The sequence below is a fragment of the Schistocerca nitens genome, chromosome 3 (assembly GCF_023898315.1).
Source record: "Schistocerca nitens isolate TAMUIC-IGC-003100 chromosome 3, iqSchNite1.1, whole genome shotgun sequence".
Lineage (NCBI taxonomy): Eukaryota > Metazoa > Arthropoda > Insecta > Orthoptera > Acrididae > Schistocerca > Schistocerca nitens.
In genome coordinates this window covers 180,429,723-180,573,901 of record NC_064616.1, presented here as the reverse complement: position 1 = coordinate 180,573,901, position 144,179 = coordinate 180,429,723, and the positions used below count along the sequence as shown (strand labels likewise).

At 43.2% G+C, this 144,179-nt stretch overlaps 1 protein-coding gene across 2 annotated transcripts; it reads right to left on the bottom strand.

Annotated features, from left to right (window-relative positions):
* Window positions 1-39,527: 39,527 nt before the first annotated feature.
* LOC126249540 (U-scoloptoxin(01)-Cw1a-like) lies at window positions 39,528-108,775 on the bottom strand. 2 transcript variants are annotated; one of them, XM_049951205.1, is made up of 4 exons: window positions 108,624-108,775; window positions 76,524-76,589; window positions 41,331-41,441; window positions 39,528-40,326 (listed from the first exon to the last, which is right to left on the bottom strand). In XM_049951205.1, the coding sequence occupies exons 2-4, from the start codon at window positions 76,587-76,589 to the stop codon at window positions 40,147-40,149; spliced, it is 357 nt and encodes a 118-aa protein (XP_049807162.1). In that variant the 5' UTR covers window positions 108,624-108,775; the 3' UTR covers window positions 39,528-40,146. The 2 variants fall into 2 exon arrangements, with proteins under 2 accessions (XP_049807162.1, XP_049807160.1); XM_049951203.1 differs by lacking the exon at window positions 108,624-108,775 and adding an exon at window positions 78,737-78,845.
* Window positions 108,776-144,179: the final 35,404 nt, after the last annotated feature.

Genomic DNA, 144,179 nt, shown 5'->3' with positions numbered 1-144,179 from the left:
TAAATATGAATGTGAATACAATGACTAAACAGTTTAGTAAAACTGTTCTAGTTAGGTACTCTTAAACACCTGATGGCTCTGACTGCTTCTAGAGACTGAATGTCAGTCTCATACTGAAACAGTATGCAACATATTTTACATATTTACATGTTTACTGCACCCGTGGTCTAGGGGTAGCGTCTTTGATTCATAATCAAAACGTCTTCGGTCCCGGGTTCGATCCCCGCCACTGCCTAAATTTGATAAATGATCAGCATTGGCGGCCTAAGACTTCCGGCATAAGAAGTCAGCCTCATTCTGGAAACGGCCTTGTCAAAGAAGGCGGAGGAGCGGATAGAGGTTCAGGGCACTCTCTTGTCCTAGGGGTGGGAAATTGCCCCTAAAGGCGAAAGAATCAGCAATGATCAACGACATGAGGATGCAGAAGGCAATGGAAACCACTGCATTAAAGACACGTAACGTGTATCGACAGGACATGTGGCCTGTAATTAAAGAAGTGTCATGAAGATCTCTCCATTGGCAAAAGATTCCGGAATAGTCCCCCATTCGGATCTCCGGGAGGGGACTGCCAAGGGGGAGGTTACCATGTGAAAAAGATTGCATAATCAACGAAAGGATAACGTTCTACGAGTCGGGGCGTGGAATGTCAGAAGCTTGAACGTGGTAGGGAAACTAGAATATCTGAAAAGGGAACTGCAAAGGCTCAATCTAGATATAGTAGGGGTAAGTGAAGTGAAGTGGAAGGAAGACAAGGATTTCTGGTCAGATGAGTATCGGGTAATATCAACAGCAGCAGAAAATGGTATAACAGGTGTAGGATTCGTTATGAATAGGAAGGTAGGGCAGAGGGTGTGTTACTGTAAACAGTTCAGTGACCGGGTTGGATCAAATGGTTCAAATGGCTCTGAGCACTATGGGACTCAACTGCCGAGGTTATTAGTCCCCTAGAACTGAGAACTAGTTAAACCTAACTAACCTAAGGACATCATAAACAGCCATGCCCGAGGCAGGATTCGAACCTGCGACCGTAGCGGTCTTGCGGTTCCAGACTGCAGCGCCTTTAACCGCACGGCCACTTCGGCCGGCCCGGGTTGTTCTAATCAGAATCGACAGCAGACCAACACCGACAACGATGGTTCAGGTATACATGCCGACGTCGCAAGCTGAAGATGAACAGAGAGAGAAAGTGTATGAGGATATTGAAATGGTAATGCAGTATGTAAAGGGGGACGAAAATCTAATAGTCATGGGCGACTGGAATGCAGTTGTAGGGGAAGGAGTAGAAGAAAAGGTTACAGGAGAATATGGGCTTGGGACGAGGAATGAAAGAGGAGAAAGACTAAATGAGTTCTGTAACAAGTTTCAGCTAGTAATAGCGAATACCCTGTTCAAGAATCACAAGAGGAGGAGGTATACTTGGAAAAGGCCGGGAGATACGGGAAGATTTCAGTTAGATTACATCATGCTCAGAGAGAGCTTCCGAAATCAGATACTGGATTGTAAGGCGTACCCAGGAGCAGATATAGACTCAGATCACAATATAGTAGTGATGAAGAGTACGCTGAAGTTCAAGACATTAGTCAGGAAGAATCAATACGCAAAGAAGCGGGATACGGACGTACTAAGGAATGACGAGATACGTTTGAAGTTCTCTAACGCTATAGATACAGCAATAAGGAATAGCGCAGTAGGCAGTACAGTTGAAGAGGAATGGACATCTCTAAAAAGGGCCATCACAGAAGTTGGGAAGGAAAACATAGGTACAAAGAAGGTAGCTGCGAAGAAACCATGGGTAACAGAAGCAATACTTCAGTTGATTGATGAAAGGAGGAAGTACAAACATGTTCCGGGAAAATCAGGAATACAGAAATACAAGTCGCTGAGGAATGAAATAAATAGGAAGTGCAGGGGAGCTAAGACGAAATGGCTGCAGGAAAAATGTGAAGACATCGAAAAAGATATGATTGTCGGAAGGACAGACTCAGCATACAGGAAAGTCAAAACAACCTTTGGTGACATTAAAAGCAACGGTGGTAACATTAAGAGTGCAACGGGAATTCTACTGTTATATGCAGAGGAGAGAGCAGATAGGTGGAAAGAATACATTGAAAGCCTCTATGAGGGTGAAGATTTGTCTGATGCGATAGAAGAAGAAACAGGAGTCGATTTAGAAGAGATAGGGGATCCAGTATTAGAATCGGAATTTAAAAGAGCTTTGGAGGACTTACGGTCAAATAAGGCAGAAGGGATAGATAACATTCCATCAGAATTTCTAAAATCATTGGGGGAAGTGGCAACAAAACGACTATTCACGTTGGTGTGTAGAATATATGAGTCTGGCGACATACCATCTGACTTTCGGAAAAGCATCATCCACACAATTCCGAAGACGGCAAGAGCTGACAAGTGCGAGAATTATCGCACAATCAGCTTAACAGCTCATGCATCGAAGCTGCTTACAAGAATAATATACAGAAGAATGGAAAAGAAAATTGAGAATGCGCTAGGTGACGATCAGTTTGGCTTTAGGAAAAGTAAAGGGACGAGAGAGGCAATTCTGAAGCTACGGCTAATAATGGAAGCAAGGCTAAAGAAAAATCAAGACACTTTCATAGGATTTGTCGACCTGGAAAAAGCGTTCGACAATATAAAATGGTGCAAGCTGTTCGAGATTCTGAAAAAAGTAGGGGTAAGCAATAGGGAGAGACGGGTCATATACAATATGTACAACAACCAAGAGGGAATAATAAGAGTGGACGATCAAGAACGAAGTGCTCGTAATAAGAAGGGTGTAAGACAAGGATGTAGTCTTTCGCCCCTACTCTTCAATCTGTACATCGAGGAAGCAATGATGGAAATAAAAGAAAGGTTCAGGAGTGGAATTAAAATACAAGGTGAAAGGATATCAATGATACGATCCGCTGATGACATTGCAATCCTGAGTGAAAGTGAAGAAGAATTAAATGATCTGCTGAACGGAATGAACAGTCTAATGAGTACACAGTATGGTTTGAGAGTAAATCGGAGAAAGACGAAGGTAATGAGAAGTAGTAGAAATGAGAACAGCGAGAAAATTAACATCAGGATTGATGGGCACGAAGTCAATGAAGTTAAGGAATTCTGCTACCTAGGCAGTAAAATAACCATTGACGGACGGAGCAAGAAGGACATCAAAAGCAGACTCGATATGGCAAAAAAGGCATTTCTGGCCAAGAGAAATCTACTAATATCAAATACCGGCCTTAATTTGAGGAAGGAATTTCTGAGGATGTACGTCTGGAGTACAGCATTGTATGGTAGTGAAACATGGACTGTGGGAAAACCGGAACAGAAGAGAATCGAAGCATTTGAGATGTGGTGCTATAGACGAATGTTGAAAATTAGGTGGACTGATAAGGTAAGGAATGAGGAGGTTCTACGCAGAATCGGAGAGGAAAGGAATATGTGGAAAACACTGATAAGGAGAAGGGACAGGATGATAGGACATCTGCTAAGACATGAGGGAATGACTTCCATGGTACTAGAGGGAGCTGTAGAGGGCAAAAACTGTAGAGGAAGACAGAGGTTGGATTACGTCAAGCAAATAATTGAGGACGTAGGTTGCAAGTGCTACTCTGAGATGAAGAGGTTAGCACAGGAGTGGAATTCGTGGCGGGCCGCATCAAATCAGTCAGTAGACTGACGACAAAAAAAAAAAAAAGTATAGGCCTACTTCATTCACGTTGAGACTCAACTGATAATCTTGGCATCAATCACTTACCATCTATAGGCCTAATAAATTCGTAACAATGTAACTTCTGTGTGTACACGTATGTTATCTGCAAACAGCCTCATGTTTAACTATTAGGTCAAGAAACATGGCACCAGCCTCATCTCTATTATCCAATACCTTCTGGAATTCAAGAATGAAGAGAACGAGCTGAGTATGAGGAAATAAAATCCCACCAGATGACTGAAAAACTTGAATCTGAAGATGAATCTGCAATTAACAACCTGTTTGAAACTCTGTTATACAGGGTGTTACGAAAAGGTACTGCCAAACTTTCAGGAAACATTTCTCACGCACAAATAAAGAAAAGATGTTATGTAGACATGTGTCCGGAAACGCTTAATTTCAATGTTAGAGCTCATTTTAGTTTCGTCAGTATGTACTGTACTTCCTCGATTCACCGCCAGTTGGCCCAATTGGAGGAAGGTAATGTTGACTTCGGTGCTTGTGTTGACATGCGACTCATTGCTCTACAGTACTAGCATCAAGCACATCAGTACGTAGCATCAACAGGTTAGTGTTCTCACGAACGTGGTTTTGCAGTCAGTCCAATGTTTACAAATACGGAGTTGGCAGATGCTCATTTGATGTATGGATTAGCACGGGGCAATAGCCGTGGCGCGGTACGTTTGTATCGAGACTGATTTCCAGAACGAAGGTATCCCGACACGAAGACGTTCGAAGCAATTGATCGGCGTCTTAGGGAGCACGGAACATTCCAGCCTATGGCTCGCGGCTGGGGAAGACCTAGAACGACGAGGACCCCTGCAATGGACGAGGCAATTCTTCGTGCAGTTGACGATAACCCTAATGTCAGCGTCAGAGAAGTTGCTGCTGTACAAGGTAACGTTGACCACGTCACTGTATGGAGAGTGCTACGGGAGAACCAGTTGTTTCCGTACCATGTACAGCGTGTGCAGGCACTATTAGCACCTGATTGGCCTCCACGGGTACACTTCTGCGAATGGTTCATCCAACAATGTGTCAATCGTCATTTCAGTGCAAATGTTCTCTTTAGGATGAGGCTTCATTCCAACGTGATCAGATTGTAAATTTTCACAATCAACATGTGTGGGCTGACGAGAATCCGCACGCAATTGTGCAATCAAGGCATCAACACTGATTTTCTATGAACGTTTTGGCAGGCATTGTTGGTGATGTCTCGATTGGGCCCCATGTTCTTCCACCTACGCTGAATGGAGCACGTTATGATGATTTCATACGGGATACTCTACCTGTGCTGCTACAACATGTGCCTTTACAACTACGACACAACATGTGGTTCATGCACGTTGGAGCTCCTGCACATTTCAGTCGAAGTGTTCGTACGCTTCTCAACAACAGATTCGGTGGCCGATGGATTGGTAGAGGCGGACCAATTCCATGGCCTCCACGCTCTCCTGACCTCAACCCTCTTGACTTTCATTTATGGGGGCATTTGAAAGCTCTTGTCTAAGCAACCCCGGTACCAAATGTAGAGACTCTTCGTGCTCGTATTGTGGACGGCTGTGATACAATACGCCATTCTCCAGGGCTGCATCAGCGCATCAGGGATTCCATGCGACGGAGGGTGGATGCACGTATCCTTTGAACATTTCCTGTAACAAAGTGTTTGACGTCACGCTGGTACGTTCTGTTGCTATGTGTTTCCATTCCATGATTAATGTGATTTGAAGAGAAGTAATAAAATGAGCTCTAACATGGAAAGTAAGCGTTTCCGTACACATGTCCACATAACATATTTTCTTTCTTTGTGTGTGAAGAATATTTCCTGAAAGTTTTTCCGTACCTTTTTGTAACACCCTGTATAAATTAATAAATAAAAGGTATTCCAGCTGATATATTTCTTCTTAGAGTTAGCATGAATTGGAAAATTTTCCTATGTTTTATTTGAACAGCACAGTATTTTGCTGGGTAAATATGGTACTATTGGAACTGCTGCCTTTCTCTGACCTTTAAACTGACTTAGTATGTTATAGGGGGACCTACAGTGTAATATTGACTTCAAAACCCATTGCAAATTGACAATTTTTGTATGCTCATTTCAATGCCAGAGATGAAAGATGAGGCAAGCAACAGAAAAAACCTGAGTACTATCAGAAGTTCGAACCTTGGCATTTCACTTCGAACACCTACCCAGCTCCTCCGCAAGCCACACCTTTTACATTTATTTTGTTATTTATCCATCCAAAAGTCTTTTCCCATTGTTACATACTTCTTCAGTAATCCCACAAGATGTGTGAAAAAAATGGTTCAAATAGCTCTGAGCACTATGGGACTTAACATCTGAGGTCATCAGTCCCCTAGAACTTAGAACTACTTAAACCTAACTAACCTAATGACACCATACACATCCATGCCCGAGGCAGGATTTGTACCTGCGACCGTAGCGGATGCGTGGTTCCAGACTGAAGCTCCTCGAACCGCTTGGCCACTGCGGCCGAGCAAGATGTGTGAATGGAGCAGACAGACATACTGATATGTGTAACATTGCCCATGTCCAGCAGTGGTGCCTGTGATGTAAACACTGCTAATATCACAGGCTAGTTACATGGATTTCCTTAGAAGACACATGTAAGGCCTCCTGGCCAAGATTTTCTCTCAGTTTCTGTTACCAGACTTTGCTCACACAGGTGAACTATGACCACTACTGCTGTTTACTTGGACCGATTAAAAATTTTGTTACATTGTACTTTCCTTACGAACATATGGTTTGTAGCGGCACCAACGTTTAATGTGGGAAAAGGTCAGCTTTGGTGCAATATTTCTGAGCAAACAAGTTACAGCCAGGCGCTGGCCTGTTGACAGTAAGTTATGCTACCAGCGGTTACGAAGTACAACGGAGGCCACGGGGCCTAAAAAGAGTAAACACAGCATGGCGTGTCGGCAAAACAGAGGCCCACAGCCACGTATAAGCAGGCGCTGGCTCACTAACAAGGCATTCAAGTCTGACAGTTCTCCTGGACAGTGGGACATGTCACACCACCGGCTACACGCACCAGCAGATGGGGAGCCAGCATTCCAGTGCACGGCAGGTCGCTGGTTCGACCCTCTGAGGCCAATGCCGGTTCCACAGCCAGCCAGTGGTGGGCCACGCCATGGCTCGCTACTGAGGGCAGTCTTGTTGGCTCTCAACACACACTGGAGACATCCCGAGGCGATGGCCGCAGATTCGGATGCTGGATCACGGGCGCTTGTTGTCACTGCGATCTTAGATACACCGGCGAGGAAGCACACCACGGGTGCCTTGCAGCTCCAAGCAGACGGCGCTGAGGTGGCAGGGACGGAGACCGCTGAGTTGACTGCTGGCGGAGTCTGACATCGTCACAACTTTGTGGCCATACAAGGCCGACACACAGCAGGGCTTTGCACAAGTCGCTGAGTCAGCCATTCCTCGCCAAGCTGTTTCGCAGACAGCAGAGTGGTGTCCTCAGCACTGCGGGACCCGGTGACCCAGATCGAGAGGAATGGGGGCACTGTAGCTGGAAATAATGAACTACTTGGGAAACTCGGACGAGTTTTAATACAGCGCATCCTGACAGCCCATCCTCGTCCAACATACTCTCTACATTTGGTGTCAGAATAGTGGGCGTCCTCTGTACAGTACAACGTTCGAGCCCACTGCCTGCATTACAATCACAAAATGTGCTGACTGTTGACCAATTTTTCTTTTTGACTGTTGGACGTTTTCTTTCTTTTCTTTGTGTTTTGTGTATGGCTCCTGGCAGGCAATTTCAGATGTTTTGCGTAGGTATATTATTTTTTTCTGTCAGAATAATTGTTAGTGTGTTTGGGGCAGTAAGATGTTGTTTTTCGTGGCAGTTGATTACTTTTGTATTGGTATATGATGATACTGAGTATGATGATACGGAGCTGTAGGAAGTCAGGTTATTCTAGTACTTAAATTTTTTCTTTTGGGACTAACTGGGAATGAAAGCATCACAATGGCAGAGTCAGGGACCCAAGGTGCGTCGGAACCAGAAGCAGCACGGATTTTGTGGGAAAAGGTAGTGTAATATCTCTTTATATTCTACTAATTATCGCTGCACAATTCTATGAGTGAATTACGTTTCCTACTTGACCATCTATATACTCGCAGAATCGATGCGAAAAGTAGCATAGTACTATTACTATTCCATGAGCGCATAATTACTCTTTGTAATATTCTCTCTGGTGTGTGTTGAGAGGACTTCTAGGATTTTCTCTGTGCTGAATAGCCGCATTGAATAATTGTAATTTTGCTATCGAGATTACTGGAAGAAAGAGATTGGAAATATATTGTATGCTAATCAAGAGAATATATACTGAGCATTTACATCAAAGGTGTGTATTATATATATATTCTCTAATTGGAAATTTGCACGGAGTTGTCGTTTCGTTGGTAATCAGAAGGGAACTTCCGATGAATTGGAAACGAATGTGCAATTATTAGATCCAAGAGCTCCATTATTTCATCGGACGAATAAACTCTATCAAAGCAAACTTTACGCTTGATCTGAGGTCTCCCGACTGACTACGCAACGCAAGAAAACCAAGACATTTTATTTAAACACAGGATTGCAGGTCGCTTCGAATCATCGAGACTGCGGACAAGGAGAGTAATCGTCCGATTCTGATTAAACAAGTAAAGCTTAATTATATAACTTTCTTGAGCGACTGTGATGACTGTGATATGGCTGCTTATGAATGAGATCGTTAATAAAATACTAATAATTAAATTTCATCCTCACCAGCAACCAAAATATTAATTAAAGTTATAGTAGCACAATTGACAGCAGACAATACGCAATTGAGAAGTGAATTAACATTTAGCAGTGAGCGGGAAACCACATCGGATCAGTCGTTTTTGCCTAGGGTGGGTGGGGGGGGGGGGGGGGACGATAGACAAATTTGCGGACAGAATAAGAGAAATTAACGAGTATACTTATGAGTTGGGTCAGAGCGATGAAGCAAATGGTGTTCTACTGCAGGAGGCCGAACAAAGGGCACTAGATGTAGTTTTGAGGGGGTTACTGGCGCAATATCGCGGAAAGTGCGTGAAGGGACTCCGAAAGATTTGTATTCGGCCATTCAGCTGGCAATTCAATGTGAGGAAATAGACGTGGCAACGGGGTATGTTATAGACAAGCAGTGTTTACAGTGGGTATAAAATGCTATAGGTGTGGTTGTACGGGACACATGCAGAGGCAATGTACCCAGTCACAGAGGAATAGAGGAAGGGGTGGAAATCAGCAGTGTGGAGGGTGGAGAAGTGCAGTTAGTAAAGGTGGACAATCGTTAAACGGCAGAGGGGGCCCAAGACCCACCTAAGGGAGCTCCCGTTTAATTTCAATGCTACGAATATGTATGCAGATGTGTGATGTTCAGCCCGCATCTCGTGGTCGTGCGGTAGCGTTCTCGCTTCCCACGCCCGGGTTCCCGGGTTCGATTCCCGGCGGGGTCAGGGATTTTCTCTGCCTCGTGATGGCTGGGTGTTGTGTGCTGTCCTTAGGTTAGTTAGGTTTAAGTAGTTCTAAGTTCTAGGGGACTTATGACCACAGCAGTTGAGTCCCATAGTGCTCAGAGCCATTTGAACCATTTTTGTGATGTTCAGTGGTAGGATCCATAGGAACTGAAAAATTTAAAATTTTGCTGGACACAGGGGTGCAAGTGTCTGTTGCTACTAAGAGTTTAATGGCACAAAGGAAGCTAGACCCACCTCGTCATAAGTTGCGTTGAATGGGGGATAAGGAGGTCACACCTTTGGGGTCAGTGACAGTGGACTTTCGCATAGGGAAAGTCAGATTTGATGCATGTGTGGAGGTAGTACCATGGGTAAGCAAGGCCTATGACATGATCCTAGGAGTAGATTTCTTGCATCAACATCATGCCAAAATTGACCTTGGACAATGAACTGTGGAACTCGGTGGAATGTTATTTCAGCTAGGGGAAACTGTTGTCGATATAGAGCTGTCGTGAGGGGCGTTAAACATAATGGACAAACTAATTGAACCGCATACATTAGCATAAAGGCTTAATTCGCATGAGTGTGTGTCTAGTGGCACCGGGAAGTCACTTTGGGTGAGTGTAGAGTCAAATCTACCTGTGGGTATGGTATGTGTTATTGATCTATTGGAGGATAGTGCATTTTTGGATCCATTAGGTTGTTTTGTGAAACGTACAAGAGGGAAAAGATGGGCGAGTAGTCCCCGTGAACGTGGATAATATTAACGCTTTAGACGCGAATTTGAGAAAAGGAGGTTTAGTAGCGAATTTGGGTGTACCAGATTATGAAGACTGGTGTTCGAGAGGTAGGCGTAGCGATCAACCACTAACTGCCGATAGAACTGCATTGCGTAATAAAGTTAAGCATTAGAAAGAAGAAGAAAAAGAGCACATGGAAGAATTGTTGTGGGAATTTAAGGATTTGGTTTTGTCCGCGAGGGTAAACGTTCCCATTATACTCTTAGTAGCAACTAACACTTGGGCCCCTATGTCCAACAAAACTTTAAAATTTTTAGTTCCTGTGGATCCTACCACTGAACATTACACCTCTGCATACACATTTGTAGCACTGAAATTAAACGAGAGCTCCCTTAGGTGGGTTTTGTGCCCCCTCTGCTGTTTACCAGCAACTACATTAGTTCAACATAGGATACCAACAGGGAATGAAGCACCTGTTACCGTAAACCATACAGAATACCGACGTATATTCAGCCGATTGTGGAGGATTTCATTGATGAGCAGCTTGCGGACAGTATTATAGAGCATAGTAATAGTTGGGGGGGGGGGGGGGGCGGGCATTGTTGTTGTGCCTAGAAAATCTATGGATGGAACTAAGAAATACAGGTTCTGTTGTGACTACCGACACCTCAATAAGAAGACAGTAACGGACTCATGCCCCATTCCAAACATATCGGAAACTTTGGATCACTTAGGACAGTGCCAGTACTTTTCTACGATGGATTTGACAAGTGGTTACCATAAGTTAGAGGTGGCTACAGAGGATCGTCCAAAAACTGCTTTCTCTACTCCTGGAGGCCATTACCAGTACTTCAGAATGCCATTCGGTTTGAAAAACGCTCTGGCAACGTTTCAGAAGTTGCTAGACAGTGTGTTGAGGGGTTTGAAACCACGGCAGTGTCTCGTCTTTTTGGATGACATTATAGTGTTTTCAAGTAGCACGGAGCAGCATAGACAGCGGTTAAAGGAAGTCTTTATGAGGTTAAGTGCAGCTCGTTTGACGTTGAGCCTGGAGAAGTGTCATTTTGCATTGGAACAAGTGAAATATTTAGGTCATATCATTAGTAAGGACAGCCACTGACGCGATTGTTACCGAAGGGTGTGAAATTTGAGTGGACAGAAGAGTGTCAGAAAGCGTTTGACAAAGTGAAAGAAGTGTTAACATCAAGTCCGGTTCTTGTGTTCCCAGATTTTGAAAATGAATTTATTGTAGCATGCGATGCATTGAATCAAGCATTAGTGTGTGTTCTTGGTCAGGAAATTAATGGGAAAGAACATCCTGTAGCGTATGCCTCTAGGCAGTTGAATGCAGCAGAGAGGAATTACTCATCAATAGACAGGCAGATGCTTAGCTTAGCTTCCCGAGCCCGGGATCCCAGGTTCGATTCCCGGCGGGGTCAGGGATTTTCTTTGCCTCGTGATGACTGGGTGTTGTGTGATGTCCTTAGGTTAGTTAGGTTTAAGTAGTTCTAAGTTCTAGGGGACTGATGACCATAGATGTTAAGTCCCATAGTGCTCAGAGCCATTTGAACCATTTTTTGCTTAGCGTAATCTATGGAATCACATATTTCAAATGTTATTTATCTGGGAGAATATTTCGGGTAGTGACAGATCATGCTGCGTTGAAGTGGTTATTGGGGTTGAAGGATCCGTCCACTAGACTCGCTAGGTGGGCTGTGAGGCTTAGTGAATTCGACTACGAGGTGGTGCACAAGCCTGGGAAGAAGAACAGTAATGCAGATGCACTGAATAGAAAGGTGGCACAAGTAGAAGTCATAGATTATGACCTAGCAGTATGGCGAGAATTACAGGAAGCTGACGATGATTGTAACTTGTATCGGACACTGCCACAATTTAATATGTACGACAGTCTTCTGTGCAGCGAAACGAAATTAGAGCCAAGAGTAGTAGTGCCAGCGAAGCTGAGAGATGAGGTTTTAAAATAAGCATATGAATACGTGTTATGTGGTCATGGCGGGTGTAGAGCAACCAATAGGAGAGTGGCGGAGAGATATTGATGGAGAGATAGGAAAGTAGATGTGGATCAGTATGTCAAGAATTGTATACCATGTGCGTAGAGAGCAGATTTGAGTTGGAAACAGATACAGCTACAACGATTGCCAGAAGCGACATGTCCATTTTCTATGTTGTGAATTGATTTCTTAGGACCATTCAGGCGAACACCATCAGGGAACAAATTCCTACTGACAATAATAGACTGGTGTACCAGAGACAATAATTACTGACCAAAGGACCAACTTCATGTCAGATTTAATGAAGGAGCTGTGTAAATTGTCGAACATAAAGAGCACATTGCATCCACAGGCGAACGGAAGGATGGAAGGGGTACACAGAACAATCGGGGAGATGCTGAGTTTTTATGTGGATTCTCATCACCATCAATGGTACGAGTATTTGCAGCATATTGTATGCACATACAATGCAAAAGTCCATACCAATGCCGGTTTGTCTTCGTATGAGGTAGTGTACGGGCGAAAAATGCCGTCACTGTTTGATTTAGTGAAGCTACAGATAGGAAGGACTGGTGAATCCGTATGTCAATTCGCGAGGACAATTCAGTATCTTTGGAAACGAATACAAAAGGCGAATACGAAGGCTTTGGAAAGGCAGGAAGATGAAGTGAAGCGGAAAGGAAGTTTACAGCAGCATAGATTACACAATGGGTAATGCTATCCAGCACCTACACGCCAAAAAGGAAATCGAAGAAGTTCATCATAAGGTATCAAGGGCCATACCAAGTACACTACTGGCCATTAAAATTGCTGCACCAAGAAGAAATGCAGATGATAAACGGGTATTCATTGGACAAATATATTATACTAGAACTGACATGTGATTACATTTTCACGCAATTTGGGTGCATGAATCATGAGAAATCAGTACCCAGAACAACCACCTCTGGCAGTAATAACGGTCTTGATACGCCTGGGCATTGAGTCAAACAGAGCTTGGATGGCGTTTACAGGTACAGCTGCCCATGCTGCTTCAACACGATGCCACAGTTCATCAAGATTAGTGACTGTTTTACTGTGACGAGCCAGTTGCTCGGCCACCATTGACCAGACGTTTGCAGTTGGTGAAAGATCTGGAAAATGTGCTGGCCAGGGCAGCAGTCGAACATTTTCTGTATCCAGAAAGGCCCGTATATGACCTGCAACATGCGGTCGTGCATTATCCTGCTGAAATGTAGGGTTTCGCAGGGGTTGAATCAAGGGTAGAGCCATGGGTCGAAACACATCTGAAATGTAACGTCCACTGTTCAAAGTGCCGTCCATGCGAACAAGAGGTGACCGAGACGTGTAACCAATGGCACCCCATACCATCACGCCGGGTGATACGCCAGTATGGCGATGAAGAATACACGCTTCCAATGTGCATTCACCGCGATGTCGCCAAACACGGATGTGAACATCATGATGCTGTAAACAGAACCTGGATTCATCCGAAAAAATGACGTTTTGTCATTCGTGCACCCAGGTTCGTCGTCGAGTACCCCATCGAGTTCCTGTCTGTGATGGAGCGTCAAGACTAACCACAGCCATGGTCTCCGAGCTGATAGTCCATGCTGCTGCAAACGACGTCGAACTGTTCGTGCAGATGGTTGTTGTCTTGCAAAAGTCCCCATCTGTTGACTCAGGGATCGAGACGTGGCTGCACGATCCGTTACAGCTATGCGGATAAGATACCTGTCACCTCGACTGCTAGTGATACGAGGCCGTTGGGATCCAGCACGGCGTTCCGTATTATCCTCCTGAACCCACCGATTCCATATTCTGCTAACAGTCATTGATCTCGACCAACGCGAGCAGCAATGATGCGATTCGATAAACCGCAATCGCCATAGGCTTCAATCCGACCTTTATCAATGTCAGAAGCGTGATGGTACGCATTTCTCCTCCTTACACGAGGCATCACAACAACGTTTCACCAGGCAACGCCGGTCAACTGCTGTTCGTGTATAAGGAATCGGTTGGAAACTTCCCTCGTGTCAGCACGTTGTAGGTGTCGCCACCGGCGCCAACCTTGTGTGAATGCTCTGAAAATTTTATCATTTGCTTATCACAGCATCTTCTTCCTGTCGGTTAAATTTCGCGGCTGTAGCACGTCACCTTCGTGGTGTAGCAATTTTAATGGCCAGTAGTGTAGTTGAAACGACATCCCCCGTTAATGTTAAGCTTCAACTGCCAACTAGAACAACGATAGTATACACTGGGTGGCTGCGGCCATCTAAGGGTTGTCCGGATGTGACTGCAGGCATGTCACAGGAAGGGCAGAGGAAGAAAGAGAGAGTGAAGAGAGGTGTTCAGTGCAGAGAAAACCAGAAAGATAGAGTACAGCACGATGTACCGTATGCTTTTCAATCCAGAAAGTAGTGGAGTATTTGTAGGTTTTTTTTTTGTTTTCTTGTTTTGTATCATTGTGTTTGCGTAGATTAATTAGGCATTGTATTTTCATATGTTGTATGTGTTTTTGAGTATTTGTGAGCCTGCTATGGACATCAGTCTTTTGACGATGGAGGAAGGGTGATGGTGATCCCTGTCCTCAGGTCACTGAAAAGAGGAGTGTTGAGAAAGTTGGTACAAATAAAAAATCGAAGAGGTATTACTGATCTCGGCAGTTAACAGCCAGTACGCCGAGACGACAAGCGAGTAATTACGGAGCTGCCGCAGAGGGAAGGTAACGTGATGTCCTGACAGGGTGATAAGCACCAATCCGTACACGTGCATGGTGCAGTTATTTTTAGCCAGGAGGAAAGAAATAGACTGCCCAAGGGACATTGTGGAGCCAAAATTGAGTTTGCAACGTGTCAGGGTGCACTGGATCTTCTCCACCTACGAAAAATTAATGGTAAAAGCAAGTTGTTTTGAGCAGGGAGTATTTGCAGAAGCGAAACGTATAGAGCTTGAGGGGAGCGAAATTTTAATCAGTGGAACTGCGTGTAACATAACAGGACCAACCTTACATCTGCCAGCGTCAATTTCAGGAGTCACGCAATTCAATGTTACACAGCCACAGCTGTACTGGCCAGAAGCAACTTTAGAGTTTTTGCCTTTGTTAAATTAAACTCTGGAGTCAGGTCTGTTGAGATCTATAAACCAGTTCATTTCAGAGCAAGAGGGGTGCATATCAGCCAAACAGCTTGTGCAGCATGTCGCTCAATATAGAGAAAAGCAACGACAAGTAACGATCGTTTTGAGCACCCCTGTGCCTAGTGCCATCGCAACCTTAACTTTGTTGTGTAGTCCAAATCCCAGTGGATTGGATACCGAGGGTGTAAGACGGGTAGGTAAGGGGTTGATGGAGCATTAACTGGAGTGGTCATCCAGTAAGGAATTTTTACGTGTTGTCTCATGTCAGGTGTTCCCTAATAGTAGTTCCCTAATAGTAGTAGTAAATATGTCATAAGTACTTGCCAACCCAAACAAGTTTAAGTGTAGTTAGAGGTCGACCCGAGGACCAGGTCTTTCCGAAGGGGGGAATAATGTAGTGGCACCACCGTTTAAGATGGGAAAAGGTTAGCTTTGGTGCAATAATTCTGAGTGCACAAATTACAGCCAGGTGCAGGCCTGTTGACAGTAAGTTACGCTACCAGCAGTTGCGAAGTAGAATGGAGGCCACAGGGCCGTAGACAAGCTGATAACTGTGCAGCTGGTCCTGGCAGAGGTTCGAGTCCTCCCTCGGGCATGGGTGTGTGTGTTTGTCCCTAGGATAATTTAGGTTAAGTAGTGTGTAAGCTTAGGGACTGATGACCTTAGCAGTTAAGTCCCATAAGATTTCACATACACACACAAGCTGAAAAGAGTAAACACAGTGATTTGCATGGCGCAAGTTACAGAGAGAAGGGGCTCACTTGCCCAACCCAAGTGTTATGAGTGCATGTCTCGGGATGGTGCATAAGCAAAACAGAGGTGCACAGCTGCGTATAAATAGGCGCTGGTTCACTAACAGGGCATTCAAGTGTGACAGCTCTCCTGGAAGGCTGGTCGTGTCACACCACCGGCTACACACAGCAGCAGATGGGGCGCCAGTGTTCCAGTCCACGGCAGGTCGCTGGTTCGACCCTCTGAGGCTAACACGGGGTCTGCAGCCAGTCAGCGTTGGGCCATGCCACAGTTCACTACTGCAAGCAGTCTTGTTGGTTCCCAACACATGCCCGAGGCATCCCGAGGTGAGGGTCGCAGATTCGGACTCTGGATCACGGGAGCTTGTTGTTGCCGTGATCTTAGCCACGCTGGCAAGGAAGCATGCTGCGGGTGCCTTGCAGCTCCCAATGGATGGCGTTCAGATGGCAGGGATGGAGACCGCCGAGTCAACTGCCGTCACAGCCAGCTGTCATCACAACTCCGCGGCTGTACAAGGGCGACAAACAGCAGGGCACTGCACAGGTTGCTGAGACAGCCATTCCGTGCAAAGCCGTTTCACAGGCAGCAAAGTGGTGTCTTCAGCATTGCAGGACCTGGTGACGCAGAACAACAGGAAAGGGGGCACTGTAGCTGAAAATAACAAATCACTTGGGAGACTCAGATGGGTTTTAATATGGCGCATCCTGACAGCCCAACCTCATCCAACATTCCAGAATGAGATTTTCACTCTGCAGCGGAGTGTGCGCTGATATGAAACTTCCTGGCAGATTAAAACTGTGTGCCCGACGGAGACTCGAACTCGGGACCTTTGTCTTTCGCGGGCAAGTGCTCTACCAACTGAGCTACCGAAGCACGACTCACGCCCGGTACTCACAGCTTTACTTCTGCCAGTATCTCGTCTCCCACCTTCCAAACTTTACAGAAACTCTTCTGCGAACCTTGCAGAACTAGCACTTGCCCGCAAAAGGCAAAGGTCCCGAGTTCGAGTCTTGGTTGGGCACACAGTTTTAATCTGCCAGGAAATTTCTCATCCAACATTCCTCTACAGGTTATACACCACCAACAGGCTTAATGGAATTTTATTGAATATCATAGTTGCAGAATGTATATGCAGTAAATTAGTAGTATTTGGACTTATTTTAATTTCAGTCACAATCAGTCACATATTAATTTCTATCTGGAACTGTGGCTTATACTAATTTCTGTTGTAACACAAGGCGTTTGTGTTCAATAAATGTTGCTGGCTTAAAAGAAAGGATTACAATAGCTTGCACTGGCAGACCTTGCACAGTCTTGTTTCAAGTCTCCTGTATTTCAAGTATGCTAACAATTCTGCTGCTGAGTAGGAGTGATCTAATAACAGTGTTCTTGCAGTTTTGCAAAGAATTATTTTCTTCTGTAGAAAACTATTGTAAGCTTGTATCACACAAATTTGTAATGGAAGTTTTAAAAGTTGGTCTCCTTACTGACTCAACACAAAGCCTTTTTTACTGCCTTGTATTATGCTCATGGGTATTAAAATATTTACTTACTTGTTTCCAATTCCTTCTGATATATTTACAAGTTTCTAGTACATACATAGATTGGAGTGGGAGGACTGACAACATTTGAAACAGAGGCTTGCAAGAATCTGTTTGGCAAGAATGTTACCTTGCTCTTAAAGTTCTTTTCCGAATTAAGAAAATGACTGTACTAGAGGGCATATTACCCTACCCCTGTTCCCCTTACCCATATGTAATTCCGTGCAGTAGGATTTTGTGGAAATGGTAAAGCAGGCAGTTCAGACAGTGTGAAAACTTATTTCAACAGAAAGTAAATGACGGCAATAACATATTTTATTTGGGGTTCCATGTAAGGAAAATAGCTTATAAGTGTATGCCATTTGAAATCATACTGAAGTTAAATCGCTAAAAATTTCATTTCCAGAAATGATGTAATATTATTGGAGTTTATGTCTTACTGGTGTTGCATGCATAATATTTTAAGCAGAAATTTAGGAACATTTTCTATGTTTATCAGTCAAACCATGTGTTTAGTTAGGTTTAGTTTTATTTATAGCTGCTTGTATTTGTTGTAGGATGTTTGCTGTAATAAGGATGCTTGTGTCATTTGCAAAACAAGGTTCTGATGTGACTCATTTTCCCCAACAATATTTTGTGGTAGAGAATGTCAAAGGCTGAAAAAGACGAGAATGACATTTTGTTTTCTATCCACTATTTCTACAGCATTTTGTAGCAAATCATAGATCGAACTATTTGCTGATTTATTTTGTGTCAAGCTATGCTAACAGTGAGAATTTGGTTCTTGCCAAAAGGTTTCATTAAGCTGTTACTCACTAGGGGCTTAATTTTCCTGTGATTTTGCTGAAGCCATAATAAGGCAACTGGTCTATAGCATTCTACATTTTATTTGTCACCTTTCTGATCACCAGGGGCCACTTTGGCAGCTTTTATACAGAGCAGAAAAGTGCCTGCCACTAAAGATGAGTTGTTTATGTCTGCAAGAGATGCTGAAATATTTGTAATGCATTGTTTTGTGATATAACCTGTAATACCATCAGTCCCCGAAAACATTTCTTAAAAGTTGTTGCAATACAAATGACTTCATCTCAAGTTGTTTTGCAAATACATGTTGAAGGTGGAAAAGAGTGTATTTTTTTCCTAGAACACAGACTTTCACAGTCAATATTTGCATTATTGCTGATATTTGTTTTCTGGGCATATGGCCATGGTCCAAAGCATAATTATTTGCCTAATTTTTCTACCAAAGGATTGTCTCTCCCCCCCCCCCCTCCCTACACACACACACACACACACACACACTTGCATCCATGTGTGCAGATGAACCACAAAAAGAAGCATTAACACATGCCTTAAGGAACACAAGAGCAATTGTTACTTGGCCAAGATGGACAGATTAGCAGTAGTAGATTGTGCACTGGGGACAGGAAACCACTGAATTCATTTTTTGGACACTGTAGTTTTAGCAAGATCTAATCGCAACTATGCTAAAATGCACAGTGAGGCCATATAAGTTCAAAAGCGTAAAAGAACTATAATAATAGAAGAAGGTTTGAACTTAGGCAAGTTGTGAGTCTTAGTGCTAAATAAAACACACAGCATGAACTTTTCCCACTGTAAGCTCCGTAGCATACATTGAGGTGACTCTACGATCTTAGGCAGTGGTTTGATGACATCATGATCTGACCATTGGATGGATACATATAAACAGTTCAGCTTTCAGAGCTTGATTGAGACTGTAACAGCTTTCTGAGTCATTAAAGCCCCTGATGATGTCTCCAGCATTGGATGACCAAATGTTTAGCAGAGAAGTATGCCTTGGACTGTGATCTTATGCCCATAAGACAAATATTAACATTAACTGGCAGCATGCAACCATATTTTTATCCTACGTACAGCTCAGCAACATGTTTTGAGAGACAATGCTCTCATCATCAGGTTGTAAAACAGTGTGGGATGGAACAGTCACTGAGAAGTCATCAATTTTAATGTAAGATGAGGATTGATAGTCCAATGTGCTTTTGTTCAGTTTCATTTTACAAATGCCACAGTTGCGTTGGCAGGCATTTTAGCATCAGTCTCATGAACGAAGTTCTACAACCTGAAGATGGGAACATTGTCTCTTAAAACACATTGTTGAGCGGTGTGTAGGACAACATATGGTTGAATGCTACCAATTATTACTATAAAAATGTAACAACCATTATCTCACACCACAATGCATAATATCAAAAATATTAGCAAAAGTGTACTTTCTTCTTTTCATTTGTACTACCACTGACTATTAAATTATTTGCAGTACACGCAAAGTAATGTCTGAAAGGATTTTCAGTATGTTGGGGATCAGTAACTCTCCCGGTGTAATGATTCAGGCTGATATTTTCCAGTTTAAGGGTCACTTTACTTGCTTCCTATTATATTACTTATCAGATTCGTTGGATTTTATTTGATGACTCTGTTATGAATTTGTCAGTGACCATTTTTTGATACTGTATATGTATCATCTGTAGATATGACTGTATTTCTGATTGTAATTGTTGAGGGGAGGGAAGTATTTTATTATTTTTTCTGTATCTGAGCAATTCAGTTTTCATCACAGTTGAGATTCTGATGCCAGTTGTTAACCACGTATTCAAATTTGTGTTTTGAGAGGAAGACAATGTCACAATAATTGTTGAAAATGCTACAGAATTTCTTAATCTTTTTGTTGGTGTCATCTATTTGCAAAACTACTTCCCACCTTAGTTCTAATAATAGGAAATTGAATATTTCTATGTTATGTGTGTTGGACATTTTTGGTGTTACAGTCCTTTTATAGTTCAGGGTGGGTGGTATTTAGCTTGGGAGGGTAACAACTTGGGCTTTATTATCACTGAGACTCATATTTACACATTTTGGAGTACTACCTCTATTTGCTAAAATCTGATCTAGCCGGTAGCACTAGTTTCTTTGCAATTCTTCTTCAGGTTGTATTTGTCTATTTTAAGTTGAAAGTATCTCTGAGGTGCAGCAATAGCCCTTTCCCTTAGCTGATTACAAGAAAATCACTGTTGAAGTCTCCACAGAGCACTATTGATTTCTTGCCTAGATGAAGCCTCTTTAGTACATTTTAAGGCTAATTTAGATATGAGTCAAAATACCATTTAGGAAGTGATACATCCAGTTCTCCAAGGATGTGACCAGCCAGCAGGCAGAGGGTGGAAGGGGGAAAGGGGAGGGGGCAGGATGAGAAAGAGAATAAGGGAACCAAGAAATGTTGGTGCAATGATTGAAGTAGAAAAATTGTTTAGTGACAAGAAGAATTATAAGCATTTAAAATGAATTTTGAAAATTAATAAAATTTAAAGAAATTTAAAAGAAATTTAGTTAAAACATAATATCCTTAGATTTTCTGTAAATTCTTCCAAAACTTTACGAATAAAAGCCTCTATGTTGTCAAAAATAAGTGTTCTGCCAACACTCATGATTGAGGTTGCTTTCTGACACTGTGCTTCTCAACTGGGTTTCAATTCTTCTTGAGCTGCTGAAAGATCGTTCCACAGTACATCTTGTGCAAAGGACTGAAACCAAAATATTTTTATGCTTTTTGTCCTTTAACATAGAAGTTGCTCATTTCTCTAAGGATATTGAGAACAGTTAGTGCCCCTGGGTTCCATGTATTCTCCACAATTTTCTCTGAAGTTCAGTTTCACTTTTTACGTTCAATAAGCCATAAATTTTGGTGGACGTTTGACAAGCTTCGATTAAATGATCTTTTGACATGGTCATCATTTCTATGAGTGTAATTGAGATAAAGCAAATACTGGGGTGTTTTGTCAGCAAAACACACTTCATGAGAGATAATAATAGAGTCTATATATGGTCGTATTAAAGACATCCTCCAGAATTATGATGGAGCTTCTGCTGAGGGGTTGCCTTGATGTCGCTGTCTCTCAATATTGTGCAGAATGTTTTTTATATCCTCCAAAGCAAATTTTTCAGAAATAACGGTAACATTCTTCATAATTTTGTCTGCAACTTTTTCAAGATTATCATTAGGAGTTTTCAACAGTTGCAAAATTTGTTTAATGTGACATGAGATTGTGACTGCATCCAAATCAATGGACTGCAAAATATTTCAATTTTAAAATTAAAATAAGAATAACTGGAAAGGTAAAAGCAGACACTTGGAGTTGGAAATCATTTTTTTTAGTGCAAGTATTTCCTTCATATGGTAAGATATCTAAGGCTTCCATTATAACAAGAAAATTCTCCTTAAAAACTCTGAATTTTTTTTTTTGTTTCTCACTCCACCTCATTTCACGTAGTTTGGAAATGTTAGATATCAACTTTCTTCTCAAAACTGATTCATGGATAAATCTGATATCTTTGATGGTCCCTACAGTGTTCTGAATACCAGGAAGAGTGTTGAGATCATTAATAACGAGATTCGATTTATGCAAACAGCAGTGAAAAAATAAAGTCCTGGTGTACTTCAGCATCTAGAGCTTTCAGCTAAAAAAATCCAATAAACGTTTCTTTGACTTCATCGGATTCCTCATAGAAATATTGAAGCCCAGTTAATAATTAGTCAGTTCCAGAAGTATCAGCTGTTTCATCTGTTAATATGTTATATAATTTTGCCTTTCCACTTGCTTTGTAAAATCTGCCTTAAACACATCCCCAAAAATCCTGATAACACCACTTTGGATGTGGAGGGATTTATAGCTTGCATTCTTTTTCCTGTGCTCAGTATGCTTCTTCAGAGCCACATCTCTTGCTTCAATTAATTTCTTCAATAAGCCATCCATAATTCCTTCTCCATAATGTTTATCTTGCAGAGCTAAGGCATAAATCCGAGAAAGTATAATAAAATAAATAGTGGATTTAATATTTTTCCTGTTTTCTTCTAAATTTTTCTGGGAGTATCTATTGATTTGTGCATCAACTGGAACACTTCGCAAGAAATGCTCTAGAAGCTTCTAGTACCACTTTGTGGTAGTGGGTTTCTATGCACTTTCGTTTACTCGTCATGAATGTCTTTGAACTTGTAGAATGTCCTTGTGATAAAAGATTCCTATATATGCCTAACAGAATACAGATTTGATGGAAACTATGTACAGTATTGACAAAAAGCTCTTTTTTTGTTCTGGCAGTATGGCAACCATGGTGAGTGAGTATCTGAAGAGGAATAATTGAATTTTTGCTTTAAATGCAAAGTTATAAGACACTCGAGGGGTCCAACAACTTTCCAGGATCTCTTTCTTCTGTTCAGTTAATAATACTGACACTTCATCAACAATCAACCAGTACTATTTTTGTAGCAGTCACATAGTGTAAAATCCATATGTTGGTCAAAATCTAAGTCTGTCAAAAAAAAATCTACATTATGGATTATCATGGGGTAGAACAGGAAAGGTACTGAAAGCTAATTCTACCAGGAAGATTCCACCATAATAGCTGAGTGGTCAGCATGGCAGAATCCCATTGAGGGGTCCAGATTTGATTCTTTTCTGTATCAGAGACTTTCACTCACTCAGGGACTGGATGTTGTGTTGTCTTCATTATCATTTCATCCTCATTGACATGCAAGTCACTGAAGTGACATCAACTAAAAATACTTGCACCGGGTGACTGATCTACCTGTAAAGTGGCCCTAGCAGTTTGTACATTTCATGTTTTTAATGAACTTCAGAAATGCTATTGAACAGTAACTCACTATCACATTATGAAAAAATTGTAAGCCAGTGACTGCCAATGTTTTCTCCTGAGCTGTACCACAAACATACATTTTGAAGTACTAGCTTTTGACAGGTCACCCACATAATCATTAGAAGCTAGAGAGCCAGCACCAGAGTTTTCAAGAATGAGAATACCCTGTCACAAAATTCACGTTTTCCACATTCTCTACATCTTCATCCTTCTTTTTGATGTCAATGCCTCTGTCTTCTGTTGTTTTGTTTTTCTCTTTAAATTTATGGGAAAATATAAAATATGTAATGAAGAGCTGATATTTTATTATATTGATTTCCAGTTAAGTGCTCAATCCACTACACCAGCAGGCACACTTGCTACTATTCAAACACAAGATGTGTTCGAAATTATTTATTCCTTCTTTGTAGCACTTGGTACAATAATGTTATATTTGTTAAGTTAAGACTAAAACAATTAATTTTGAAATTTAAACTGTACTATTCTTACAATAATGAAACAACCATATGATTAGATTTTCCAAAAATTTCCTAGCAGTAAGTTGAAAACATGGCAGCAGTTCAGTATGAATGGGGTATGGATGGTGAGTTATGTGTCTATGACTTTTATGTAGATTGAGAAGTTTTCAGGCTTAAATTAAAAAGTGTCATAAGGGTTCAGAAACAATTCCATCTTACCCTTAAAGTCTCTCTGTTACTCTTACACTGCTACATATCAATCAGCTGCTATGGTGGAAAGGAAGAAACAATACATGGACATAAAGACATTTTGTGAAAGTGCATTGTAGGAACATTCATCTTCAAATGTATTGGTCTGTTTATTAGTAGTAATGAATATGAAATTAAGTTTGGCATGATACAACTCAATGAGTTAAACTGACTGATAACTTTTTTAGGAGTTGGAGAGGGAGGGCAGCTCACATACTGCAGTAGTGTATCTACTCTATGTCAAAGATTCTTTTATTCCAGGTGTTGGCAGCAATAAGAAAAGGCAAGAGAAGAACTATGGAGGGTTGAGCTCTTACTGTACATACTTAACACGCAGCTACAGTCCTGGAATTACTAGCTCACTGCTGTTGTCAGCAGTGGAAAACAAATTTCATATTCACAAAGCCTACTGAATTGCACAGAATACAAATATGTCTTGAGCAGAAAGAATGTGTGTGTGTTTTTTTATTTTTTCTTGTAATTCTTGCTTAAAATTCCTTAACTGAAATTACTCATGAATTATTTTATTGCCATATTTAATGGAGCAGATACAGTTATATAAGATCACTGATATTTGTTTCTTTAAAAAAAATTGTCCAAAATTATTACATTATATCCCAAAATCACCAGAATCCCAGTCATTTTGTACAAAATCACGTTGTATGGGATACAGAAAATTGTTGCACCTACATTAATATTCAGTTGGCAGAACTATAGCTTTATGATAGTTTGACTTAATAATCAAAAAATTTATCTATATAGAAACTGAGTGCTGTGACTTATCAAAAAGTTTCTAATATCCACCATGTTTTATAGTTGCAGATTTCTTCGTATGGGTGAAACCTTAAACATAAGCTGTTTTAACCCACTACACATGCACACAACAGTCACCTCACTGATCTGAATTCATTGTTAGCCACATTAATAACTATTTCACTGCACTATTGTTGAATCAGCTTCATGATACCTTTTTCATAAACTCATGTATGATTTTTTACCTTTAACTACAGGACACTAAGCCCTTAGCCCCTGGTGAAGGAAAGATTGTCGTGTGTAACACAGCCATTGTGTAAAGACAGTGAATGCATCACAGCTTTCAATGGCTGTTGACTACTGAATTAAATAGTATTTTTAATTTCTAATTACTTGCTGGACACTGGAAATTGATGATTGTCTATAAATGAGCAAAATTTTAAGCAGTGATACTCAATTTATACTTTTGAAGCTATGGAGGAATGTACCATATGCTGTAAAATGTGAAACCTAGTCTTTCATGTGTGTCTTTGCTAGTGAGGTAGCTCACTGGTCACAATCAACTCTCAATTGAAGAAATTAATGAGAAACTTACTTTGGAACTTTAAATACATTTCAACCATGTACCCCTAGTAAACTGAGCTAAATTACTTACAATTACTTTCAAATTCACGTGTGTTGCAGTTTCAGTCATTGAGACACATGGATTACAATTTCATCAATCATTCATTTGATTTCATTACAGATATTGACATCTGTAGGTTTAGATAGCGAAATTAATTCTATTAAAAAAAGGTAGTTCACTCTTTTGGCATCAGATGAGCAATGAAGAAGGGAGAAGCTGCCCCACTGTGCTGGCAACACATATGATTGACACTTCATACTGCTGGTTGCTGCACTTCTACCCAGCTTTCAGTCACATACATTGGCAACAGTAGCAAATGGAACGAACATTTTTAAATTCTGTAGGTAAGTTCCGAACTATTGGCAAAAGAATCAAGTAAAAGGGAACCATTTACACTGCACTGTGTGCTATGCTTGTAGTACCATTTTCAAATGATGCCGCTGCTATGACTTGTGTCCCAATATTCAAATCTGAGATACAGAAAGTATTTTATTCTCTCATCAACATTTCTTCAACTTTCTAGGTGTAGGAGGGGGGTGGGGGAGGGGGTGTTAGTGGTGCAGTTGCTCCCACATCTACCCCCCTCTGGTAACACCCATGCATTTTACAATTGTTTTTGCACCACTGACTTTGATGAGCTGATAGTTCATAGTCCCTTTCTGCACTGAGATGCTGAATGTTTGAGACCCTGTTTGGTTAAAATTACAATACCTCTACATTTATAACTGTTCCTACTAAAATAATTTGTTGTAAATAATCCACTGCAGTTCAAAAAGAACAATGATGTACATATTTGCAATACCAGAAGGAAAAATGACATTGATTAATCCAAAAAAAAATGGGGGGGGGGGTGCACAGTGCTGAAACTAAAATTTTTCAGAGCTTACCAACTGATATAAAATGTCTGATGGTCAGAAAAGTAAAATTTGAAAACTAACAGTAAAAGTTTCTCCTTGACAACTCCTTCTATTCTGTTGAAGAATTTCTAGTATTATAATGTGTAAAAGGAGATGGGTAGGAACTACTAACTCACATCTGCATTTTTACTAATAACAACTGAAAAAACAAAAAAACTTATAAATGTTCTGCATGCATTGTGAATGGAAAATGACTCATTCCACATCATTATGACTTATTGTGTGACAGATCCATGGAACATGAAACTAACAATCTATCTGTAACATAGCTAGGTAGAGAAAATAAGACAATTTGGTCAATCTCTAGCCAGTTTTCTGTGAGAAACAGAACAATAATAAGATGTAGTTATTTATTTTGAAAAACCTCAATATCTAAAACTTAATTTGTGACTGATTGAATGTTTGGATTATAAATAGAAATACTTTTTCTGTAATTTACTTTACTACCAGTACTGATTTTTATATTAACATTTAAGCTTCCTAACGGGATTTTTACTACAGCAGTCTTCTGAGTCCACCGCATCCAAAACTCAGAAGATGTCCTGCAATGCCTCAAGCAACTATGTATCACAGACTCAGACATCATGGTTAGTTTTAATGTGGTATCACTGTTCACTAGTGTCCCACTGAAAGACTCACTAGAACTGATTGCGGAAAAATTAGACAGTGCTCTGTTGGACCTGTTCAGGCATACACTGACATCCATGTTTTTCCTGTACAGGGACCAATATAGAGAGATTTCATGAGAGTGCATAGGAGACAGCCAGATATAAACCCACAAGCTTCTCCAGGTATGTGAACGACACCTTTGTGATCTGGCCTCATGGGAAGGACTGGCTCAGTGAGTTCCTTGAACATTTTAACTCCTGCCACCCAAATATCAAGTTCACCATAGAACTGGAGAATAATTAGTAGCTGCCGTTTCTGGATTTACTAGTTTAAATGAAAGCAGATGGATCAATTGGCCACAGTGTGCATCAAAAGCCCACACACACTGACATATCTGCAGGCCAGCAGCTGTCACTACCCTATGAGAAGAACGGGGTTCTTAAGACATTGGTCCAGAGAGCATGTATGCTGTCACACCAAGAGAGTCTACCAATGGAAGTAGAGCATCTTAAAATAGTGTTCTGCAAAAACAGATATACTACCAAACAAATTGAGATGGCACTCCAACAAGGCACTACAACACAGGTTCCAGAAGTAGAGCAAGATGAAGCCAAGATGGTGCTATATCTGCCATATGCTGGTTCTATTTCTGCCAGAATCAGTAGGATCCTCTGTAAACACAACATCAAGTGTGTTTTCTGTCCATCCAGCAAGATTGGGAGACTGGTGAGAAATATTAAATATGACCAGGGGTTACGGAAACAAGGCATTTACAATATACCTTGTCAATGTGGTATGTCCTACATTGTCCTGACAACAAGAACAATGGATATTAGGTGCAAGGAACATCAAAGGCACACCCCATTAAGACAGGTCATGAAATCAGCCTTGCCTAAACACTGTCTAGGACTAGATCATGCTATGAATAATGATGAAACCAAGATTCTAGCACACACACCCAGATTTTGGGACTGTGTTAGAAGAGAATTAATAGAGATAAAAGTAAGTGGCTACCTCATGAAGCATGACATGGGGTACCAGCTAAGCAGAGCCTAGGATCCTGCTCTGGAATTGTTAAAGGAGCAATGGAGACAGCTGCAGCACTCCATGAATAGAAGAACTGAAGTGGTGGATAAAGAAAACATTCCCAGCAGAGTGCCAGGTTCTCTGGATCAGAGATGGAATGTCTGGGTGCAGGTCCAACGGGTGCAGACCACAGAGGGAACACCCAGAACCGCAGTGGACCAAAAACAGAATGGCAATGCTCCAGAAGATTGCAGTGAGCAGGGGAGGACCACAGGGCAAATGCCTGGCAACCCAGACGGAACTCCAAACACACCAGGCTAAAGATGGAACACCCAGGAGTGGGTCTTGTGGGTATGGACAGCAGAGGTAATGCTCAGAACTGCAGCAGCTGGAAAATGGAATGGCATAGGTTGCAGCGAGTGGGCGTGGACTGCAGAAGGAATGCCTGCAACTGCCGGTGGAGGGGGAAAGCCACAGACATAAATACGGGACCAGGTCCGCTCGAGAAACAGTCTCAGGCTGCACCTGATGAAGGTTATGAGCTACGTTACCAAAATTTCATGCAAAAATGACGCTAATATCTGCCAGAACACTAAACAACCCAGGATGTCAATATTGAAATTAATATTCTTGCTTACATATTGGTCCACAGCATCCAAACATCTCATAAAAGAAAACGTTATCCAATCTAAGCTGTATATACTTATATCATTTATTTGTTGTGCAACTGGCCAATTTTTACTACTCAGTCATTATCAAGGACATATAAACTAACAGTATCCATTACCTTGCACTCATTCCATGTGACGAGCGGTTGTGCTTCACATGTGGTATAATGTTATCTTCTAATGAAATGGCAGCTTTTTATGCTTATTTTATAATGTATATGGACAGTTTCGTGTGTGTCTTCACATGTGGACTGATAATTTAATTTTTGTGCCACATCACATGTGACATAGTACATACTGTGGATGTATATGTGCTTGATAATAATATAGTAATCAAAATTGGCCAATCTCACAACAAATAAATGATACAAAGGTACAGTCTATAATGGAAAATGTTTTCTTTCATGAATCAGTGATTTTCGAAGTCTCAATTTTGAACATGTTTTCTGCTCCTCCAAACTGAACAACAAAGCCATTGTGAGATAAATTACTGGTTTCAGGCAAGTAGACAAGTTTTACAGGCAAGGGAACATGATAAGTACTGTTGTTTTTCCAGCTTTTGTTTCATTAAACCAAGTAGTAATCACACTACCATGGCTGTTAGTGATATTGTGCATTGGTATGATTTTGAGAAGCAGTGACAATTACCTTTGAATTTCAATTAAGAACTGGAGCATAATAATATTGTATGTGCTCCTTTTTGCTTAAATTCTGAAACTCTGTACGTTTTATAGCGTCACCGATGATATCCTGTTTCCTTTTTTTCCTCCTTGACAAGACCATACAGCTTCCTTTAAATTTTTGACTGTATACAAAAACATGGAGTATTCAGTTCATTCATGATATAATTCATTCATTCATTTACACATCATGTTCAATAAGTATCATCATTTCAGGTTACAGCTATAAAGTGTACTAACAATTATGACTGTTGCTAATCTACTCAAATGGATAATTATGGAAATTACTATATATTTATATAATAGGATAAAACATCCTGTTTTCAATAAGCCACTACTGGTACTCATCTTAAGGTATCCAGTTGGTTGTTTCATTTATTGCTTCACACAGAACACTTATGTAACTTTACGCAAACATTACCAGCTATCTGTATGTGAATTTTTTTACACATGAAAGTTCTGATAATTTCCACATATTTCACTTTTGTTGCTTGCATCACTTAGTAGTCCAGAGATGAATTTAGCTCACATGAAGAAAAATAGTTCAAGTTACTAATAATTGCTTACAACTGCTCTCCGAAGCAGTTAATGAAAAGCTATCATCATTTTGGAGAATGGTTTGAACGCCACAATTTTTTACTGAGAATGATTTTATTAGAGGTGGTATATATGTGATTGTCTGACCTTTGAACTGACTTACACATCTAGTTATTGGGGGACCTATGACATAATGTGGACTCTGACACAGTGTAAGTCAGTTTTTATCATATTAACAAACATTGCCAATGGTGAAAGAAGTGAAAAATGACAAATGATAATCAAAGGACTCTCCAGGTATTAAACCCATAGTACTTGGGACAATAGTCTTGCACTCAATGCAGGTGTTATGCCTTAACTATGGGCTTGATGTGATTAACTGACATGTAATAATATGATAAAATGAAACTGTAGTGTTCTGTCTTAGAAATGAATCTGTGATTAATTTGAACTTAAAGACCTGAAAATAGTGTAGTGAATATAATGCACATAGTAGTAACTAGACTAATTTAAGTAAATGATGTATGATCCATGGCACATATTCACTATTCTTAAATATAATAACAAAACTAGGTATCATTCTGAGTGCTATGTACACAATGTAGTAAAAGCAGTACCATTCACAGGCATGACACATTAACTTACAGCATCTAGTATCCCACCAGTCTATTCAGTACAACCTTTTACATTCTGTTTGTTAAGTATGATTCAAATCATCTGTGTAAATTAGTTCCACTTAAGTGTGAGACTACTCTCAAGTACATTACATTTTCGAAAGTTTTGGAAAAAGATGTCACTAAGGAAATTAGACAATACTTTTTTTAAGCCAGTCGTGTCACCTTTCTTACGATATGGTTTAATAATTGCATATTTTATGCTGTCGGGAAAAATACCTTGTGCCAGTATTGCATTGCATGTATCACTAATGACGTTGGAACAAATTTCCAGAATGCTGTAGGAAATTACATCAACCCCACAAGATCTTTTTTTCAATTTTTTATAAATGTATTAATATCAGAGAAGGATGTTGGTGCTGCTTCTAGTTGCTTAAAATTTTGTGAAATGACATTTTTAATATATTCTCGTGCTTCTTCAACTGAACAATTAATCCTATATTTGCTGCAATTGTTAGAAAGTGATCGTTAAAAGTACTTGCAACTTGTGAATTATCAGTCACAACATAGTCATTTAGTTTAATTGTTATGGAATCTTTTACACTTTCTGCCTGTCCTGTCTCTCATTTGACAATGTTCTACCTGTCTTGCATTTGACAATGCCCTATATAGTTTTAATCTTATTATCTGCTTTATTTATTACTATCAGACCATGCATACTTCTAGACATTTTAATGACTTTCCTTAAATTACTGAAGTAGTTTTTGTAGTATGCAAGTAATATTGGATCTTGACTTTCTCTGGCATTATTCCTTTAATTCTCCAATGGTTACTTGTTTTTTAATGATATTTTGGATAATACTTTTTAAGAAAGCACCTTTCAAATATTGACACAAATTTACAATGGAATAAATTGAATGTGACAGTAGCATCTCTTTCTACATACACCTCATCGCATACCACACCTCTTACCTTTATCTGCTAACATTGTATCCAGTTTCATATCAGCGCACACTCCACTGCAGAGTGAAAATCTTATTCTGGAAACATCCCCCAAGGCTGTGGCTAAGCCATGTCTCCGCAATATCCTTTCTTTCAGGAGTGCTAGTTCTGCCAGGTTCGCAGGAGAGCTTCTGTAAAGTTTGGAAGGTAGGAGACGAGGTACTGGCAGAAGTAAAGCTGTGAGTACCGGGCGTGAGTCGTGCTTCGGTAGCTCAGTTGGTAGAGCACTTGCCCGCGAAAGGCAAAGGTCCCGAGTTCGAGTCTCGGTCGGGCACACAGTTTTAATCTGCCAGGAAGTTTCAGGTAGCATATTGTTTATTTCCATCGTGAGCAGATAGTCCATTAGCAATTGGGTACACATTAATTGTTTCAGCCTGAGCACTGTGCATAAGAATGATATTAATCAGTTTCCTGCCATTTTGCGGCACACAAGTTGGAAAGTTGAGTACTAAAATTAGATTGTGATACCCAAATATTAATTCTAGTTCATTTTTCCTATCCATATCTTTTAAGAAATCTACACTGAAATCTTCACAAACTACTAAATGTTTCTGCTTGTCTGGCAGATATCTCAATCATGTATCTAGATTTCTCATAAACAGCTGAAAGTTACCTAGAGGGGATATGTAGTCTGTTACAATTATCAGAGAAGTACTAGTAGTAGTAGTAGTAGTAGCTTTATTCATCCATAGATCTCTTTTTACAAGGATATAGGACATTTCAAAGTATTTACAAGTTTAGACCAATTTAAAATAAGCTAATTCGTATACACATATATTTACAGATGTCTAGTTAGACATAATCATTACATTTACTCATGATATACAATACTTTTCTTACAAATCACTTATTAAATAATGTAATGCTACACCTTTCACCCATATCTCACTATATGTCACTGCACACACTATACACACATTGTTTCATAACACTTCACTCACTACACACACACACACACACACACACACACACACACACACTGGTGATCTCTCGACCATTTGCTGTACCGCAACTTCCCATTTGCTATCCTAAAAAACTGAGTCAGCATCCCTCCATAATGAGTGAGATGTTGAGCTCAGAAAGAGGAAGAGGTGTTAGTATTGTGCTATGTATAGCTTGGGTGTAAGTATTTCTAGAAAGGAAAAAAGAAGGAAAAAAACATAACGTGAAGGTGTTATGTGGAATGTTGGTTGTTTTATAATCATTATTATTATTATTATTATTATTATTATTATTATTATTATTTATTTGTACAACATTTTTTATCAAACCCCTACTCTGTTTTATCTAAGTAATCCTTCAATGTATAGAATGTATTGCATAACAGGTAGTTTTTAGCTGCCTTTTTAAATCAGTGTATTTTTTAATTTCTTTAACCTTCTTTGGTAATTTATTTTACAGCTTTATTCCTTGGTAGAAAATGCTGTTTTGAGTTTTATGTTTATTTTTTCTTGGTAAATGTAATTTGAGTCTGTCTCTTGTTACATGCTCATGGACAGAGCTATTTGTGCAGTAATTACCAATGATGTTTTTGATGTGTATAGCTGCTGACTGGTAAATGTATTCACAAGGAACAGTTAAAATCTCCAGTCTTCTGAACAGATCTTTACAATGAGCTTGGCTAGTATTTTTCCTGTCCTCAGTCTCTGCTGATCCACTGTACCCCACACCCTCTACCCTACCAGTTTCTCCTTCCTCTTTTCTGTCTCCCACTCCCTGCCTGTGCATCATCTTCAGCATGCACAACACTTCACCAGCTCCAGTATGTGTGTGCCACTTCACATTACTAGCCTCTTTTTGTGTGTGTGTGTGGGGGGGGGGGGGGGTTAAGGGTGGGGGGAGGGGGAGGGGATATACTGTTTAATAATCAAGTACATAATGCATTACAGGCTTATGAAATGAATTTCACAAATATTGTAACTAAATATATAAATGAATGAAATATTTAACTGATATATTTTCATTACTAGTAGAACTCATTCCTTTCTGTGACTTGATTATAACGTTTAAATTTGTCTGAATCCGATTTGCATTCATGTTATATACAGCAGCCTAAGTTATTCTACTGGACTCCTCAGAGAAAGCGTAATAAAATGATCATTATATAAAAATTATTTTTGTTTCCATTTTCTCCAAAAATTTCCTCTCTTTGGTAACTTTGTGTGCATTTGTAAAGTTACTGCTGTTTCTTTGCACTTAATTTGTTTGTACTTAAATATTATGTTTTCTTCCATATGTATACTGAAAAAACTCTATATAATGCATAACATAATTACAGTTTTGCTCAGTGGTTCAGCGGGAAAGTACCAGGAAATAGATCCAGAGGTCCTATATTTGATTCATAGCCAATTGTAGTATTTTTACCCCCCCTTTTCACTTTTTTCACCTCTATCAGTATTTGCTAATTTGAAAATCATAGAATTGCACTGTGGTTGAGAATCCACATTAAACTGCTGATCCCTCTACAAAAATGCCTAGGTAAGTTAGTTCAAAGGTCGGAGGAAGGCAAGGACATATCACCTCCACTATTTTCCACATACCATTGCCACAAAAATGCTGCTTTATGACAGGGTGCATGGCGATGCTGATACAAACAATCATCATCTCCAAATTCTCCCTTAGTGTATGCAGTACACAATGCTGTAAAATGTGTTTGAATCCATCGGCATTTAGTATATACTGCAGTACAATAAGGTGACCACACCCTGACCATAAAAAACACACCCTATCGAAATACCATCTGCTCCATACTTCACTGTTGGCACAACATGATGGTAGGTAACTTTTTCTAGGCGTTTTCCAAACCCAAACCCCCCCATGGTATTGCCACATGATATAGTGTGACTCATCACTCCAGATTACTCATTTCATGTCATCCACTGTCCAGTGGCATCACTCTTTAAACCACCTCACATTTCATTTAGCGCTGACTGCAAATGTGTGGCATATTAGGAGCTGTATAACCACTGTACACCAACCTTTTTATTTTGCTACACACAGTCATTGTCAGGACCAGTTTGCTTGTACAAGTGACTTAATATTTAGTACCCCCTCTCCACCTTTCCCTTCCTATACTCTCCCCTGTGTCAGTTTTTGCTACTAATTGTGACATTCGCTTGTCCTTGGTGGACATGTCCCTGACATCACAATATCCAATGCATGACCTGAAACATTAAACACCTCACTAATTGTTACCATCTTTATCATGGATAATAGCTGTGCACTGTTGCTTGCCCCAAATAGACATATATTTTCAGTGCCTCGAGTATGGAAGAGATCATGTTTCATGGGTAAACATGTAAAATTAGCTGCTAGAACAATGTACATCGCTGAAAATTACAAATAATCAATTTTGAAGAAATGTCATCTGAATCTTAAGACTCGGTGCTCAAAAAATTCCCAAACTGATCCTAGATATATGCACAAGATTGAAACATATTACATTTGTGGACATAAGCTGCATAGGAAAAAGATTCCAAACATTCCATGGCTTATATCTAAACAGACTAGGGAAGGACTTAGTTATAACACAGCTCCAAGATGTAGCAAACAGCAAATTGAATGTGTGGTGTGGTGCTACAGAGGCAATCCCTCTCAAGGACAAAAATAATTAATACTTGGGAGAATAAACTTTGAAATGTCAGGTCAGTGAAACAATACATTGGTTGGACAAGAGCGATGTTTTTTAGAACAATAAAACTTTCCACCAGTGCAACACCAGATGAAATTGTATGTTTCATATGTGCCTCAAACAGACTTCAGTCCACATAAGAATAATTTATCACTTTTGCATTATAATGTACAGGGTTTAGAAAACAAAATAGATGCTTCTGAAGCATCTATTACAGGACTATCTCCACATGCAGTAATAGTTACAGAACACCAGAAAACAGTGGACAACAGTCAATATTGCAAATGAGAAGGCTGCAACCTAGCTATGTTCTACTGTAGAATACATAATGAAGGTGGTACTGTTGCCATCTACTCAAAAATGTAAATTCATAACCACCACAGAAAAAGTACTACAAGGTAATTCAAACTCACATTGTGCACTGTTCCTTTCTATGTGATAGGTGTATATAGATTCCGCTGTGGAAATTTTGATGCTTTTCTGAAATCGCTTGATGAAGTTTTAAGTAAATTAATGTCAGGTTGTAGAAGTGTAAATTTTGTCATACTGGGAAATCTCAAAATCAATGCTTTACATGATGGGCAGGAAAGCAAACGTTTAACAGATTGTATCCGATCTTATGGCCAACGGCCTTGCCGCTGTGGTAACACCAGTTCCTGTCAGATCACCGAAGTTAAGCGCTGTTGGGCTAGGCTAACACTTGGATTGGTGACCATCCAGTCTGCTGACCGCTGTTGGCAAGCGGGGTGCACTCAGCCCTTGTGAGGCAAACTGAGGAGCTACTTGATTGAAAAGTAGCAGCTCCAGTCTCGGAAAGTGACATACAGTCGGGAGAGCGGTGTGCTGACTGCATGCCACTCCGTATCTGCGTCTAGTGACGCCTATGAGCAGCCGGTCAGTACTGTTGGGCCTTCATGGCTTGTTTGGGAGGAGTTTTTTTTTAGTTTTTTATCCTGTCTCATGAGGCTAAAGATCTTCTTGGACTGGTATCCACCAGAATAGCTAGCACAAATAGTATTTCAATCGATCATGCTATCACAAATTATGACTACATCATCTCAACAGATGTCATAAATGGTCACCTCTCAGATTAATTAGGCCAAACACTAGTGCTAAAATGTAATACCAAATTCAAACCAAGAAAAATGTATGAGCACAGGTGAATACTATCCACAAACGACATTGCTACACTAAGACATAGTTTAAGCAAAGAATCACGAGAATCAGTTATTACTACCATTGGGGTTAACAATAAATGTAACATGTTCACAGAAATTCTGACTGAACACATAAACAGAGCCATTCCATTAAAAAAAAGTGAGTATCCAGAAAAATCAACCTTGAAAATTAAAACCTGTGCCATTAGATTTTAAAACAAAGGATCTGAAAGAAAAATGGAAAACGTGTAAAGCTTACACAGACTGACTAACTCAGAGTTACATAAAGAACTCTGCGGGTAGTACAAAAGTAATACTGCAAAGAATTCAGGATATTAAAAGCAGAAAGAATCAGCCAACAGATATGAAGTTCAGATAACATTTCAAAGACTTGCTTGTCAATTGTAAATAAATTCAAAAACAATGAAACAGAAACCAAAATTAATAATGTACAATTAACTGTGAATAATGATGACATATCTGATCTCCTTCTAGTCAGCAATATTTTTAATAATTACTTCATAGATACTGTCAAAAATGATGTTTCTATGAAACAGGACATACAGCACACATTTGAGTCCAGTAACAAACAGAACTGCTATACATTACCTGCAATAAACACATATGACATTCTGCAGCCTATTGATAGCCTCAGAAAACAAAAATCAGCAGGATTAGATGAAAATTCTCCATATCTATTGAAGAAATGGAAACATGAACTAATGAAACCACTAGATTACCTAATACACTGTGTTCTCGAAGACAGAGTGTTCCCTGACAAGTTGAAACTGGCTGTAGTTAATCCAATACACAAAAATTACAGACCCATTGCCCTAATCTCAACTTTCAGCAAACTGATAGAGAAACATCCTGGGACATTACAACAATGCTAACATATTAGGTGATTTCCAGCATGGTTTCAGAAGGGGTCAAAGTACCATATCAGTAGCAGTACAATTTGTCCATCATGCACTTGAAAAAAAAAATGAAAAATCCCAATTAGCAGGAGTATTCAAGGACCTTTCAAGGGTGTTTGACAGGGTACATCATGACATGCTATTATAAAAAATTGCGAAGAGTGGTCTCACTGTAAAACTCATGCAGTTGCTAGAAACATATTTAAAGGGTAGGCAGCAGTGCACAGAGATTATATAATCTACTGGAGAAATACTGGGGAGGAGAAGTTTATATATATATATATAACACACACACAAATTTCAAGCTTTCACAACCCACGGTTGCTTCATCAGGAAAGAGGGAAGGAGAGGGAAAGACGAAAGGATGTGGGTTTTACGGGAGAGGGTAAGGAGTCATTCCAATCCCGGGAGCGGAAAGACTTACCTAATTATTCCAATCCCGGGAGCGGAAAGACTTACCTTAGGGGACAAAAGGGACAGGTATACACTTGCACACACACACATATCCATCCACACATATACAGACACAGGTGTCTCTATATGTGTGGATGGATATGTGTGTGTGTGTGCGAGTGTATACCTGTCCCTTTTTTCCCCTAAGGTAAGTCTTTCCGCTTCCGGGATTGGAATGACTTCTTACCCTCTCCCTTAAAACCTACATCCTTTCATCTTTCCCTCTCCTTCTCTCTTTCCTGATGAAGCAACCGTGGGTTGTGAAAGCTTGAAATTTGTATGTGTGTTTGTGTGTTTTTTATTGTGTCTTTCTACCAGGTTTCTCGTTTGGTAAGTCACAGCATCTTTGTTTTAATAGAGAGAGAGAGAGAGAGAGAGAGAGAGAGACTAGTTGAAGATATTCATAACTTTATTGAAAAGGCAAGAGCTCACTTTGAAAGAGACAACCTAAAAGTAAACATAGAAAAAACTAATATCATTCATTTTAAACCAAGTGGTCCAAACAGACAAAATACTATGATTGATGGAATTCTACCAAAAACTTGTACAGATTATAAATTCTTGGGTTTATGCATAGATGATCGACTTTCATGAGAGCAACAAGCTGATTATGTCTGTAAAAAAATAACACCCAGTCTATATGCATTAAGAAGATTATCACCATATCTTAATTTTGAAACACTAATGGCAGTATATTATGGATTAGTGTACCCTTTCTTGTCTTATGGAATAGTACTGTGGGGTGGGACATGCCAAACTAATATGAAAAGGGTTTTCATATTGCAGAAGCGAGCCTCGAAGGTTCATAACAAAAGTAAAACCAGGAACTTATTGTAAACCCCTATTCATTAGACACAATATTCTCACAGTTTATGTATGTATATACTAGAAACTATAATGCTAGTGAAAGAAGACACTAAGATCACCAAAAGAAACATGGATATTCAAAACTATGAAACAAGATGTAGAAAATGACTCATAAGGTTAACAGAAGATTAACTTTAACAGCGAAAAGCCCCTACGTCAAAGGAGCTGTTTTTAATAACTTGTTACCAAACAAAGTTAAGATACTGACCAGGAATACTTTTAAAAAGTGAGTCAAGCAGTGGCTTATCCAAAAATGCCCTTATAAATTGAATTTATCATGAATTAAAATGTAATAAGAAATAAGGTAAACTGAAAAAATTGTAATTGAAAAAATTTTATACTTAGTTGAAAATGCACATGCATATAAAATTATATGCTACAAGCAATAAATTGAAAACTGAAACACAAAGCTAGCACTTGAGCACCCCTCTTATAGTTGTGGTGCCTCTGGCATCCCCCTAAGCTTGGTACCTCTAACAGCAGCTTGTGATGCTTGGGCCTCAAACTCGTCTTGGTCATTGTGCTAGCTGGGATGCCAGCAGCACTTTTGAACTCATGAGTATTTCTTTGGATGATTTCATGTGATTTTCTACTACCATCATCCACAATGCTCAATGGTCCCTGTCAGTCACAATATGAGATCTTCATTTAATGCAGCAGTTTCTTCATAGACACATCAGCAGCAGTCACCTCAGAAAGCCTTAAGGGAAGAAACATCCCTGTTGCATCTGTTACTCAGGTGGCATCCAATGACTAGCCCATATTTAAGTCACTGAGCTCTCTTGACTGACAAAATCTACTGGTACTGCTTCTCTACGGTCAACACAAATCTCCCCACCTCCTTTTATAGTGGCAGGTCTGCCTTTTAAAGTCTCTAGTGGTCATTTCTGTATTACATAGGGATGTCCAGATACTTTTGATCAGATAGTGTAGATTAGAGACATTGGTTCCAGTCTTATATAAATAGACAACACATCCACAGCTTGAGTACATGTGCTCTGTCTAATACAGCATTACTGCCGAACAGCAATAAAATAATAAAAAATGAATGAGTAGTTCTGTTTTGTCATATTCTTTGAAAATATTTTTTGTTTGTTTTGTGGCTTTTCAAAATGTACTTGTACTGATTGGGTTATTAATATATGGACCATAATTTAATAGGAGATTTGAAGAAATAACAATTTGAGTATAAAAATGATGCAAGAATGATTTAATTTCTTTCATAGATTGTACACAAGTTATATAAATATTGATGTAACAGCTGTTATGACTGATAACTCTTTTTTGTTCTTTTTTTAACAGCACTGAAAAATTCTGTATATTTCTTTGTACTACAACAAATAAACAAACACAGAATGCAGGAAACTACGAAACTCTGGCTGAAACTGGCCTTGAATAACATGAAAAATCTTGTGACTTAAATACTGCTGGATGAAACAGCTTCACCCTCCAGTTGAAACTGGAAATTATGGTATACCAAAAAGTCATAAATCAAAATAACTAATCATTTGTGAGTAATTGTAATCAAACTTTACTTATTTTAATGCTGTTGAGAAGAAATGGAAGAAGGAGGAGTTGTGAGACCATATAAGTATAAGTGAAGGTTAATCAGTCACTTTATTTCACAGCTTTCTTCTTTAATTTTGCAGATCTAACTATTTATACATTCCTCACAATTCTCTTTCTCCCTTTTTCTCTCTTTAGGTACAAGAGAAAGCCTCAGCTCATCACATGTCGTAGTCATATTCTGCTTTAATCTATGTTTGTTGGACATTCAATTATTTTGACCTTAGATGGTTATTTGCTTTTTTTTATTAGCTCCCCCTATGAAATGATTTATGTGCACCTGTGACATTCAGATGTGTATTTGATTATGAAATTTAAATTCAAGATTTTCTATATGTAATTTCCGTCTTTGTCCTTGTATAAGTCATCATTTATTCCATACAAATCTGTTGAAGAAGGACAGTCAACATTATAAAACCAGTCACAAACGCGAAAATTCTGGTTGAAAACTGTTCCATTTGGGCAAAGAAAGCTGAACTGCTGGCCTGAAGGAAGACACCAGTGCCATACCTGTAACAATGCAATGCATCTTTTCACATATGCAGCATTTGTATTTAATATAATACTAAACTCAAAACAAGATATACAAAGTATTGTCAATGGTGGTAAGTATTACACTTTCAAAATGTCTTAATAATAAATTTTCGTTTAGTTCAAATTAATGAGAATTTTTTAATTCATGAAATATGAACATTATAAAAGCCATCCTTTTTTAATCATTATGTGAGAAAACATGAATCTTAAAGGAGAAACAAAGTTAATATCAGAAAAAGGAAGATAAGATATCTAGTCTTTAAATATTACATATTAAACTTTAATTAAATAATTTAGTGAAATAAAAACTATGGCTTATGCCAATACTGGACAATCGTTCACAACAAAATGGAGGGACTCATATTCTACAGTTTCTTCCTTTCTTATTGGCCAACATTGTGTTTTCATGTGTCAAACATGCTAAGTGATAATTATTGCATTATTTGTAGGTTAAAATTTGTCTTTATTAACTGACTCTGAAATAAGCTCAGTGATTGGATAATTTGTTTGCATGTTGCTTGAGGATTTCCATTTACAGTGAGACTTTTCATGAATTCATGAAGAAACAATATCTCTACAACAATATTTACATCTCAAACTCAGCTGGAGGCAGTGCCAGACTAAATTAAGTTCACTCATTTATACACTATCAATACATTGCTGCACAATCTTCATGTATCTCATTTCATTGATATTGTGCTAATTCAAAAAATTATTTTGAAGTAACAAACATAATTATGATTTCAAGCAAACCAACATTTAAATATTCATTACGCTGTATCTGTTCATGGAATCAAATGGGAACTTGTTCAGTTTTTAAGTGTTTCTCATTCTAAATAAAAATTCAATTTCACCATTGAAATAATAAGCAGGAGATAAAAAGGTTATAGACATGATTTTCAATGCAAAGAGTTGTTGTATTTCATGCAAATATGTGCCTTCTTGTTAGTGAATGCTTATCTTGTACTCCGTTCACTTACTTGACACTGTGTTTCAACATCTGCATAGTAACCAGGACCTCTCTGATTGCAGGTGAAGCTGAGACCTTGTGGAACTTCATTGTATGTGGGGTATTCAAGCCCTTGCTCTTGCTGAAAAATTCCACACATTATGGTAATGATATTAGCTGAGTGGATTATACAATCTTCATCCATTTTAAGTTAAATTAGTGTAATATAATTCATCAGAGTCTACAGGACTGTGAGCACCAAAGCTACTTGAACTTAAAGCAGGTCATTACATAATGCACTGAAAGATGGTAGGCAAATTTACAAACAGAAAAGTAAGACGAAAAAATTAACAAAAGAGCATAAAACAATTTAGAGTAATACATAGGCTACAATAAATAATATGTTAGGATGCAAGATTCTAAACTGCTGCATGGAACTCCTCTACAGAATGAAAAAAATGTACCACAAGTAAGCATTTCAATTTTGATTTGTAAATATTGGTTTTATTATTCAGATTTTTCATTTCTGGGCGAAATCTATGGAAATGAATTCTGTAGAATAGTGGACACCTTCATTCTGACTTGTTAAAGAAATGTTATCCAAGTGCTAATTATTTTTCTGTCTGGTGTTCACTGTGCGACTGTGGCAGTTCCCTTTGGATGACTGTATGTCATTAACCACAAATCTCAGGAGGAAAAGCATGTACAGGGATGGCTGAGATAGCAGTCTAAGATACTGAAAAATTTTCTGTACCAAATCCAAGACATGACACCACAAAACATTAAGAATATCCTTCTATAATTTAAAAATAGTCACTTAAGTGCACTAAGCTGCCCATAAGTACCATAACATAGGGTATAACTGAATGACAGAATGCAAAACAAATAAGCTATCCACTTCAGAATCAGAGAAGATTATTCTTACAGTATTTTAGGTTTAGTTCACCATTATGCATGTGAGACTGCCAAGAGAGCATTTCATCTGATTTCATTATGACAATCAACAACATTTGAATGATTTTTGATAACCTCGTGAAAGTGAAATTTTACCTCGACAAGAGTTCCATGTCAGAAACTGTGTGCACTGTGTTTTGTTGATGCTAAGAATCAATTAGTTTTCAGTAAGCCATAAACCAATGTAATCCACTAAGTGGCTTGTTCATGCCTTTCAAACAGAAAACAGGAAATTGTACTGGATAGTCCAGAAGGTGTCTCAGCATCATCAGGATGGGATGCCGTCACATGTGGACTGTGTCAGGGCTCTGTTCTAGGCCTCCTACGTTTTATAATTTAATTACTGATCTACCTCTCTGTACAGATTATTATAAATTCACCATCTTTCCTGATGACACTTTGCTACGTATTGAAAATTCAATAGAAGAAATTGAGGTGTCAGCTAATAAGGTTTTTAGGGATATTGTGAACTGGTTTAACATAATTACAGTATAACAAACTACATGGGGTTTCACACAACCTCAAGAGATGAAGAAATAGGAGAAAAACTAGATGACATGGAGATAGCTAGGGTGCATAGTTAAAAATACCTGGGCTTGCAAACTGATAGCAAACTAAGCTGGTCAAAGCACATCCTGGATCTGAGTAAAAGACAATTCTGTAGCTTATGCTTCATGCCTTGTCTGTGTTCCTAAGAATATGGAAACCATTAAATCAGCTTATTATGGTTATTTTCGTGCCATTGTGGCATACAGAATCATGTTTTGGGGAAATAAGCCACTTGCTAGGAAAGTGCTATGTGCACAGGACAGAGCCATAAGAATCATGAGTGGAGTTCACCCTAGAACCCCATCACATACAGAAAAACCTTTTTAAGGAACTCGAAATTTTCACATCCAATGCAGAATATATATTCTCCCTGACGTGTTTTGTAATGAAAAAAGCCCTTTATCTAAATCTAATAGTGTGTATCACAGTCATGGTACTAGAAGAAAAGATGATATCCACTATAAGCATAACAAACCTGAGTATGGTAGAGAAGGGGGTACTAAAAAGTGTTACTACTCTCTTATACATTCTCTTCTCAGAAACCATAAAAAATACTGCTGTAAAGAATAGTGATCTGCAAGTATCTACATTGTCTCTCTCTTTCTCTTTTCCTTTTCAGAAAGTAGTTTCACATATGAGTACTTCACCTACCTCAAAACTGTTTGCACCTGAAAGACACATTACATTAGTGGCTGAGTACAGAATTCATGTATGGAGCACTGGTTTTTGTAAATCTATTTGATATTTCATCACTTCCATGTGAGTGTTTACAATTCAATGATGTAACAAATGATTCACTTACCTTTGCCCATGTAATGCACTTGCAAATGAAATAATTTATTCTGAACACCTGCTTCTAAAAGATATATGTACATGCCTGTACAATAAAATTACTTTCAGTTATTAGCAAGAACTGGTACTTAATATTTTGTAAAAATGTGATGGATCATTAATAGCATCAGTCTCCCACAGAAGAGGTGTGATATGATGAGCACCAACACTCTGCACTGATACTTTTTTAATCTGTTGTAAATTACTACAAATCTCCTGTTTGCCTTAATTTCATAACTGACACTTTCAAAAGTTTAATGAAGAATATTACGGTACATTTTGATATATAAGCGTCAGATATGAAAATATGTTTCAAATGCATGGTTGTACACACATTCGTGTGATTTGTGCAGAAACTAATGTTATCAAACATGAGAGTTGTGATAGAAAGAGAACAATCTAAATAAACTAACAAAAATAAACTTAAAAATGAATTTATGGGTTACATTTTTCTCTGTGCATTATGATAAACTCAAAACAGATCAAAATAATGCAACAGTGTACTGGTACTTAATTGCATATTATTAAATGTACAATGTTTTTATATGTAAACTTAATGTAAGTAAAGTTACTTGTAACCTTGTGCTAAAACTCAGGTTTAGTGGTTTAAAGTAGACATAAATTTGATTTGTATTAGTTTTACCTCAATGAGAGGTATGTGAACGCAATCATGTACTAACATCTGGCAGTCTTGACACTAAGATAATCTTGCTAATAACGTACCGTGCTAATCTGAAAGAACCGATGAGATTATACTATGATGTATCACAGAAAATACAATTTATAACACTCACAGGACACAAATCTAGGGACAGACTGTGTTAGTCAATAATTTTAGTACCTGTACATTCTATAGCCTTCTCTAGCTACAACACAATCCTACAACCGAACACAGGAATTATCATAAAATAGTGGCTGTATTCATGGTAAACAGTGTTACACACCACCCCCATTTTTATTCCAAGTGCCCAAGTATGCTGTCAGTCATGCACACTGGTTTAGATGCTATCCAGCAAATTCAGTGAAGACGATGTTAGGTGATCATGTTGCCCATGGAAGTTGATGACTGTCTTGGAGAACACATGATATGTTCTGAGAGGTACATTGTCCTACTGGGACAGTACATTTGTCTTATGTATGAATGGTACTTTGATGATGATATTCTTGGTGTATCCTGTACTGTTTGCCATTCTCTCAACAAACACTAACGTCAACAGTCTTTGTAAGCTATGACTCCTCTCACCACATTGTCCACTGCTCGTTCAACAACAAATTTATAAAAGGGCATAATTTACACCAAAGTACACTGAGTGATTACTTAACTGACTAATTTTGTGAGTTCATTACTGGATAGCATCTATAATTCGTCATGTATTAGTAGCTGCGTTCACTTTGTGGACAGGGTGATGTTTGAGAATTTCGTATTTGTATTTTAGCGTCCTTTACTGGGTACTTAAGGTATTAAGCAACAACTTCGAAGGAGTGGAAGCTCAGGCTGCTCAGGCGAGTCAGTCTTTCTGCACTTGGATCTAGACAGAATGTAGGAAAAATGGGCACACAGATATGAAGCTCAGGTGCGGACTGAACGAATGGTGCAGGTCAGTCAGGACCTCCACTTCCCCTAACAATACTGTATTAAAAGCGTTTATATTTTTACATAGTGCCTATATTAATTTCCGAATCTTCAACTAACTTTTGGAGACTATAGTAGCATGAAAACTAGGAGTGTCCCAGTTGGTAATAAAATCTAAATACTTAGGTAACGGCGTTTCAAATATGTGAACAAATTCTTTTGTAATAATAATTTCTCTGAATTGCAATTTCTTGGTCGTTATGATAAAGGAATCTACTAAAAGCCATTGGCGGTCTAACGGGGGAAAAGAGAGGGTGGCCCAAAGAAGGCCAAAATACGTTCAAGTAAGTTAGAGGCAATTTGGAGTTCGAGGCTCCATATGCATGCAAAATATAAACGTACACAATGTGATCAAAAGTATCCGGACACCCCCAAAAACATACGTTTTCCATATTAGGTGCATTGCGCTGCCACCTACTTCCAGGTACTCCATATCAGCGACTTGAGAAGTCATTAGAGCCGGCCGCTGTGGCCGAGCGGTTCTAGGCGCTTCAGTCCGGAATCGCGCTCCTGCTACGGTCGCAGGTTCGAATCCTGCCTCGTGCATGGATGTATGCGATGTCCTTAGGTTAGTTAGATTTAAGTAGTTCTAAGTCCAGGGGACTGATGACCTCAGATGTTAAGTCCCATAGTGCTTAGAACCATTTGATCCATTTTAAAGTAGTCATTAGACATCGTGAGAGAGCAGAATGGGACGCTCCGCGGAACTCAACGGACTTCGGACGTCGTCAGGTGATTGGGTGTCACTGTGCGGCTGGGCCCGGCGGAGGTTCGAGTCCTCCCTCGGCCATGGGTGTGTGTGTTTGTCCTTAGGATAATGTAGGTTAAGTAATGTGTAAGCTTAGGGATTGATGACCTTAGCAGTTAAGTCCCATAAGATTTCACACACATTTGAACATTCTTTTCTGATTCGGTGTCACCTGTGTCATACATCTGTACGCGAGATTTCCACACTCCTAAACATTCCTAGGTCCACTGTTTCCGATGTGGTAGTGAAGTTCCTATGCAAGATTTCGAAGCCCGCCCCTCCCGCCCCCGGGGGCGGTGCAGGGGGTCGAGCGTCATGTTAATGGATATCCCTTTTCGGGGTGAACAAAGTTTATTACCACTTTTTTAATCCGATGTGTATTTCGCCAAATATTCCGACAAACAGTTTTAAATGCCTCACCCTGTGTACTGATATAACGACTGATCCGTTATCAGTGAATATTGTTCTGTTTATACATACATTTACATAGATAAATCTTTGACGGAGAGTGTTAGCACATAAACGCAAGTCACCATGATCAAATGAATACAGAAGTAGTGCACTTTTTTGTCGCAGTGACGTTGCTCTTTGCTCAGTTTCCGTTTGACGCTGCACATATATTTTCTCATGGTGGAGGTGAAATAAACAAGAATACAACCATTGTTTGCAGTTGACGAAATTTGTATGGTTTTCGTCTGAAGCGTGGACTGTAGCATGAAACTTATTTCAAATATCTCTCCTCCTCTAATGATACAATTTGCAGTTGTGCACTTTGCATCAGTTAGTTTTCATCTTACACCCTCCATTGTCTCACAGAACACAGTCTCAGACTCGTCAAACTTGCGGAACTATAGCGGGAATGAAGCCCATTAGCGCTGATATGACAACGGCAACTATTTATTTTTTTTATTTATTTACATTGTACTCGTACTCGCTTCTTTTGGGATCTCTGATTTCGTGTATACCGATTAAGTTCCTCTCAGAGTATCTGCCACAATAGCTCCATACTAACAAAGATTTACGACTACTCGCTTGACGAAAGATCCATACACAAAGACTGTAAAGTTGCACAGGTCACATTAATATTCTAGTAAGGTAGTAGATCAAATCCACTAAATTAAAGACCCATATCATTAACGTCAATATGCGTTCAACCATTATGAATTACCTCAGAGAGAATGGTCTATTGACATACAAAAAATGGTTCAAATGGCTCTAAGCACTATGGGACTTAACATCTGAGGTCATCAGTCCCCTAGACTTAGAACTACTTAAACCTAACTAACCTAAGGACAATACACATATCCATGCCCGAGGCAGGATTCGAACCTGCGACCGTAGCAGTCACACAACTAGCTCTTTACTCACACGAAGAGTTGAGTGCTATTAACAAGAGACTTCAAATTGATTTCTTATTTCTAGATTTCCAGAAGTCTTTTAACATTGTACCACGGAAGCGGCTTGTAGTGAAATTGTGTGCTTATGGAACATCGTCTCAGTTATGTGACTGTACGAGTATTCGTGACTTCCTGTCAGAGAGGTCACAGTACGTGGTAATTGACGACAAGTCATCGAGTAAAGTAGAATCGATTTCTGGCATTGCACAAGGTAGTGTTATAGGCCCTTTGCTGTTTCTTATTTATAAAAACGATTTAGGAGACAATCTGAGCAGCCGTCTTAGGTTGTCTGCAGATGATGATGTCGTTTATCGTCTAGTAAAGTCATCAGAAGAGCAAAACAAATTGCAAAACGATTTAGAAAAGATATATATTTGGTGCAAGAATTGGCAATTGACCCTAAATAATGAGAAGTGTGAGATCATTCACATGGGTGCTAAAAGGAATCCGTTAAACTTCGGTTACACGATAAATCAGTCAAATCTGAAGGCCGTATATTCAACTAAATACCTAGGAATTACAATTACGAACAACTTAAATGCGAAAGAACACATTGGAAATGTTGTGTGGAAGACTAACCAAAGGCTGCGTTTTATTGGCAAGACACTTAGGAGATCTACTAAAGAGACTGCCTACACTACGATCGTCCATCCTCATTTGGAGTACTGCTGCGCCGTGTGGTATACTTACCATATACGATTAATGGAGTACCTCGAGAAAGTTCAGAGAAGAGCAGCTCATTTTGTATTATCGAGATATAGGGGAGAGAGTGTCACTGACATGATTCAGGATTTGGGGTGGATATCGTTAAAACGAAGGCGGTTTTCGCTGTGGAGGAATATTTTCAGGAAATTTCAATCACCTACTTTATCCTCCGATTGCGATAATATTTTGTTGACACCGACCTACATTGGGAGAAACGCTCATCATAATAAAATAAGGGAAATTAGAGCTCGTACGGAAAGAAATAAGTGTTTGTGTTTTCCGCATGCTGTTCGAGACTGGAATAATAGAGAATTCTTGTGTAGGTGGGTCGATGAACCCTCTGCCATGCACTTAAGTGTGATTTGCAGAGTATCCATGTAGATGTAGATGTTGGTAAATCACGGTGTGCCTTGTAACAATCCGATGGTAGGGTATTGGTTCGGCGATCGCATGGATAACGTTACCGAACATCACGTGTAGTGACAGAAGTGCAGTGTGGAGGAGGTGGTGTGACGGTATGGATGTGTTTCTCGTGGTTAGTGTATTGTACACTTATTGCACTTAATAAAACGCTAAATGCAGAAAGATATGAACACATTTTACAGAGGAACAGTTTGGAGACGATGATTATTTGTATAAGCGTGACAGTGCACCCTATCATGAACTAGTACCTATGAAGAAGTGGCTTACGGATAGTAACATTCCCGAAATGGACTGGTCTGCCAGAGACCCGACCTGAACTCACCTTTGGGAAGAGTTAGAATGTCGACTACGCTCCAGACTCCAGCGTCCCAAATCGCCACCTTCTCTGATTTCGGCTCTTGAGTAAGAATAGGCTGCCATTCCTCCACAGACATTCAGACACCTCACTGAAAGTGTCCCGAACAGAGTTCAAGCCGTTATAAAGTCGAAGAGAGGACACACCCCAAATCAGTGTTAACTAATAGGTGGATGACGGTGCTGCTCGTGGCTACTAGGAGGTTATATTGAAGGCGTAGTGAGGCTGGTAAGGGATCTGGGGTGACGGGGAGCGGTGTGAAGTGGGTGCGCAGAAGGTGGAAGGTGCAACAGCGACGCGCAAGTGTTGGGCTGTAGGAGTAGATCTGGGATGTCTGAAGATGTGGTGGCTAGTCCTGTAATTCGTGGAACGGGTAGTTGGCAAGAAGGAGGTCGGGAAGTGTAAGCTCGTTTGAGACTTCGATGATGCTACTTGACTGCATGTGATATCCACCTGGAAATTTTTGTAAATACTTCTTTCGATATTTTACTTGTTATTGTTTTCGTAGGGGTGGTAAGTCTAGACATTATCGACAGATCATAGCTGAAGATTGTACAATAACTGTGGAAGAAACTTTTCTTTTGCACTTCAAAGGGTATTGAAGCAGGAATTTGGACAACATGCACTTCTAGTGACTTCATTCCGAAAGTAGATGGAGCAATTTCGCAGTAAATGTGGCATCTACCACCGAGAAACATGTCACGCTGTGATTCCTAGTGAAAATGGAGGTGCAGTAGATGAAATGCGTGAAAGCTATGGAGACTGTAGTGTCAGTTTCGAGTAACAGTTGCAATTAGAAACATCAACACTGAGGAAGCTTGCAGGAAAGCGATGTCAGCGGTTATCGTATAAACTGCAAATAGTACACAAACTGCAGCCTAATGTTCACGCGTAAGTGCTGATCATCAGAGAGAACTTTACAATTTATGAACAGCTTGGGAGTTTGCAGGATTAATCATTATATGTTACGAAGTGACATTTGATTTACCTGAGGAAGACAACATGCATTTTGTTCTTTTGAAGGGATCCGAGAAACTCTGCACTGTCATTAAAGTAGCGAAAGAAGATAAGGGTTTAAAATCCTGTTGACGACGATGTCATTAGGGATATAACAGTAGTTCAGATTGGGAAATCACGTGGAAGAAATTCGGGTATGTCTGTTTCAGAAAAACTATCTCAGCACTTGTAGTAAGCGATATAGGAAATTTGGATGGCAGGACCTGTATTGGAATGGCTGTCATACCGAATGTGACTTTGCACCAGTTATAACAACTCGTTTTAGGCCAATTCTCTTCACAGAAGGAATTGTCAAAGAGCATATTCCCATTTGGCGGGTTGAAACATTGGTTAATGTTACAGTTTACTGCGAAAGAGGAACGGAGGTTCATTTTATAATCTTCTGGATCATTATACAGGGTGTTACAAAAAGGTACGGCCAAACTTTCAGGAACCATTCCTCACACACAAATAAAGAAAAGATGTTATGTGGACATGTGTCCGGAAACGCGTAATTTCCATGTTAGAGCTAATTTTAGTTTCGTGAGTATATACTGTACTTCCTCGATTCACCGCCAGATGGCCCAATTGAAGGAAGGTAATATTGACTTCGGTGCTTGTGTTGACATGCGACTCATTGCTCTACAGTACTAGCATCAAGCACATCAGTACGTAGCATCAACAGGTTAGTGTTCTCACGAACGTGGTTTTGCAGTCAGTCCAATGTTTACAAATGCGGAGTTGGCAGATGCCCATTTGATGTATGGATTAGCACGGGGCAATAGCCGTGGCGCGGTACGTTTGTATCGAGACTGATTTCCAGAACGTAGGTGTCCCGACAGGAAGACGTTCGAAGCAATTGATCGGCGTCTTAGGGAGCACGGAACATTCCAGCCTATGACTCGCGGCTGGGGAAGATCTAGAACGAGGACCCCTGCAATGGACGAGGCAATTCTTCGTGCAGTTGACGATAACCCTAATGTCAGCGTCAGAGAAGTTGCTGCTGTACAAGGTAACGTTGACCACGTCACTGTATGGAGAGTGCTACGGGAGAACCAGTTGTTTCCGTACCATGTACAGCGTGTGCAGGCACTATCAGCAGCTGATTGGCCTCCACGGGTACACTTCTGCGAATGGTTCATCCAACAATGTGTCAATCGTCATTTCAGTGCAAATGTTCTCTTTAGGACGAGGCTTCCTTCCAACGTGATCAAATTGTAAATTTTCACAATCAACATGTGTGGGATGACGAGAATCCGAACGCAATTGTACAATCACGTCATCAACACAGATTTTCTGGGAACGTTTGGGCAGGCATTGTTGGTGATGTCTTGATTGGGCCCCATGTTCTTCCACCTACGCTCAATGGAGCACGTTATCATGATTTCATACGGGATACTCTACTTGTGCTGCTAGAACATGTGCCTTTACAAGTACGACACAACATGTGGTTCATGCACGATGGAGCTCCTGCACATTTCAGTCGAAGGGTTCGTACGCTTCTCAACAACAGATTCGGTGACCGATGGATTGGTAGAGGCTGACCAATTCCATGGCCTCCACGCTCTCCTGACCTCAACCCTCTTGACTTTCATTTATGAGGGAATTTGAAAGCTCTTGTCTACGCAACCCCGGTACCAAATGTAGAGACTCTTCGTGCTCGTATTGTGGACGGCTGTGATACAATACGCCATTCTCCAGGGCTGCATCAGCGCATCAGGGATTCCATGCGGCGGAGGGTGGATGCATGTATCCTCGCTAACGGAGGACATTTTGAACATTTCCTGTAACAAAGTGTTTGAAGTCACGCTGGTACGTTCTGTTGCTGTGTGTTTCCATTCCATGATTAATGTGATTTGAAGAGAAGTAATAAAATGAGCTCTAACATGGAAAGTAAGCGTTTCCAGACACATGTCCACATAACATATTTTCGCCGGTTGTTACACTGTTTGATCCTCTTATGGGATTTGTTTAGGACAAAGTATATATCCTTCTGGGAATATGTGTTCTTTCGGACATGTCCGAAAGAACAGACACCACGCATTCGCGTAATTGATATGCCTATCTGGGCAATGGAGCCATCTTCTTCACTGTGGATGCACAAATACGTCCGATCTCCTGTGGAAATCTCAGAGTAGCGAGCGTGAGTCAGCCGACAGGGGATAGGTGGCGCTCGGTGGGAGCGTGAATCGACACCGTGAGGCGGTCCGAGATAGTTCGCGTAGTGGCGATCGCGCTGTGTCCCGAATAGTGCAGTCGTTATCGCACCTGCCTAGTAAGTAGCAGACTCCGGGTTGGAAGCGCGGTCTGGTACACATTGCACTCGTCGCCGCTGACTTCGCGTAATGTCCCTCTGCAGCTGACGCCAGTGATTCCCGTCAGTTTACATTACATGCTTCTACTTTCATCGAATATACCAAAATTAACCATTAAACCACCTCGACCGCTGCAGAATGTTTTGCTTCCGACACTGGTAAACAGCTAACCAATAGTCGAGAAAAAACGGAGAGAACTTTTGGTGGAGGAGAAAAATGGCTCTGGGACTTAACTTCTGAGGTCATCAGTCCCCTAGCACTTAGTATTACTTAAACCTAACTAACCTAAGGACATCACACACATCCATGCCCGAGGCAGGATTCGAAACTGCGCCTAGAACCGCTCGGCCACCCCGGCCGGCGGTGAAAGAGATTCCGAATTTTCTCTCGCATAGAATAGGAAACATTGGCCAGGAACAGAACTGGCATTTACCTCCACTAAACTCGAGCGTCGTCACGGGAAGGCAGGCACACGATACGACGTTTAAAATTTACTTTCTACGAGAATATAAGGCTATCTATTATTTAGCTCACCTGTATTATCTGCGTAATTGAGGTGACGTGACTTAACACATCACGCGGGAAAAGACTGGAGGCGGACGTCGGCGTGAGAAACCGGAATCGCGAGCGGCGTGCAGGCGCACGCACTGACGCAAATTAGCGCAGTGCTGGTCCAATTACGCGCGGGAAGGCGCCCCAGCCCACACGCCGCGTCTTCTAATCGCTGCCCTCTTATGTCGTAACGCGAAGGCGCTGCACTTTGTCTGGTCACAGGAAACGCCATTAAAGGCTCACTTGCCGAGAGCTGACACGAATTCGCGTGGATCAAGCAGCTGCATTCCTGCAGTAGGCGATTTGGCTTCCGTTCCTGCTCCTAGCCACTTACTCTAAAAACTTAACTTTTTCACCACTTCCGTTAGCTATGCCAGTAGATTCTGTGGTGTCACCGCTAGACACCACACTTACTAGGTGGTAACTTAAATCGGCCGCGGTCCTGTAGTACATGTCGGACCCGCGTGTCGCCACTGTGGGATCGCAAACCTAGCGCCACCACAAGGCAGGTCTCGAGAGACTGAGGAGACCTCGGCCCAGTTGTACAGACAACATAGCTAGCGATTGGACGTGCTAAGCCTTGCTCTCATTTGCCGAGAGATAGACAGTAGAATAGCCCTCTGCTAAGTTAAATGGCGACCACCTAGCAAGGCGCCATTTGTATCAGTGCCTATAGCTTACTAATATTCAAGAGAGATGTATTCCAAGGACTAATTAAAAGTTAAGTAACAAGCATCTACGTACTTTTCTTCTTATTCATTTATAAGTTCTCATGTTCCAGACTTCACGCCCGTCTGCGTTAGCCTTGCGTGCCCTATCGGCTACAGCATTGTGTCTAGGCTGTATGGTCTAGACACAACAGATTCTAATCGTTTGTTGCGCTGGAAACTTGGGTGCCTATGGAGTATCGTCTCAGTTGTGTGCCTGGATTCGTGAAAGGTCACATTTCGTAATAACTGACGGAAAGTCATTGGGTAAAACAAAAGTAATATCTGGCACTCCCCAGTGAAGTGTTATAGGCCCTCTGTTGTTCCTGATCTACGTAAACGATTTAGGAGACAATGTGAGCAGCACTCTTGGATTGTCTGCAGATGATGCTGTCATTTACGGTCATGTTAAGTCATCAGATGATCAAAACGAATTGCAAAATGATTTAGACAAAATATCTGTTCGGTGCGAAAAGTGGCAATTGACTCAAAATCATGAAAAATGTGAAGTCAACCACGTGAGCGCTATCCGCTAAATTTCAGTTACACGATAAATCACACAAATCTAAAGGCTGCAAACTCAGCTAAATACTTGGGGATTACACATTATAATTACGAATAACTTACATTGGAACGATCACATAGATAATGTTGTGAAGGGAAAGCAAACCAAAGACTGTAATTTAGTGGCAGAGTATTTAGAACTACGTAACAGGTCTACTAAAGAGACTGCTTGTACGCTTGTCCGCCCACTTCTGGATTAGTGCTGTGTGGTGTGGGATCCGCATCACCTAGGACTGACAGAGGACATCGAAAAAGTTCAAAGAAGGACACCCCGTTTTGTATTGTCGCGAAATAAGGGAGAGAGTGCCATGGATAAGATACATGAGTTGTGGTGACAATCATTAAAATAAAGGTGTTTCTTCTCTGCAGCAGGCCCTTTTCATGAAATTTTAATCACCAACTTTCTCCTCAGAGTGTGAAAATATTTTGTTGGCGCCCACCTACATAGGGAGAAATGATCGTCAAAATAAAATTAGAGAAATCGGAACTTGCATGGAAAGATTTAAGTTTTCATTTTTTCCACTCGCTGTTCGAGAGTGGATCGGTAGAGAAGTAGGTTCAAGGTGGTTCTATGAACCTTCTGCCAAACACTTAATTTTGAATTGCAGAGTAACCATCTAGACGCAGAACCAGCCCAATCAGATAGTCAGCCACAATGCCTGACCTAATGTTAAGCGAAAATCGTTCCTGGTGTCCGTGGACGTACGTGACGTGAGGATTTCCCCTTGCCCAATAATGGACGTTTCGAGTGTTGTAAAGGCCTTCCCGATGGAAGGTGCACTCGTCGGTAAACAACACAATGGCGGGGAAGTCGGATCTCGTGCAGCACGTCGCAGAAACCACAGGCAAAACCCAGCATATGTTCATAGTCCGCCACAGGATTTAGGTCTTGGACAGGGTGGAAACTAAGTGGATGCAGACCGTCATCCTTCAAAACCTCCCAAACTAACCGATGAGTGACCCCATGTCATGTCCAACCGCTCGAGTATTTGTCGTAGGTACTTCCTGGAAGCGATCGAGAACAGTCTCTTCTAATGCAGCATCCCGTCGTGTTCGAGATCTTTCAGCATCAGCATAAAATCCCACTAACGAGCCTGTTCCGCCAAGTCGCCGGTGAATTGCTGTAAACGTTTGAGCGTGTGGGTGGTGTCTTGCTAGGTACCGTTCTTCATACAACCGTCGAGCTTCATGTCTATTACCGTCGGTTAGTCGATAATCAAAAACCGTATCTCGTTGTTCTTCAATCGTGTACTGTGCCGCCATGCTTACTGTATGGCTAAATAGCAGGTGACGTGGGTGTGCTCCGAAGCGAAGGTTACGTGTGAGTGCCTCTGACGTGAGGTGGAGACAAACAGTAAGACTTATTCGATACGTGTACGTATCACACTGGGGCAGTGACGGATCGAGGGACGTTGGTATGTGTGAACCGACAACCGTAGCGCTGCCCGTCAACCGACGAACGGCAACAGGGCAATCCCACGGCCAATCGGGCCGCGTGGCGCCAAGTTTCCGTAGTTAAAAATAGTGCGTTGTCGACCTACACAACATTAGTAATTTTGATTCCTACTGGCATCAGCTATCCAAGGTTAAAATTTCGTAACACAGTTTTCTCCACCCTGTTTATTGACAAATTCTCTTTAGTACATAATTAATTATGTACAAAAGGTACCACTAACTTTTACATCAAATAAGAAAATCGACTTCAATCAAAGATGGTAAAATGTAACCACAGACTATATCTCTGACAGGAAAAGAAATTGATACTAGGACATCTACATCTACATTTATACTCCGCAAGCCACCCAACGGTGTGTGGCGGAGGGCACTTTACGTGCCACTGTCATTACCTCTCTTTCCTGTTCCAGTCGCGTATGGTTCACGGGAAGAACGACTGCCGGAAAGCCTCCACGCGCGCTCGAATCTCTCTAATTTTACATTCGTGATCTCCTCGCGAGGTATAAGTAGGCTGGTTACGTTATAAATACGACAAATCAACACAATGTCGTTGTTCATAAATAACATTAAAAAGACCCGTAAACATAAGTAAATAGAAAAAACTTTTTATAGCCAAGATCGCGTTAATTAATATTTATTATTGACCACTGTTCTTCAAGAAAGTCTTTGGTTATAACCCGTGTACCATTATGAGTTTATTATACAGCACATTACATACAGGTCTGTCAAAAGTAAAACCATATACAGATAAAAAGTACCTAGTGAAGATGGATATGTTCACAAACGTAGCACTCTATTGAGGCTTGTTACTTCTCAAAATGCACGACATATAGTAAAAATCCAGCACACACAAAAACCTCCAACTGTAATATCTTCGTGAACAGTGAGTGGCAAAATTTGGCAATTTCAGACCAGTCCCGCTGTGACTGCAGTGTGTGAGAGCTTCATTACAAGCAGTCACTCGCGAGCAGATCGATTACAACATCGAGTGACCTTACTTCAACTGAGATGTAGCCATGACGTACACAACATGTCATGTAAACGTAAAAATTTGTACAAATGTGCGTTTCTACAAAATATCGTGCACTTATAGAACTACCAAGCCTGAGAAGAGTGCTACGTGTGTGAACATGTCCATTTGCTCAAGGTACTTTCGATATGGTTTTAGATTTGACAAACCTATATATAATGCACTGTATATTCTCCAACATAATGACGACATGGCATGAGTGATAAACTCATAATGGAACACGATTTATAACCAATAAATTTTTTGAAGATCAGAAGATGATAGTTTCAACCGTCGAAACCGGTCGCCAATAATAAACATTAATTAATGCGATTTTGGCTATGAATTTTTTTTTCAAGTTAAATGTAGGTCACTCCTTCCATTTTCTCAATACGGGAAGTTTCGATTAAGCAAATAGCGTATATACAGACAACAAATGTGTATTTGCATCCATACATATTACAAAAATGTACGTTTGTGTGTGTGTGTGTGTGTGTGTGTGTGTGTGTGTGTGTGTGTGTGCGCGGCCCACATCTCCCCCTAAACCACTGAACCGATTTTAATTAAATTTCGTACACATATACTTTGCTGTTAGGCGACCATCGCTGTGGGGGTAAGAACCACCTAGCTATCAAGGGGTACGGGTGAGTGTAGGGGTGGGGGTGAAAAGCGTAAAAGCGTAGCCAGCGACGAGTGAATTACCAGAATTTATTGTGCAGCTGGTCCCGGCGGAGATCCGAGTCCTCCCTTGGGCATGGGTGTATGTGTTTATCCTTAGGATAATTTAGGTTAAGTAGTGTGTAAGCTTAGGGACTGATGACCTTAGCAGTTAAGTCCGACAAGATTTCACGCACATTTGAACATTTTTGAACCAGAATTTATTCATTCAGTATTTGAGAATGAGAGCACTTAAGACTTCCAACAAACTTCGCCGTCCACACCGTCACAGAACTTGGTGGTCGGAGGCTTGACCACTTCGCAAAGCAGCACAGGCGGCGATCTGTGGCAAATCTGACGGTCGAGTAGAATACTGGTGCAACACAAGTACGAGTATTTTGGAGCACACAGTTCACTGTGCACCGTCGATTGTTGGGCTCCGTAGAAGATGACCCGTAGGTGTTCCCATGTTGACCCAACGACAACGTCAATTGCGATTTCAGGTGGCACAGGATGGTCAAAATTCAATCACGGATCATGAAAAACGTGTAGCCGGCTCTAATAATTACGTTTCTTATTACATCAGGTTCCCGCTCGGCTAGCCGCGTGGTCTAACGCGCTGCTTCCCGAACGGGAAGGTGTGCCGATCCCCACCACGAATCCACCCGGCGGATTAGTGTCGAAGTCCGGTGTGCCGCCCAGCCTGTGGATCGTTTTTAAGGCAGTTTTCCATCTACCTTGGCGAATGGGGGCTGGTTTCCCTTATTCCGCCTCAGTTAGTCTGTGTCGGCGATTGCTGCGCGAACAACGTTTCCACGTACGCGTACACCATAAGCATTCTAAGTATTCTACCAGGCAAGCATTGGGGTTACACTCGTCTGGTATGAGACGTTCCCAGGGAGGGGGAGGGGGTGTGTCCACTGGGGGCCGAACCCCATAATAACCCTGGGTTCGGTGCGGGGTGGCGGGGTGGCGGGTGGACTGCTGTGGCCTGTTGTGGGATTGTGAACCACTGAGGGCTATGGCGGGTCGAAGCCTTTCTGTCGTTTCTAGGTCCCCGGTTTAATACCCACATACATACATACATGAGGTTGATACGCCGACATCCAGGCGTACGGCTGTTCGAAACATGCACCGCGCCACAGAACGAACACAGCAGCAGTTCAGCAGGGCGGTGGGAGTAGTATTATGCTATGTGTATATTCATTTGGACCTCCATGGAACCTTTGGTAGTAATCGAAGGTACTTGTGGACTAGGCCATTTGTTCCCAACCTTTCTGAGACCCTTACCCCTGAGTTACATCAGACATTAGCTGGTGTTCAACACAACGGCCTTATGCCACGTCACCGGAAGGGTCTGTGTGTTCATATGGTACCAGTCTATTGGTAGACGTCGGAGCCGACGTCTTGCTGCATCAACAACCTCCCCAGTTGTGCAGCGAGGTGTTTGATTGTTGTCCATCGATCACCTCGACTGAGAGTGTTCGCACGTTCCAAGAGTGCAGGAATCACTGCTGTGTGCGGCCGACGGGCACGCGGGAGATCGGACTAGATAGGGCGAGCTTGTTGCGATGATGAAAGATGCCTCGCCGAATGACTCATTGTGTGTTTGTTCACTGCCAGGTCTCCGTCGACATTCTGTAAGCGTCTACGAATATATGCGATGCCCTGGTTTTCCGTCAAAAGAAACTCAGTGACATCTTTCTGCTTGGAAAGAACCTCCGTTTGAGGTTTTGAAGGCTACGTATAGTACCGCCACCTATCGGAACTTCATGAAAACTATAGAGACTGAAGCGGGAATATTCCACGATGTCCTGCAACATATTCTACATTTTTTTCAACTAAATTAGCCGTGAAAAAAATATGTGCTTCATTTACTTGTTGAGTGCCCCTCGTAATTCCATTTATAGAAGCTGCAGAACAGCATACAGAAAAGAAAATATTCAAAATAAATAAACGCTTTTAAAGGTCACTGTTGTTTATAATTTATTGAAGTCCTTATCCTATTTTATGTATTTTACGGGTTTCAATGCAAAACGCTCATCATCCGGCGTTCATTCATCGTTATCGTTGTACCGGGGCCGTTCGCAGGAATCCTCTATTTTGCTCTCTTTCTTTAACTCTACCACCACTCGAACTTAGTACCGATCTGCAGCAGGTCCTTCTGGAATCCATTCCTTTTTCTTAGGCTGCCCAGTGGCTTTCTTCCAACGATAACTAAAGCAAGCTCTTGTACAGACCGTGTGGGCGTTCATGTGACCTCTCCACCAATCACGCTCATTTGTCTTCAGGCTTACGCTGGTTAGTCTGCTGTACATGTGATGTGATTCACGAGCGAACATGATCCACCAGTTTTCCTGATGCACATCTTGCAGTGGACCGAAGTATTTTCTTAGTATTTTCTATTCAAAAACAAGGAGATTAGGGAAGTCTTGTTTTCGGATACCTCCATTTAACGTAATTGATTGGATAAACGTCTTATACATCTATAAATTAAACTTTCAGGAGAGACTATCATACTTTAGATTTTGTTTGAATAAGTGTAGTAAGATAGATTCCTGGTTTGCATCCTCACTTTAATTTCTGTCTGGCATGACTTCAGTACTTATATTCTGTGATTATTTCGTAGACCTTGCTTCCAGTTATCAGTGGCAGGAGTGGGCCTCTTACACCAGGATGATCTCTGTTAATGATGTGATAAACTGTCTTCGATTCATTCAAAGAAAGGCAAATCCTACTCTAAACAGACATTCATTTTCACACGGAAATTATTTTTGCGTACATTACATTAATTGATTTTCCTGGTGGTGGTATTTTAGTGACAAATGATAAGATACCAATTATTAGAAACGTTAAACAGTTTTACTAAAGCGCAGTTATTTTTGTTCCCTAATGAACGCCTTGTTACGACTAGCAGAGGTTGTTAAAATTTTGCCAGCCGGGGTAGCCGAGCGGTTCTAGGCGCTACAGTCTGGATCCGCGAGACCGCTACGGTCGCAGGTTCGAATCCTGCCTCGGCCATGGATGTGTGTGACGTCCTTAGGTTAGTTAGGTTTAAGTAGTTCTAAGTTCTAGGGGACTGATGACCTCAGAAGTTAAGTCCCATAGTGCTCAGAGCCATTTGAACCATTTGTTAAAATTTTTTATCGATTACAAGATATAATCATTGTCGGGAAACAACCAATATGGTTATGGATTGCAGATGAACGTAGATGGAAGAAAAATAAAAAGTCAGCGGCTTTGTTGAACACTGTTAGCTGCGCAGAACCAAGATTAAATGTGTTTCCTGAATGAAAGAGATAAAAAGTTCAGGAATGTACTGATGAGCAAAGAAAGTATCAGCCTAAAGTTTCTGTAGATTTTCGCGAATACCTCTATGAGCGTAAATCCAATGGACATACTATTTCTGTTTAGTAGATCATTTAAAAATCCAATTGTCTTAAATAGGTTTTCTCTGTGCCAATATTGCAAACCTTAAGAAGACGCAATTTCCGTGGAAGTAGCTCATATCTACTAATCACATCTTAGGCGTTGAAGTTTGGAAGATTCAACATGAATTCGTAATAGAACGTCAGAGGTGGTTTCAGAGGTGTGCTCGGAATGCTCAAGTGGTAGATGGTTGGCTACAAAAGGCAAATATCCAATCCATTATTATTGGTTTTCCGTCTCGAGATTACTGCAATTTAGCTATAGAGAATTACACCAGACGCGTTTCGCTTTTATTTATAAAGCATCTTCCGTGGTTATTGTGCAAATTGGATTATTTTACATTTTTGGTTGTTTTAGATTAAAAACAGCGTTTAGTTTATAAAGTTGGAGTGCAAGTTAATTACGGTGTTTCTTTACATATTGTCCAAACCACTGAGTCTTCTCTTCCTTATTAGCAGCGGTTGACGTCGAAAGACTTCGTTTCACTTATACACTTGGTAGTTTTTGCCATTCTGCAGTATTTCTCGCGCTGCAGTTGGGTTATTTAGACTTCACATTTGTAAACTGAACTGAAGTTGTGTGTGGTTCCCTCTCTGCTCAGTATTATAGTGTTTATATCTAGTCGTTTGTTTTCGTGCAGGTTGGATAACAATTCAGCTCAGGGTTTTAATCGATATCCACATATAAAATCCGGAAGTCCTTATGCAACACATGCTGGAGACTATTATGGAACAATTATAGCCATTTTCTGTCCTATTTGATTGTCTTAGCCTAATGGTTGCTAAGCGAGATATGTTCTGTAGGAAGCTGAATTGTTTCTCATTATTCCTCAAATATCACTTCTTTGAATTTATCCAACAGTCTTTTGTTAGAACTAGGTCAACTGTTTTCTGAGAATTGCATCATAAAGTCCTGTAGCTTGGGAGTTACACTTCCCAGTGGGTGTTAACTGCGCGATTATGAATTTCATTTATGTTTCTTGTCGTACCATTACAGTTGCAGCTCTGTTTCCCAGAATACTTCTATTTGCAATTCTTATCACTGATTTCATGCGTTCATTCAGTTTCATATGACAGTCAGGAAGTTTTATCACTGCTGCATAGTGAAACATTAATATTAAATTTGTGACTTTTCGTTCTTGTTGGTAGATTGTTCAGTATCACGTATCTTCCAATAAGAAAAGAGGGCGATGATTATTTGTATTTAAAGATATCAGACATGTGCGTTACAATAATACAACTTTTATGACTTAATAAAATAATCAACCGGAGTGAAATCGCATTGCTTGGAAACTACGATCGTATCCTGGTCTTATCGTTCTGGTTAGGTCTCTGTGGTTTTTCCTAAGCAACTTCCGAGTTCGTTTCGCGAATGATCCTTCACTGAGGCAAATGGCTGTTTCTTCTACCATCTTTGCGCTACTATGATAAGTCTCTGCTGTAACAACCGCACCATCGACGGTCCATTAAATCCTAACGGAGAGAACAAACCTGCACAGAAGATAAAAGACAAGGGAAGGAAAGTTTTCAGTGAGACAATTGAAATAAACTAGTGACCATTAGAAGATGACTATATCTGAATCATTAAGGTGCTGCAGAACTCTTGTCCACTGAATATTATCAGTTAAACGCTGTTTCTTTAAAATAACGTCTCGTTTTCGCACTGATATAGCATGTCAGATATGTTGTAAAAGCGTAATAGCTACACTTCATCTGAAGTAGCGATCTCCCAATGGAAATGTATCTAAGGTTTACTTGATTGCTTCTCAGATTTTACTCGTTATCACTCGTGACCTTAAAACGTTGTGAAAGATAATGTACATCTCTGGTCTGTAGTTTTTCAGCAGTGGTGTTCGTAGACCAGTGACGAGTCGATGCAGAGCGTGAGATTCCAGTGCATGTGAATATCAATGTTCAATGAAAAACTGCAATTCTGAAAACGTAATTACGACTGGTACCTTTGGTTCTTATTGTTCGATACTCAGAGAAGCATCTGTGAGTGAGAGCAGCTCGGTCGGACGGACTTCTTTCCGTTTGTTCGGGAAAAGTGAGCGCCGAGTATTACGCAGCCACAGATAAGAATCTCATTTTACGACACGCACCGAGGGAATGTTTTCTTGCTTTCTCGCATTTCGCAAACGCCTTTCCTCCGTTGATGGTTGTTTGTCTCACGCTGCTTATTAGACCTGCACAAATGATGTCGCATTTCGAGGTCATTTTCAGCGTGAATGTGAAATGCCTCACTTTTACAGAAAATGCATTTTTTGATGATTTGGACTGTACCATGATTGTGAAATTCATCTGGATGCAATGGCACCTCAGCGTGTCACAGATATCTAAGCTCCTAGAAGTGAATCACGCATCCGTTTCCTAGACTTGGTAGACATGGTAGGAGTTAACTGGAAATCCGTACTCTTCGAATACCTTACAACAGAGTCTGGTGTTAAATATCTCTATGGCATTACCTCTTCTCTACTTGCCAAGTATTAGTATTGTGAAGTTATTAGGCCTCGATCCGGCTATCTATGTGTCGTGTACCATCGTAGTAGCTAGCGTTGGAGACTTTATAAGGATACCAATTAGATTTTTTAATTTTTATTTTTTTTTTACATTTATGATACGTGAAGCTTTTTGTAATTTATTGGCTTTCTGAATGTGTCCACTCAGGCATCTCAAGATTGTGAATGTTGCATTACGGTTTATTTTTACAATTCAGAATATAAATTAGTTAAAGTCGCACCCTGGTACGAAGTTACATTGGCTTAACAAACGACAGATTCCGAGAAGAAACAAATTTTACATCCACAGTATCCTGAAAAGAGTAAGCAAGACGAAAATGGAACATAGGGTACAAAGAGGTTGTATGCTATAAAAATCTTACGGGAAAACACAATAATTAATGATAAAAGTAAGTCAAGTTGAGAACTCAAATATCAGTGTTCCAAACCAGTTCACTGTAGATCCCAAAATTTGTCGAGGAAATCGACTTTGAAGCATTCTAGGCGTCTTCAGTACCCTAAAACAAGGTCGTTCTTTCCATGGGCCGCATGGCTCTGTAGTAGAATCCTAGCTTGCCATGTGGGTAGCCTGAGATCGATTTCCAGCCATGAAAAATATTTAAATAAAGGTACTTGTTCTACGACCATTTTCATGATGCGTAAGCTATACAAAGACGAAAAAATTAATTTCTAGATCGGTAATTAATAGTTCATATTTGCAATGAAAACTGGATTTTTGTATGCGATATTCAATTGGGAATAAAAAGACTTGAATTCTTTCAAAAATGGCAATTGGATATGTGATTCTTAGTTTATATTTTATGAATTTTGTATTGAGATGACGTAGGTATTCGAAATGAACGGAAGAAACGAAAAAAATGACTAAAATCAAACTCGAAGTAGCCACGCACCGATTACCAATCTCGAGCCCTATTGTTTTTTTCCCCCAGATTTATGTATTTTACGCTTCACGGAAATGCCCGTAGAACATGCACCTATCTTTCAAAATTTGCATTGGCTGGGTATAGAACACAGACCCCCATACAGGGCAGGGGAGCAGTCTACCACAGTACTACACCACTTCTCGAAATACATACATTACTTCAGTGTATGAACGACGCTCGGAAAACTTCAAAGTCGATTATTTCGAGAATTTTTGATAGTTGCTTCAAACTGGTTTGGGATATTGTTGCTTGAGGTCTGAACTTCACGTACCATAAATAGGAGAAATTACAAAAATCTGATTGCAGTGTTGTCTACTTGTTACTTATGTTGGGGGATCACAGCAAGAGACTAGTATGGAAATCAGAACGTCTTAGACTCACTGATTAAGGACTTCAGGAATTGATGAAACTGTTGATTTTGGCATTTGCTTCAAAAGAAATGTATTCTGTAAAACATAACAGCTTTTTTTCCGAACTATAAATTTTAATTCATGCCTGACACGTTTTGTGAGGCATGCCATCTAAGAAAATCACTAAGTGAAAAAGAAGAATGTAGATATACATATATCTACTGTTTCGTCATATCTGATTCTAATGATACATAAAATTATTGTATATCTTTACAGATCTGAATATCTTATACCTTACGAAACGCCTGCATTGGCAGCAGTAACACTGATACTGAAGTAACATTAAGGTGAAGACAGCAGATAGAAATTATGAACGAGATACATCAGCGCTCTGCCACTACGCTGTATTTCTTGTTGCCTCTGCGGTAAAGATTACATTGTTTCATGATTAAGCGACAAAAATTATTATAGAGTATGCAATGGATACCCGTAGGCTTTCCACTTCTCGTGGTAAATTTGAAGCAAACGAATGATACGAGGGCTATTTGGACAGATCCGACAGATCACGAAATAGAAACGACGTTGAAAATTCGATAAAGCTTTGCACAGATGTGTTGGGAAATGTCTCTAACACGTCTGTCTATCGCGTCACGTCGCTGTTTTCAGTTCTGAGCATACAGTGAATACGGTAAAATGCCTAGAACACCAGTGTCTCCTGCCAAGTAAAAAATGGAAATAAGTGTATGGCATTGTTGGCCGGGAGGCCCCAGCCTGGGAAGTTCGGCCACCAAGTGCAAGTAAAGTATTATTTCAGTCGACGTCACATTGGGCGACTTGCGTGCCGGTGATGAGGATGAAATGATGATGAGGACAACACAACACCCAGTCCACGAGTGGAGAAAATCTCTAACCCGGCCGGGAATCGAACCCGAGGCCGCTTGCTTGGGACGCAAGCACGTTACCACCCAGCTAAGCAGGCGGATTCCCGCCACGTATGGGTGCCCTTTGCGAGATTTCGCCTGATTTTATGCAACCCCATATAACGCACCTGTCATGCATTTCCTTCTTCATGTCAGTTCTTGGCCTCACACTGCAGGGACAATGAGCGTGCCCCTGCAGCGTTTTCGTGCGAAGTGTTTGATCGACCACAAAACAGCCCCGACTTGGTTCCGTCTGACCTTCATCTCTGCTCACATGAACCGCTAGCTGTGAAGATAATATTTTGGCACAGACAGCGAACCGCAGACCAGCGTAGAGAAATGGTGGAAAGCACAGACGCCTACCTTCTATGACAAGGGTATTGGAAAGTTGGTACAACGCTACGTCAGATGTTTATGTAGGAGCGGCGACTATGAAGAGAAGTAGCTGGAAGATATAGCAAACTGCTGCAAATAAAATATTTTTATTTTCACTGTGGCTTCCATTTCGAGACCGATCGGACCTTACTATTCGAAAAGCCCTCGTTTATTGAAGATTCTCTTCACAGAATAATAATTCCTGTTTAGAAATGAACTCTCCACTCTGGGGTATACAAGAAATTAATCCGATAGATAATGAAGACAGACTCAGCTTCACCGTATGTAAAGCTAACCTTTGGCTCAACAGAAATTCGTGGAAGGGGAACTCCATTCACTTTGTATGGAGGTCACTACTGAGGTAACACACCTTTGAGACTTCATCTTTGAGAATAGTGTGGGACTGGACCAATGTGTGGCTTTATCAGTTCGTGTAGTGTGTATCCCTTGTTGATAAAGGAATGTTAGACTCAGAAAACTAGATTAGTGTGTGTTCACGCTTACTCAGGTATCCACTCAAGTACAAAGCTCCCTCTTCTCACGTTATCCTGTCACTCAAACATACACAGCCAAAGAAATACTCTTTATGAGGTTAAATATCAGTTAACATCTGACAACTGGCAAGAAATGGGAACAGTTTCTTCTCATTATCGTTATTTTCTTGTTCATAAACAAATAAGCGTCTTTAAGTCCTCACAGTGACTTCGTCGAGACAGACGGAATATCTGCTCACATTGATAAACATAGAGAAGCGAATCATCGGTCGTATATTTTTTTGCGTGCTATCATATTCGTAAAATGTTTTAGGTGAGCTGTAGAAATCTAAAATTGGTATGACCGAATGGAGGTTGGAGCCCTACTTTCCCGAGTGAGTAGCTCATGATCTTAACCAGTTTACCACCTTCGTTTGTTTGTGTTTGTCGCATTTTCAGTGTGGCACATAGAACATAAATTTTCAACTTCCTGCCAGGTAAAAGAATTCCACGTTCCGTACAATATTTCGACAGCTGCCCTAAACATCTTCGCTATGTACTGTGGCTCTGATTTCGTTAATAAACTACAGCCAGCGTATGCACCGGAGCTCAGCGGTCACAGTTCGTAAAGAAGACGAGAACAGCCATCCAATACCGTGCAAAGAATAGACGCAATAACCCTGCTGAACATCCAGTAGCCTCCGGTTCTTAGGTTATTATTATTATTGTTTGTCGTCGAGACATTATTGAGTCGATATAAAAACTTTTCTTAGGAGATCGAGAACTGAGACAAAATTTATGCATTTTACCGAATGTATCCTCTTTATGTAATTGATCGTCATTACCATACTGCTACCGCCGAGTGTCCTGGAGACATACTGTTTCCCTTTTTATCTATTTGAGATCGCTTTAAACCCAGTGTTAGGCTCTTAGAGTCTTACGAAAATTCACATCCACGTATTGCAAAACCACTATCTTTGTCAATACTCTTTCAACCACAGGCAATCGCTCGTTACGTATAGTTATACACAGAAGAGCCAAAGAAACTGGTACACCTGCTTAATATCGTGTACAGCCCCCGCGAGCGCGCAGAAGTGCCGCAACACGACGTGGCATGGACTCGATTAACGTCTGAAGTAGTGCCGAAGGAAACTGACACCATGAATCCTGCAGGGCTGTCCATAAATGCGTAAGAGTACGACGGGGTGGAAATCTCTTCTGAACAGCACGTCGCAAGGCGTCCCAGATATGCTCAATAATGTTCATGTCTGGAGAGTTTGGTGGGCAGCGCAAGTGTTTCAAATGTTTAAGCTCAGAAGAGTGTTCCTGAAGCCACTCTGTGGTCTTCAGGACGTAGGGGGTGCCGGAATATCCTGCTGGAATTGCCCAAGTCCGTCGGAATGTACAATGGACATGAATGGATGCAGGTGATCAGACAGGATGCTTACGTACGTGTTATCTGTCAGAGACGTACCAGGGGTCCCATATCACTTCAACTACACACGCTACACCATTACGGAGCCTCCACCAGTTTGAACAATACCCTGCTGACGTGTAAGGTCTATGGATTCATGAAATTGTTCCCATACGCGTACACGTCCATCCGCTCGATACAGTTTGAAAAGAGATTCGTCTGACCAGCCAGGCAACATGTTTCCAGTCACCAACAGACCAATGTCGGTGTTGACGGGCCCAGGCGAGTCGCAAGGCTTTGCGTCGTGCAGTCATCAAGGGCACACGTGTGGGCTTTTCGGCTTCTAAAGCCCATATCGATGATGTTTCGTTGAATGGTTCGCACGCTGACCCTTCTTGATGGTCCAGCACTGAAATTTGCAGCAATTTGCACTTCTGTCACGTTGAACGACTCTCTTCAGTCGTTATTGGTCCAGTTCTCGCAGGATCTTTTTCCAGCAGCAGCGATGTCGGCGATTTGATGTTTTACCGGATTCCTGCTATTCAAGGTACACTCATGAAATATTCGCACGGGAAAATCCGCACTTCATCGCCACTTCGGCTGTGCTGTGTCCTATCGCTCGTGCACCGATTGTAACACCACTTTCAAATACACTTAAATTTTGATAACTTGCCATTGTAGCAGCAGTAACTGGTCTAACAACTGCGCTAGAAACTAGCTATCTTATATAGGCGTTACCGACCGCAGCGCCGTATTCTGCCTGTGTACGTAACTCTGTATCTTAATACGCATGCCTGTACCAGTTTCTTTGTCGCTTCGGTGTATAATCACGTGTATAATCGTATGTAAAACTATACTTACATCTCGGAGCAGTTCACTAGAGCGGGCTATGTGTCGCGAATCGTGCAAAACACAATCTGTCTAGGATACACTGGTCTGTCTATTCACATACACTGAGCAATAATTTCAAGCTTTAACTGTCCACGCGTTGCCATGTTATGGCAAGAAGGGTTTTAAGTCTTGGAAGTTGCTCACCGAATTCACGAACAGTTAAGCGACAGTATTCGAGCATTAAACTGCTATCGTGAGACAATAAACATTGTAAGATCTGCCTCATAGTGATCCTACGAAGTCGACAACACCATCCGATGGCTGCTATCTACATGACGCGGAGGTACCCCAGGGAGACTACCACAGCAATGCGCGCTGTATATTTAGGAGTCAACTGTGAGGTTGTATCGACAATACGCAACCGTCTCCATAAGAACAATTTAACCCATGGCTGTCCATTACGAACAACATTACAAACTTCTAGGCACTGTCGTGCTCGAAGAAGGAGGGCGTGGAAAGTCCTGGAATTGAAGCAGGATCGTTGATGTCGGGTTGATTTTACCGACGAGACAGGATCTGTCTGGCGAGTGACCATCGTCGTAAAAGAGTGCTCAGAGAGCCAAGCACAAATGAATGTGCCAGGCATTTAGTCCCCCGGGTTCAGCTGGGAGCTACGTCAGTCATGTTTTGGGCCAGTATCATGTACGGATGTCAGGCAACTCCCATCGCTATTGAAGGTAATTCGAGAGTTGTGCTGTATCTGGAAAAGATCCTCGAACTTATTGTCCAGATCAAAAGCCCCCCCTTTCAGCGATGGGTCGGTATTTCGAGACGAAAATGCATGAACACATTGCGTACACCTTATGAACGTCCATCTCAAGAAGCTAGGAATCAAACGAATGCAGTGCCCTGCGGTATGTGTTCACAAGAGCCAGACTCAGCATGCTTGAGACCAACTGGCGACTGCAGTGTGTTGTCGCAGAGATCGTCCTCACAGAGTGCATGGTCCCAGGGGACCCGCGGTCGAACAGTGGGACAACCTTCAATAGCAACGTCTCAACCACCTTCTGGTCAGAATCCCAAGGAGTATCCAAGCATGTTATCCTGCACAGGGATTGTCAATATGATACTGAATGTTAAGTAGAAGTAGATTTTGAATTCACAGGTATGCAAAGATGCCCTTTCGAACAGACTGCTTTTATTTTGATTACTCTTTATTTTTATTTCACAGTAAAGTTATTACACTGCTCTGCAGAACTTAAGGGAGAGATATATAAAGTAACATAACATATTAATTAAACGGTAGAAATGAATCAAAGTCGTGCGCAAAGCGCTCGACGTCACATGACGTGAGGTCAGCGCGAGTATAGCGTCAAATGGGGCTGGCCCCACAAAACCAAGCGTAGAAGGAACGGGAAAGGACAGTATATGTCAATCAACGAGTTAAGTTGCGCTGTGGTACTGTTCTTCATTAGAACAAGGCCCTAAGACAACATCTGAATGTTTCCGCACAGGAAAGAATCATCGGGAGACTAGAAGGAAGACTTAGTGTGCCGAGTTTAGCCCAGGAGTTTGGTATTAGTCACAGTATTGTTTCACGTACCCGGCGAGTGTTACAAACAACATGCATTGGTGCCCGGAATAGAGGAGGTGGTCGACCACTCTTATCTACTACAGTACACAACCTCTACATAAAGACAAGAAGGGACCCTCATCAAAAGGCGGCAGCAATTGCAACTACAGTACATTTAACAGGACTGCAAGGCTTACAATCTCACGCTCCACAGCGGCACGGCGACTAAATCGCGGTGGTATCTTTACCGACGACTAACTCATAGTATTTCGTTGACACCAGCACATCGGCGGCACCGTTTACGGTGGCGTCAAGAAATTAGGGACTGGACCAGCGAGAAGTGGAACCGCCTGTTCTTCTCCGATGAGAGCAGTTTCAGTCTGAGTAGTGATTCTGGACGTACCCTAATACGGTGCGCACATGTAACGCATCCAGGAACATTGTCGAACATGATCGTCTTGGTGGTGTAGGTGTTACGGTGCGGGGATGCATAATGTTGCATTGGCGTATTGACCTCAAAACCTCAAAATCTTTGAACACGGTACAATCATCAGGCAAAGTTTCTGTGACAATGTACTCCTTCCCGATGTGTGTCTTTCCAGGGATGTTTTCGGCCGTGACTTTATTTTTATGGATGACAATGCGCGACCGCTTCGAACAGCGCTGGTGGAAGAGCTCTTGGAACGAAAGAATATTCGGCGAGTGCAGTGGTCTGCCCGTTCCCCCGACTTAAATCCAGTTGAACACATGTAGGATGCGGTGTGGAGGCGTATTACAGCACTTGCACACAACCTAAAGATCACTCAGCAGTTGTCAGCGACGCTTGTAGAGGAACAGAACGTCCTGCCACAAGAACTCCTTAGAATCCTTGTGGCCAACTTGAGAGTACGTTACAGAGCAAGCATTGCTCTCTGTGATGCTCACACACCCTCTCATGAAGCATATACCGCCTACTGTAACGTTCAGAGGGCCATCATAAACTGGAGAGACTTCAGAGTAATTATTATCTTTGAATAAAAGTACCTTTAGATTTAGTTTCATTGAGAATTTCCTCCATTTACCTTCTGTACTATACTGCAGCAGATATTTCTGTGTATCGTCCAAGTTTTATCGACCTTCGTGTCTCGGCAGTGACACATTACTTTCGTCCTTAATTTTTTAGCATCAGTGTATTTTTTGGTTCCATAAGACTTAGTCTTTCATTCCTTGCTCTCCTAAAAACTAATCCCATGTCCTTTTCAGACCTGCAAGCTGGACAAAACTTTACTGGGCAGTTTATTACGCCTCATTGTTTGTTGTTATTGTCTACAATCAGATTGTTTTTAACTGTCCAATAGCATAACCACTTAGGACGTAGGTTGCATAACGATTACTGAAGCTTAATGTACAAATGAATTTATATATATGTATATTACGTAAACGGCAGCAAAACGACCTGATGAAGTTAACGTTATGAAAGCCAAACATAGTTCAACTCCAGATCTTTTTCGTTTGTTAATGTTCAGCAGATTATTAGAGACTACACTTTTCTTATTTTGGCATGACCGAAGTGATCTTCTGAGTGGAGCCGTAACAGAGTTTGGCAGCCGACTTTTAGACGATAAAAGATTCCTATAAATTGCCTGGGCCAGGATTCGAAACACGATTCGCAGGAATAGAATTACAAAGAATTGTGCTCTGAGCTGCCTTTCTAGTCAAAATCGCAGCTTTTCATTGAGAATAGCAGCCAATTTGTACGCTACAAAATTGTCAGTGGTCAACCAGTTTGTATGCACTGGCGATGTACATACGTATTAAGGTGGATCCACAGCCATCGCTCTGCGCTTCGCTTCACCGACCATGCTGTACCCCGCGGCACAAATCTGATGTTTGTGGACGCGCAGCTGATTCGGTTAGTGACTGCTCACTGTCTACGATGGAGCGAGGCAAAATAGTACGTTCAGCGTTCATTATGCTGTGCCATCATTTAAAAACAAGAAGAAATAACCACCTACAATGAATAATACAAGTATTAAAAAGTGGGAAAAAGTTTGACGTGAAAAATCTTTTCACTTAAATAATTGCAGGCAGTATTGGACATTTCGATGGTTTTTATCGAATGTTATCCAAAGATTCAAATATCGCGTCACTCTAGCGGAACCAACAAAAATAAAGAAGTAGACAAATAACAGCGTCGGCCGCTGTGGAAGAGCGGTTCTAGGCGCTTCAGTTCGGAACCGCGCTGTTGCTACGGTCGCAGGTTCGTTCTGCCTCGGGCATGGATATGTGTGATGTCCTTATGTTAGTTAGGTTTAAGTACTTCTAAGTCTAGGGGACTGATGAGCTCGGATGTTAGGTCCCATATTGCTCAGAGCCATTTGAACCATTTGAACAAATAACAGGATCGCTTACAAAAACAAATTCGCAATAAACTTGGATTTTTTGAAGCAGAGATTCATCCGCAAGCTCGATATGTCTGTTGAAAGTTATCGAGCAAAGCATGTTAACTATCGACAGTGAAGTTTGCACGGTTCGCACCCATGTACTGGTCGTAAACGTCGAATGGCATTGTTAGCTGGGATATCCCAAAGGGTGTGTCCAGCTACCTGTCGGAAAGAAAAACAGTTCTTCAGCCCACATTGGCCTCATTCCTCGAGGATATGTGAGATTGGCGTCGTATGCGTATTTGTAGAGTGTAGATGAGTTTGATGGATGCGTGTTTAGTGTGGTGCTATGTTCGTGTTATATGATGATGATGAGAGAAGGGAGAGGATGAAAACCGGTGCTGGCACATAGCCTACGCCTCTCGAGTAGCACCAAGGGGGCGCCGAACGTAACGTCCCCATACGATGAATGCATCACTATCAGTAGTGTCATATGTCTTCACTTCATGAGTAGAGAGTTTTGGAATTTAATCCAGAACATTGGCGCAAAAACTGCTGATCATGAAGTTTACGCCACCGCCTCTTCTTCCCTTACCAGCCAACTGAAAATTTCCTTCGCCACCAGGACTCGAACCCGCTTACCTCCGCGTCCACCGCCACCGCACACGGGTTCATTCGCGACCTCGGTAACGGAGGCGGGTAATGATGCTGTGGCAGCCTTTGTAAAGGCAATTTTTGCTCGTGAAGTCACCTTGCAACAGAGCGCGTCAACGATCCCTGAAAAGCCGTCTAAATGCACAGCTCACGAACGAACCACACACTTTGATGAAATGATAGTGGATCGAGTTTACCAGTTTACGGCGCAGCTCAGTTTGGTGGCCTATACCGCCAACAAGACCAACGCCTCACGACTCGTGACCATTTTGAGGAAGGCTGCGCGTTCTCTGAGGACGCACCTTTAGATCGCAATGTTCCGGAAGGGAGAGATGGAGTGCCATACGTTTTCAGAACTTCTCCTTAAGTACTACGCTCGAACTGTTTTCGATAATTCTTGAAGGAAAAAGTTAGATATTTTAAAGTCTCATCGTAGACGAAGGTATCAGAAAACGATCACATTCTCAGCCGGACAAGAAAGTGGCACGGATTCGTCAGCAGGTTTACTGAAGGCATCATCCTGGAAATTTACAAGTATGGTTTACGTAAAGCACGAAGAACTAGAATCAGACAGGCCAGGAGAAGATCTGAACACGGCTCCTCTCTCGAAAAAAGAAGGAAAGAAGATTAGGTTTTAACGCACCGTCGACGACGCTGTAATTGGAGTCAGCACGAGCGTATATTAGGAAGGGTTGAGGAAGGAAATAGGACATGTCCTTTTCAAAGGAATCGTATTGTCGATTGGGTGAACTGATTTAGAAAAACAACTTAAAACTTTGATCTGGATGACCGAACAGGGTCTTAAGCACCTGTAGTCACGAGTGCGACTACTGTATTTGAACTACTGCACCACCTCGTTCGGTCCCTGTCTCGAATCCAGTGCCTCACCTGTACCGCCATATCGTTCGGTGTCGACACGAAGAAACTTGTTAAGCCAGACCATCATCGTAATGATTCTCACACCTCTGCCGTATGGGTTTAATAATTGTCGTGCAGCACAAAGCCATTTATAGTAGGAAAGACATCAGCTTTGAAGGTAGATTGTGTCTTCCTAGATATCAGAAAGGCTTGCGACACTGTATCACATGGTTGAGTACGAAGAAGTTATGGTCATATGGAGCAACTTCGCACATATATGACTGGGTCGACGAATATTTGACTATAAAAACCCAGTACGTTAATTTGGACGGTGAAAGTTCCTCAGGAATGAAAGTAACATTGACTGTGCCCAAGGAAGCGTAATAGGACGTCTGATGTTTTCAGTATAGGTAAACGATTTATCAGACAGGTTTAACAGCACTTTAAGATTGTTCGCTGACAGTTCTGCAGTATAAAGAAAAATACCATCGTTGGAAGAACCTAAGGAATTTCAGAAAAACCTGAACAACATTTTCACTTAGGCTAATGAATGGCACCTCCCTTTAAATGAGATAAGCGTAAAATACTGTCTATAACAATGAGAAAGAACCCAATATTATCAGATTAACAATTATTGGTGAACATCTTGAACATTTACATCATTATACTAAGAAGCCATTGTAAATAGGACGATCTCGCAAAATCAGTATTATGGAAGGCAAATGGAAGACTTAAATCTAATGGAAATGTTCTGGGGAAGTGCAATACACATGTAAAGGAAGTAGCATCCGAAATGACAATGAAGTCAATTCTAGAGTAGTGTTCCAGTGTTTTGGAAAGTTTCTCAAGTAGGCATGACAACAGGTATCGAACAAATTCAGACACATGCTACTAGGATCGTAACAAGTCTGTATGGACCATAAGAAAATGTGACATAAATGTTCGGGGAACTTAAAAGGGAACCCCTGGATGCAAGACGACATAGTACCTCCGAAATCTTGTAGAGTAAATTTAGAGAACCTGTTTTCAAAGAAGACTGTACAACCATTACGCTACCACTGTCGTATATATCGCGTAGGCATCATAAGTATAAGATACTACATTAGGGTATGTACAGATGTATATACATGGTGGTCAGGAACAGACTGAAAAGCTTGTAAGAGTGTTGCAGGGTAGGCTGCGCTGAGAAATAACTGCTAAGATAAAAATTTGATACGTCACCCCGTTTTCGAATTAATTAGCATTCGAGTTAGTCCATCAGGCGTTTGCGCGCGCAAATTCTAGCGGCTCGCCCGAGACGGCGTCGCGAAACGTGTTCTTCATTTGGTTTCCTAAACCCGAACTAGAGAGCGATACAAAAATTGGACATGGGACAATAATAAGGCTCGAACCCAAGCCAAAGGTTGAGCAGTCTCGTGAAAACAACTGACACTAATTGTATGCGGCGGGCCGCTGGAATTTGCGCTCGCGACGTTCTGGTTGGTTAAATTAAATGCTAATAAACTTGGAAACGGGGCAAAGTATCGAATTTTTTTTGAACAGTTGTTTCTCAGGACAACCTATCCTGCATCACCGTTACATGTCTTTTTCCCTCACTTTGGAAGCAAATGAAACCGGAAAGAAAATCGATTATATTGGTACGGTGTACCCTAGCCATTCACTGCACAGTGGCTTGCAGAGTGTATGTGTAGATGTAGATTCGGAAGGGATGCACATGGTCAGTAATAATGTGGACGTAACCTAAAGTTTCCAAGGTGTCTTCTTTAAGAACCACAATACTATTACCGCCAGCGTATATAAATTACGTCGAGTGGACATTCTCTTGGAAGACGGAGCATCATACCACTGCTATCGTGCGAGGTGACCAATCAATTACCAAACTAGAAGGATCAATGCTCAAATTGTCACCTGACCATTTATGTTAATATTTTTCTCTGTTTCCCTAACATACTTCACATGAATGACGAGATTGTTCCGTTGGAAAGTCAACATCTGATTTCTTAGCCCATCCTTCTGTAAGGAAAAAATGGAAGATTAGAGTTCTTTTAATTTCCCGGCGACCTCGATGTCACCAGAGACTAAGCACTAACTCAGATAGGGCAAAGACGGAGATGTAAATTGAATGTGTCCTTTTCAAAGGTACCTTTGTAGTGATTATCTTCAACGATTTAATGAAACAACTAAATGTTTAACTCTTAATGGCTGGTCGGAGATTGGAATCCATCCCTCCCGTATGCGAGTTTAGCGGCTTAACCACTGCGCCAGTTAGCTCGGTATCTTTGTATTCCGTCATTTATAACCTCGTCGTCAACGGAATCCTAAACTTCCAACCTGTGTTTTTACTGGTCCAACCAACTCCGGCTATAGATCTGATGTTAGCTCAACACAGTCATAGGGTGTAATTGAGCCAACAAGTATACAAATAGGGATATGTCACTGTGTGCTCCAGGGTAATTTTCGCGTGAAACTTATGAGTGCAAGAACTTGGAATATTAGACCAGTGGAATACTATTCAGTTATCTTCCATGTGAATGATCTCGTGTGACTTGACCACACAACTGAAAAAAAGAAAACTTAAAAAGAAACAGTCGAAGAGGAGTTAGCAAAAATGTTATCCAGTGCGGAACAACGACAACAGAAAATGCTGTGAAGAATAGTGATCAGTATAAAAGTGAGAAACAATGTCAGCTTACCGCTAAGGCTAAGCACGCCGCAGACACAAGCAACGCGAAAGCCGAAAAACTGCACCACTGCGTCATCTGGGAACAATCAGTTAATAAGTAATTAAAATTAACTATTCTAGACACAACTATTACAGAAAAAATGTTGAAGTTCTCAGCTATAGTCCTTAACATGAATCGGAAAGTAATTTCTAATCTGATACATTACACTGTAAGTACACATACTTATAAAATACAAAAACAAAATTTTGTGGAAACTCTGGCTGTTTTAAATTCTTATCTAATTATGTCAATTTAGATCATGAAGTACAACAGAAATTGCGTTTCACCCATTGTTATAACGGAGCTCTGCAGCGAAGAAAGAACCTACAGAAGGTCGTTACAGAAGGCCAAAACATCCACTACATTCTGTTAACTGATATGACACAAAGGAAAGGATAACTAATGAAAACATCCACCGGTCGCAAATGCATGTATTCCTGCAGTTAACTCAACCATTTTTAAAATGCATATTGGTGCCTTCGTTTCTACTGCGATATACGCAGCCGCTGTTATGCAAAAGTCAGAAACTGCATTTTGTGAAGTAACTGATACACATGGTGATTATAATTAAACTTTCGCTACTTGAGACAGTGTGGACTATTCACCCTGTTGGTACCAAACTTTATAGGAGTGATATTCAGACTGTACTCTTCAGGATTTGCGTTGTTAGGCGCCGGTACTGGTGCAGAGACGTAGGAAGGAAACGAAAGCATCTGTGTGCGTTATAGTTGCAGATGTCAACGTGTGTTTGGACAAACTGAGCACGGCTTTACCTGAAAAGTTGTTTTATCGAAATAACAACAATAGTAGTGCTGCTCTTCGTGAATATAGGCGAATTAAGGGAATACGTAGAGGTACATTTCGTGCACCGTAGTTGAAAAATACCATTCGTAAGTTTGAATTAACGAGCGATATCGGAATTGTTCCTGGGGGAGGCCAAAGGCAAATTGCGCCACTAATTGTTGAAGAAGTTTGCTGTTGCCATGGCAAAGAAAGCTGGAAGCCATGTGCGACCTTCAAGCAGTGTCATGACAGATAAACATTCCTTGGTGCACCGTTCGAAAAGGGCTGCGAGCAGTTGTGAAATGGTATCTCTAGTGCGGTTCCAGGCTGTCATCGATGCAGATGGTCGTCATACTGAGTAACGTTTGTAACATGTAACGTAAACATGGTCGCAATTAACAAACGTTACCCCTATACAATACGACTTAAAAACGTATTATCTTCTGCATTCGTTACGAAAACGATAAGTGATAGCTGCAATACTCATTATAATGTTTAAAGTAATTGCTACCAGAGACGTCAAGACCCCACAAGTGCTGTCGAACCAAACAGTTACAACAATTTTTTTTTCTGTGCAACGGCACCATACGCATTAAACTGTCGTTATGTTATGTCCATTACGGCTCCGTGATTTTTGCTTGGAACAGAGTTTCGATAAGGTAACGGGCGTTTCTGTACATTGTCGGTCAAAGTGCTCTAACGAATTTGTAACCAAAAAGTTGTTAGAAAAATCCGAACAATAAGGTGATTCATGTGAAAAATTCATACATAGCTCCATTAACCACCACAAATATAATCGGATTCCCCTTCATGTCTGTACACTTCCTATTCGCTTGACAAGGCACTAACGAAGAACGCTCTGGTTCAAGTCATCGAGAAAGAAGTTTAAAGAAAGTTTGTTACCAATGCTATGAGACACACGTAGCAACACTTTACTACAGATTTCTACACACATGAAGCACTTGTAACTAAAATTGTCCATAAACTACCTGCTAGGAGATTTGATTAAGAATTTTCATTTTAGAAGAAATTAGAATAATAAATCTTTTGATGAACACGATTTGAAGCTTGGAGACAAAATATTACTGCAAAGAATCCATCTGAGCAAGATCAGAGCAAAGAAACAGGACCAGATATTAAAATTCCTGTTCTTGTATACTCTTCTGAAAACGTATCCAAATATGCATCACTACTCTGTATTCCCATTTTAAAAATCAGTCCCGAAGATTGATTTGGAACCAATAGATAGTGACAAGCATCTCAACGTGGGCACCGAATATCTAAACACGCATTCTAAAGGTCGCACACGCAGCTTCTAGCACGCACAGTCACGAAGGAAGTCTGCATTCCGCGGCGCAACCGTCCAATGCTCCTCGGGTGTGCAGTCTAGCAGAAAATACCTCTGAAGCTGTCCTGGCTGCCGGCTGCGGGTTGCTGGACTGGACGCCTCTCCTCTGAGGATGCGCCTTGCCGTGGAGATGAGGAGAGAGCTATCTCACTCGCGTTTATATACGGAGTCCGCGCGCTCTCACGGAAACTCGGAGGTGGTTGGCGTAACTGCAAACGTTGCCCCACACAAGGTCGAGGGAGGGAGGTCACACTCGTTTCGCGACCCTCCCCCTCCAACGTTTCCTCGGACTCACTGGACACCGACCAAATTAGAGCGGCGGCGGCTACGTCGGCAGTCACCGACACTCGCGCGTGTAAAGCGGGCTGCATTATCCCAGTTCTGCGCAGTTGGCAGAACTGATATTCTCGACTTTTAATGGCAAGCGGTTAACATGATAACATTCTCTTACACTTTATGTACAGCTGTTGGGATACGACTACTGCTTTGTGTTTAAGCCTTTTGAGATATGGATTTTAACGTGAACTGTTCGCATTAGTACTCTGCGTCGTCTTTGTTAACGAATTACTGTCTGTTACACAACTGCTCAGTCGCAGCGCGGGAACTGCAGCGTAGAGCCAGTAATCTGTCTAAAACTTTTCAAACTCAAATATTTACAGACTTAGGTTAATTTATGCTGTGTATAAATTGTTAGGGATTACGTAGTTCAGTATGACGGCAAGGTGAAAAATCTTCTACCTATCTGTATATTTTCGGTTCATAAATTCTCTTACTTCTCGATGCCTTCACCATATAGGTAAATGTACCTTACCCAAAAAATTTTCAGTGAGCAGATTTCATTACTGAAGTGAAATTCTGGAACTTCTCAAAAACGAAATATTAATAAAGATAGCTGCAACCATTCACTTATGAAGTGTTTCTTCACTTTAATTAACTAGTTTTAGAACCTTTTCAGGTTCAGGTTCAGTTTCAGGTGACGCATGCAGAAGTTCTCGTATTTATACCTGGGTGCTGAATGACTCATTCGTTTTCTAATTTCTATATTTTCCAAAGTAATGCATGTACTCATATGACTGATTCATATTTTCCAAAGTAATGCATGTACTCATATGACCGATTCATAGACAGAACAGTAAACTCACCGAGTTTGCATAGCCGGCTGGAGTGGCCGAGCGGTTCTAGGCGCTTAAGTCCGGAACCGCGCGACCGCTACGGCCGCAGGTTCGAATCCTGCCTCGGGCATGGATGTGTGTGATGTCCTTAGGTTGGTTAGGTTTAAGTAGTTCTAAGTTCTAGGGGACTGATGACCTCAGATGTTAAGTCCCATAGTGCTCAGAGCCATTTGAACCATTTTCGAGTTTGCATTGCGCCCCACAGCTGGCATTACGAGTTCATGGCGACATAGCTAGAAAAGAGTTTTTGTGTGTTGGAATGTGTGAGCTGTTTATCTGTTACAACAGTGCAGAGCGCATTTATAACCAATTATGATAAAGTACTGCCATGTAACCACAGCACCGTGCTTTGGTATCGACAATTTAGGGACGCTGTTTCTTTGCTCTGTAAACAGAAAAACATCAGTCGACCAAGTTTGCCAGATACAGCGCAGGAGAGGGCGGAGGGAACTGTCTGCTGATTTCTAGAATTTCAGCTTCCAATAAGATGGATCACGGCCTCGTTGGAGCATCGATGTTCTTCTGTATCTGAACGAGTAACTTCAGCATTGCTGGATTGAGCGTAGTGGTAAAGATGTTGTGGCTCTGCTCTCTAGGCCCAGTCCAGGTCGCTTGAACTGACACCTTTTGTCTTTTTCTTCAGGGTTACGTTAAGAACCGTGTATAAGTAACCCATTTGCGAAGAACACTGGTGCAGCTCAGAGAGCGCGAGAACACATCAGTGTTGCTGTGATGACAATTGACAGGATGTTACTGCATAAGGTATGGAACGAAATTGACTACAGCTTGGGTATGTGTCATTTGACCAGATCGGCTCCCATAAAACATTTTTAGGGTGCAGAATGTAAATTTGATGACAATATTGAACATGGCTGTCTTTCGGCAACCGTATATATGTTTCAGCGGAGAAGTAACACAGTCAACCGGTTGTAAACAATTTTTTAGTACATTGACCTAGGTTTCGACGCCTCTAAGGATGTATTCATCAGAATGACATTCTTCAATCTTTATACTTCGATATAGCCTTACATACCTGGCGCGGTAGAAATCTTACCGTTTTGAAAATGGCTGTCTTTATTTGCAACCGGCTGGCTGTGCTATTCTCCGTTGAAACTTAGATACGGTTGCTGAAAGACAGCCATATTCAAAACTGTAAGATTCCTACCGGCCCAGGTATCTAAGGCTGTATCAAAATATAAAGACATAATACTTCATTCTGAGAAGACATCCTTAGAGGTGTCGAAACCTAGGTCAATGTATTAAAAAATTATTTGCAACCGGTTGGCTGTGTTAATTCTCCGTTGTAAATTTGCTGTCTATTCATTGCATCAGTCGTATTTTTACATGTAATGCTTTCGAAAATATAGAGCTTAGGAAACGAATGCATCATTTATACGTGGGGCGTTCAATAAGTAACACGACACTTTCTTTTCTGACAGCAGCGTCCGCAGCTCGTGGTCGTGCGGTAGCGTTCTCGCTTCCCGCGCCCGGGTTCCCGGGTTCGATTCCCGGCGGGGTCAGGGATTTTCTCTGCCTCGTGATGACTGGGTGTTGTGTGATGTCCTTAGGTTAGTTAGGTTTAAGTAGTTCTAAGTTCTAGGGGACTGATGACCATAGCTGCTAAGTCCCATAGTGCTCAGAGCCATTTTCTGACAGCAGGTTGGTTGTATTGAGGATTCCAATACACGATACTATTACCCACTCCTTTGACGATAACATCGTATTTTTCCAAATAATCTCCATTTAATGGCCGGCCGAAGTGGCCGTACGGTTAAAAGCGCTGCATTCTGGAACCGCAAGACCGCTACGGTCGCAGGTTCGAATCCTGCCTCGGGCATGGATGTTTGTGATGTCCTTAGGTTAGTTAGGTTTAACTAGTTCTAAGTTCTAGGGGACTAATGACCTCAGCAGTTGAGTCCCATAGTGCTCAGAGCCATTTTCCATTTAATGCGACTACCTTGCGCTGTCTTACTGGGGGTGCTTGTATGTTCACGTGATAGCAGTCTACTGGTCGACGTCGGAGCCAGCGTCTTGCTGCGTCAGTAACATCCCCATCAACCATTCACTGCTTCCTGCCTCATTGGGCCAAACAGAAGTTGCGAGATCCGTGCTGAAGAGTGGATGAGGAAGAACAGTCCAATTAAGTTTCGTGAGATCCTCTCGGATGTGCAGACTTGTGTGAGACCTTGTGTTGTCATGGAGAAGGAGAAGTTCATTAGTATTTTTGTTGCGACGAACACGCTGAAGTCGTTACTTTAATTTCCTGAAAGTAACCAGTACACTTGAGGATTGATCGTTGCACCATGAGGGAGGACATCAAACAGAATAACCCCTTCAGAGTCCCAGAAGACCGCCACCATGACTTTATCGGCAGAGGGTGTGGCTTTGAAATTTTTCTTTAGAGGAGAAATGGTGTGGTGCCACTACACGGACTGGCATTTTGTTTCCGATTCGAAGTGATAAACCCATGTTTCATCGCCTGTGACAATGTTCGACAAACGACTGTCACGATCAGCCTCACACCGCGCAAGTAATTCCGCACAGATGGTCCTTCGTTGCACTTTATAGTCTTCTGTTAGGCGGCGAGGAATCCAGCGGGAATACACATTTCAGTACCCTAAATGATAGGGGAGTGTGTCAGCACTACCAACAGAGTTGTCCCTTGAGTATCTGCGTGTTTTATTGCGATCCGCCGACCACCTTCAACGAGAGTGTCTGCACGTTCTAATACTGCGGGAGTCATAGCTGTGTGCGACCGGCCGGCATGTGAAAGATGGGACAGGTTTGCACAACCTTGTTGCGATTATGATAAACCCCTCGCCTAACAACTCACCATGCTTTTGCTCACTGCCAGATTCCCGTAGACATTCTGCAAGTGTCTATAAATATTTCCGATTCTCTCGTTCCCCGACAAAAGAAGTCAATGATAGCTCTCTGCTTGGAACGCACCTCCGTTACAGACGCCATTTTCAAGGCTACGTGTAGTGCCGTCAGCCACTGGAGTTTCGTGAAACTATAGCGGCGCAATCTGAAATATTCCGCTATGTCCCACAAGGAATTCCAAATCTTTTTCAGCAGAAATAGGCCAATTGGGCATTGTTCTGTTGAGAAAGGGTATCACGATACTGTCGCATTAGACGTAACACATTATGACGCAGGATGTCTGTATTTTCCGTTGTGCCGTCAGAGTTCCGTCAGTCACTAGCAACCGTACATGAAGCCACACCCGAGGGCTCTCCACACTGTGGCGTCAGGAGTAACACCGTTCTGCCTCTCCAAAACGTTGGAAGAACGGGATCTCTTCACAAGTCGCTCCCATATTCGCCGATGACGGCCAACCGAGGTATTGCACAACTGCAATTTACCGCTGACCACAATGCGACGTCATTCAGTTAGTGCTTCCCAAACATGGATCCACTGCAAACACAGCCATTTGTTTATGTGAAGTTAACGGCAGCCTACGCATTGGACGGTAATTCCATAATCTGGCTACTGCTAGTCTCCAACCAATGGTGCCGGATGACACAGAATGTTGCGTAGAGTCCCGGATGGTAGGCGCAGATGTTATGGAGTTATGATTTGCTTTGTGCACAGTGTGGTCATTCTCCCCTGTAGTGGTCAGGCGTGGTGAACTGGAAACTAGACAATGTGTATGCTTGCCCTCACGTTCCTGTGAATTCCAGCATCAGGCGACTGATGTATCCGGATGTCCCACATACCTGGATACTGCATGAGTCGACCAGCCGACAAAATGGAGACCCACAATGGGGTCCTTTCTTTGGCACAGGGCTGCGCAGAGCAAATGGACATCGATGGACGGTAGAGGGCAGTGTCGCCAAGTGAGTGCGCCACCATCTCATTATGTGAATACACCAGCTAATTGTGTCCTTTGAGGCCGCCATAAGTACCACCACATCGTGACCACTCAGGACCACTGGTCACGACTGTGTCACCTACTGCTACCTTAAAGAAAGCCCCTTCTCCTTCCTGACTGTCCTTGTCATCCTCTTTACTGGCTTCTACCCCGACCTGTGGAAGACTTCCTGCGTCCTCTTATTCCTCAAACCCAACAAACCCCCTTCCGTCGCCTCTTCCTGCCGTCCCATCTGCCTCACCTCTATCTTCAGTAAGGTCTTCGAATCCATCCTCTCCTGTCGTATCCATCAGCACCTTAATCAACACCACCTCCTCCCCCTTACCCAGTGTGGCTTCTGACCCTCCTTCTCCGTTGAAGACCAACTCCTTAACCTCGTCCAACTTTTCTCCCTCCAGCTTAACTCCCATTGCTCCGGCAGTTTTGTTTCCCTCGACCGCCAAAATGCCTATGACTGCGTATAGCATCCTGGTCTCCTCTTTAACCTCCAAACCTACGACCTGTCTATCAATCTTGTCTCTCTGGTCGCTTCCTTCCTCTCATGCCGTACTTCCTATGTCACCCCCCACAACACCAACTCCTGCATCTTTTATCCCACTGCTGGCGACCCTCAGGGCTCCGTCCTCTCCCCTCTCCTCTATCTCCTGTACACCGCTGATATGCCCAAGCCACCACCTCCTGTCCACCTCCTCCAATATGCTGATGACACCGCCTTCCTGGCTCTCTATACTAACCTTCAACAGTTCCAATGCACCTTCCAAACCCACCTTGACCAGTTCATCACTTGGTGTAACCAGTGATTCCTTCATATCAACCCCTCCAAAACCAAGGCAATCATCATAGGCCGCACCACCCGCTCCTTCCGTCTACACGATTTCTACCTCACCATTTATGGTCATTGCATCCAGCTCACCCCCACCCTGAGATACCTTGGCCTCACCCTCGATCATCACCTCACCTGGATCCATCTCCTAATCATCCAAACTCCTGTTTGGCTGGACATGGGGGTTGCATCCTTCCACCAGCCTCCACACCTACAAATCCCTCATCCATCCTATCCTCTGTTATGCCAGCATTGCCTGGACCTCCACCCCCTACCCACCGCCTGCCTGAGTGGCCGTGTGGTTCTAGGCGTTGCAGTCTGGAGCCGAGCGACCGCTACAGTCGCAGGTTCGAATCCTGCCTCGGGCATGGATGTTCTAGACGACTGATGACCTCAGAAATTAAGTCGCATAGTGCTCAGAGCCATTTGAACCATTTTGAACCTGTGAACTATGCTTTTACATGGCCCTCCAAATCCTTGAATGCCATGCCTTGCCTTGCCTTTCGTATCTGCCTTCCTTCCCCCACACAACTCCTATATGACCTCATCCACTTCCCCCACCTCCACCTTTTCCTTCAGCATCTCCACATCCGTTACACTGTCCACAGGCTTGATCTCCCACACCCACTGGTTTCCTCCTTCCTCTCCACCCCCCACCTGTTGCTGCGCCTCTATCACTGTATCCCTCCCTCTTTCCACCTCCACACTCTCCATCTCCATCATCAGGGCAATTTACAGCACCTCCCCCTCCTGGATGTTGAATTTCGCCATGACATCTACCCTTATTTCCAACTGTAATCTGGCCTTGTTCCTCCCCCTCCCCAGGGCCCCTTTTTCCTCTCCCGTCCTCCCAGAGTGGATTTTCCTCCTTACCCACCTGAGTCCCTGCACCCCCTCCTCAGCTGTTTTCCTCTCCCAGCCCTTCACTCCCCAGCCCACCTTTGGCTCATCCCCCCCCACCCCCGCCTCATCCTTTCTCTCCCCTCCTTCTCGACTTCTTTTCTCTCCTCCCTTGTGCGACATTACTGTTGTGTTCGGTGCCATTATACAGTGTCATCTAATGATGTGGTTTTAATTGTGTACTCGACCTGTATATACTCGATGATTGTTCATGTTCTTTTTATACTGTGGAGGCCTTTTACGTTGTTTTTGCCTCGAGTGTTCTTTAAGTGCGCTTCAAATTGCCAGGTGTGTTCTTTTAACTTTATGTCCACCTTTAACTGTCCCCCAGTGCATGTCCCCACATTAATGTGTATTTTAATTGCCATCATCTCCATTTCCAGTGATTTTATGTCCCCCTTTTTATCCCTCTTTTTATGTAAGAGTCCCCCTTTCTGTATTTTATAAAGCCGTTTGGCTGAAGAGCGGTGGACTGTGCAGCCCCATACAGGCAGGAGAATGAAATTATAATAAAGAAAAAAAACGACCGCTCGGTCAGTCATGTACTTCATCTGATAGCATTCGTTGCTGTCTCCACCGTACTACTGACTACTCGTCGACGACTTCGCTTTTGTATTGGTTTTCTTCTTTGATCTTCATTTGGATTGTGGCTCGTACTTGACCTGTTGGCTGCCTTGTGTTGAAAGTTCGTTGCACTTCGTTGCTGCATAGCTTCTTACTGACTTGCTCTTGTTGTGTCGGGTCCACTGTTTGGTCAGCCCTGGTGCTCGACTCTGGCGGGGGTTTGAGTCCCGTCCGCAGGCGGTCTTCCCGCCTTGGGTCGTCATCGTTTCTCTCCTGTTTTCTGAGGTGTGCCCTGGTGTGCGGCTACTCGCGCATGTGGCACTTTCTACTCTGTCAGCTACTGATAACGCTGCCTCGCAGGAGTACGTGGCGTCTCAAGGTCTTTCACTGTGATCACTCAATATCTGACGCTGTTCACGTCCGTTGTATAGCCTACCAGGCCTAGTAACTACACGAAACATGAACAACGCTAATACACTCTGGTGACCGTTCTACCTGTCATAGAAAATAGTAACTCGAATCATTTACATACACGTCGATGGTGCGTTCATGTGCAAAGTTACATTGACGTCTGACCATAACCTCTGGGTGCTTTTGTTAGGCAGTGTATGTCGAAGTCACGTTGTAAGGTGGTCATGTCATTTTAGTTTTTGTATGGTATCGAGGTGCTCGTCAGACAGAAAGCAAGTTACGTTACTGTTAAACAACCTTTGGTCTTGTCGTGGCACAGTCTTTGCCTCTGCGAAGTCTAATACATTCTTAATTGAAGTGCGGCAGGTGAGGGGCGTATTCTGCAGTGCTGTGGACTTGTGCTTGTATCTGTTAGACGAAGAAAGATTGATTGTAAGGGACAGCAAGGATGAATAAGATGTATATATTGGAAAGCGAAGAGAATATATATTTTGAATAATGTCATTTTTTTTTTAAGAAAAGAAGCTTGAGGTTAGTCTGCAGCACTGCGCAGCTAGTTTGTCAGAATAATTATTGTCAGCCAGTTAACTTGCTTAGACCTGAGGGAAAGACCATCTCACTTCCCCGAGTCATGCATTAACATATTAATTGACTGAGCTCTTTGCTTTTTATAGAAATTCTCTGTTAATATTGTACTCTTTTTAAATCATTGTTCACTTTGTTAATCATAGTTTTGTTGAGACCTATGTTATGTGTGAAGATCATACGAAATTTTGCTCTGTCTTTTTGAATACATATTGCAGTCTAAAATCGTTGTCTTGGAATATCATTTCATAGGAATAGTGACTCATCCTATCCCACTGTTTGTCAATACACCTTACCACATTGTACCATGTGGTATGAAACAGTTTGAGTACAGTCTAGAAACTTCATTTAGAAATAGAAATCTAGCTTAGCCTCTGCCCGGTTGCTGTCTGCTGTTGTACTTTGAAGAAATCTGCAGCAATGTCGCCAAGACGAGAGGTAAGTGGAAATTTTGATTAGGGCCAGGTAATTTTTTTACTTCAGTTGCGCATTTAATATAAGACAAGTTGGATTCAGATTCGTTACAGTTCAGTTCAAATTAGGTTCTGTTTAGTCAAAGGTTAGCATACGAGTTTAAGTTGGGTAACAGTTTGTGGTGGCATAGTTTTGGTAATACGTAGCCTTTTATAGAATGGTAGGTAATGTTGAGCTAATGTTTATCTAGAAATGAATATAGTGGGGAGGTTACAACATCACATATTAAATATTTTATAAAGGTACTAAGAGTTGAAATAAGACGTTCTAGACAGAAAGACTGTCTTTATAAAGAATGTCTCGACAAACGTTTGCTGTCGAGGCACAGTGTTTACGTGTGAAGTCATACAGTTCAGACTGACACCTCAAAAAATAAAGTTACGTGACTTATTTTTTATTTGTTTGCAGCAACATTTCTGGAGTCCTGGTACACATTTAAATCCCCGCGCCACAGTACCGTAACCAGGCGAGCTGGAAAAAAAATATCCGCCCATTGATAAAGTGCAATATTGTGCGGTAATTTGTTTTCCGCACCTGAAGGGGAACAAAGCTGCAGCAAACCACGCTCTACAGGTGAAAGAGTGCGGCAAACATGGACCATCATACGACACAATGGGTAGTAGCACAGACGCTACAGGACCGGTCAACGATGATCAACGAAGTGACAGACTATCTCTCTGCGAAGAATCGGAATTCTCAAGAGAATCGGAGGCCCTGGTGGTAGTGGGAAAGTTAAAAATCAGTCCTGTATCACTTTTCAATATCTTGTGCGACAATTTGAACACGAGGAAGGGCGCGGGCCGCAGGGTTCCGCTATTGCTCAGCACACAGTCACACCCGCTGCCTCCTTGGACTATCAGAATTTGTCTTCTGCCCCATATGCTTATTCTTATGGCTCACAGTGACTTCCTCTTTGGGCCGGCCGGTGTGGCCGAGCGGTTCTGGGCGCTTCAATCTGGAACCTCGCGTCCGCTACGGTCGCAGGTTCGAATCCTGCCTCGGGCATGGATGTGTGTGTTGTCCTTAGGTTAGTTAGGTTTAAGTAGTTCTAAGTTTTAGGGGACCGATGACCTCAGATGTTAAGTCCCATAGTGCTCAGTGCCATTTGAACCATTTTTGAACTTCCTCTTTTTTTAGGATGAAGAAACCATTGCTCGGCAGGCATTTCCAGAATGACGGCAAGGTGAATTTCCAGGTGGAGCGTTTCCTAGACATCCAAACTATAGACTTCTAAAATCGAGATCTCCGCCAAATCATCCACCATTAGAAAAATATGTGTGGCATTTTGGTGCGAATATTTATGGAACGACTGTAAACGTCATAAAGTTTCATGGCTGCAGCTTGGTTTTTTTCGAGGTGATAACTGGAACTTTATGACTACTCCTCACAAATACTGCAGCAGCTTGTTTAGAGTCTGTTGACGGCCAGCTTTTTTTGTGAATTAGAGGGTTACTTTGCGTAGAATACTATGTAAGTGCACTTCAACATCATTATTCACGACTTCTGCCAAATACATCTCGGTAGAAAGAAGTAATGAGCTGTAATGTACTCCTTTCTTATTCTACGTTTGATGCATAATTCGCAATATGTCTCATGCAACAAGTTTTTTCTTGTAGTATATTATTTGGAGTGCTTAAGGATGTGTCTTTTATTACATCTTCCGTACACTGGTGTGCAAAACTTAATGACCGCGTGATGTTTCACTGTCGATAGCTCGATGAAACTTGGGCCATACCTAGAAGGGAAGGCAGCAAAAGGCAGTAATTGCAAAAAAAAATTACGCAGTGAGAAATGACCCAAAAAAATTGTTCAAGTGGCTCTGCGCATTATGGGACTTAACATGTGAAGTCATCAGTCCCCTAGAACTTAGAACTACTTAAAGCTAACTAACCTAAGGACATCACACACATCCATGCCCGAGGCAGGATTTGAACCTGCGACCGTAGCGGTGAGAAATGACACCTTCATTCAAAGACAATAATCACACTGAAGTCTCCGCGGTACATAAAGGTCCCCTGGACATTACAAAAGGTGGGGCATTGTTTTTGATAGGGCGTGTGATGGCTATGCATGCTCTGCAATGTGTTCCCATTCTGGCCAGAAGGTTGGTGAGGAGCTCTTACGGTAGGTCGTTCCGTTCCTTCAAAAGTGCAGTTTGGCAGATGCTGGATGCTCGTTGGTGAATGTGGACGCGTTGCAATACGTCTCCCCAATGCATTCCACACGTGGTCGATGGGGTATAAGTCATGGAAACGGGCAGGCCAGGCCACTCTCCGAATATCCTCTCCTTCCAAGAGCTCTTCCTTGCCGGCTGTTGGATGTGGCCACGCATTGTCATCCATGATAATGAAGTACGTAATGCACCCGGGAGCAATGGCGAACATGATCTCTGCGGTGGTTCAGCTGTTATGGTATGGGGCGGCATAATGTGGCATGGGCGTACTGAACTCCAAATCTTTGAACACGGTACACTGACCGGTCAGCGTTATTATGGCGCTGTACTCGTTCTCCGTGTGCGTTTTTTCACTGGTGCATACAGCCCTGACGTTATTTTGTTGGATGACAATGCGCGACCGCATCGAACATCGTACGTGGAGGAGCTCTTGGAACGAGTGGATATTCGGCGAATGGACTTGCTTGTTCGTTCTCCCCGACTTAAATACTATCGAGCACGTATGGGATGCGTTGGGGAGACACATTGCATCACGTCCTCATGCACCAACGACCATCCAGCACCTGGGATCGGCGCCGGTGGAAGAATGGACGTCCTACCACAAGAATTCCATACCAACCTTTTGTTCAATATGGGAGCTCGTTGCAGAGCATGCGTTGCTGTCTGCGGTAATCACACAGCCCATTAAGAACCGTGTTTCGCCTTTTGTAATGTCCTGGGGACCACCATGCAGCCGGCCGGTGTGGCCGTGCGGTTCTAGGCGCTTCATTGTGGAACCGCATGACCGCTACGGTCGCAGGTTCGAATCCTGCCTCGGGCATGGATGTGTGTGATGTCCTTAGCTTAGTTAGGTTTAAGTAGATCTAAGTTCTAGGGGACTGATGACCACAGATGTTAAGTCCCATAGTGCTCAGAGCCATTTTGAACCACCATGCACCGCGCTGATTTCAGTGTAATTATTGTCTTTGAATATAAGTGTCATTTCTATTCGTCTCGTTGCGTATACCATCAATCACCTCCTGTATTACACTGTAGTAGTTCTTTACATGTATTGTCCAAGTCCCATCGAGCTATGTTATCTGGCAGTGACACATCGCGCGAAAGTTACGGTCGTCCATAAGTTTTGCATATCAGTGTACTATACGATAGAGGTGGTGACGGAGCAATTTTTAGGTGCGGAGGTTTTGCAATATTTCAGTCGGAGTATCTGACTTCCTCCGGATGAACATGAAGGGCGAATATTTCAGACAGGTGGATCACACAGATTGTCTTCTGTTTCTGCCAGAGGATTTTGATGCAGCTGCAAGAAAAAATGTTCAAACGTTTTCGTGTTTATGTACGGTTCATAGGGATTATAAATGCAGAGAAATTTTTTTTTATATCTACTGCTATTTTTCGAACGCATGCAAAAAGAATGTCCGAATTCCGGTTAGTGCAGTCTGTATAAAACTAACTTTGTGCTTAGTAGGACATTAACAAATGTTGTCGTCTCAGGAGGAAACCGTTAAAAGGATGCCGAAAGGTCTATTGATCACATCTGAATTTAAAGCACCAGGAATACTGTTAACTTTGTTGTGAACATCAGGAAAAAATACTACAGAGATGGGTAGCAAATCAAATAAATTATCAAAAATTAAATACATAAAAAATGTAAAGTATCGTAAATAAATAGGCGACAAAACCCGTTACTGTTTGATTATGCTGTTGCTGAATAATCACTGGAAACAGCCACATCCATTAAATATCTGAGAATACGATCACGGACCGAGTGCAAGTGAAACCACACTATAAAACTAATAGCAGGGAAGGATGATGCCAGACTGATAATCACAGGGAGACTTCTCTGGAAGTGTATCCCACCATCGAAAGAGGTAGCTTAAACAATATTTGACTGATGCTTAAGGATTGCTCCTCAGTCTGAAATATTTTCTAAGTACAATTGTTGGAGGAATTTGAGAAGATACAAAGAAGAGCAACAGTTTTGTCACGGGCTTCTTAAGTGAACATGAAAGCTTCCCAGAAATATCCACTCTAAGAAGGTATTCGATCCTCAGTTTTCTCAACGCCTCCTACCGAGCAAGGTAGTACTGTGGTAATTAACGATTTCGTGTAGCTCTGTGGCTGGATGCAACTCTTTCAATTGGTCGCCACTTCGGGAATTTGCGCGGCCCTAACCTACCCCGTTATGCAACAAGGGAAAGGTGACATACAGTTTAACGCGGAATCCGAACCACGTGTTGTTCCTGGCGACTCCTCACATTGAGGAGAGGTGATGACTGAAAATTTCCTTGGCGTGACTGGAATTCGATTCAGGCATGCGTTTTACCACTTTTTGCACAACTTTGCTCCGCCGAAGCGAGTACACCACAAGACCACAAGATCCCACACAGCCGTGTGGCTGAGACACTGGATGGCTCTGAGCACTATGGGACTTAACATCTTAGTTCATCAGTCCCCTAGAACTTAGAACTACTTAAACCTAACTAACCTAAGGACATCACACACATCCATGCCCGAGGCAGGATTCGAACCTGCGACCGTAGCAGTCCCGCGGTTCCGGACTGAGCGCCTAGAACCGCTAGACCACCGCAGCCGGCTGAGACACTGGACTCTTATTTCGAGGGGCGATGTTCATATCTTCGTACGGCCATTCTGAGTTAATTTCTCTGTGCTTTTCCTGAGTGACTTAAGGTAAACATCTGAAGGTTTCCTTAAAAGCGCACAGTCAGTCTCCCTCTTCAACGTTTTCCAACTCCACAACGTGCTCCGTCTCTAATGACCTCGTCGTCGGCGTGATATGAACATAAATTTTCTTCCTTCCTTCCTGCATTCCTTCCCCTATCGGCTCCCATGATATTACCAGAAACGCGTTTTCGAAGCACTCTGGTAGTCAAATCTGCATCCGTTGACCAATTTAAATTCGAGCTAATGATTCTTCTCCTTTTCCTCCCGCCAATCTCGAATTTCCTTGCCGCACCCTGTGGAAGCACTGGATATAGTGCATTAGACGGAAACTCCAACTTACTCATCAATTAATTGCATCCATTGACCAGCTGTAATATACACTCCTGGAAATTGAAATAAGAACACCATGAATTCATTGTCCCAGGAAGGGGAAACTTTATTGACACATTCCTGGGGTCAGATACATCACATGATCACACTGACAGAACCACAGGCACATAGACACAGGCAACAGAGCATGCACAATGTCGGCACTAGTACAGTGTATATCCACCTTTCGCAGCAATGCAGGCTGCTATTCTCCCATGGAGACGATCGTAGAGATGCTGGATGTAGTCCTGTGGAACGGCTTGCCATGCCATTTCCACCTGGCGCCTCAGTTGGACCAGTGTTCGTGCTGGACGTGCAGACCGCGTGAGACGACGCTTCATCCAGTCCCAAACATGCTCAATGGGGGACAGATCCGGAGATCTTGCTGGCCAGGGTAGTTGACTTACACCTTCTAGAGCACGTTGGGTGGCACGGGATACATGCGGACGTGCATTGTCCTGTTGGAACAGCAAGTTCCCTTGCCGGTCTAGGAATGGTAGAACGATGGGTTCGATGACGGTTTGGATGTACCGTGCACTATTCAGTGTCCCCTCGACGATCACCAGTGGTGTACGGCCAGTGTAGGAGATCGCTCCCCACACCATGATGCCGGGTGTTGGCCCTGTGTGCCTCGGTCGTATGCAGTCCTGATTGTGGCGCTCACCTGCACGGCGCCAAACACGCATACGACCGTCATTGGCACCAAGGCAGAAGCGACTCTCATCGCTGAAGACGACACGTCTCCATTCGTCCCTCCATTCACGCCTGTCGCGACACCACTGGAGGCGGGCTGCACGATGTTGGGGCGTGAGCGGAAGACGGCCTAACGGTGTGCGGGACCGTAGCCCAGCTTCATGGAGACGGTTGCGAATGGTCCTCGCCGATACCCCAGGAGCAACAGTGTCCCTAATTTGCTGGGAAGTGGCGGTGCGGTCCCCTACGGCACTGCGTAGGATCCTACTGTCTTGGCGTGCATCCGTGCGTCGCTGCGGTCCGGTCCCAGGTCGACGGGCACGTGCACCTTCCGCCGACCACTGGCGACAACATCGATGTACTGTGGAGACCTCACGCCCCACGTGTTGAGCAATTCGGCGGTACGTCCACCCGGCCTCCCGCATGCCCACTATTCGCCCTCGCTCAAAGTCCGTCAACTGCACATACGGTTCACGTCCACGCTGTCGCGGCATGCTACCAGTGTTAAAGTCTGCGATGGAGCTCCGTATGCCACGGCAAACTGGCTGACACTGACGGCGGCGGTGCACAAATGCTGCGCAGCTAGCGCCATTCGACGGCCAACACCGCGGTTCCTGGTGTGTCCGCTGTGCCGTGCGTGTGATCATTGCTTGTACAGCCCTCTCGCAGTGTCCGGAGCAAGTATGGTGGGTCTGACACACCGGTGTCAATGTGTTCTTTTTTCCATTTCCAGGAGTGTACACTGAAGAAGAGAACAATGCTGCACCGTGAAGAAATTATAGTATGTGTTTAAAACATATCACATGTGACTGTTGTAAGAAGAACGTACGTTTCAGATCAGAATGCTGTAATCGCGTCATAAAAACAATATATTTTGAAAATACCTTGGGTTGAAATAGGAGCTTATATACACTATGTGATAAAAGTATCCGGACACCACGCTGAAAATGACTTACAAATTCGTGGCGCCCTTCATCGGTAATGCTGGAATTCAATATGATGTTGGCCCACCCTTAACCTTGATGACAGCTTCCACTCTCGCAGGCATGAGTTCAATCAGGTACTGGAAGGTTTCTTGGGGAATGGCAGCACATTCTTCATGGAGTGCTGCACTGAGGAGAGGTATCGATGTCTGTCGATGAGGCCTGGACGAAGTCGGCGTTCCAAGACATCTCAAAGGTGTTCTATAGGATTCAGGTCAGGACCCTGTGCAGGCTAGTCCATTACAGGGATGTTATTGTCGTGTATCCACTCCGCCACAAGTCGTGCATTATGAGCAGATGCTCGATCGTGTTGAAAGATGCAATCGCCATCCCCGAATTGCTCTTCGACAGTGGGAAGCAAGAAGGCACTTAAAACATCATTGTAGGCCTGTGCTGTGATAGTGTGACGCAAAACAACAAGGGGTGCAAGCCCCCTCCATGAAAAACAGGACCACACCATAACACCACCGCACCCGAATTTTACTCTTGGCACTACACACGAAGCAGATGACATTCACCGAGCATTCGCCATACCCCCACCCTGCCATCGGATCGCCACGTTGTGGTCCGTGATTTGTCACTCCACACAGTGTTTTTCCACTGTTCAATCGTCCAATGTTTACGCTCCTTACACCAAGCGAGGCGTCGTTTGGCATTTACCAGCGTGATGTGTAGCTTATGAGCAACCGCTGGCCATGAAATCCAAGTTTTCTCACCTCCCGCCTAACTGTCATAGTACTTGCAGTGGATCCTGATGCAGTCTGGAATGCCTGTGTGATTGGATAGATGTCTGCCTATTACACATTATGACCCTCTTCAACTGTCGGCGGTCTCTGTCAATCAACAGACGAGGTCGGCCTGTACGCTTTAGTGCTGTACGTGTCCCTTCACGTTTCCACTCCACTATCACATCGGAAACAGTGGATCTATGGATGTTTAGGAGTGTGGAAATGTCGCGTACAGACGTATGACTCAAGTGACATCCAATCACCTGACTACGTTCGAAGTCCATGGGTTCCGCAGAGGGCCCCATTCTGCTCTCTCACGATGTCTAATGACTACTGAGGTCGCTGATGTGGAGTACCTGGCAGCAGGTAGCATCACAATGCACCTAATACGAAAAATGTATGTTTTTGGGAGTGTCAGGATACTTTTGATCACATAGTGTAGATCACGAAAGCGAATTAGCCACCTTTTTAGTGCCGTTATAAACAGTTACTTGCTAGGTAAATTTCGTTAATACTTTTGAAACACAATGATGAGTTTTTTTCTGGTTGGCCATGAAATATTTAACTTAAAAGGGATGAGTTCTCTAATAAATGCTGTGTGTGCGCATGCGTTTGTTGGCCGGGACTCGCCTTCTTTTTATTTGACGCCTCTTCGGTGACTTGTGTGCCGATGATGATGATGAAATGATGATGAGGACCACACACACACAGTACCGAGCGTAAAAAAATATCCGACAGCGCCGGGAATCGAAACCGGGCGTCTTGATCGAGACGCTAACCACAACGCTACGAACTGCTAACTGTGAGTTCGTTGCTGAACTGTGATGGGTATGTGGATATTCGAGTATGATTCGGTTGAGCATTGCCGAGTTAAAAATTAAAATAAATTGTGTATCTACGACCTTCGCTTGATAATGATTGCTGTTGGGACTAATCACATTTCTGTAGGAATCGTGAGTGTTGAATGTGCATCATGCCACTCAATAGCATCACGCTTGCGGTTCGCTTTGCATAATGCTCTAGAAAACAGGCCGGAACGTGGAAGCTAACCCGGTAAAATGGAGTGAGAGGAGACATTGTGGATAATGTGTCGTTTAACAGGTGTTAGGCGAAGCACTGTGACTCTGCTTTCATTTTTGTACGTTGTAATGAGTGAGTGTTGCGGTATGCCTCGGTTGTCACTTGTTATTCATGGTACTGCAAATGATGTGCAACACAGCATTTGCTACTTCTGAGGAGTTTCATAGGGAAAAGTAGTGCATACGTCTGCAACCACATTTCAACAAGACAAAGGCCCATCACATATCACGTATGCCTCGGTTGTCGCTTGTTATTCATGGTACTGCAAATGATGTGCAACACAGCATTTGCTACTTCTGAGGAGTTTCATAGGGAAAAGTAGTGCATACGTCTGCAACCACATTTCAACAAGACAAAGGCCCATCACATATCACGTATGCCTCGGTTGTCACTTGTTATTCATGGTACTGCAAATGATGTGCAACACAGCATTTGCTACTTCTGAGGAGTTTCATAGGGAAAAGTAGTCCATACGTCTGCAACCACATTTCAACAAGACAAAGGCCCATCACATATCACATGGAATGTGGAAATCTTCAAATCGAAACGTATATAATTTTCTCTCTGGTACACTTGTTGACTTGTCATTTGGTTGGACAAAGATACACCGATGAGGTGATTCCGCAAAGGTGCCCTGCGGAAGTAAGAAAGAATTTAGTGCAAATCAAAACAGTGCGACAGGCTTAACATGAAAGGGACGTCAGATACTTCTTGGACCTGAAGGCTCGGTTTGAAGAATGTGTTACTAAAGTAAAAAAAAAATTAAACAAAAAAACTTATTTTTTTGAATAATGTACTGGCATCAGTATAATACTTATTATACTTGAGTCACCAATGTGTATTATAATTTTAAACTTTTCAAATAATTTCCAGCCGATGTCCGCTTCTAACTCTCCAATAATGCATCTGCGTTTTCCTCATGTACAGAGAGGTTAGAGTTACGCACGCAAATATCTGTGCACAGACAACAGTGCTTAAATATGATAATTTAAATTAAGCCAAAATGTCGACGTTCCCTCAAACCAAAAATCTATGAGAGTCAAATCATTTTCAAACGAAACTGTTGTAATCAATCAAACGAGAAAGGGAACAGAAGGCATATCAATTACTGTATACACTGATCAGCTAGAGCATTATGTCCACCGACCTACTATCGATACAAACCCGCCCAGGTGATAGCATCGTCACGTGGCGAGGAATGGCTGCTAGTCAGACATATGCACGGTGCATGTAGTATGAGTGAGCATGCTGTCCGTGTGTAGAATGGGGAAGGCGCGCGTCTGTCTGATTTGACCGAGGGTGGATTGTGATGACGTGGAGGGTAGGAACGAGCACTTCGGAAACTGCTACTTGGCTGGTTCAAAAATGGTTCAAATGGCTCTGAGCACTATGGGACTTAACTTCTGAGGTCATCAGTCCCCTAGAATTTAGAACTACTTAAACCTAACTAACCTAAGGACATCACACACATCCATGCCCGAGGCAGGCTTCGAACCTGCGACCGTAGCGGTCACGCGGTTCCAAACTGAAGCGCTTAGAACGACACGGCCACACCGGCCGGCACTGCACGACTTGTCGGGGGTTCGAGAAGTGATGTGGTGAGTGTCTTCAACACGTGGCGAAACCAAGGTGAAACTATGTCCAGATGTTGTAGGTTTGGGCGGCCACCCCTCATTAGAGATGTCGGACGTCGTAGGCTGGGCAGACTGGTAAAACAGAACAGGTGGCGAGCTGTGGCGGAACTAACATCAGATTTTAATGCTGGGTGGAGTACAAGTGTGTCTGAAAACAGAGTGCACCGAACACTCCTAATGATGGCCCTTCGCAGCTGACGACCCATACATGTACCAATGCGAACACCACGATATCGTCAAGTACAACTGAAATGGGTACGCGACCATCGGCATTGAACGTTGACGCAGTGGCAGAGCGTTGCATGGTCTGATGACTCCCGATACCTTCTACATCATGCCGATGGGAGGGTGCGAATCCCTCGTCTTCCAGGCAAACAGCTTCTTTACATCTGTTTTACGGGACAGAGGCAAGCTGGCGGCGACTCCATTGTGCTCTGGGTAACATTCACGTGGGCGTCCATGTGTCCCGTGGAGGTCGTGCAAGGCACCATAACTGCCAAGAAGTATTGTACACTGGTTGCAGACCACGGACACCCCTTCATGGCCGTCATATTTCCTGGAGGCAGTCTCATTTTTCAGCAAGATAAGGCGCCATGTCATAAGGCCAAGAGTGTGATGGAGTGGTTCGAGGAACGAAGTGGCGAATTCCAATTGATGTGCTGGCCCTCCCACTACAGATCTGAACTCGATCGAACACATCTGGGATGTGATTGAACGTGGCGTCGGAGCTCATCACCCCCTCCCCGAAATTCTGATTCACATTCATACAACTCTTGATACACGCAGTCATAATGTAATGGATTTCTCATAGAACTCTACACGAATATCCGATATTCCGACAATTTTCCGTTTTAATAATGGTCTCACGTTTGCTGGTTCACGACGAAACGTGTTTGCAAGTTTCACCTATTATTGACAATGGATTCATTGGAGTGGTATCTCCGTACATGAGATTAGTTTTAAGTCTCGCTACACTATTTCAGACGAATGTCGGAATGGTTTGCTTTGCAATGGTCAGTTCTCTTCTCCATTCGAGTAAGTGTTTCGTCTCTAATGATCCTCAGCTATTCGTTATCAGTTGAAAACATTGATTTTCGTCCTGAAGGAATGGCATGATGGTGTAGCATGTGAACTCCGACGCAGCAGCAGTGACAGCTGGTTCCAGGTTCTGAGACATAAATATTTTTCGTTGTTTAGCATTTCTTAATGACTGTAAGCTGTGCATAAATGATTCCAGTGATAAGCAATGGCTGCTATACATAACACCTGCAACACCTACAGTACTGAAAATTATGCTGTGGAAGCAACATGTTTTACTAAGGTCATTCCAAGATAGCAGAGAATAAAGTAAAGCAATGAAGAAAGCGACAACATATTTATACGCCTAAGTAAGGATCCGCTACAGAGAAGTCAAAGAGAATCATAAAAAACAAATGTAGAGTGCCTTCGTGAAAAAAATGACACATTTACTCTACGAAAAGTATACAGAAATGGTTTCGGTGCTAAGTTTTAAGAAACTAATGGAAGCGTCTTAGTTTTTCCAATGAAGTAGTGGGTTGGGTTGGGTTGTTTTGGGGAAGACCAGACAGCGAGGTCATCGGTCTCATCGGATTACGGAAGGACGGAGAAGAAAGTCGGCCGTGGCCTTTCAAAGGAACCATCCCGGCATTTGCCTGGAGCAATTTAGGGAAATCACGGAAAACCTAAATCAGGATGGCCGGACGCGGGATTGAACCGTCGTCCACCCGAATGCGAGTCCAGTGTGCTAGCCACTGCGCCACCTCGCTCGGTCGAAGTAGTGAATTCTTATACCTGATATATTGAAGGAATAGTCTTCTGTTCAAAAATCGGTCGCAGCATTTAGCTATACTATTTATTATTTACACGAAATAGGTATTTTACTGAGAGCCAAGCTTATTAAAACAGGGGCATGGAAATGAACGCACGAAACTTCTTTAATTTAAAGAAAAGGCGGAGACTATGTCTAATGAGAGCCATGCTACTTTTCTTTTCGACTGGTTACGCACGGCTTTCCCACAAGCAGATCGTCTGATAACTCAGATGAGAGTCTCTGCTGCCCTGAACCAGCAGCACGTGTTTTAGAATCTTGTAGATGCACACAGATTTCCGGAGTGGTCTGAAAGTGAGAAGCAGGCGAAAGGCGTTCATTTTACGACTTTGGATGGCTCTTTATGCTGCCGAGGCACAAGCAGCATCCGTAACTGGACGAAAGTTCTCTCGAACATATCTCTAAAACTGGACTGTTCCGCAAAGCGTACAGAATCAAAAATGAATTGGACAACTGATCACACTATTTCACCTGACATAGCCATGCCATACCAGTACTATCACTCGCTGTGGGCTACTGTCAGAAAGGACACAATGTGTAACAATTGACGGAAAGTCATCGAGTAAACCAGAAGTAATATCCGGTGTTTACCAAGGAAGTATTATAGGTCCTCTGTGTCTAGAATGAAATTTTAACTCTACAGCGGAGTGTGCGCTGATACGAAACTTCCTGGCAGATTAAAACTGTGTGCCGGATCGACTCGAACTCGGGACGTTTGCCTTTCGCGGGCAGGTGCACTACCAACTTTTTTTTTTTCGACCGGGACTCGAACCCGGGATCTCCTGCTTACATGGCAGACGCTCTATCCATTTTTTTTCTTTTTTTTAAGTATTAAAGTAAGAAAAAATGGGGTAAAGATGGTTTGAAGCTCAGACTGAGACTTCAACGTTACTCTTTTTTTATTTTTCTTTATTTTTTGTATTTAAATTTTTTATTGTTGTTTTCTTTATTAATTTTTTTTCCAATGTCAGACTGACAACCTTTGCTGACATACATATTGTTGTACTACCGCATAAATAGTACCTACAATGTCCAAATATTGACAAATAGTGGCTAATTAGAAAATTAATTAATTAAGGAAATGAATAAAACTGAAAATGTCCAAATGAAAGACATGAAGACATTGTGGATAGTACAAATACAAAAGAAACATGCTCCTGTAGCAATGAAATGAAATTCGTATCGGGGGCGACACCCGCTCACGACCCGACGTTCGATAGAGCAAGAGAGCCATCTATCGACTCGTTCTCCAGACGCTGGTGTAAGACTGGGTCGTCTTCTCGAAATTAACTAAGGGTCCGTAAGTGTGATCGATGTCTATCTCGGCTTCTTCATCTATCTCATCTCTCACCCGTCACACCCCATCTGGCCGGTGGGCCGGTAAATGTAAGTCGCAAGTAATTAGCGAAGTCTTGCCCCTATTTCTTATGCTGTTGCAGCTTCATGTGTCCATCCAGGAGAAAATGCCAAAAATCCATTTTGTCCTTTCCAACTGAGCTACCCAAGCACGACTCACGCCCCGTCCCCACAGCTTTAATTCCGCCAGTACCTCGTGTCCTACCATCCAATTTCACAGAAGCTCTCATGCGAACGAGGAGACGAGGTACTGGCGGAATTAAAGCTGTGGGGACGGGGCGTGAGTCGTGCTTGGGTAGCTCAGATGGTAGAGCACTTGCCCGCGAAAGGAAAATGTCTCGAGTTCGAGTCTCGGTCCGGCACGCAGTTTTAATCTGCCAGGAAGTTTCAGGTCTTCTGTTGTTCCTGATGTACATAAACGATTTAGCAGACTATCTGAGCGGCACTCTTAGATTGTTTGCAGATAATGCTTTCATTTACCGTCATATAAAGTCATCAGATGATCAAAACGAATGGCAAAATGATTCAGACAAGATATCACTGACACCGAGGCAGAACCAGCTTTCATCAGAAATCACAACAGACCTCCACCCTGCCCTCCAATGACCTCTCGCTCGAGCCCATCGAAGTCGCAAAAGACGGTGATTTGGAATCAGTGTAATGCACACTACAGGGCATCTGGCTCGGAACTGTCCTTGAAGTAACCGATTTTAACAGTTCGTTGTGTCACTACGGTGCCATCTGCTGCTCAGATTGCTGCTGCAGATGCAATATTATACGCCACAGCCATACACCCAAAAGGACGGTCTTTCGTATCGGTAGTGTCACGTGGCCGTCTGGAGCCCGGTATTCTTAGGACAATACATTCTCGTGACCACCGCTTCCAGCAATCGTGTACAGTGGTTATTTTCCTATCAAGTCTTTCAGCAATATCGCAGAGGAATATCCAGCCTCTCGTAGCCCTGTTACACGATCTCGTTCAAATTCGGTGAGGTGTTGATAATGGCGTCTTTGTCGCCTTAGAGGCATCCTTGACCAACGTCAACTCACTACGTACAATCTCAAATTTAACTAACGCTCACGAGCGTTGCAGCACGTATTTAAAGCAAACCTGATTTGCATGATCATAATGGTGCTGCTAGCGCCACTCTTATGTGAGTGGCGCGAAATTTTAATGGACACCATCTTTCACGTGTGGAACTTTCCTGATGTCACACACGCACGCACACACACAACTCATTCTTGGTGGTGTTATTTTTTTCCATTAGTGTAAAATATCGGGCTTCCAGCCGCGTCAGGTGGTTAAAATACCACGAACTCTCCTCGGCCATTGGCAATTGGCAAATATTGCCATTTCACCGTGACATCGCTGTTATATAGCCTCTCTGCTGGCTGTGACGTCAGTGGTGCTCTCTTCCTCGCCAAATATGGGAATGGTCTCATCCCCGCTTTAACCTCGCGATGGCCGTGTCACAGGTTGTGCTGAACTGCAAACCACCGTCCTTATTAATGGTGTTGTCACAGTTTTTTATTTCTACAGCTTCTTTTACAACGCTCTCTCCCAACATCCATTCGTTCTCGTAATGACAGATGTTTCGTCGAACAGAATTCGGGATCCATTTTCTAAAGCATGTTCTGCCTCGGATCATTTTTCAGGATAGCGTAGGTATAAGCAGCACCCGTGTTCCATCCGGACTCTCCTGCGATACTATAGTGATATCTAGCTGACTGCTAACCACTGGTTTGGAAGTAGTTGTGGACAACGCAATATTTATTATTGTGAAACTACATTTACGAGTACAGATATTCGCGGTAGTATCAGCAATCTCTGTCTGTGTAGCAGCATTAGCTTCAAATACTGATTTCTTCAGTGCTGTTGCAGACAAGGTCATTAAGCTTGGATGATGCTTTGACTTGAACGACCGTTCTGCTTTATCATAACAGATTTTTCTGGTTACTTTCAGCTCTTGAATTTTACTCTGTGGAGAGCATACTTTGCATCCACTGCTCCGCAGGGGATGATCACCCTGACGGTTTACGCACTTTGGTGTCGATGTACAAGGCGGTTCTGTCTCATGTACTACCTGTTCACATTGACAGCTGGTAGATTTTCCATTACAATTAACGAGCGCAAGCTTCTGGTGTTTGATAGACCTCCCTGGATTTGGTAAAATATATCGTATTTTATGGCGTATATATTTCTACGATGGAAATGTATTGAAAGTTAAAATGAATGTGGCCATTTTCTCCAGCACACAGTTTCCTTCTTCACTGTATTTTTTCTTTATTTTAGACAATACTATTTTGAACACTTTTCTGATAATCCTTTCACGTCGATATCTATAATTTCGCTGCAAGTCACAACTTATTTCCAAAAGTTCCGCGTGTAGTGGAGATCATAAGCAGTAGGGTAATCACCTAATTTCTTTGTCTTCAGTAATTTTACTGCTTATTATGAAGAGGAATTTTGTATGAGATGCATGATATTACGCAGTCTTTTCACAGCTTTCAAAGTACGTACTACTCCTTCTAACGTTTTTTGAGAGTGGAACGGGAGATGTCTTCTGAGTTATCTTATCACTTTATCGTAATAAATCTGTTTATCACACAAAGTGCCCATTTAATATTTTTTAAGGGCAGATCAGGAGGATTCCCTCTCCATATCACTTAGACAGTTGGTGTTGAGGTAGAAGCTTCTGGAAGTGTTAGTGAACTGTTTATTGGGTTCCGTGTAATTCCCACGAGCAACTAGGGACATACATTTTTAATAGTGCAGAAGCCTGCTTAACTGAGCAAACATTACGTGACTGAGATGCGGTAGGTTTCGCACCACTTATCCGCTAATGACTGTTCCGCCTCAACGGCCAGTCATCACCTTGGCATGTAGTATATTCTGAGGTTTAGCTTTCTTTTTTTTTCCAGAGACTTTTGTACCATTTTCGCATCTCACTGTCTGTCACACCAATCTACTGGCACACCACACACGAAGGTCGCTGAAGCATTCCCGGAGTTCATTTTTACAGAGCACTGTTGAAGCTCATACGTCACCATCACAGGAGCACCAGGTTCGCCAGACGCATACCCAACCTAGATTGGTCAAGCTTCCTGAGGTGCTTCACATTTGGCGCGACCCAGAAGGAACTTCTGGCTTACTGAAAGCAATGCACACGACAAGCAATAACCCCAGTTGTTGCCTTTGCTACAGATACATCAGTACCTTGGTGGTTCACGTCTATTATGTGATCCACTCAGTCCTGGATGCTTCCCTGATGTTCCAAAACCAGTAACTGGCTATAGAGCATGCCATTGACGTTTCTCAGCATCCATCTTGTTGGCCTCCTTTCAAGATCTGCTCTGTCTGGAAGACAGATCCAGATGGAGAGGAGATCACTTTCATGCTGGTCATGATCTACCTCCCACCGAGTGGTGTGTGAAAGGACAGGCCAGCAGAAAGAGATGTCTATGGCCAATATTCATCAATACTTTGTCCTTAGTTTGTGTGAGCTCTTTAATCACTTGACTGTTGAGGTATGTGTTCGTAAATTCCAATAGAAAGCTATATGCCTTGAAAACTGCTAAGAGGAGAAGGTGATGGGAGAGTTCATCAAAAGCTATTTGAGAGTGTCACTGTTAAACTGGCTCGCGTGATGTGTAATGCAGGGAGCACACTAAGATACTATACTGAGGTGAAAAAGTCATGGGGTACCTCCTAATATCGTGTTGGACTTCCTTTTCGCCAGATTAGTGCAGCAACTCGACCTGGCATGGACTCAAAAAGTCGTTGGAAGTTCCTTGGAGAAATATTGAGCCATGCTGCCTCTCTAACCGTCAATAATTGCGATATTGTAGCCGGTGCAGGAGTTTGTCCACGAACTGATCTCTCAGTTATGTCCGATAAGTGTTCGACTGGATTCATGTCGGGCGATCTGAGTGGCCATCCATTCATTCGAACTGTCCAGAATGTTCTTCAAACCAATTATCAACAATTGTGGCCAGGTGTCACGGCGCTTCGTTCTTTGGGAACATGAAGTCCCTGGATGGCTGCAAATGGCTTCCAGGTAGCCGGACATAACCAATTGCAGTCTACGATCGGTTCATCTGGACCAGAGGACAGAGTGCATTCCACGTCGACACAGACCCCATCATTTTGGGGCCACCACGAGCTTGCACAAATCATTGTTGCCAACTTTTGTCCATGGTTCGTGGGGTCTGTGTCACACTCCAAGTCTACCGTCAGCTCTTACCAACGGAAATCGCCGCTCATCTGACAAGGCCAACGGTATTCCAGTCGTCTGGGGTCCAATCGATATGGTCATGAGCCCAGGAGAGGCGGTGCAGGCAATGTCGTGATGTTAGCAAAGACACTCGCGTACGCCGTCTGCTGCCATAGCCCACTGTCCTAACGGATACGTTCGCCGTATGTCACTCATTAATTTCTGCGGTTATTTCACTCAGTGTTGCTTGTCTGTTAATACTGACAACGCGATGCAAACGCCGTTGCCCTCGGGCGTTAAGTGAAGGCCATCGGTGACTGCGTTGTCCATGGTGAGAGGTAATGGCGGAAACTTGGTATTCTCGGCGCACCCTTGACTCTGTGGATCTCGGAGTACTGAATTTCCGAAATGGAATGTCCCATGCGTTTAACTCCAACTGCAATTCTGTGTTCAAAGTCCGTTAATTCCCATCGTTGGGCCATAATCACGTCGGAAATCTTTACACCTGAGTTACCTGAGTACAAACTACAGCTCCGCGAATGCACTGCCCTTTTATAACTTGTGCACGTGATACTACAGCAATCTGTACACGTACATTTCGCTCTCCCATGACTTTTGTCACCTCAGTATAATGTAGGCACACACGTTTAAAGAATGGTGTATGAGTTTTTGATAAACGCTTGTTCCCCACCCTTCGCCCTATTACTTGTCTTTCATGTGGAGGCTAGCGCTTCTGAGCACAAGATCAGTATTTTTTTATAAAGTGTTGCTTGAAGGCACAGGCAGCAAGATCTTTCTTGAACAAGGAGCCTCGACCTCTCCGAATATGTCCTAAACTCATTAATATTACATCGCCATTTTCACGCTGTGCTTTTAGTTTTCCACTGCCTTTGTGGAGCAGTTGCAAGTCGCCGAAAAACTGGCGCAAGGGGCTTGCAGGGTCTGGCGTCGAACTGTCTAGGTGCATAATGTCCTAGTTCAGTTGTGTCAATACCACACGTGGGACAGACTTTGAAAGAAAATGTTTCTTTCTTACATTGCTACTGCACGTTTTTCTGTTTCTTTACTCTGTTTGCCATTGAAATTGGAACTGAAAGTACATGCGGTGGCTTCTACACTCCTGGAAATGGAAAAAAGAACACATTGACACCGGTGTGTCAGACCCACCATACTTGCTCCGGACACTGCGAGAGGGCTGTACAAGCAATGATCACACGCACGGCACAGCGGACACACCAGGAACCGCGGTGTTGGCCGTCGAATGGCGCTAGCTGCGCAGCATTTGTGCACCGCCGCCGTCAGTGTCAGCCAGTTTGCCGTGGCATACGGAGCTCCATCGCAGTCTTTAACACTGGTAGCATGCCGCGACAGCGTGGACGTGAACCGTATGTGCAGTTGACGGACTTTGAGCGAGGGCGTATAGTGGGCATGCGGGAGGCCGGGTGGACGTACCGCCGAATTGCTCAACACGTGGGGCGTGAGGTCTCCACAGTACATCGATGTGGTCGCCAGTGGTCGGCGGAAGGTGCACGTGCCCGTCGACCTGGGACCGGACCGCAGCGACGCACGGATGCACGCCAAGACCGTAGGATCCTACGCAGTGCCGTAGGGGACCGCACTGCCACTTCCCAGCAAATTAGGGACACTGTTGCTCCTGGGGTATCGGCGAGGACCATTCGCAACCGTCTCCATGAAGCTGGGCTACGGTCCCGCACACCGTTAGGCCGTCTTCCGCTCACGCCCCAACATCGTGCAGCCCGCCTCCAGTGGTGTCGCGACAGGCGTGAATGGAGGGACGAATGGAGACGTGTCGTCTTCAGCGATGAGAGTCGCTTCTGCCTTGGTGCCAATGATGGTCGTGTGCGTGTTTGGCGCCGTGCAGGTGAGCGCCACAATCAGGACTGCATACGACCGAGGCACACAGGGCCAACACCCGGCATCATGGTGTGGGGAGCGATCTCCTACACTGGCCGTACACCACTGGTGATCGTCGAGGGGACACTGAATAGTGCACGGTACATCCAAACCGTCATCGAACCCATCGTTCTACCATTCCTAGACCGGCAAGGGAACTTGCTGTTCCAACAGGACAGTGCACGTCCGCATGTATCCCGTGCCACCCAACGTGCTCTAGAAGGTGTAAGTCAACTACCCTGGCCAGCAAGATCTCCGGATCTGTCCCCCATTGAGCATGTTTGGGACTGGATGAAGCGTCGTCTCACGCGGTCTGCACGTCCAGCACGAACGCTGGTCCAACTGAGGCGCCAGGTGGAAATGGCATGGCAAGCCGTTCCACAGGACTACATCCAGCATCTCTACGATCGTCTCCATGGGAGAATAGCAGCCTGCATTGCTGCGAAAGGTGGATATACACTGTACTAGTGCCGACATTGTGCATGCTCTGTTGCCTGTGTCTATGTGCCTGTGGTTCTGTCAGTGTGATCATGTGATGTATCTGACCCCAGGAATGTGTCAATAAAGTTTCCCCTTCCTGGGACAATGAATTCACGGTGTTCTTATTTCAATTTCCAGGAGTGTATTTCGCCAGATGTTGTTTGTGTCGACACATCTGGTTTAGTTATAGGTTGTGTCACCACTGAAGCATAGGAGGTGGGAAAGATTTGAGGTTTTGTTATGTTACATTCTTTCTTGGATTCCGCGTTAGGTGTATGTTCTGTCAGTTACTTACTGAACCTCTCTCATTTCTTGGTGAAATTAGGCAGTCACGGCTCCAGGCCAGTTAATGGAAACGGCCGGAGATAAGCCTTGAGTACTAGATTGATCTGAACCGTTGGCGGTTGTAACACCTCGTAGAGTTAGGAATGTAGCATTTAACCTTAAGGTTGATGAAACCTGCTGTGATGCAGTCTGGTAGCGAAGGAGAATTGAAAGTAATAATGAAACTGGCGGTCTTATTCTGGCTCTTTGTTATTTCTTCATTGTGTGTGTGTTTTATGGGCGCTCAACAGCTAGGTTATCAGTGCTCTTAAGACAAGTAGTAGATACGAACGTCGTTGAAATGTTATAAAACAAGTAAAAGTAAGTTTTACGTAATTACACTCACTCTCAGCCAATCACATGCTCGGCCTCCCGTACAATCACACTACCTTAAAAAGAGCGCAAGTATGGGCACAAGTTCTAAAACTGCAAATTAAAACACAAGTACGAGATGAAAGCTGAAATAATTACATAGGAATATGAAGCGGGTTATAACTTACAAACACTTGGAGGAGCGAGCCACTCCCATGACACATTAACAACTACGCGATATAATTTTAGGAAAAAACTCGGACACTGCACGTAAACTTAAAAGTCGTGCAATATTCGCGTCGTTTACATTTAAAATAGAGTGGAAATCTGTCGGTAACTTACCTGCTGTATAAGTATAAAACACAGTATACTAAAATCTGTCGCACTGTGATCTGTATGCCGCAATCACTAAGCACTGGAGGGCCCTCTCACCAGTGCAAGAACCCATGCGTCATAGAGCTGTGTCGAATTCGAAGGCGAGTGAGAAGGATCTCATTACGTCTGTGTGGCTGCCTACAGATAGCTCATCGCCGAGCTGTTGACGGTATTAGGCGTAACTTATTATCTGTCACTTCTATATACTCTTCTTTCCGTCTTTGCATCACTCTGTACCTCAACAGTGAAGTGATAGTGTAGTAGCCATCAGCTGAGTGGCGTGATTGACAGTATTGCGACACACACTTCGCGGTAACAACTATCTATTAACGGAACTAAACTAGATACTGCTTCTGAGAACCAGCGTCCACACAACTTGATAACAGAAATGTCGACACGCAACAGTGCCTAACATGTGCACACAAGGACGAAGATCAGAAATGTCGATGTCACGAGGAGCAGAGAGGATAAATAACACAGTCCCACGAGGCTTGGAGCTTGTAGGCAGTCCACTGACGAGCAGCAAGGTACCATAACGACACGGCTCGTGGGTAGTCACATGCAGATTCTGCAAAGCGGTGCCCTCGTGAGCACCCGACGGTAGCGCAGCGTCGTACGGGGCTCACGGTAGGTACGAAAGACACTTTGGCGGGCAGCGGCAGTATCAGGTGTTGTGTTCGTATCTGAGATTCATAGCGGCTGTTGGTCGGCTGGAGCCGAGTAACTAGCTCTCGATGGATGGACACCGATCTAAGTTGGCATCCGCGGAGAATACTGGCGTGATATCACGTGGATGTGACCATGCTCACGCTAGCAAGTGCCTGCGACTGCAGCGCTATACAGGGTGGTCCACTGATCGTGACCGGGCCAAATGTCTCAAGAGATAAGCGTCAAACGAAAAAACTACAAAGAACGAAACTTGTCTAGCTTGAAGGGGGAAACCAGATGGCGCTATGGTTGGCCCGCTAGATGGCGCTGCCAACGGATGTCAACTGCTTTTTTTTAAAGCAGGAACTCCCATTTTTTATTACATATTCGTGTAGTACGTAAAGAAATATGAATGTTTTAGTTGGACCACTTTTTTCGCTTTGTGATAGATGGCGCTGTAATGGTCACAAACATATGGCTCACAATTTTAGACTAACAGTTGGTAACAGGTAGGTTTTTAAAATTAAAATACAGAACGTAGGTATGTTTGAACATTTTATTTCGGTTGTTCCAGTGTGATACATGTACCTTTGTGAGCTTATAATTTCTGAGAACGCATGTTGTTACAGCGTGATTACCTGTAAATACCACATTAATGCAATAAATGCTCAAAATGATGTCCGTCAACCTAATTGCATTTCGAAATACGTGTAACCGCATTCCTCTCAACAGCGAGTAGTTCGCCTTCCGTAATATTCGCACATGCATTGACAATGCGCTGACGCATGTTGTCAGGCGTTGTCGGTGTATCACGACAGCAAATATCCTTCAACTTTCCCCACAGAAAGAGATCTGGAGACGTCAGATCCGGTGAACGTGCGTACCATGGTATGCTGCTTCGACGACCAATCCACCTGTCATGAAATATGCTATTCAATACCGCTTCTACCGCACGCGAGCTACGTGCCGGACATCCATCATGCTGGAAGAATATCGCCATTCTGTCATGCAGTGAAACATCTTGTAGGAACATCGTTAGAACATTACGTAGGAAATCAGCATAGCCGGCCGGAGTGGCCGAGCGGTTCTAGGCGCTACAGTGGAACCGCGCGACCGCTACGGTCGCAGGTTCGAATCCTGCCTCAGGCATGGATGTGTGTGGTGTCCTTATGTTAGTTAGGTTTAAGTAGTTACTTCTGTAAAATATCTGGGAGTATGCGTGCGGAACGATTTGAAGTGGAATGATCATATAAAATTAATTGTTGGTAAGGCGAGTACCAGGTTGAGATTCATTGGGAGAGTGCTTAGAAAATGTAGTCCATCAACAAAGGAGGTGGCTTACAAAACACTCGTTCGACCTATACTTGAGTATTGCTCATCAGTGTGGGATCCGTACCAGATCGGGTTGACGAAGGAGATAGAGAAGATCCAAAGAAGAGCGGCGCGTTTCATCACAGGGTTATTTGGTAACCGTGATAGCGTTACGGAGATGTTTAATAAACTCAAGTGGCAGACTCTGCAAGAGAGGCGCTCTGCATCGCGGTGTAGCTTGCTCGCCAGGTTTCGAGAGGGTGCGTTTCTGGATGAGGTATCGAATATATTGCTTCCCCCTACTTATACCTCCCGAGGGGATCACGAATGTAAAATTAGAGAGATTAGAGCGCGCACGGAGTCTTTCAGACAGTCGTTCTTCCCGCGAACCATACGCGACTGGAACAGGAAAGGGAGGTAATGACAGTGGCACGTAAAGTGCCCTCCGCCACACACCGTTGGGTGGCTTGCGGAGTATAGATGTAGATGTAGATGTAGATGTAGATGTAGTTCTAAGTTCATGCATGACGTTAAAAGGCTAGCCCTTAACTGGGTGCAATCTTCACTGATCCGCACTGGCCCACCGTGAATGATCAAAAGCGGTGGGTGAGACATGATCGGCCATGATCCCCCAGTACGTGTGGAGGCCCTCCGGGGAACGTAACTCGGGTTTGAGTGCCGCACCGTCTCGATGATGTCAAACTTCACAACATAAGACCCGGGCCATACCACCATTCTTTCAACATCATCACAACTTCATAACATCTCCGGGCTGTGGAAAGGTGAGGGTTGTCGTTGTGTCAAGGAAGGACGTTAAACTCCCGTCAAGGTAGGACGTTAAACGCCTCCAACCCAAGGCGAAAGCAAAGGGTGCATGGCGCAGGGGAAGCTGCGTTACGAAGGACATACCATCTGTCTCTCCTGAGTCGAGCTTGGCAGCTGGGCGAGGGAATGAGGGTAAGTCAAACGACGATCCCGGAGCCCTGCAGCCTGGCTGCTGTAGCTCCTCACGTCCTGGACGACGTTATAGGTCTCCCAACCCAAAGCGAAAGCAAAGGGTGCATGGCGCAGGGGGAGCTGCACAACAAGGGACACTACACCTGTCGCCTCAAGGCTCTGGTCTGAGAGGTGGTGCGGGGAGGGTGCGACGTGGCGTTAGCTTCGGTTGCGACATGTTGCGCTGGCCTAGCGCTGCTACTCCCCAGAGCTCAGGGGCACACACCAACTGTGTCCCTATGCCGGTGGCTGGCTTGCCGTCGTGGGATCCTGCCCAAAGTCGGCAAGTGTGCTTCACCGCGCCTCTGGCTTTCCGAGGCGTGTTCCGCCAAGCCCAGGAGGTGGTAACCCAGCCTGGGTGAGGTTAGATGGGCCCAGGCCCCCGAACGACTGGGTGACCGGCCCACCACCTGAGTAGGAGTGGGTCCTTGGCCGTCAGGTGGAAGCTCGGGCCAGTAGGGGGCGAAGGGCGGGAGGTGCATCCGCCTTCCCGGAGTGCGGGGTATACTTGCCGGTGCGAGCTAGGTGAAACCGGAGGTGGCTAGTTATCGAAGGGGACCAGTGCGCTGGAAACGGCGTGCTGAACCTGGCAGCTCTGAGGGGTCCTTGGTCTAGGGGCGAGGCCGATGGACGAGCTGCACTTTAGTCCCCCCCATGCCAGAGAAGCCGGTCCGGGGCAAGAGACGTGGCTCCCAATTTTTTCCGCTTGTCAAATTTAATGATGGCTACAGATGAGACAAGCGAATCGAGTGCGCCCACGAGGGCTTCTATGATAGCTGATTTCTCGCCACAAGATCGCTTGAATCAAGCGATGGAGGAGAGTACTATGGAGCGCTTTATGAGGTTAAGTCAATTTATTGACCAAAATGTAAAGAACGGGAAAATCAGTCAGGCTGCCGTACAAACACTCAAGAACGAGCTGGCGGCATGGTCAATCGCCAACGCCAAGCTAGAGGGCAGGTTAGAGGAACTAGAGAAAGAGAATGACAGGCTCAGGAAGCAACCGACAAAGACATGGGCCGGTGTTGCCGCACAAGCGGCAATAAAGGCTCAATCTACGAAAGAAACGATTGCGAAAGTGTCGAAACGACCTGACACAGCGGTCTTCTTGCGACCACTCCCGGGACAGGACATTAAGAAAGTTCAGGAGGTCTTTCCAACATCAGTTAACCCAGCTAGAGACAAGATTAAGATCAACAGGGTCAAGGCAACCAAGAATGTAGTCATTGTTGACGTTGCCACAGAAGAGGACAAAGACAAACTACTGGCGAATCATAAACTATGCAAATCAGTCCAGTGTGAGCCCCCACGAAAGAGGAATCCACTGGTCATCCTATATGATGTTCCAGTTTCACTGACCAATGAAGACCTCTGTGACACTCTGTACCAACAGAAGCTAGACGACATGGACATTGAAACCTTTATGAAAGATTTTAAGCTAAGGTTCAGAACAGGACCGAGGGACCGAGATGTAGTCCACCATGTGGCGGAGGGTCTCAGGGGCTCTTTGGAAAAGGCTAACAACAATGGGCAAGGTTTACATAGGCTTTCATGCCATAAACGTCAAGGATTTCCTGGTGGTACCTCGTTGCCACAACTGTGCAGATATCGACCATATACACAAATACTGTACTAGGAAGCCGGCTTGCTCCAGGTGCGGTTCTGAAGATAACCTCAGAAAAAACTGCAATAAAACAAGCGTTTGTGTGCCATGTACACGCAGAGGTAAAAATTCCTGCGGGGCATCTGGTAGAAACTACCCAACTTACAAGATGCTGGAACAGCGCCTAATCGCCAGAACTGACTATGGCTGACGCTGCAAATCAAAGCAGGACAGTTAAGAAAAGGAAATCCCCCAGTAAACAAAGAAGAGATGCTGAAAGAGCACGTAAATTCAAAGAATTTATAAATCAACAGAACATCAAGAAACAAGAAATAACCGTGAGAAATGTAAGTATACAAACAGAACCAGAAGAAGAAGCAGACGAACTAACAACACCCAAAAAAGATATATCCATACAGGCTGAACCCGTAAATTATGCTCCTCCAGTTGTCACCTCCACACTTAACCCTGAAGCGGCAAACTTTGTCGCCCGATCAGCAACAACAAATCAACCTACCCCAACACTAAGCACCCACACGCCAGCTAATGACCCAGATTCCCAAAAAACAAACACTACAATCCCCACACAAGACGACACCCCAAAGCAATCCTACAGTATAGCTCTATTACAAGCACAACGCAACTGGACGCAGCAACATCAAGACCCACGGGAGTAGACCCTAGGAGAATCTATCCTAATCTAGGGTTTGCAATGCAGCTCTCCCGCCTGGAGCAGCCGGCCATCCTCACCACAGCACTCCGGCACGTCGTACGTGTAGGGCATAAATACGGAAGAAGGATCACCTTCTCCACAATGGAGGCTGTAGACAGGATACAGTTAAGGTCAATGAACCTCCCCACCGAATTCGGAGCCCTGCGTGACCTGCTCAAAAAGTGTTTGAAAGGAGAGGGGAAACATTCGAAATGGACGAAATATATGCACAGTCTCTCCTGGCTAATGGGCGAATTGCGTCAGATTGGAATAAACCTTGGCCTGAATGTAACTTCCACACATACTTCCCATAATGTCACCAAAAGTCACAATTGGACAAATCAACACCCACAATAGCCGTCTTGTCATGCAGGAGCTACGAAGGATAGTGGAGGAGTTGAGACTGGACGTAATCTGTCTGCAGGAGCCATATTCTCGGTCTGGGCAAATCCCCTTCATGTCAGCCTCCTGGCAACTCATCTCCACTGGGGAAGAACCTCAAGCAGTTGTGATCATCACGAATAAAGGGCTGAGAGCAACGGCAATAACGGAGCTGTCTAACAGCCACTGTAACGTCGTGGAATTACAGACGCCTCTTGGCTTGGTATTCATAGTAAACATGTACTTCCAGTACGGAGGGACCTTTGAGGACCACCTAGATCATCTCGCAGAAATGACCACGGCGTTTCAGGGAAAGAAGGTTATCATAACGGCAGATATGAACGCGAAATCCCCCCTATGGTACAGCGGCACCAGAGATGCAAATGGCGAAAAGGCTGAAGAGTTGATCATGGCCCAACAGCTTGTTGTGGCCAATAAACCAGGAAATCACCCCACCTATACAGGTGGAGGTGGATTAGGGACCAACATTGATGTCACCCTGGCCACATCTAACATCGGTAGTAACATCCAAAGATGGGTAGTTAAAGATCAAGTCACTACAAGCGATCACAATCTGATCGTCTTTCAACTCAGTCAGGAAGAGTGCCGCTGGGACCTGGCGTGTGAAACACAGTACAACTGTAATAAAACCTACTGGGAACGCCTGGCTCGAGAGTGTAGTATTCCCCCATTGCCCGAGGGTGACCTGGACGTTGACAGGTACGCCGAGAAACTGGTGGGATCAGTAGTTAGGGCGGTAAAAGCCGCTGTTCCGACTAGGAGAACGGCTGTAGCGGCCTACCCATCGCCATGGACTGCCGACCTCGAACTTCTGCGCCAGTCTGTACGGCGGGCGAGGAAGTACTACCAGCGAAGTGCCGTCTGGCCGGAAAAACAACACTGGCTGCAGCAATACAGAGAAGCGAAGGAAGCTTTCCAGAAAGAATTAAAACAGGTAAGGATGAAGAGCTGGGAGGACTACGTACTAAGACAACTTGAAACTGACCCGTGGGGAGTTCCCTACAAGCTGGTCAGGGAGAAGATAAGGTCCCCAGCGGTCTTCTCCACTCTCAGAGAGGCTGGAAGAACAACAGAGTCCTGGCGGGAGACCGCCGAGGTCCTCCTGCGGACTCTACTTCCAGATGATGAGGAAAATGGAGAAACAGAGACCCAACAGCAAATCCGCAGGGCAGATCAGCAGGAGTACACTAACAACACCAGGGTGTATCCTTTTTCTGAAGAAGAAATTGCTGCACAGATAAAGTCTCTAAAAAGGGGGAAAGCACCAGAGCCAGATGGTACAGTAGCGGAGGTGATACAGTTCCTCGCCCCACAACTAATAGCACCTCTTACAGGTTTACATAACGAATGTCTCAGGACCGGTAAATTCCCCAAAATTTGGAAAAGGGCAAATATGGTCATCATCAAGAAGGGCAAGGACAAAGATCCCATGGAGCCAAAGTACTACAGACCAATATGTCTCCTAGACATCATGGGGAAACTGTTAGAGAAGCTATTGGCTGACAGACTGACCGCACACAGGACTTTGCGCGGGATGAGCGACAGGCAGTTCGGCTTCCGGCCGGGGCGATCGGCGTCTGACGCAATCGCCCTGGCGGCCGAGGTCTGTGGCTCCGCCCCGTACAGATATGTGATCGGCATCATGGTGGACATCAGCGGCGCCTTCGACAGCCTAGGGTGGCCCTCGCTCTTCTCCCGCTTGCGTGAGAAGAAGTGCCCAGGGCCCCTCTATGGCTGTCTCAGGAGCTATTGCATGGACAGGGAGGTCTGGTTATCATCGCCTAGCGACAAGATAAGCAAGACCATTACGAAGGGGTGTCCCCAGGGCTCCGTACTGGGGCCACTCTTTTGGGACGTAAACATAGAACCACTACTAGAAAAACTACAACTCAGCGAGGACGTGCTAGACGTGATAGCCTACGCTGACGACCTCCTCCTGTTGGTCGGCGGCCGTAGCCGTGAAGAACTTGAACCAAAAGTAGAAAGAGCAATAAACATACTAGCTGAATGGTGTCAACAAGCCAAAACGAAAATCGTGCCAAACAAGTCAACATACCTCCTCCTAAAAGGCAGTCTGGTCAGGAATCCCACGGTAAGAATAGATGGAACACCAGTTCTTCGGCGTCGCGAAGCGCGACATCTCGGAGTAATCATTGATGAAAAATGGAACTATACATCTCATATCGAAACCATCACACTACGCGCCATAGAAACCCTGAACAACCTCATCAACATTGGTCACAAAAGATTTCACCTGCCACCTGCTCTCATCAAATTATACCACAACAGCATCCTGTCATCAGTAGTAGGTTATGCGTGTGGGGTCTGGGTTCACAGGCTCACGAGGGTGATGCCGGCCATGGCCGTGAGAAGGGTGCAGAGAAACATGATAATGCGGTCTGTAAGGGCCTATAGAACGATTCCTGGGGGGGCTCTACTGGTGCTAATGGGATTATGTCCATTAGACATAAAGGTAAGGGAACAAGCCGCATGGTACTGGATCACTAGGGGAAAGATAGACAAGACAAGAGACATTTTGGGGGTTCGGGTAAGAGATAAACCTGCCATAAAAAGTAGGGGGGCGGAGTTACGGCAAACATCTTGGGAGAATGAAGAAACTGGTAGAAGGGTCTTTCAGCTCCTACCGAATATTAAAGAGCGACTCGGGATGACCCACTTCGAGCCAAGCAGGGGACTATTGCACTTTCTCACGGGGCATGGACCATACCCGACATACCTATGTCGGTTTGGGAAAAGAGCTACACCAGCGTGCGACTGTGGCGCTCAAGGCGGAATGCCTGAGCACATCATCTATGACTGCCCGTTATATGATGATGTGACGCATGACCTGCGAGCACAATTACCTGATCACGACACTTATGCCCTAATACGACGTGCCGATACCTTCAGTATTCTCAACACACTGGCAAACGAGGTATCACAGAAGATCTTGCGAGACTTTTTAAGAGCCCAAGATAGATGACACTGAACCCGGATTAGACTGAGATATACTCGCCATACCGCCGGGTGCGGAGCAGGCCAGTCTCCCCTGACTGGAATCCGCCGCACTACTGGACCAGGCCAGCGAGTGCATCACCCACCAGGCTACGACAACTGCACTCTACTTTAGACATAGGACTAACAATACTAACAAGTAGGGACTGCAGCGACAACACAGACTTGGCCAGCCCAGTGCCAGGGGCACGCTCACATGGGTTTAGCTCAGCGACCAGGCCTTAAAACAGTAGGTTTGTAATACCAACTGGCACACCTGTAATCGCTGCAGAATAAACTAGATAAGTAGAATAGCTTAACAGATTAACCTTGTCCACAATTAAGCCAGTTAAAATAATGAAATGTAGAACTTGCTGTATTTTAGTAGTTTAATACATAGACCCACTAATTATTGAGGTGGTGGGTTATTTTTGTATCTTCATATAGTTGTGATGTATTGTGTCTATAAAGATTTAAAAAAAAAAGTTCTAGGGGACTGATGACCTCAGAAATTGAGTTCCATAGTGCTCAGAGCCATTTGAGCCATTTTTTGAAATCAGCATACTTTGGACCATTTAGATTGCCATCGATAAAATGGGGGCCAATTATCCTTCCTCCCATAATGCCGTACCACACATTAACCCGCCAGGGTCGCTGATGATCCACTTGTCGCAGCCATCGTGGATTTTCCGTTACCCAATAGTGCATATTATGCCTATTTACGTTACCGCTGTTGGTGAATGACGCTTCGTCGCTAAATAGAAAGCGTGCAAAAAATCTGTCATCACCCCGTAATTTCTCTTGTGCCCAGTGGCAGAACTGTACACGACGTTCAAAGTCGTCGCCGTGCAATTCCTGGTGCATAGAAATATGGTACGGGAGCAACCGATGTTGATGTAGCATTCTCAACACCGACGTTTTTGAGATTCCCGATTCTCGCGCAGTTTGTCTGCTACTGATGTGAGGATTAGCCGCGACATCAGTTAAAACACCTGCTTGGGCATCATCATTTGCTGCAGGTCGTGGTTGACGTTTCACATGTGGCTGAACACTTCCTGATTCCTTAAATAACGTAACTATCCGGCGAACGGTCCGGACACTTGGATGATGTCGTCCAGGATACTGAGTAGCATACATAGCACACGCCCGTTGGGCATTTTGATCACAATAGCCATACATCAACACGATATCAACATTTTCTGCAATTGGTAAACGGTCCATTTTAACACGGGTAATGTATCACGAAGCAAATACCGTCCGCACTGGCGGAATGTTACGTGATACCACGTACTTACACGTTTGTGACTATTACAGCGCCATCTATCACAAAGCGAAAAAAGTGGTCCAACTAAAACATTAATATCTCTTTACGTACTACTCGAATATGTAATAAAAATGGGGGTTCCTATTTTTTAAAAAACGCAGTTGATATCCGTTTGACCTATGACAGCGCCATCTAGCGGGCCAACCATAGCGCCATCTGGATTCCCCATTCAAGCTAGACATGTTTCGTTCTTTATAGTTTTTTCGTTTGACGCTTATTTCGTGAGATATTTGTCCCGGTCACGATTAATGGACCACCCTGTATACTACGATTTGCACGTTCCGGACTGGCGCGGCTTGCGCTCCCAGACCTTCTGACGGCTGAAGAAAGCTTAACGGTAAACAAACCAACGACTCTTCTATTGCCAAGCATCCTCCAAGGTGATGCATTGGCCGTACCTACCCCGCGAATCATGTCCGTAAGTGTGGTGACCGAACATGCAGGGTCGTAGCCGTGCATACACCCCAAGTAGCCTGTAGGGGAGGCAGGCACACTGAACTGTCTGATGGTCTCGGCACGTCTCATTGGCTACTACACCTGCCATTTCATTATCCTTAATACCTATGTGTCCTAGTATCCAGCGTGGAGATACCTCCTTCTCCAGTCTTCGTAGGTGGCGAAGGGTGTCCTGGATATTCTGGGCTATTTTATCTGCTAGGAATTTAGCATTCGCAACGCGTATCATCTACGCCCGTGCCCGCAAGATCGCGTATAATTTTGCATCGAACGCAGTGAATTCCCTAAGTAACCGGATCTTGAGTTCACGATCAGGGACAACAACAGAGCAGTCAAGAGAGTCCCCGTGTTTAGACACATCCATGAATACAGCTCATTTAAAAAGTCGTAAAATATTTCATTAAAAACATGTGCAGGTGTGCAACCTTTCCTGTACGACACTAAATTTAGAATTACTCTGGGCTTCCGCAGTAACTAGGGTATCAGTCGGTTCCAACCTGAAAAAACTGAGTGAAAGGACCATCAGTGAATTTGAACGGGTGTCATGGGACATTCACCCGGAACAAATGCAACGAACAATATCGAACACAATGAGATTAAAAAAATGGATAGAGCGTCTGGCATGTAAGCAGGAAATCCCGGGTTCGAGTCTCGGTCGGCGCACACCTTTTTACCTGTCCCCTTTGATATATATCAACGCCCGGCAGCAGTTGAAGGTGTTGATATAATTCTAATTTCGTTCCGTTAATTTGTTACACCCGCGCTTACACTCATCCACCCTCCCACGCGCACACACACACACACACACACACACACACACACACACACACACACACAAGAACGCGCGCGCGCGCGCGCGCGCGTTTCAGCGCGGACGCACGCACACGTGTGTAAATGTCATATAATTCACAGACGTTGTTTTCTAAGGGGCTACTTTCGTGCCACCTGGAGTTAGTAGATATGAACGAATCCTATGCTGTACGTATTATAAGCCTATATTCTCCAAAGCCTAGGTCTCTTGATGGTGTTTCAGCATTTTTTTACAGTGTGAAATAATTCAAGGTTTCTGGCAAGGTCCACAGCAGTAAGTAATAATATAGGTAGTTAGACAATGCGTAAGGAGCAGATGAAGTTTGTTATAGAACTGCTTGTGGCGTACCTCCCCAAAGAAAATTCAACGAACAGTCTCACTGGATCCGAAGAGGTGCACAAACAGCTGTCCTAAGTACACAAAAATCGATATCATTTTTGCTTTGAAAGTATCCAGTACAATGTTTTAGAAGTGCCGTTATCAGAAGGAATGAATGTGACCTAATTACAAGTTAGTATTTTGAAGACAACGCACTTGCCCCATACCATGTGGCTCCTGTTTGTGCTTCACACGTATTCCTAACGGCCTTGAGGTTCATGGACAATTTTAGAAAGAGTGTTACTACTTTGGTGGAAGAGTAACAATATGGTATTGGTATGCTGGAAAATTTGGAGCAGCAAGAATTTTATATGCCTGACGCACCATGAGGAGTTGCTGCTGGGTGGTAAATGGCAGTTCCGCTGCCTCAGCACGCGACTGGATATGAGCTGGTTTTGTAAGTACCTGTTGACATCCTGATATCCTGGTGGATGGCATGATTAATCTTAATTTAAGAAAATCATGCTGATCCATGAACTCTCCACCCATAGTCAGGAGCAATCTCACGAAGGCTGTATAAAACCGGATCACACGTGTGCTGTCTCCTACACAAGACCTGTAGCTAAGGCACATTAAGATGGTCAGTGCTTTCTGGGGCCTTACCTCAAAGTCCTTTAGCTATGGTAACCACGAAAGTTTTGAATAAAAAAGGAGACATCGAAACTTCACTGTATCTTTAAATTGTCACATTAATGTGACTACCTCCTATGTTCGACGTCAACGTGATATAACCACTCACAGACGGCAGGTGTCAGCACTAGCAGTGGATGTTATATAAAGTGCGTTTGGCGGTATACGGAAAGCAGTGCAAATGTTGCCGTAATGCGGCAATGGAGCGATTTATCTGACGTCCAAATGGGCATGATCATTGGCTTTTGGGCCTAGAGTGGAAGTAGTTCCGAAATGGCTAAGTTTTTAAACTGTTCGCATGCTGCCGTGATTAAAGTATATCGTGCGTGGCAAAATGGCGTTATCGAAAACCGATGCCGAGGCAGCTGTGGCGTGCCTTCGTCTGTAGATGACTGGGTGAATCACGCCTGCGGAAATGTGTACGGGCTAACAGACATGCGACTGTTGAGCAACTGACCTCTCAGATGAACGAAGGGGCTACCGACAGTGTGTCCTCAACGGCCGTTCAGCGAATGTTCCTGCGTATGGGCCTCTGCAGCACGTGCCTGAGTCATGTACTCATGCTGACTGGTATTCATTGGCGACGAAGGCTAGAACTGGCACGCCAATAGCGCAACTGGACGTACAATGAGGGGCGACAGATGGCTTCTTAAGATGCAACACGTTATATGTTCCATCAAATACACTACTGGCCATTAAAATTGCTACACCAAGAAGAAATGCAGATGATAAACGGGTATTCATTCGACAAATATGTTATACTAGAACTGACATGTAATTACATTTTCACGCAATTTGGGTGCATAGATCCTGAGAAATCAGAACCCAGAACAACCACCTCTGGCCGTAATAACGGCCTTGATACGCCTGGGCATTGAGTGAAACAGAGCTTGGATGGCGTGTACAGGTACAGCTGCCCATGCAGCTTCAACACGATACCACAGTTCATCAAGAGTAGTGACTGGCGTATTGTGACGAGCCGGTTGCTCGGCCACCATTGGCGAGGCGTTTTCAATTGGTGAGAGATCTGGAGAATGTGCTGTCCAGGGCAGCAGTCGAACATTTTCTGTATCCAGAAAGGCCCGTACAGGACCTGCAACATGCGGTAGTGCATTATCCTGCTGAAATCTAGGGTTTCGCTGGGATCGAATGAAGGGTAGAGCCACGGGTCGTAGCACATGTGAAATGTAACATCCACTGTTCAACGTGCAGTCAATGCGAACAAGAGGTGACCGAGACTTGTAACCAATGGCACCCCATACCATCACGCCGGGTGATACGCCAGTATGGCGATGACGAATACACGCTTCCAATGTGCATTCACCGCGAAGTCGCCAAACACGGATACGACCATCACGATACTGTAAACAGAACCTGGATTCATCCGAAAAAATGACGTTTTGACATTCGTGCACCCAGGTTCGTCGTTGAGTACACCATCGCATGCGCTCCTGTCTGCGATGCTCAAATGGTTCAAATGGCTCTGAGCACTATGGGACTCAACTGCTGAGGTCATTAGTCCCCTAGAACTTAGAACTAGTTAAACCTAACTAACCTAAGGACATCACACACATCCATGCCCGAGGCAGGATTCGAACCTGCGACCGTAGCGGTCTCGCGGCTCCAGACTGCAGCGCCAGAACCGCGCGGCCACTTCGGCCGGCTGTCTGCGATGCAGCGTCAAGGGTAACCGCAGCCATGGTCTCCAAGCTGATAGTCCACGCTGCTGCAAACGTCGTCGAACTGTTTGTGCAGATGGTTGTTGTCTTACAAACGTCCCAATCTGCTGACTCAGGGTTCGAGATGTGGCTGCATGATCCGTTACAGCCATGCGGATAAGATGCCTGTCATCTCGCGTGCTAGTGATACGAGGCCGTCGGGATCCAGCACGACGTCCCGTATTACCCTCCTGAACCCACCGATTCCATATTCTGCTAACAGTCATTGGATCTCGACCAATGCGAGCAGAAATGTCGTGATACGATAAACCGCAATCGTGATAGGCTGCAATCGGACCTTTATCAAAGTCAGAAACGCCGGCCGCAGTGACCGAGCGGTTCTAGGCGCTACAGTCTGGAACCGCGCGACCACTACGGTCGCAGGTTCGAATCCTGCCTCGGGCATGGATGTGTGTGATGTCATTAGGTTAGTTAGGTTTAAGTAGTTCTAAGTTCTAGGGGACTGATAACCTTAGGAGTTAAGTCCCATAGTGCTCAGAGCCATTTTTGAAAGTCGGAAACGTGATGGTACGCATTTCTCCTCCTCACACGAGGCATCACAACGTTTCACCAGGCAACGCCGGTCAACTGCTGTTTGTGTATTAGAAACTTTCCTCGTGTCAGCACGTTGTAGGTGTCGCCACCAGCGCCAACCTTGTGTGAATGCTCTGAAAAGCTAATCATTTGCATATCACAGCATTTTCTTCCTGTCTGTTAAATTTCGTGTCTGTAGCACGTCATCTTCGTGGTGTAGCAATTTTAATGGCCAGTAGTGTAGATGGCCGTTGGCGAGTACTGCCCTGCAACAATCATCGGAAGGGTACGGCCGGAGGTGGGAGCGCTATGATCTGTGGAATGCTTTCATGACATTCCCTTGGTGTCTCGTTATCCTGTGAAAGTGTAATGGATCAATACAAGTACGCAACTGTCAGTGCCACCATGTTCACTCCCACATGCAGACTGTTTTCTCCTCGGCACGATGGCATCTACCAGCAGGACAATTCCAAGTGTCGCACAGCTCGCAGTGTACATGTGTGGTTCAAAGAGCACCACGTTGTGTTTACCACACCCCCTTGCCCATAGATTGCCCGGATTTAAAACCAGTCAAGTATCGGTGGGATCGCCTCGATCGGGCTGTTCGGGACATGGATTCTCAGTCGAGAAATTCAGCGCAGATGGCGACGGCACAGGAGTCGACATGGCACCCGTGTAAGGACTCTTCAGAATATCATTGACTCTCTTCCTGCACATCGGAGCTGCAAAATGTGCTTATTTAGGTGGTGGTGGTGGTTAGTGTTTAACGTCTCGTCGACAACGAGGTCATTAGAGACGGAGCGCAAGCTCGGGTTAGGGAAGGATTGGGAAGGAAATCGGCCGTGCCCTTTCAAAGGAACCATCCCGGCATTTGCCTGAAACGATTTAGGGAAATCACGGAAAACCTAAATCAGGATGGCCGGAGACGGGATTGAACCGTCGTCCTCCCGAATGCGAGTCCAGTGTGCTAACCACTGCGCCACCTCGCTCGGTGTGCTTATTTAGGCTTTTCACAGTTGGTTACTTTAATGTGACTGGACAATGTTGAATGATGCCCCTCATATGCAAGTCAGGCAAATTAAAAATACTACGTGAACGATTAAAATTATCACACTTATCTGTAGAAAACATAACCTGTCTTTGCATCTCTCTCCTCTAACCTCTTAACCGTGAGTTTTAATTAACGAGCTGGTTTTGCAATATTGGCGGAGAACCATAAACTGCAAAATCGTTCACATATTTGCAGTGCCGAAGCATTGCACAAGACTCCTTAACATAGAGGTTATACCGCTTGTGACTATGGTAAAGAGTGTAACACTTAAACGTTTTCCTTTCTCCTGTTCAAAACTATCTGACAGCACGACACCAACTCGGTGCCTAAAAAATGTTTTGATAAGAAGGACCGAATGATATCGGGTAAGTAGACACAAAATCCCCGTTGGCGGACTTTTCCTACAAAATTGTGCCTCCAAGTACTGTTGAAGGCTTAAGTGATTTCAAAAATTATCCCTATACTAACTACACTCCTGGAAATTGAAATAAGAACACCGTGAATTCATTGTCCCAGGAAGGGGAAACTTTATTGACACATTCCTGGGGTCAGATACATCACATGATCACACTGACAGAACCACAGGCACATAGACACAGGCAACAGAGCATGCACAATGTCGGCACTAGTACAGTGTATATCCACCTTTCGCAGCAATGCAGGCTGCTATTCTCCCATGGAGACGATCGTAGAGATGCTGGATGTAGTCCTGTGGAACGGCTTGCCATGCCATTTCCACCTGGCGCCTCAGTTGGACCAGCGTTCGTGCTGGACGTGCAGACCGCGTGAGACGACGCTTCATCCAGTCCCAAACATGCTCAATGGGGGACAGATCCGGAGATCTTGCTGGCCAGGGTAGTTGACTTACACATTCTAGAGCACGGGATACATGCGGACGTGCATTGTCCTGTTGGAACAGCAAGTTCCCTTGCCGGTCTAGGAATGGTAGAACGATGGGTTCGATGACGGTTTGGATGTACCGTGCACTATTCAGTGTCCCCTCGACGATCACCAGTGGTGTACGGCCAGTGTAGGAGATCGCTCCCCACACCATGATGCCGGGTGTTGGCCCTGTGTGCCTCGGTCGTATGCAGTCCTGATTGTGGCGCTCACCTGCACGGCGCCAAACACGCATACGACCATCATTGGCACCAAGGCAGAAGCGACTCTTATCGCTGAAGACGACACGTCTCCATTCGTCCCTCCATTCACGCCTGTCGCGACACCACTGGAGGCGGGCTGCACGATGTTGGGGCGTGAGCGGAAGACGGCCTAACGGTGTGCGGGACCGTAGCCCAGCTTCATGGAGACGGTTGCGAATGGTCCTCGCCGATACCCCAGGAGCAACAGTGTCCCTAATTTGCTGGGAAGTGGCGGTGCAGTCCCCTACGGCACTGCGTAGGATCCTACGGTCTTGGCGTGCATCCGTGTGTCGCTGCGGTCCGGTCCCAGGTCGACGGGCACGTGCACCTTCCGCCGACCACTGGCGACAACATCGATGTACTGTGGAGACCTCACGCCCCACGTGTTGAGCAATTCGGCGGTACGTCCACCCGGCCTCCCGCATGCCCACTATACGCCCTCGCTCAAAGTCCGTCAACTGCACATACGGTTCACGTCCACGCTGTCGCGGCATGCTACCAGTGTTAAAGACTGCGATGGAGCTCCTTATGCCACGGCAAACTGGCTGACACTGACGGCGGCGGTGCACAAATGCTGCGCAGCTAGCGCCATTCGACGGCCAACACCGCGGTTCCTGGTGTGTCCGCTGTGCCGTGCGTGTGATCATTGCTTGTACAGCCCTCTCGCAGTGTCCGGAGCAAGTATGGTGGGTCTGACACACCGGTGTCAATGTGTTCTTTTTTCCATTTCCAGGAGTGTATTAAGGAAAATCTGCTGGACACCCGCCTCTGGTAGGGTCAGGTTGTCGTCGTGGATCATCTCTAAATGCACAGAGAGCGGCTATGGACCTACCTGGCTTCTAATATGCAGACCAGACATCGGAGGACCATTTGTTCAAAAGGCATTATACACACCTCTTTAATGTGACGCTTCTGTGACTGATGGGACACTTCGGTTTGTATCTGGTATGGCCGGTCGGTGTGGCCGTTCGGTTCTAGGCGCTACAGTCTGGAACCGCGCGACCGCTACGGTCGCAGGTTCGAATCCTGCCTCGGTCATTGATGTGTGTGATGTCCTTAGGTTAGTTAGGTTTAAGTTGTTCTAAGTTCTAGGGGACTGATGACCTCAGAAGTTAAGTCCCATAGTGCTCAGAGCCATTTGAACCATTTTTTTATCTGGTTTGAGGAGAAGAATCCATGTTATCTCTCTCGACGAGTTGAGAAATTGACCTGTCTGGCATATCGAATTAAAGCATTCTACGAGGATTTCCTTTGCCAACGGCCTTGCCGCAGTCGTAACACAGGTTCCCATCAGATTATCGAAGTTAAGCGCTATCGGACTTGCCTAGCACTTGGATGGGCAGTATCTGCCGAGCGCTTTTGGCAAGAGGTGTGCACTCAGCCCCAGTGAGGCCAATTAAGGAGCTACTTGATAGAGAAGTAGCGGCTACAGTCACTAAAACTGACAACGGCTTGGAGAGCTGTGTGCTGACAACACGGCCCTCCATATCTGCATCCAGTGACGACTATCGGTTGAGGATGATACGGCGGTCGATCGGTCCGTTGGGCATTTCAAGGCCAGTTCAGACAAAGTTTTGTTAGTTTAGTTAGGAGAATTTCCTTTAACGCTGTTTGCAAGTTTCGCAGCATGCCGTACCACATTGGGTCGTGACAGGTTGCAGTATCACAAGCCTCGGACAGTGCCGAATTCAGCTCCTACATGGATAAAGGATGGTTTTATAACCTAGAATCTTGGAATCTGAAGTCCAACTCACACCTCTCCACGGTGACACGGTAGCAGCGAAACAGTGGATCCTGGCTGGCAGTGGCATAAGTCACTGCATAATGACTACTTTATTATGTAAAAAATATGCAAAATGCTCTGACATTGCGCTGCCGATGCCTTCGGGCGATATTTGGAGACACACCTGCTTCAGCACTGCTGCTGTAAGTAACCGACTACATTTACCAAAAACCCTGTTGATGGCTTCCCATACTTTCGTAGAACAGGCAGAGAAAATTACGCTTGTCATGGCCTTTTTGTTGCACTCCTTGATTGTGCGTCGAGCTATGGCTCCATGTACTCGAAAGGCTGTTAGGTTTCCTGCTGTTGGGTGGGACTGTGACTTGCATTATTTCATATTCAATTTCCAACCTATCAGATCTCAAATACCATATGCTAAGGATGAAAAAGGAAAGGAAACAAGATTAATGAATCTGAAAATAATAATGCACAGTTGAAGCTAACAATTTATTAATGTAAGCTGAATATTCAACAGAAAATTTAAGAACATTTTTATGGTTTGTAACGGCAATTGCCCCGTATCTGTTGATTATGGCAAATGTACACAATTCACATTGCGATCAGCATTGAGATGCCACTGTGAACTGAAGGGTTCGTAATCTACTTGCGGATCGGTTCCTAGCCAAGGAGGTGCTATGTATTTTTTGTTAAACAGGCGAAAGAAAGAAGAATGAATTCTGGGTTGCATTTAGAGTAAGCGCTTGAGGACGAATATAGAATCCAACTGGAGTAGGAAAGTTAGAGTTCTATTGCGTAAGATATGTATTCACAAGAACGAAGATTTTACACATTAGTGGACACTGGCTGCTTTACAGCAATGAAATCATAGCACCAAGTCTGACTCGTAAAGGTAATTTGAATAACAAGAAACACTCCATATCTCTGAAAGCTTTCATGCCATCAGAATTTACCGCGTCATTACATCCTGCATGACCCAACTTGTGATTACATCTTCATGTACAGTCACTAGCTCTTCCTGAGCAATTGCTCTAAAGTCCTCGGCACAACTCCCCAACTATTAGCCTCCAGCATACGCAACATGTGGCGACTGAGCTTTTTGGTGCTGCGAGTGACCAGTCCACCGTCAAGCTCCGAAAGCATGATGCACTAGCCCAGTCAGGGCTAAAGGGAAAGTGCTGATGTAGTCATCTTAGCCTCTTTCATGAACAGAGGATAAGTTTCTAGAAATTTCTAGAAGCTTCTACAAGGAATTCAGAGGATCCAGCGAAACGTCTCGCTTTTTCAATTTGTAGGGGAAGACTTCGTTCTGCCGTTGAGATTTCACATATCTTATACTGGACGCGGTACGTAGGCCACTAAAGCATGTGCAAGTGTCCGACATTGTCCGCGTTTTAGGAGGTTCGTCCTACTACTGTCCCCCGAAAGATAACCGAAACTCTCCCTAGCCTCTTCCGGAAAAACGGAGAAGGATCCTGCCCAGCCCACTACCAAGCTTACACTATGCATCTCATGCGAGATACAAATATGCACAGACTAGAGGCTGCTGATCACGGAGGCAATATAGGGAAAATAAAATAAAACGCATGTTACACAGAACACTCCCTCTAGGCATTGGTACGAACAGTGTATGAATGAGAAAGATTGATCAGTATGGTACATTGGTAAGTTAGAGATTTATAGATTCATGAAAGAGGTGCCAGATTAACGTACGTATTTCACCGTGTACCAAGATTTGGAGGTCAGTACGCCCAAGCAATATACTGTTGCAGTTCTTCCTATGTATGACCCTAGTTTCATTGAGCAATGGTACTTGCCAGTGACTCATCAAGGGGAAGTTACTTCCATCGTTAAGCTTTGCACATCAGTGTAGATATATTCCGACTGTTTTCGTATGCAGGCCCATGAGACGTGCGGAAACTAAAAATCTGTCTAGACGGGGTCCTACATGTCTTAGTAACCTGAATAAAACTAGGGTGTGGCAGGTGCTCTAACGGTTGCTCGCTGTCGTCTGTTTCACCACAATCCACATTAACATCCGTGGAGTAAGGACTCACGTCTGGACTGAGGGTTTGTTGTAGAGGTCTGCACGATCCCCGCGACTGAAGTAATTAGGCCAAGGTCCCTGCTCTCTGTGCAAGCAACGTTCCACCGCCACGCCCGCGGTGGTCGCTGAAGCGTGCCCAGAGGTAACGGTATTGCACAGCTAGTGGCGCGCCGGACCCGTCCCAAGGCAGAACTGACAGATCCTCTGGCGTGCTCAATTTGTACGGTAGTGAAACGTATGCGTAATACTTTCCGGTCATTATTCTCTTCTTGTGAAGGTAGCGTGTGAGCGCCATACCACGAGGATCCGAATCAACGCTAGTGTTGGCTTTACCTACAGTTGGAAACGTTTATGTTTTATTTGATGTAGTTTCTCCTTCTGTCACCAAACCTTTTGACTTCTCCTCCGTCTGTAGTATTTAATAATGAATCCATGTTTAATCTGCTGCTATGAAACACTGGAGAAACTGACTGTAACTGCATTTCAACAGGGTTAACCACTTCTCATCAATGTTAATTCAAATACGTTTATAATCGTGGTTACTAGGAGCGGGATACGTCAGTTACAAAGTTCTGTCATGCCCCTGACGTCTTGTACGATGCGTTTATTATAGACAGTCGAGAACTTCGTAATATCGGTGAGGTTGCGTATCTTCAGTCATCAATCGCAGAGCAGGAAATAGTGAATGTTTGCTACTGTCTCATCTATCGCATAGATGTTACGACGTTCTTAGCTCTCATCCTGTTCACTGGATGTCCGTCTTCGTTCGAAATCAGCAAACCATTTACTAATCCTAAGACAAGATGCCTATAACGTTGAATGTAACTCATCATTTATGTTCATTGGGATTAAAATCCTCTGAAAAAAATGCTTGATCACAACACGTTTAGTTTTGATAGATTGTTCACAAAAGTTTTAATACTTTTGTACACTATCACCATAAATGAAAAACTCTATGTACGTCCCTGTGATTTCATATCGTGTGAAGTTGTTCTTTGCAAATTTAATATTATTTTGGCCACGTTAATGCAATTTCAGCATTAATATGAGGGCCCGTAAGTTATCTCTTGCTTATGGACCGATAGGAACTTATCCTTTATTTCCTTTTGCACTTTAAATTTCTAGATCTTCGCGTGGAGGGTGTTGTGCTGAGCTTGGTAAGTCACCTCCTACTTGGTAACGAGAATCAGCACAATCGGTGGGACCGATGGCTCTTGTAATCTGGTCCCTTCAGTCCCACAAACCAACCAACCACAATCGGTGAACAGAACTGCGGCAATTAGAACTCAAACAATAAATGGCTTAATACTCATTTTCCCTTACATAAGAAATTTCATGACGCCACAAGCTTCATATTGTTCGTGCCAATATAGTCAAAGGTGTTGAACGATTATATGACTGCCAAAGTTACGGCAGAAGGGACCCAGTGGGTGCAGGTGCATACAATAGATTTTCTTTAGATATTAAGAGAAACGATTGTTCAAAGTTGAATCTGGTGTGGAAGATCTATCACGGAAGTTACACAATACAGAGGAGAATCCTGATACTTAGCTCATTCTGTTAGATTAATTACTTATTCCTCAATTATTACGAACATCATTTATTTACGACGCATGGAGATATATTCAGTGTAAAACATGATAATCTTTTTTAGTTTGCGCAGAGAACAACTTGACATTACGTCCGTCAAATTTACAGATACCAATGAAACGTTGGCCAAAGACAAGTTTAGTGGGGACTTTAGAACTATGGACTGGTTACATTTTTTTGTGAGATCCTGTGATTAATGTACTGGATCTACTGAGCTATCTACTCAAGCATAGAATTTCCTGTGACAAGACTGGCAACGAAATCTGTATCGAAAGCATTTAGAAATATGGTGATATTCTGACCCTGTTTAACGGATTTAGAAATATAGTGATATTCTGACCCTGTTTAACGGAAAACAAGTTTTTTTATTTTTTTAAATAACATCATTGGGACAGTGATATTAAAGGAATCTGTACCAATTCAGTCATATTACAAGCAGGTTGTCCCTTTCATCAACATATGATACACGAATATCTATGTGGATTTCTGGACAAGTCACGTAACTCTACCGCAATTTTAAGAGACGATTTATGTAATTTTATACAGATCTATTTGCATAAGAATGAACTAAGGCAATTTTGTTCCAAGATTATGAGAAACGAGCTTGTCGTTCAGATGGAAGAAAAGGCACTGTATATGGATTCCCCAATTTGCGTTTTTGCAATCTTTTCTTTAAATCATTATTCCTATGCGAATATGGCAAATGTATCATTGTGGGACGGGACGTTAAACTTTAATCTTCCTTCTTTCGTTCGTTTGAGGTACATCCTAGAAAGTTAGGAGTAGATCTAATACAATGAAAATTGGGAATACTTGGAAAAACATTATAGTTCTCGTATTTTAGACAGTTTCTACTGATTTTATTAATGTTCCAAATTTACTTTAGATCCTGTGGCAGATTTGTACACCCACACAAAAATGTTTCACTATTGACATCGATCACTAAGAAGTTAGTAGAGATTTGTCTCACTTCATTGCACGTAAATAAGTGAAACATTTCAGAAATTTCAAATTTGCCTTTTTAGCCATCGAATAAGTCACCAGACTAGTGCCAACTATTACATGGAGTTGAGATACAGTGTTACTGGTCACCGATGCAATGACCACCGTTTCTGCTTTGACGATAGATCTCCTAGAATTTAAGTAGCTTCCGGGAACAACTGAATGAGTAAAATAAAAAAAAATTCAAGTTGTATTGGTTAATTGCCTTCTTTAGCAACTGAATCAGTAAAATAAAAAAAATTCAAGTTGTATTGGTTAATTGCCTTCTTTAGCAACTATACCCCCCATGAACCATGGACCTTGCCGTTGGTGGGGAGGCTTCCGTGCCTCAGCGATACAGATGGCCGTACCGTAGGTGCAACCACAACGGAGGGGTATCTGTTGAGAGGCCATACAAACATGTGGTTCCTGAAGAGGGGCCGCAGCCTTTTCAGTAGTTGCAGGGGCAACAGTCTGGATGATTGACTGATCTGGCCTGGTAACATTAACCAAAACGGCCTTGCTGTGCTGGTACTGCGAACGGCTGAAAGCAAGGGGAAATTACAGCCGTAATTTTTCCCGAGGGCATGCAGCTTTACTGTATGATTAAATGATGATGGCGTCCTCTTGGATAAAATATTCCGGAGGTAAAATAGTCCCCCATTCGGATCTCCGGGCGGGGACTACTCAAGAGGACGTCGTTATCAGGAGAAAGAAAACTGGCGTTCTACGGATCGGAGCGTGGAATGTCAGATCCCTTAATCGGGCAGGTAGGTTAGAAAATTTAAAAAGGGAAATGGATAGGTTAAAGTTAGATATAGTGGGAATTAGTGAAGTTCAGTGGCAGGAGGAACAAGACTTACGGTCAGGTGATTACAGGGTTATAAATACAAAATCAAATAGAGGTAATGCAGGAGTAGGTTTAATAATGAATAAAAAAATAGGAGTGCGGGTTAGCTACTACAAACAGCATAGTGAACGCATTATTGTGGCCAAGATAGACACAAAGCCCATGCCTACTACAGTAGTACAAGTTTACATGCCAATAGCTCTGCAGATGATGAAGAAATTGATGAAATGTATGACGAGATAAAAGAAATTATTCAGGTAGTGAAGGGAGACGAAAATTTAATAGTCATGGGTGACTGGAACTCGTCAGTAGGAAAAGGGAGAGAAGGAAACATAGTAGGTGAATATGGATTGGGGGGAAGAAATGAAAGAGGAAGCCGCCTTGTAGAATTTTGCACAGAGCATAACTTAAACACAGCTAACACTTGGTTCAAGAATCATAAAAGAAGGTTGTATACCTGGAAGAATCCTGGAGATACTAAAAGGTATCAGATAGATTATATAATGGTAAGACAGAGATTTAGGAACCAGGTTTTAAATTGTAAGACATTTCCAGGGGCAGATATGGATTCTGACCACAATCTCTTGGTTATGAACTGCAGATTGAAACAGAAGAAACTGCAAAAAGGTGGGAATTTAAGGAGATGGGACCTGGATAAACTGAAAGAACCAGAGGTTGTAGAGAGTTTCAGGGAGAGCATAAGGGAGCAATTGACAGGAATGGGGGAGATAAATACAGTAGAAGAAGAATGGGTAGCTCTGAGGGATGAAGTAGTGAAAGCAGCAGACGATCAAGTAGGTAAAAAGACGAGGGCTAATAGAAATCCTTGGGTAACAGAAGAAATACTGAATTTAACTGATGAAAGGAGAAAATATAAAAATGCAGTAAATGAAGCAGGCAAAGAGGAATACAAACTTATCAAAAATGAGATTGACAGGAAGTGCAAAATGGCTAAGCAGGAATGGCTAGAGGACAAATGTAAGGATGTAGAGGCTTGTCTCACTAGGGGTAAGATAGATACTGCCTACAGGAAAATTAAAGAGTCCTTTGGAGAGAAGAGAACCACTTGTATGAATATCAAGAGCTCAGATGGCAACCCAGTTCTAAGCAAAGAAGGGAAGGCAGAAAGGTGGAAGGAGTATATAGAGGGTTTATACAAGGGCGATGTACTTGAGGACAATATTATGGAAATGGAAGAGGATGTAGATGAAGATGAAATGGGAGATACGATACTGCGTGAAGAGTTTGACGGAGCACTGAAAGACCTGAGTCGAAACAAGGCCCCGGGAGTAGACAACATTCCATTAGAACTACTGACGGCCTTGGGAGAGCCAGTCCTGACAAAACTGTACCATCTGGTGAGCAAGATGTATGAGACAGGTGAAATACCCTCAGACTTCAAGAAGAATATAATAATTCCAATCCCAAAGAAAGCAGGTGTTGACAGATGTGAAAATTACCGAACTATCAGTTTAATAAGTCACAGCTGCAAAATACTAACGCGAATTCTTTACAGACGAATGGAAAAACTGGTAGAAGCGGACCTCGGGGAAGATCAGTTTGGATTCCGTAGAAATGTTGGAACACGTGAGGCAATACTAACCTTACAACTTATCTTAGAAGAAAGATTAAGAAAAGGCAAACCTACGTTTCTAGCATTTGTAGACTTAGAGAAAGCTTTTGACAGTGTTGACTGGAATACTCTCTTTCACATTCTAAAGGTGGCAGGGGTAAAATACAGGGAGCGAGAGGCTATTTACAATTTGTACAGAAACCAGATGGCAGTTATAAGAGTCGAGGGGTATGAAGGGAAGCAGTGGTTGGGAAAGGAGTGAGACAGGGTTGTAGCCTCTCCCCGATGTTATTCAATCTGTATATTGAGTAAGCAGTAAAGGAAACAAAAGAAAAATTCGGAGTAGGTATTAAAATTCATGGAGAAGAAGTAAAAACTTTGAGGTTCGCCGACGACATTGTAATTCTGTCAGAGACAGCAAAGGACTTGGAAGAGCAGCTGAACCGAATGGACAGTGTCTTGAAAGGAGGATATAAGATGAACATCAACAAAAGCAAAACGAGGATAATGGAATGTAGTCAAATTAAATCGGGTGATGCTGAGGGAATTAGATTAGGAAATGAGACACTTAAAGTAGTAAAGGAGTTTTGCTATTTAGGGAGTAAAATAACTGATGATGGTCGAAGTAGAGAGGATATAAAATGTAGACTGGCAATGGCAAGGAAATCGTTTCTGAAGAAGAGAAATTTGTTAACATCGAGTATAGATTTAAGTGTTAGGAAGTCGTTTCTGAAAGTATTTGTATGGAGTGTAGCCATGTATGGAAGTGAAACATGGACGATAACTAGTTTGGACAAGAAGAGAATAGAAGCTTTCGAAATGTGGTGCTACAGAAGAATGCTGAAGATTAGATGGGTAGATCACATAACTAATGAGGAGGTATTGAATAGAATTGGGGAGATGAGGAGTTTGTGGCACTACTTGACAAAAAGAAGGGACCGGTTTGTAGGACATGTTTTGAGGCATGAAGGGATCACAAATTTAGCATTGGAGGGCAGCGTGGAGGGTAAAACTTGTAGAGGGAGACCAAGAGATGAATACACTAAGCAGATTCAGAAGGATGTAGGTTGCAGTAGGTACTGGGAGATGAAGAATCTTGCACAGGATAGAGTAGCATGGAGAGCTGCATCAAACCAGTCTCAGGACTGAAGACCACAACAACAACAACAACATAGCAACTATAGTAAAAGACTTATTCCGATCAGATGCGTTTCACTTTATTTTAAAGCATCTTCAATGGTCAGGTTTTTTGTTGTTTATTACATTCTTCTTCGTCTTCCACACGTATGTGTTGAGTATTTGCATTTGCCCAAAGCGCTTTCATTGCACTTAACACATTTACACTTCTATGCAATGTCCTCTCGTCATTTTGCGTGGTTTCGTTACAAGGTGCCATATAATAACTGCAAGTGTTCTATAGGTATAACGCACACCACTATTTACAGTTTCTTGTAATTTTATATGCCTTAAAAGCCATCACCTTTGCCACATGCACGTTTGGACAGTAATTTGACAAAAATATGGAAACGCCAAAAACACGACACCTGACCATGCCTAATACGGTGAAGGAAACCTTTCGGCGTTCAAAACAAGTTCCAATCCTCTCGGAAGGGATAAATACAGGTCCTGTGTGGTTTTCAAGGGAATTTTATGCAATTTTCCAGAAAAATTATGGTAAGTTCAGGTAACGATGCTATAGGTAGCCAGCGATCACCCACCCTTCTCTACCAAGCAGGCCACAAATCCTCTTTAACATTGAGATCTCGGTCTGTGGTGGCCACGGAAGATGTGACAGTTCATCCTTGCGCTCAAAAATTCAGTCCTCGACGACGCTAGCTGTGTGAACAGAGGCCCTGTCTTCTTGGAACACAACAGCACCATTGGGGAAAAAACATTATACCACGGAATGGATATGATCAGCCAAAATGGTCAAGTAATCCTTGGCAGTAATGCGACCTTGCAGAATAACCATAAGGCCCATTGAATACCACGATATGGCTGTCCAAATCATCGGTGAACCCCTGCCATGTTTCACTGTTGCTACATAAACTCCACCAGAAGTTGGAAACAGTGAGAAAAAATGGTTCAAATGGCTCTGAGCACTATGGGACTCAACTGCTGAGGTCATTAGTCCCCTAGAACTTAGAACTAGTTAAACCTAACTAACCTAAGGACATCACAAACATCCATGCCCGAGGCAGGATTCGAACCTGCGACCGTAGCGGTCTTGCGGTTCCAGGCTGCAGCGCCTTTAACCGCACGGCCACTTCGGCCGGCAGTGAGAAACAAGACTTATCCGACCAAATGACTTCCCTCCATTGCTTCATGACTTCGGCTCTGTGTTTCCTGTTACGGAGATTTTCATCATAATGAGTGGTTTTGGAATTACCCGCCAGGGTAGCCGTGAGCGCTAATGCGCTGCTTCCTGGACTCGGGTAGGTGCGCCGGCCCTGGATCGAATCCGCCCGGCGGATTAACGACAAAGGCCGGTATACTGGCCATCCTGGATGTGGTTTTTAGGCGGTTTTCCACATTCCGCAAGGTGAATACCGGGGTTGTCCCCAAGTTCCGCCTCAGTTACACGACTCACAGACATTTGAAACCGTTCGCACTATTTCATGACTTACACTAGACGCAGACGGCTGGAGTACACTACTTCCATCCCAGGGTGGATCCGGGATGGCGTCAGGAAGGACATCTGGCCACCCTCTGCAATTAACACTGCCAAATCCACGTTGGAACGGGACAAAGGCCCCGAGAAAGAAAGAAAGAAAGAAAGAAAGTGGTTTTGGAATTCCATCTAGCCCTGTAATTCCCTGTTTATGCGGCTCACTTCCTGTTATTTTGGTGCTGACGAAGTTCACGAGTGTGGCATTCAGTTTTATGGTGATTTGTGGAGCTGTCTCTTCTTATTTTTCTTCATAATCTCCTTTAACGGCAGTCTGTGACGATCACTCGACATATTGTCGTCCGCACTGCGACTTAACAGATGATGTTTTTCCACTTTCCCGGTATGCCGTATAATTCTTCGATATGGTGCCTCTTGAAACATTAAGCATTTCGGCTGCCTTCGTTATGGAACCTACCACTATACATGAACCAACAGTTTGCCCTCGTTCGAATTTACTTAGCTAAGAGATAATCCACTCACAACTACACAGAACACTGTTCCGACCACGAGTGACGCACCGTATTGAGGACATTGCACATACCGATCGAGGCGGTGCTGTGGCTAGCACACTGTGTTCGCATTCGGGAGGACGACGGTTCAAACTCGCATCCGACCATCCAGATTTAGGTTTTCCGTTATTTCCCTAAATCGCTCGAGGCAAATGACGGGATGGTTACTTGGAAAGGGCACGGCAGATTTCGTTACACATCCTTGCCACAATCCGGGCTTGTGCTCCGTCTCTGATGACCTCGATGTCGACGGGACATTAAACCCAATCTTCTTTCCTTCCTTTTTTCGACATTGAACATGCACCGTTCGTGGTCAAACGCAACAGCACAACCTGTAGGTTTGGCTAACATCTACATTTACGTTCAAGTATCCATTTCTCGTGGTGTTTCCATATTTTAGTCTAGCCCCTTTAAGTGATCGACGAAGTTGCCATATAGCGTCAGGTACCGGTAGTGACAGCAGAATGAAGAATTGTGTAGAAATTTAAGAAACATTATGTTTCTATTGGGAAGCTGCAGAGGAAATACTGCCAACCAGTTGAATTTTACGTTTAATTTCAGCACATCGCTTGAATAAGCGTCATTTAAAAAGAAGGCACGAAACATAATCGAGTTCTGCAAAACGTAACTAGGATGACGAAGTGAACTGTAGAATGAAAATTATTTTATACCCAAATGTTGCTGTTTATAATAAAGTTACTAACATTCAATGTGTAGTATCGATAGCTACGATGCCACGGCGTAGGTGCAAGTTCTTAGGTTGGCACTACGACAGACACCGACGACAGCTGGCGCTGTGCAGCTCTACGAGTGCCGCTCCAGATTCAGCCCATTTGATTCCGAGAAGACGACCTAGAAACATTGTTTCTACTTCATAGGGGGTAGTCATTACAGAATTTGTTACTTCAGTGATAGTTTCTCCAACTACTAGTAGTAGTTAGCGTTGATACCTGTACGGCTTCGCACCTACGCGCTCATCTCAGCCAAAGTTACGTAAGCCTAATGTAATCCTAATTCTTCCTATAGTAAAGATGATTTAAATTTAAATGCATGAACCGAAGCATTTCACCTTTTCCTGCTCCTACTCACTTCCTACACGCGGCCTACCCTTCAGTTTACAGGAGCAGACCCACGCGCCGCCTTCCAGGCGGGATACAAAACTATGTCTATCGCTTACAGGAAACGATAATTTCTCATCGTCTCCTTCACATCTAAGGTACGCCTCTGCGACAAAATAAACAGTTTTTACTTTTAGTTAAATGGAAACTACTTATAGGAACCGGTACTATCGTTTCAATCTTTCGTGTTATAAGGTCAAACTTACTATTCGCTCCTGCATTGTAAATGAGCCATTGCTAGAAGTCATGAATCGGAAACATGTAATTTTGTTACTCATTTTGAGAACTGATTTTGTAATAGCTACTTTGAGAACCCATTTGGGGTTTGTGAATCAACAATATTATCTTAAGATGGAGAAAGGCGAGTTCACGGTTGCTGCCCTAGAAGAGGGATGATTTCTAAACACAATGCACAATGATCTGGTATTTTACTGAGATATTTTGTTGAATACATGACAGCAAGGGCCTTTCCAATTCTAACAGTGGGAAGAAATTTTGTTTTGAAGTTATATGCTGTTCTTAGAGTTTCAAGGAAGCATTTGTTTAATTATTACTTCAAATCTACACTCCTGGAAATGGAAAAAAGAACACATTGACACCGGTGTGTCAGACCCACCATACTTGCTCCGGACACTGCGAGAGGGCTGTACAAGCAATGATCACACGCACGGCACAGCGGACACACCAGGAACCGCGGTGTTGGCCGTCGAATGGCGCTAGCTGCGCAGCATTTGTGCACCGCCGCCGTCAGTGTCAGCCAGTTTGCCGTGGCATACGGAGCTCCATCGCAGTCTTTAACACTGGTAGCATGCCGCGACAGCGTGGACGTGAACCGTATGTGCAGTTGACGGACTTTGAGCGAGGGCGTATAGTGGGCATGCGGGAGGCCGGGTGGACGTACCGCCGAATTGCTCAACACGTGGGGCGTGAGGTCTCCACAGTACATCTATGTTGTCGCCAGTGGTCGGCGGAAGGTGCACGTGCCCGTCGACCTGGGACCGGACCGCAGCGACGCACGGATGCACGCCAAGACCGTAGGATCCTACGCAGTGCCGTAGGGGACCGCACCGCCACTTCCCAGCAAATTAGGGACACTGTTGCTCCTGGGGTATCGGCGAGGACCATTCGCAACCGTCTCCATGAAGCTGCGCTACGGTCCCGCACACCGTTAGGCCGTCTTCTGCTCACGCCCCAACATCGTGCAGCCCGCCTCCAGTGGTGTCGCGACAGGCGTGAATGGAGGGACGAATGGAGACGTGTCGTCTTCAGCGATAAGAGTCGCTTCTGCCTTGGTGCCAATGATGGTCGTATGCGTGTTTGGCGCCGTGCAGGTGAGCGCCACAATCAGGACTGCATACGACCGAGGCACACAGGGCCAACACCCGGCATCATGGTGTGGGGAGCGATCTCCTACACTGGCCGTACACCACTGGTGATCGTCGAGGGGACACTGAATAGTGCACGGTACATCCAAACCGTCATCGAACCCATCGTTCTACCATTCCTAGACCGGCAAGGGAACTTGCTGTTCCAACAGGACAATGCACGTCCGCATGTATCCCGTGCCACCCAACGTGCTCTAGAAGGTGTAAGTCAACTACCCTGGCCAGCAAGATCTCCGGATCTGTCCCCCATTGAGCATGTTTGGGACTGGATGAAGCGTCGTCTCACGCGGTCTGCACGTCCAGCACGAACGCTGGTCCAACTGAGGCGCCAGGTGGAAATGGCATGGCAAGCCGTTCCACAGGACTACATCCAGCATCTCTACGATCGTCTCCATGGGAGAATAGCAGCCTGCATTGCTGCGAAAGGTGGATATACACTGTACTAGTGCCGACATTGTGCATGCTCTGTTGCCTGTGTCTATGTGCCTGTGGTTCTGTCAGTGTGATCATGTGATGTATCTGACCCCAGGAATGTGTCAATAAAGTTTCCCCTTCCTGAGACAATGAATTCACGGTGTTCTTATTTCAATTTCCAGGAGTGTATTTTCAATAGTTATAGATACGAGAGAATAACTTCATTTGCACAGCTTCGGGCTATAACCTGCAAGCAACGACTCAATACGAATTTTGGTCCAGCTCTTGAGTATTAATTACTTTCCGATTCATATTTGAATAGTAAGGTATCCAAAATTCATTAGCGTTGCACCTGTAATAAGTTACGTATTTGTATCTGTGGATAATTCGTAAACATTTGTGATCAGATTGCGTTTCCAAATTACTTTTTCTGGAATAAATAACCATATTTTACTGCCTAGCTTAATAGTTCAGGGATTTATCAAACTGCTTATTGTAGTAGTTCATTTTGATTACGCAACACACCAATTACCCATGGTGTAATCGTACCCTGCAGTGATATACTTCTTTCGTTTAACTTGTAATTTTATCAGTATCTAACAATCTTTTTATTTCTGTCTGTAAAAACTTTATTTTCTCTGCAGTGTCCATCAGATTTGGCACGCGTTTTATTACATTGTATGACTAGCGGTGCTGAGAGCACATGCCCTAATGCATTAACATTTATGAGAAATTTTTTGCAAGAAAATTTACCGCTCATTAATTATTTATATGCCTTATGGGACTTAGTACAAATTTAATGCATTAATCTGAAAGTGACTTACATTAATGAATAGTGAGCATATGAAAATGGGCTACTTTGGATTTAAACTTGCAGTTAAAGGAAAATTAGAATATACAAGCATGTTTTAAGAAATAATAATAAGCTATAACACTGAACTGTGCTAAAGAACAGTAAATAAATCATTGCCAGTCACATATGTGAACAATTATGGCAAGTAATAACATTCTGGAGGGTAAATTTACTGTGGTTTGGTGTTATTTGCTCTGTGAAACTTTTATGATACTGTGGCAGAAACATTAAATTAAATTGGATGGATATAAACGTTTTACATTTGTGTTTGTACTTCAGAAATGAAGTTGGGTGGTTAGGTTGCGACGAACTTTTGGAATAGTATGTGCAGAATTGAATTTCATATGTGGTTAAAAGACAAGTGCAACCTTTTAATGGTGATTTACTGATGTAATATTGTGGACTGAAACAAAATAGTATGGACAGTTCGTGGAATATTTGGTACTGGGGTGTAATCAGCAATTTTTGAACAATTTTAAATGTAAAGTGAAACAGTAACTTTTCTTTGAAGATACATGTGTGTGAAGTACTATATTAGAAGGAGATTATTGTCAGATCATTGCGGAGAGAAGCAATATATTTTTCTTATCGAACTTCTCATACTGAAGAGATACATATTTTACACTTTTTTGAAGTGTTAATTTTGCGTTCTGAGATTTGGATTTCTTACATCGTTGTTGATTTTCATTTACGTATATTGCTGTCTGGAACTTGTATTTTTTAATGTGAATGTTTGTTTTCTGTACCTACATATTGTCAGTAGAATATAATTGTCGATTTACTTTTTAGTTCGTTCAGATTGGTGGTTCACATGTCACTGTTGAGGAAGATTATATCAAATTGCAAGACGTTTTGTGTGAACAAAATAGCCAGATACAAGGTGATTTACATGTTATACGGGAAGAATCTGAAAATAATACGACAAAAAGGTGAAGTGGTGTCTAGTCAGGAGGTTGTTATTCGGATTCAGGAACAAGTCACAAATCGCTCTATGTTATTAGAACGTTAAGAAAATGGTTTTCAAGAGATAAGAGATGACGCAGAGAAGGAGGTGCCAGAGAAGAGGGAGGAAATTCAGGAAACCGTTTAGAAGGTTGATGACTTAGCAACTTCTGTTGCTCAGTTAATTATTAATGCAGAACAGAGTTCAAGTTGTGATGTACCAGTGGGTACTGTTGACTCTGAAGACGTGAGATCACTGTTGAGGTTCAAGCAAGTGTCAAACAGTGTGGAGAAGAGTTAGGTCAGGAATTAAATTAGAAGGTTTGTAAAATTAAACAAAAGTTAGGGGAAGGTGTTGTTGAATGTGTCTATTATAGTATTGGACGTGTACCTGATTATGTGGATTGTGGTCAGGAAGATGAGCCAGATAATGTGTCTCATTATGAAAGGATAAGAACTCATCACAGGCATATTCATTTCAATTGTGAGCATGTCAGTCATGAAGGTATGCTCGATTTTGACGACGGTCATTTCTTATCTATTCGAAAGTTTCAAGTTTTTAGGAATACGTGAAACAGTATTCATCGTCACACTTGGCTAGAACAGTTTGATTTTTCATTTTCTCCAACTTGTCTTGGTGGTCATAAGATTGAGATTGTGTGTGGCTAATTGGAAGGTGAGCTGCCATGCATATGAGGAGCTTCGTCATTTGTTCTTGTGTGCATACTGTCTGAGGCAGCACAAAACGAGTCAAAGATGATATCTTGACGACGCGAAGTTTCAGTCATTCTGGTTTTAGCAATCCTGCTCGACTATTTGAACGTATTTCACTAAAAAATCAATTTCTGTATAGTTCTTATGGTCTTGCTAAGTTGATTCATATTAGTCTTATCAACCTTCTTTCACGTTTGCTCTAAAGTATTCTTGCTGGTAGATGTAAGGATAACTGTGACATACCATTGAGGAGAGCTACTGCTCAATCTGTTGTACAAGCTCTTCTGAATCACTTTCAGTGCAAAATTATTCGTGTGGATACAGTTTTCTCAGGTTACGGTCCACAATATAGATCATCAGTGTGAGAGTGTGCACTGCATAGTACATAGGTAAACACAACTTACATTTCATTGTATCATTCAGAATCTAATCCATTTGTGTGCAACATGAAAGACCTTAATAAATGTTGCAGATTGAATTGCCAATAGTACCACAAATCTCGGGACTCGTACATACATGTGTTTGAAGAAATCATACATAAACTGTCAAATGGTTCGACATCCCTACCAAAAATCTTAGTTTTAAAAAAATCAGCTTCCACCAAATAAAATACGGAAGAATGTGCCGCTATCAGCTCCTGCTATGTTGAGATACAGCGATGTAGTAAGACAAGCCTTGGAAAATACAGGGTGAATCAGAAAGAATCATCCGATTTGGCACGACTGTATTTCTATATTTCGTTCAGTAATCCTTTGATTTACAAATTCTCGCACTTCTAGATGCCAGTGAGGCGATGCCCCATGTAAAACTAGAGAGTTTGCTCTTTCCAACAGTACATTGTTCACCCACATATCTCAAATAACATTATAGTTATGATTTCTGAAAATCGAATGATGCTTTTTGATACAGCCTGTATTAGAAATGATGTCGAGAGGTGTAGTAGATATGGTAGATGGACGAGGTCAGCAAAGTCGTTCAAAGCATGGAAGAAGTTACTAATAAAGTCACCCAACATATCTAACAAATGACACTCGTTGATACATAGACTGTTTCTCGTACACTGAGGTCCTTGCAGAGTGAAACTTAGGGTGCACCCAAATACAACTCTTAGAAGTAAGAGGTCACTTTGATATCAGTAACATCAACATGTTCAGGGAGTAGAGAGGTAACGAATGATATCTTGCATTACATTACATAAGAGAAATTCTGTTATGGGTTAGGCCTGTATCTAATATGTTTTGATATTTACAGATAAATGAAATTATATGAATAACATGATTGCAACATCCCATTATGAATGACCACAGAAGTATGAAGAAACGTGTACGTTGATATTCTTGAGGGGATTTCCAATGACCACGAATGATTCAGTCGTGTGATCACAAGTGATGAATTCTGGATATTTGAGAAGGTCCCTGAGAAAAG

Coding starts and splice junctions, on each gene's coding strand:
- LOC126249540 (XM_049951205.1), bottom strand. CDS start 76,589: ATGACGCAGTGGTGCAGTTTTTCGGCTTTCGCGTTGCTTGTGTCTGCG. Junction 41,442..76,523: donor CGGCGTGCTTAGCCTTAGCG/GTAAGCTGACAT, acceptor GGAATTTTTCAG/CAAGAGCAAGGGCTTGAATA. Junction 40,327..41,330: donor ATGTTGAAACACAGTGTCAA/GTAAGTGAACGG, acceptor GCATTGTTACAG/GTATGGCACTGGTGTCTTCC.